We start from the raw sequence: 144,179 nt of genomic DNA, 5'->3' as shown, positions 1-144,179 counted from the left end.
TTCCAGCTAGAACTGAAGAAACGATTTTCTGGAATGCGCTAGGTGCTGAATTCAGTCCATAGGGCATACGGCGATACTGAAACATGCCTATGTGTGTGTTGAATGCAGTGAGATGGCGGCTCTGCTCTGCTAGCGGAACCTGGAGATAGCTCCGTCTCATGTCTAGTTTAGAGAAAACTTTAGCTCCGTGGAATGAAGCTGAAAGTTCATTCATAGTAGGAAGTGGATACTTATCCGGAATGATTGCCTTGTTGACTGCCCTCAAATCTACACAAAGTCTAAAATTCTCCATTCTTACGGCGTGCGATGACCAGATTAGACACCCACGGGGATGAATCGATGCGCTCGATGATGCCATCGGATTCAAGCCTATGAAGTTCCTTTGAGACTTCATCCCTGACAGCTAACGGAAGTCGACGGAGACTCTGTGCAGTAGGTGGGACTGAGGAATCCACCCTTGGTGCATGGCAATATCCTTTGCATTTACCAAACTCGTTGAAAAGTGCAGCATAGCGTTCTCTATACGCATTGTCTATGAGCCGAATGCGTTCACCAGTGTGGTCGTTCATCTGAAATCCTAGGGCGTCGAACAGATTGACTCCCATAAGGCTCTCGCCCTTCGCTATGTAGAACGTAAAGCTGTCGAGATGTACATCCTTGTACCCGACAGGAAGCTCAACCGTGCCCAGAACGGAAATCAGTGTAGGTGGTTCACCATATGCTATGAGCTTGCTCGATGTCGATGACAGGCAACAATGTGAGAAATGTCGATGATACAGTTTATCACTAAGAATTGACACTTTGGCCCCCATATCAATCATCAAAGAGAGGTTAGTACCAGCAATCTGCACTTCACATTCTTTAAACTGACCTGAATTTGCTGAAGAAATCCGGTCTGAGAGTGTGAACACGCTGCTTGCTATGTCGCCCTCTATTGGTTCATCAACGTGTCGAACTGAAGATGCACTTTTCTTGGTAGATCTGCATACGCTAGAGAAATGGTTCATCTTCGAGCACGAATTGCAACGTTTTCCAAACGCTGGACACGCTTTCGGAGGGTGTGTCCGTCCGCAGTTCGAACACGACTTCAAGTTAGCATGGTTAGAGCGGGCTTTGTTATGATATGGTCGTTTGATGTTCTGTACTGGAGTTGCCTGATGTGCAGTATGACTATGTCCTGTACTGGCACTCACAGTCACATCGTGTTGTTTGAGGAGCTTGGCGTCCAGCATTGCGGCTTCGATCTGGATCACTAGATCGAGCGCCTTCTTAAGTGTCAGACCGTCATCCTCCATTAACAGACGTTCTCTAATACGGGGAATAGACGTCTTTTCGATTAGTTGATCTCTAACCAGTTCATCGTTTAAGGTGCCAAACTTGCACTTGGATGCCAGTTCGGTTATGGCTGCCACATATTGTTTTACAGGCTCCCCATGACCTTGTACTCTCTGTCGGAAACGATATCGTTCAATCATCACACTTGTTTTTGGCCCAAAATATTTCTCAAGTTCATCAACAGCTTTATCGTACGTACCGGTAGTAGACACTTCCAGCTGTCCGAAGATCCGCTGCCCCTCTGCGCCCAAACAGAGGATCAGGATTGCGCGGCGGCGGAGGTCGGGTATCTCCGCTGTGTCCAACCCGCTTGCAGTCAAATACGTTTTGAAGCTCAAAATCCATCGTGACCAAGGCACAGGAGGTTCTCCTGGGGTTGCTAGGAATGGGTTAGGTGCTACAAGACCTATTCCAGCCATTCTCGTCGCCAGATGTAGTATTTAGGAACTCAGAGACATAAAACTAGATACAATGAATTTAGAAGTTGAGATGATTTAATCTATTCCAAGATGTCCGATCATATTGTGATCATGTGTACATAAAGGGGATTGAGCCCTCGACGTTGACTGTTAGCACAGTCTTACAAACACAACAGGTGTAACCATAGCTTTACTGGAAAAAATAACTAATTTCATTCCGTTTCTGTTTTGTCATTTTGTACCATATCGTCAGAAGATTTGGCCCCGATCACACCGATACCCAGCCATGAAGACCAGCGCAGTTTTCATCTTGTGCCTCGTGGTTGCAATCGCCCTGCATTTCAATCAAGTGGCATCTCACAATTCTGAGGAATTAGGAAGTCATTCGCATAGTGATTCACATGAAATTTGTAAGCATATAAACTTAATATTCGTATGGGATTTAAGAATACTGCATAGTAGGCCCTAGGAGTAACACGAACGCCAAAAAGGGCGTATACGAGGGATTAACTTTTGTTTTCTTTCGGCTAAGAGATCCTTCTAATTAGTGCTATATGGGAATTGTGAAAGTAAAATCGAGTATGTATTATAGGATTATTTCTTGAATACCTCTGAGTGGAGAAATTGATGGTCTCCGAGATCACAGAGTCGTTTTTTCTTTTTAATAATCAGCTGTACAGTCATGACAGTACTTTTCGTGGGTGTGTCGTTTATCATGCTGAACCATGTGTAGTTCAAAACGTTGTTATTTCTTGCGAATTTCTTGTCAATCTTTTGATTTCAATATACAATGTCATGACCATAACAGGTGCGGTTCTAGTGAAAAAAGAGAGAAAATAGATGTAGGTCCTATAATTATATGTTCTCTAAAAAGCGTAGAAGGCATAGCTAGTTATAATTGGTCCCCCGCATTACAATGCCCTGGTTTATCAAATTAACCCACCCCCCCCCCCCCTATATTACCCATCATAAATATAACAATACTAATGCCGTGAAATATAAGTTTTAAATTTATGCTATTTTTCCGAAAGCGCTGTTAATTTTTGTCATTCTTTAGAATATATGTTTTTTGTTGTTGAGGAAATGGCTCGGTCGCTATATTCCCCCTGACCGACGTTAAAGTTATTTAAAGTTATACAGTTTAGAGTTAGAAGTGTACTTTAGAGCAAGAAGTGTCGATCCACATTTCGGGTGGGGTAGGTGGAAGATATTTTTTAAAAATTGCCACTTTATAATGAAGAATTTTGCGCATGAAGCACGCCGAAAATTGACTTTATATGCTGTTTGATTATGTCAAGTTTTATAATGCTCTCCGATGCCTTTTCTAACATACATTTACATTGCATATCATAAATTTTTCAAGTTATCAAAATTATTGGGAGGGGCAAATCTATATATGCTTGCTTCCCCCCCCCCCCCCATAAAAAAATAATGATAATGGGAGCGATCGCCCTCTGTCTCAAAAGATAAACGCCTCTGCTTAGAGTCACATGTATTTGACTCTAACTCTATTCTCTACAATATTATACTGGGCAGCTTTTCCGGGTCATATTCTTTTGCATCCTTTCTGCATTTTTAGTATTCTATTGGGGAATTCAAAGATGTTGTAGGGGTACATTTATTTGGAAGTTAGTAATAAAGAGCTCCAAATTCTAGGTTTCACTCCGAAAATCTCGTCCCCGGTCAATACATTCCTACTTGTTATATTTTAAAAGGGGGTGCCATTAACATGAAAAAGAACTAATTCCCTGCCATATTCTACCATACCTTGTATTACGTTCTATAAAGTCTCTAAAATGTGAATTGTATCGCTCATGAAAGTAGGAACTTTATTTACTCGTTTGTTATGAATAAATCAAACTCCTGGAGAGCGTAACAAGTCCCCGCCATGAAGGGAACCAGTCTTGCCCCAATTATATCGTGGTGTCAAATCACGTGCCCTGATCCCTGATGGGTGTTATACATGTCGATAACAAATTTTATGAAGAAGATTCTCAAGCATTTTGAATCCGGGATTTTTTTAAGGGCACGGGGGAGTGGCTGCTTGGTCAACATGGTCTCCAGCGCACGGGGGCGATGCTGCTTGGTCAACATGGTCTCCAGCGAACGAGGGCGAGGCTCCTTGGGCAACATGGTCTTCGTGGTCTCCAGCGAACGGGGGCGAGGCTTCTTGGTCAACATGGTCTCCAGCGCACGGGGGCGATGCTGCTTGGTCAACATGGTCTCCAGCGAACGAGGGCGAGGCTCATTGTGCAACATGGTCTTCGTGGTCTCCAGCGAACGGGGGCGAGGCTTCTAGGTCAACATGGTCTCCAGCGCACGGGGGCGAGGCTTCTTGGTCAACATGGTCTTCGTGGTCTCCAGCGCACGTAGGCGATGATGCTTGGTCAACATGGTCTCCAGCGAACGAGGGCGAGGCTCCTTGTGCAACATGGTCTTCGTGGTCTCCAGCGAACGGGGGCGAGGCTTCTTGGTCAACATGGTCTCCAGCGCACGGGGACAAGGCTTCTTGGTCAACATGGTCTCCAGCGAACGGGGGCGATGCTGCTTGGTCAACATGGTCTTCATGGTCTCCATCGCACGGGGGCAAGGCTTCTTGGTCAACATGGTCTCCAGCGCACGGAGACAAGGCTTCTTGGTCAACATGGTATCCAGCGAACGGGGGCGATGCTGCTTGGTCAACATGGTCTTCATGGTCTCCATTGCACGGGGGCAAGGCTTCTTGGTCAACATGGTCTCCAGCGCACGGGGGCGATGCTGCTTGGTCAACATGGTCTTCATGGTCTCCGGCGCACGGGGGCAAGGCTTCTTGGTCAACATGGTCTCCAGCGAACGGGAGCAAGGCTTCTTGGTCAACATGGTCTCCAGCGAACGGGAGCAAGGCTTCTTGGTCAACATGGTCTCCAGCGAACGGGAGCAAGGCTTCTTGGTCAACATGGTCTCCAGCGAACGGGGGCAAGGCTTCTTGGTCAACATGGTCCCCATGGTCTCTAGCGCACACTACGCTGCATATATGCTCCTGATACGATACGCCTGGACCCTGAGGGAAAATGATAACACCGCTAATGGTAGGTAGCTATGCTCTTTATTTCTTTAATATTCATTTACATGTATTTTATTTGGGGGGATGAAAGTTTAATCATCCAATTCTGATCATCCAATGGGACAATTCTTAAATAACATATGGGACTCCGTTTGTCTTTTCGTTTGTGAAGACACGGAAGAGACTAAAGACACCTTTGAACAGCGACTTTGGTACGTATTGACTTCAGAATATTGATCATGCATCGTGTCGAGAGTAAGTATATCCGATGATAATAATGAAAGTGTGAACGTGTGAAAAAGCATATAGGAGGGATGTTTACACACACACACGGCACAATATGGAATTTGGCAATCGATATTTGAATCGCGATTGAAAAATATATATTTTTTCGTTTTTTTGCGCGTGTGGACAGAATAAAAAATCGAGAACTCCCGCTATCCCGATTACGATTCAAATAATTGTAATTTTTCTGGAATAAAGGCGATATTTGCTGTACGATGCGTATATGAATCATCTTGCGATCTAAAACTCCGATTTTTTTAAATCCCACGATGCACATGTATTATTGTACAAGAAGCGATCGAGCTCTTTGAATGGGGTCAATTCTTATAATGTATGTTCCAGCGTTTTTGCGATGTACATCGCAGTTTTTCGCTGTGCGTGAAAAATTAATGGAATCGCGATTCAAAATTCCAATTTCCCTTGTGAATGTGGACACTCCTGCATAATGCGTACATTCTTAAATGTTGGGCAACATACTGTCCACACAACAATGGGTTAAAATATTATCCAACTCTAGGTAGTATTCAACCAATACTGTGTAGTTTTCACCCAAAGCACACATTATTGGTTGAAAGCTACCCAGGATTGGAATTTTTTTTACCAATTTTGTATGTGGACAGTTTGTTGCCCAACATTTTTAAGAGTGTACACGTTTGCAAATTCCAAGCATTTAAAGGATACTATATACAGAATAAAACCTCGTTATTTTAAGAGTGTCTATCTATGCACGACTGCACATTTCTGAGGTTTACAAACGAAATTACCATCTAATTTAATATATTTTTAACCAAACACCCATGCGTTTAGGCCTACATACATACCTGTACCTACATAGTACTTTGTGTGTGGCCAGTCGTTTTCTCCTTAAACATGTTAAACCCCATTGATAACTGGCATTTCGTTCTTGTTACCAAGAAATGCATTTTCTTATACAAGACAACATATTCAATTCAATTCAAATTTAATTCAATTCAAAACATATAATTGGTTACATGGAGAATTAGTTATTTCGTAAACAAAATGAAATTCTTGTATTGATAAAACGGCTTGTCATATACGTTAGCAGTAAAACGTTCTGATGTGACGCTCCCATTATATCTTTGCGAAACATACTGAGAGTGATTTTCACCGACAAGCTTGCTCTTAAACCCTAGCAGACGGACAGATTTCAGTAGCTTATGATGGTGAAAGCTTTCTTGTTCATAGCTGTTTTCATTTTTTGTGTGCGTATGTTATGTCACCACTCTCCGTGGAAATAAAAACATTCTTAAAAAATCCCGCATACATTCGTAATTCCGAAGCTTCGTTATTCCGAAGGTTCGGATATTCCGAAGGTTCGTATTTCCGAAGGTTCGTATTTCCGAAGGTTCGTAATTCCGAAGGTTCGTTAGTCCAAAAACGAAGTGAGGTTCGTAATTCCGAAGGTTCGTTAATCCGAAAACAAAATGAGGTTCGTAATTCCGAAGGTTCGTTAGTCCGAAAACGAAATGATTAACGAACTTTATTTCGTTTTCGGACTAACGAACCTTCGGAACAACGAACCTTATTTCGTTTTCGGATTAACGAACCTTCGGAACAACGAACCTTATTTCGTTTTCGGATTAACGAACCTTCAGAACATCGATTCTCATTTCGTTTTCGGATTATCGAACCTTCGGAATAACGCCACAAATGTTCGGATTACCGAACCCTTTTACGTTTTCGGATTAACGAACATCGAGGTATAGGCAATTTGCGTGTTTCGGAATTACGAACCTTCGGAATAGAGTACCTTCGGAATTACGAAGTGTAACCGAAAATCCGAGGCAATGCTCTATTCGGACAGAAACGCTGACAGAAATCCACACATGCATATTGTCATGATCATAACATTATGATTACTTACTTATGATAAAACTTGATCATTATAATCATCATCAATATTGTTGGTATTTTCACCAATATGTTCATCATCTGTTGTTGATAGTACTATCAATAGCATTGCTTCTACCATTGCTACTCTCATTGTTGGCATTGTTATTATTTTTATAATCATTTTTAATCATCACCAACATCATCATATCGATAGTTTCATTATTTTCGTTCTTTGAAGGTTTGCATGGTGGTGCAGGCAATGAAGAAGATTTTGGGATATGAACATATTACTCTGTTAGTGTTTTTGTTATTTGTATGTTGTCATCTTACTGCGGCAGCCCGAACACGTACTGTGTTCGGGCTGCGTTGTGATTCACCCCGGCTCACCAGATGAAATCAGATGAGCATCGGGAATCACAGGAAAAGGAATAAGATTGGACAAAATTGTAATTAAGGAAATCTATACATACTCACAACTTAAGCCGCAATATACACGATTATCAAAACTATGAAATAATGCCCCAAAACTAGGCAAAAACGGAGGGAATTTTTTTCGGTGTGTATTAGAAGTCGTTTGTACAGGAAGCAATGGAGGATCGATATAGCCTTTTGACGAGGCAACGAGATAAATTTATTTTTATCACAAAACGGCGAAAAAATAAAAAACAAACAATAAAAGAGAAAAAATACTTAAAAAATAAAATAATAATTGAATACGCGATTTTAGTATGTTCGTATTTTCATCAGATCCTGCCAATACCACTAAAGTCCATATAGAAAATACAACAAACGTTCCCGACAAAAGGCTACCATTCGATGCGTCGGAGAAAGATTGTTATGAATATTCATGAGTCTAGTTCCGTAAATTCTTGCTCCCTTTTGCCTGGTAACCAGTCAAGATACGGGTTTGTTTGTTTGTTTTTTGAAAGAAATAAACATATTTTCGTATGAATTATTATTTTTCTTTCTTTCTCCTTCATTTTTTTTCTTTTCTTCTGTTCTAGTTTATTTTCCCTTTCCTTTTTTTTTTATTCTTATGCTTTTCCCTTACCTTCTTTTCATTTTTTGGGGTCGGTTTTCTTTTTCTTTCTTCCCTTTTTTATTCTTTTGCCTTTTGCTTTTTTCTCGTTTTTTTTTTTTTATTCTTCGTCATTTTTCTTCTTTTATTTTTTTGTCTCTAATTTTCTTCTTGTCTTTATCCTCTTTTTTTTTCTTTGTTTCTTCTTTGTTTTCGATAGATTGTACTCATGGTGTCATACAATTTTTTTTTATTATTACTATTGGAAACTCTACAGATATAGGTAAATAAACAAGCGAAGAAATAAATGAATACTCATATATTAAAGGAATATTTTCAGTGGTGTACCCATGATTTTCGAGGGGGGCGGGGCAAATTCGTCCGCCCAAAAAATTGACAAGCAAAAAAAAAAAGAAATGGTCTTCAACCACAAATAAAGGATTTCGTACCAGAAAAAAATGACTAGCAAATAACAAAAAAAAAGGTCTACAAGTTCAAAAGAGAGGGCCATTTGTGGCTGGTTGGGATCAGTTGTGATTCGTCGGGGGGGGGGGGCAGGGGTACGTCCCTTGCATGAGTTGTGACTCGTCAGGGGGGCAGTCTGCCCCCCCCCCCATTAGGTACGCTAGTGAATATATTCGTTGATCAAAATTATTGAGTGATCAGCAAATCACCTCTTTAAGATATTGATGCCTATTTTCTGGAACCCTGCCTCTGAAAGGCCTGTGCTGACTTAGCCTAGAATCTAGAGGACTCCGTGATGTGAATTTTTTTTAAAGACATCATACAATGCTGGCTCCCATATATTTTGATTTTTTTCTTTCTCTCTTGTTATGTTTTACATTTTGTTTATTTTGTATACTGTGCATGCATCCTTCTTTCAATTTGAATTGTATGTTGTACGTTTTAATGAGAATTTAAAATAAATAAATAAAATGAAAATATATGCAAATCTCATTATCATCCAACAACCATTTTCACTTGATGCCTATATCAATATTAATTTGTAATATTTTTGAACGGAGATTATGGAATCATGAAATATGATTAAAATTCATGTTTGTTTATAGATTACTATGTTATCTTTCATCTTTTTTGCATTCTGTAAGATTCAATCATCGAGTATATAAATCTCTGCAGGATAAGTATAGGCCTATAATCACAAAGAATTGAATTGCTCATTATATATAGGACGCATAAAGTCGCCGCGAATCTTGCTTGTCTGATTGTTTTCTTGGCATCCAAGAGGCGTTTTTTTTTTCTAAAGACGTCTCGTTCTTTATCTTAATTGTTTTTACTTGCTTATCTATATACTTCTACTACTGTACCACTGAAGAATTGATGCAGAAATCCAATTTTGTGATAGATTTTGTCATAACATCCCAATAAAAGTTAGGGCTTTATCATGCACCTTTTCAATTTTTTCTATAACAAGTGCGTCGCAAGGAGGTGGTGGGGTGGCCTTCCCCATCCTAACGCCCCCCCCCCCCCCCAGGACAGTATACACGGTGAGAGCGAAGGGGAAAGCAATGGCGAAAAAGATAGCTTTGCGGGATTTTCTTTCTCATTTTCTCATAATATTGTTTTTCTCCTTTATTTACCTTTTTATACTACCCCGTTTTTCCATCTCGGCTTAATGCTAGTGTGTTTCGTGGCGGCATCAAGTTTAAAAAAATAATATTTGGGAACGGAACTAGTATTAAGATTCTATGTCAAAGTAATATTTTTTCTTTAAATTGAATACCAACTTTCCCGATCCTTAGGTAAGGGCGGTAAACTTTATAAAAACAATGCTGTCAATTACCCACAAAGGCTACTTCTTTCGCTTTTCAGCTCTTTACTTATTTATTTAGGGCCGCGGACGGCCTTATCCTGAGCATTTAAAAGGGGGCAGTTATGAAAATTGTGCCGTACAATATATATGTGAAAAAAAGAAAGTACAATATTACTAGATGGAAGTTCATATGTCATCAATCTCCTTTCGCCTATTTTGCGCCATTAATTTGATATTTTGCATGTCATTTAAGTTTCTAATCATTCAAGTACACTGTTAAAAATGATTGAAAAAAAAACGCTGTTTACGACATGAATCACACAATTGTGTAAACAGTTTAAACAAGTGTTTAAATTCTTAAACAACGCAGTTTAAATTCAAATATTTGATAATCAGTAATTAAATTCAAATATTGAATAATCAATAATTAAAGCATGATTTTTAAGACTTTAAACACTTGTTTAAAATGTTTGAACTATATACTGCGCAATTCACACAATAAACAGCGTTGTTAAAATTATTTTTGACAGTGTAAGCGCTTCGTATAAATGAGTTCAATTAGTGGCGGAACCATGATTTTCAAGGGGGGCGGGCACATTTTTTCCAATGAAAACTTTGACGAGCAAAAAAAAGAAGAAAAGTTTTTCAACCAAAAATTAAGAAAATTTCGTCCCTGAAAAAATTGACTCGCCAAAAAAAAAAAAAATAATTCGGCCCCGAAAAAAAATGACAAGAAAAAAAAAAGATCTTCACTTTCAAAGGGGAGGGGGCACAGTTCGGTTTTAACACCATTTTTTACATCACAAATTTTCATTTTGCTTCTCAAGGGAAGGGGGGAGCACAAGCCGGCTTTGGCCTCCCCCTGGATCCGGCAGTGAGTTCCATGTTTTTAATTTGAATTTGACAAGCAAAAAAAAAAAAAAGGTCTTTAACATAAAATTGGAGGTCGTTTTGTATTAATTTTCTTTAGAGGGGGGGGGGGAGGCGGGTGACTAAAAAAACCTATGCTACTGCCATGAGGTGAATTAAACAACAAATGGTAATTAGAGATTATCAAAGCGGCAGATTCTTTTTTTTTTTATTATAATTGTTCTTTACAATATCTTGATATTTCTTTTTAAAGGAGGCAACGTTGTTTTTAAGTATTTCCTTTCGTTTTAAAATCATATTCAATCCTTCCTCGTTGTTATAACAAGTGAAAAAGATGTATAAAATTAATAAAATCAGAATTCGTATTTAAGAAAATCGTAAATTAAAATTCTAAATGTAAAATTAGAATCTGTAAATATTTCTTTAATATTTCGTAATCACAAAGGGAATAATCATAATACAGACTAAAAATTTCTACATGATCTAGAAATCTCTTAATATAATTATAAAACACAATCATACTGTTGATAAATTTTATTTTGTTCAGGAAGTTATATAAAAAACACACACACACACCAAGAGAACACAGTCATGCTTTCCCCCCCCCCCCCCATAAACAAAGCATAAAAAAAGATGAAAAGGAGAAAGAGATATAACAAATTACAAAATTAAAAAAAAAAATATTATAGAAACACAGAATGCAACAAAATAAAAATATCTATGAAATAAATTATTTTTTCATAAATACAGATTTTTTTTTTAAATGAAAATGAAAATATGGTATTGAATTATATGCCTATAAATATGGTATAAATAACGATTTAATTGAATCGAGGCGACTTGCCGAAAGTTTTGACTTACATGCATATTCATTAAACTGTGTTGTAAAGACAGTGATGTCATCTTATAAATATTCATATGCGCATGCGCAGAAACTTTTTTTCACGTTCTTCAAACATGGCGATCTCGCGATTGGAACAAAAGTCCGAAAATTGATGCTCTTTTGAAGGATTTCATGGAATTATATTCATTATTCTTATTTCAAAGGTAAGCTGATTTAGGAACAGTTTGTTTAGGTAAGATTGATATTACTCGTTAGATTTTTAATTCATTATGATCATCGGTTTTCTAATGCCAAACATCGCGAAGTTTTGTACTCCGGTGATAATGAGTGGTAGCATTCAGGACCTCGACACTGTCTTAAGACGTGTCGAGGTCCCCGGGGCAAGTTGTCATCATGATAATGAAGATCAAAACTATCATGATAAGTAATCATTTTCTTTAAATCGTTGAAGCATTTAACCTTAATGATGTACTACACTATTCAGAAATTAAATGCTTCGGAAAGAGGTTATTGTCGGCAATATTGTGTTACTTATTTCCGTAAGCATGGTAAGTAAGTCATCATTTCTCATGAAATAATGCGCGCATGTCGCGGTCTAGTGGCTTTGACTCTCATCTTTCAGAGGGTCGTGGGTTCGAGTCCTAGCCATGGCGTGTTTTCCTACCGCCAAAAAAATATCCACACTGTGCTACACTCGACCCAGGTGAGGTGAATGGATACCCGGCAGGATTAGTTCCTTGAATGCACTTAGCTCGAGCTAAAGCCGGGGTAATATGCATTGCTCTGTATCCTCAGGCAAAATGCGCCTTATAAATCCGGTTACACTTCGTACTTCCGAAGGTTCTTAGACGGGTCAATTTACGACCAAAAATACCCTTACCCGGAACAAATTGCAACAAATGATTTTTCAACGGTTTTTTGTACTATTTGACCTCAGTAATAACATACTAAAAATCTACCAAAATCCGCATACGGGAAAGTGGTTATTTTTAAGATGACGTCCAAGATGGCCGCCATTGACTAAAAATGGATACAACTGACTCATTATCCACCATAGAATCATATTTCGGTTCATAATCCATGGTCTAGGGGTAAACAAAGTGTTATTACCGGCTAAAGTGAATTATAAGCCCTCTAGTGTACCTGGCAAATCCAAGATGGCGCCCAAAATGGCTGCCGTAGACTGAAAATCCACAATTCATCTAAGTGGCTTTAAATTTTTATTCAATGGTGTTAAGGGTGAAGTAGTTCATTGGAACAAGTTAGAAGTACAGCCAGTGGTCTGGTGTGTCCAAAAATCCAAGATGGCTTTCAAAAATGGAGTTTAAAATGGCTGTTGATAATCAAAATGAACATAGTTCATTTCCTATCCGCCTGGGACTTAATAATTTTGGTGTCTATACCATGTTTTCAATGGTCAAACAAGACATTGGGACAAGTTAAAAAGACAGTCATTGGTCCAGTATGTTAAAATATTCAAAATGGCTACCAAAACTGAAGTCTAAATTTGCTGTTGCTACTTAAAAAAACCGACATAGTTTGTTCAATATCCAGAAACATGATTTTTGTGTCTATATATATACCATGGTTAAATGGGTCAAATAACACATTGGGACAAGTTACAAGGAAAGTCAGTGGTCTGGTATGTCCAAAAATCTGCGATGGGTTCCAAAAATTGTTTCTGAAATGGCTGCTATTACTTAAAGCGGACATAACTCATTTCATTTTGGCCTGGGAGATGTGACTTTAATGTCTAAACCACTGGTTTTAAGTGTCAAATAATACATTAGGATAAGTTACAATGACAGTCAGTGATCTGATATGTCCAAAAATCGTAGATTGCTTCCAAAAATTGATCTTAAAAATAGGCTGCTTATTTTTAAGGCAGACATTGCTCATTTCATATCGGCCTGGGAGATGTGATTTTGTATCTAAACCATTGGTTTGAAGGGTCAAAATAATACATTAGAGCAATTTACAAGGACAGTCAGTGGCCTGGTTTGTCAATAAAATCTAAGTTGGTTTCCCAAAATTGATTCTAAATTGACTGCTGTTACTTAAAGCGGACATAGCTTATTTCATATCGGCCTGGGAGATGCGATTTTGGTGTCTAAACCACTGGTTGCAAGGGTCAAAATAATACCTTAGGACAAGTTTTAAGACGGTCAGTGGTCTGGTATGACCAAAAATCCAATATGGCTTCCAAAAATTGATTCTAAAATGATTGCTGATACTTAAAAGTGGCATAGCTCATTTTATATCCTCCTGTGAGATTTGATTACGGTGTCTAAACTATGTTTTTAGGGTTAAATTATATATTAGGACAAGTTACAATGACAGTCAGTGATCTAGTATGTTCAAAATTCCAAGATGGCTTCCAAAAATGGAGTAAAAAAATGTCTGATGTTACTTATAATAGTTTGTTCAATATCTGTCTGGGGAATATGAGTTTGATGTCTAAACCATGGTGTAAAGGGTCAAGTAATACACTAGGGTAAGTTACAAGACCAGTCAGTTTTTTGTATGTTAAAAATCCAAGATGACTTCAAAAATGGGGTGTAAATTGACTGTTGTTACTTAAAATTATACATAGTTTATAAGAAATACACCTCGGAGGTATAATTTTACTGTCTACACTAGAGTTTAAAGGGTCAAGTAATCCATTGGGTTAAGTTGAAAGGACAGTCGGGTGTCAGGTATGTTCGAAAATTGAAGTTGGCTTAAAAAAATGGGGGTCTTAAATGATTGCTGTTACTTAAAAGTGGATGCAGATCATTACAAATACATTGGGGATATTATTTTAGTATCTACACTAGGGTTTCAAGGTTCAAAAATACTTTGGGACTGGTCACCATGATATGCAGTTATCCATTTTGCCTTAATTCCAATTTTGCTTTAAAAATTGAGTTTTAAAGTGACTGCTGTTACTTAATAATTGACATAGTTCATACAATATCCACCTGTTCGAAATAATCTTGGTGCCTACACTTAAATTGCATGGGGATAAATTATCATATTGTTTCATGAGTTGGTAACAGCACCCATTTTGATGAAATTTTTGAATTCGCCATGGATTATTTTTGACAACATGGAATACTAACCATCCTTGTTTCTTGTCCGAATGTATTATTTGGCCCTTCATACCAAAATTTAGACACCAATATTATTTCTTACAGATAGATATTGTAGAACTCTGACCATTATTGAGTGATATGAGTCATTCTAATTGCCTTTTTTTTTAAACCCTCTTGAATTTTTAGGCAAACTAGACAATTGCATAATCATGTAACCAGTCCAGACGTATTATTCCAACCATGAAACCATAGTGTGGACACCGAAATCATATCTCCTTGGTGGATTTTAAATGACCTATGTCAATTTTCAAAGTAACATCAGTCACTTTAGACTCCGATTCTTTGGAAGCCATCTTGGAATTTCGACATACTGGACCACTGACTGTCCTTGTAACTAATATTCTGACTTTTAAAATCATGGTTAAGACATCAAAAATCACATACCCTTGACGGATAGTACATGAGTTACGTCCATTTGTAAATACCAGCGGCTAATTTATTCTATTTTAAGCCACTGTGGACTTTTGGATATACTTGACAACCCATCGTCCTTGTAACTTACATGTATCCCAATTTATTATTTGATCCATTTAACCACGGTATAGGTACAAAAATCATATTCCCGGATATTGAACAAACTATGGGGTTTTTTTTAAGTAGAAACAACACTTTTTTACTTCATTTTTGGAAGCCATCTTGGATTTTTTAACATACTGGACCACTGACTGTCCCTGTAACTTGTCCAAATGTACTATTTGACAATTGAAACCATGGTCTAGACACCGAAATCACATCTCGCAGGTGGATATGAGCTATGTCCATTTTAAGTATTAACAGCCATTTTAAACTCAATTTATGGAAGCCATCTTGGATTTTTGGACACACCAGACCACTGTCTGTCCTTGTAACTTGTACCGATGTACAACTTTACCATCAAAACCATTGAATAAAAACCTAATTAAAGCCACTTAAGAAAGAAATAGATGAATTTTTGATTTTTAGCATCCTGCAGCCATTTTGGGCGCCATCTTGGATTTTCCTGGTACCCAGGACTGCTATATTCACTCTAACTTGTATCAATAAATTCGTTTATCCACTGCACCATGGAATATGAACCCAAATAGGATTCTAGGGTGGATAATGAGTGAGTTATATTAATTTTCAGTGAATGGCGGCCATCTTGGACGCCATCTTAAAAATAACTACTTTCCCATATGCGGATTTTGGTAGATTTTTAGTATGTTATTCCTGAGGTAAAATAGTACAAAAAACCGTTGAAAAATCATTTGTTGCAATTTGTTCCGGGTCAAACCATATATTAACCCGTCTATCTTTATTCCGAAGGGTCGTAATTCCGAACCACGTGAATTGCCTATACCTCGATGCCCGGAACTCCGAAAACGTAAAAGAGTTCGTTAATCCGAACATTTGTGGCGTTATTCCGAAGGTTCGTTATTCCGAAGGTTCGATAATCCGAAAACGAAATAAGATTCGTTGTTCCAAAGGTTCGTTAATCATTTCATTTTCGGACTAACGCATCTTCGGAATTACGAACCTCATTTCGTTTTCGGACTAAAGAACCTTCAGAATTACGAACCTTCGGAAAGTCCAAACCTTCGGAATAACGAACCTTCGGAATAACGAACCTTCGGAATAACGAAGCTTCGGAATTACGAATGTATGCGATAAATCCAGCAATTATTATTATAACTATTATTATTATCATCATTATTAAATATTTCTACATTATAAAAGGTAAAGGTGTAATTGAAGTAAACCAGTGCCTCTTTTTTATAGTTGATGAATAAATATTCGTCGCATACATGTATATACTAGTATCTTTATTCATTCTATTTTCTCTTTTATTTTCGTTACAGACATCAAACTGTTGCCCGGATTGGCCCGTGGAATCATCACCTTTGGGGAAATAATTACTCCATTTTGAAATAATGATCATAGTTACTATGCATACAAACTCATCTTAAAAAAAAACTAATAATAATGATGATACCAGTAATGGAAACAATGATGTGATGTTATTTATAGGGTAACATACATGTATTTTTAATATGTTTCATTCAAAAATCTTAATTGTGCTCGTTTTGCTATTTAACCCACACAACTCCATCACGCTCTCAAATCCTTAAATATATACTTTGCACATGTCGTTGGAGTAATTAATAAAATCAAAGTGCTATAATTGCGTTTATGATGTTCATTTCATTCGAGTATGTGATAAAGGGTGAAAAGAGGTCTTCATGATCTAGGAGAGAATAATCTACCTCATAACAGTATGAGATGTAGGTGTGTGGGGAAGAATGTGTGTGTACGTGTGTGTGCGCTAATGTGCGGGTGGGTGTCTATGTAAGGGTGATGCTGTGCGTGTGTGCGGGTATGGGCGAGTATGGTTGTGGGCGAGGTGTTATGTGCATTAAAGGGATGGTCCAGGCTGAAGATATTTATTTCTCAATAAATAGAGTAAAATGCTGAAAATTTGATCAAAATCGGATAACAAACGAAGTTGTAGAATTTTAAAGATTTGCATTAATCCGGTAAAACAGTTCTAGGTATGTCTTTATGAATATTCATTAGGTGGGCTGATGATGTCATATCCCCACTTGTTCTTTTGTATTCTATTATATGAAATAAGGTTTATTAAAAAAATTTCTACCAAGAACTAATACAATTGGATTGACAACTGGTTAAGTGCATTAATTATTTATTGCCGCATCTTATTTCATCATAATGGAGACACATCATTTACACATATATGAAAAAATGAAACAATAATGATTTCATGTAATATCATAAGAAAAAGGAAAGTGGGGATATGACATCATCAGCCCATCTTATGAATATTCATGACGATGTGCATATAACTGTTTTCCCAAAATATTGATAAACTTTAAAATCCAATAATTTCATTATTTGTTATCCGATTTCGATGAAATCTTTAGCATTTTGTTTTGTGAATTTTACTATATTTATTTAGATATGAATATTTTCAGCCTACATCCCTTTAATACTAAAGTGTGCTGCGCGAGGGCGTATGGGTGTGTGTGTGGGTGTCACGCGCGTAAAACATTCCCCATAGACTTGCGTGTTAAAATGGCACTTTTGACAAATTCATAAAAAATACACGTCAAATTAAAGGGTTGAATGTTTACTACCATTGGATAGGATATATATCTGATATTCCATATCTGACCAGAGAAGGGTATCGTAGCCAGCTCATTTTAAAAACAAATCACCATTTATGAAGATAACTATGATGGGATCCAATTTATCAACTGAAACAGTAAAATAGCCCTAATTCTTCCGCCAGTAAAAATAGTTCCAAAGTCATTTTATTTCTTCCCAAATTGGGCAAAGGAAGTTCAGTAGTTACCATTTCTAGAGTCAGTGTTATATTTTCAATTATATTCATACACTTTTGTCAATCAGCAATATCAAATTGAAAAAATATTGAATGGGTTGAGTCGAATGAATATCTTTAGCCCTCCTGTTGTAATTAGGCTCATGGAACCTGTGTGTTTAGTTTTTAGGTTTGTAGTAACCTACTTCCGGGGGACATTTTCTTACCTGTTACCAACCGAGGACGTCCTACAATCGGTGAGGTCCCCGGTCCAGATGAACATGCAAGTCAATTCCTCATTTCATTTCAAACCCTTTCATTTTTCGACCCCAAAGCTACCGCCCCTCCTTTCCTATCCAGACAGGAAGACGTCTTATTATGACTTGCAATTAGCGTCTCGCTCTACATTTTTGTGTCAGTCAAATAAGGCTATGAACCGGGTACAGGCCTATCTTTTAAAATTGTGTCTATCACCAGCCTACTTCATGAAGGAAACTTTTATATGGCGATAAATATTGTGTTCCCGAGCAATTATCTTTGGTAACAAAATATTTTTATGGAGAACTAACATTGAATCCGATTTTTGGTGAAGCGTTCGTCGGGTTTTGAAATTGTGTTTATCACCAGCCTACTTCATGAAGGAAACTTTTATATGGCGATAAATATTGTGTTCCCGAGCAACTATGTTTGGTAACAAAATATTTTTATGGAGAACTAACATTGAATCCGATTTTTGGTGAAGCGTTCGTCGGGTTTTGAAATTGTGTTTATCACCAGCCTACTTCATGAAGGAAACTTTTATATGGCGATAAATATTGTGTTCCCGAGCAATTATCTTTGGTAACAAAATATTTTTATGGAGAACTAACATTGAATCCGATTTTTGGTGAAGCGTTCGTCGGGTTTTGATGGGCAAGGAAAAACAAAAAACTCGGTTGAGCTATAAAATTTAACGTGGGAAACGAATGAATAGACTTGTACAATCTGCCAATAAACGATAAGGATTAGTATTTCTGAACCATTTCTGTTCTCGGAAGTTTAGGCATAAAGGGTTAAAATCTAGAAAATCAAAATTATAGGCAATATGATCATGTAACCCTTTGAGGAAAATTCATTGAATGTTAATAATAAAATTTTTGGTTTCCGATATGTCACGTTATACCCGCAGAAGCTATCCAATGATGTCATATAATACTAAATGTACAAATTTCAATTTTTTAATGGTTCATGATGAGTAAACTTTTGTTTCTTTCAGGAGCGGATGTGAAATTATATGTTTGTTGGTATAATGAAGGTACAATAAAACCATTTTTTTTATTTTGTTTTTAGAAAATTACATTTCATTCATTTCTTACTGCACGGTATATGGGGATGCTGCTCGCATAATAACGTCACAATTAAAAAAAAGATACTAACTTTTAAATGTATGATGGTCGCAGGGGTCTAATCACAACTGGCAGGCCATAGATATTCATTCGAGCCAACCCATTGCTCAATTTTTAAATTTGATATTGCTGATTGAAAAAAATGAATGAATATGACTGACAATCTAACACTGATTCTAGGGAGGGTACCTACTGAACTTACTTTTTCCAAATTGGAAAGATATATCACCATTATGGAACTATATTTTTACTGGCGGAAGAATTAGGGTCATTTTACTCTCTCAAGTGATGAATTTGGTCCCGGCAGGTGTAGTCGTCATAAATACTGATTTATTTTTAAAATGAGCCGGTCGAGGTACCCTTTTCTGGTCAGATATGGAATGTCAGACATTTATCCTATCCACTGGTAGTAAACATTCAACCCTCGAATTTCCTCCTTATTTTTTATGAATTTATTTTAAGTGCCACTTTAACACACGAGTCTATGGGAAATGAATTAGGCCTGTGAGCCCTGATGGATTTTCTTCAAACTTTTACTTTTACAATACATGTATCGTCAGGGTGATGTTTCCCTCTAACAGGGTGAAGCCCACACTATGGACATCTCTACATTGTAAGGTTTACCGTGTGCTCAAATAGAGTACTGCTTGAAAATGTGTCTCAAATTTAACAGTGTGATGATTACACATTGTTCCACACTGCGAATAATAATAATAACATTTATAGGGCGCTTTATACGGGTGCTTCAAAGCGAACAGGTGGGCTGACTAAAGTAAACAATAAATCCATAAATTAATTTTTTTTTAATGTGTGTTGATAAAATAATGGATGGTAAAAAAAAACAATTAAGTTACATTTGACACAGAATTTGCCCCCATTATTAAATATAACCCCTCATAATGAATCTGTGACTTTGAAAATGCCATTTTCCCCATTTGATGCGTGATCACTCATCCATACCTGAGCAAATCAGTTTAATTTTGCACAGAATTCCGCCCATAGGTTGATAAACAGTACTGCCAAATGATCAAGCTAAAGACAGTTTTGAAAAAAAAAAGTTCCACTAAGGGATTACTTCTCTTTAACACGTACATCCATAGTGTACACAGTGTCTATGAGAGAGGAAATCAAAATTTGAACAGAATTGAAACAGGGTTTGTTTCATGGACGATTTTTGTTACTTCTGCCTACATTTTCTTCATGAAACTTCGCACATGGCTTCAGAGTGACACTATCCAAAAGGCGCGCACACCAAAATAATCATTCAATACGGGCACATACAGTTACATACAGGTCGGCTCAGCTCATATTGTTCCTTCTAAAAAGGCAAGAAATCTTGGTGTCATTTTTAATTTCCATGACCCTTGATTTTCACATCTCTAATATTGTTAAGTCTGCTAATTTACAATCTCCGGAACACCCGAGCAATATGAAATTACCTAACCCCCAAAACGACTGAACAGCTAGTACATGCTTTTGTAACCTCTTATCTTGACAACTCCCCCATTTTTTGCCTTCCGAATGATCAATTTCGCATATTACGTAAAAATTAAAAACATGGCTGCCCGACTCGTCACAAAATCTGTACGTTCGACCCCCACTAACCAACTACTTAGGAACCTTCACTGGCCTCCCGTAGAACAACGCACTGAATATTGCTTCTAACATACCGTTCACTTCATAACATTGCTCCTTCTTATATTTCCTCTCTCATTCATCCCTCTTCTACTACTCGTACCGGTCTAATTCCATCAAACTAAAAGAACCCAGAACAAAGAGGACATGGGGTGACAGAGCATTCTTTGCTGCTGCGCCCCGTCTATGGAACTCACACTGTAAAAACTGTGGTGTTAAAACTGACACCAGCGGGTGTTAATTTACACCCTAGAGATTGAATATTACACCAAAGAGTGTACATGTAACAACCAAAGGTGTTGCAATAACACCTATAGGTGCTAAACTAGCACTGTCAATTTAACACCGGTGTAAAATAACTGGTGTGGTCCTCTATGTACACCGGTTAACACCGCAGTTTTTGCTGTGCACTTCCCCCACACAGTTCAAATCTCATCCTCTCTTCAGTCATTCCATATAAACTTGAAAACCTATCTTATTTCTTATAACGTCTAATAATACATGTACTCTAATAGACCCCCTCTCCTTATGAAATTTAGTGTTATTATTATCAATGTATGATTTAATATTTTTCTAACTTACTTGTTTATTATGTTGAATTTGTATTGTCAGGCGCCCTGAGCATTCCTTGGAGTGGATATGTACTCGTTAGAAATATGGCTATTATTATTATTTTATTACCTTATAAAATTACCTACACGCTCACGTAAAAAGATCTTTAAAACTCCTCCTGGTTCAGAAATTATGGATGTTTGTTTAGATATTCAGATATTCAAAATTTATTGTCATGCTCAAATAAAATAAAATTACATTGGCATAAAAACCGTAACACAAAGATTAAGGATTAATCGCTAATATGAAAGAACAATTCTGATTGGTTCCTCGTCAATCTACTAAGCAAATGCGCATCAGACGACCATCTAGGCCGTTTCATTCAGCGAATAATCGCTAACCGTCGTGTTGCGGAACCCAGGTCAAGATTTTACTGGCGCATGAACAGTTTTAGCACAGCTATATTCAGTTAGCCAGTCAAATTACTCGACATTTTTTTTCTCATTTTTACATTGTTACTCTCTTAAAAAACCTGTGTTTTCATTTTGTATTTAGGTTAAGTAAGTAAAATAGACAAATTAAAAATCACCATAACTTTTTATGGGGTAACTCGTATCCGGTAAGATATATTATTCCATCTTCAACGGTGATCGTTATGACTAATTTGCGTGCTTGTTCGTCAGAAATGTAGATCGGCAGCAAGAGCAATAAGATATTGACATTTTGGAAGAGTGACACCAAGAGAAAATAATTACTCGGGAATAAGGCCAAGCAATAATTACCGAAAGAAACGCGTTTTTAAAAAGGGAAAATGTTGATCCTTTTATCTGTTTTTCGTTGGGCAGTGTTGAGCGCCAATATAAGTCGGTTACAAATACGTTCTTAAACATGTGAAAGGTCCAAAAGAATTTAACAATATCTCGTCATCTCACGGATCGTTCTGAAACGGAATCATCTGCAAATTAGCTTAATGCATCATCATGCTGTTCAAGTTGGTAAGAAACGTTTTAAACAAATATTTGTAGAAGTAGCAGCAGGAGCAGCAGAAATATAAGGGGTATAAGGACAAAAAAAAGCGGAAGAAGTAGAAGTAGTAGAAGTAGCAGAAGCAGCAGTAGTAGAAGAAGAAGTAGTAGTAGTAGCAGAAATGGTAGTAGTAGTAGCAGTAGTAGTAGTAGTAGTAGTAGTAGTAGTAGTAGTAGTAGTAGTAGTAGTAGTAGTACAAGAAGTAGTAGAAGTAGAAGTAGTAGCGGATGCAGCAGCAGCAGCAGTATGCAGTAGTAGTAATTTTTTGTTGATGTTGATGTTGTAATAATAATAATGAAAATTAATTTTAATAATAATAATATGGAGTATTTGTATAGCGCGTATATCCAATTTGTCAGGTGCTCAAAGTGCTCTTATATTACTTCGGCGAAGCTCGACAACCGATTCCTGTTCTCACAGCTTTTGCTAAGGATTATTTCCTGCCGGTATTCACTCATCTCATCAGGGTTGATTGCTGCACAATGCAGGTAAATTTCTTGCTGAAGGAAAACACCCCATGGCTGGGATTCGAACCCATGTCTCTTAGACTGAAAGTCGAGAGTCATAACCACTAGACCACGACACAAGTAGTATGAGTAGCAGCAGCAATTTTTTCAGTGCTATAGCTGAAAATGAAGAAATAGTTGGATGATGAAATTATGTATTGAAAATAATATCAATAATAACTTTTTTTTCAATCTTTCAATTCTAGTTTCTGGCTGTGCTTTTTGCCGTTGAACCCATACTCCAACAAGGTAATTCATAACGTTAATCTGTCTTGATTTATTTATATTTAGCTTACCATCAATTCACATTTGTGGATATTTAGTAGGCGTACATTACCCTTAACGATTTATTAACATTGTATATTTCTTATCGAAAGCAATATAAAGGCGTTACGATTATCTGAAATCAAAGGAGAAAGGCAATGGCCGTATTCGCTTTAGTACTTTCATGAGGGGGGAGGGTGGGGTGTCTTATTCTCCGTGGTGGGGTGATTAATGTCAAGCAAATTGGTAACAGATTGTTTGAAGACCAAAATATAATTAAAGTTATCATGTAATTAAGAAAAAAAATCCATGATTTAATTACACTGTAAATATGAATTTACATTAACCACGAAATGAATTCAGTTTCAAGAAATAATTATGTCGAAGCTTCAATGTATCTGACATTGAGATTTGATAATAAATTAAATTCAACTCAATATTGCACAAACAGACAAAGTGACGGTCTTAGATTCATTTCCCCTTTTCAAAATTTTGTCTTGGAAATATTGTGGATTTTATTTCATCTTCTTACAGTAACCTACAGTCATAGATTTGTATGAACATGATTATTACTTATAAAGATGTTGCGTTGACGGTTTATGTTTTTGTGATTTTTTTTTTCGAAATCTATATTTTTTAATATGTTTTTATTGAACAAATCAAAACAAATCACAAACAATCACAAGCAATCAAATCATTTACAAAATATTATATCATTAACCAAAACAAAACAAAAAAGAGGAAATAAAATAAATAAAAATAAAAAATAAAAAGGCAGCCTTTTTATATCCAATCTTACATCAGCTCTAATCACTTAAGGTTATCATGTAGGATTTTATAGATAAAAGAAATCAATCTTTTGAATTATCAAAATGGAGCAGTCACACCTGTCCCAATATTAAAAGTGTCATTGTAGAGAAGCTCGACATAATATAAAATAAATTAATCTGTGATATAACCTCTGCAAACAAGGGCAAAAGTTGCATGATAATAAGACAAAACCATACAGTTTTTAAATGTTGAGTAAAAAAGAGAGAGAAAAAAAATATATAGAAAATCCATTACCGGGTAAAAAGGAGGCATGCAAGCCAGCTGGGAAAAATTATACACAAAATAGGACAAAACTTAAATTTCACATAACAATGTGCACATTCCAAACCCAATAAAACATGCACGCCCCGCTCTAGTGTTGTAAAGCAAAGCTGTGAACGGACTCGAAATCTATATTTTGTTGTGATAGAACGTGTTTTCCAAGATAAAGCATATTACGGAGGCGGTAATGGGAGGAAATCTTCATGTTAGGAGAACGATGAGAGGAAGGGGCAGTGGCTTTGAGATCGAAATATGAAAGGGTTTGAAATGAAATGAGGATTTGATTTGCATGTTTATTTGGACTGGGGACGTCCCCAGTTGAAAGGAAAAAATGAAAGAAAATGTCCCCGGAAGTAGGTAACTACAAACTTACACACACACACACTTACGACCTCGCACACGCACTTCACACACATAATAAAGAACAGGTGCACATTTAAGCAGTAATAATGCATCCATCACCTCGCCCACAACTATACACTCCTATAACCACAAACACGCACACATTCACTCTCACACACACATACACCCTCACAAACACGTAAACCCTCGCGTCCACATCCTCTCTCACATTATCTCACACACACACACACACCCTCATACACCCTCACAAACACGTAAACCCTCGCGTCCACACCCTCTCTCACATTATCTCACACACACACACACATACACCCTACCCTACCAATTGTTAAATTTCAATTACGAGGTCAATTAAAATTAAAGTTTAGCATTACGATCTACATTATGGATATGAAAACCATCATAATCATCGTTAAAATATGTGATTTCAAGATTTTAAAGATCTTTTCTCTCCCCAACGTTAAGGGATACTCGTCGACTGCTTCTGCCATAAAGAAACCACGTGCCCTTTGGCTTTATATCCAGATGGAATGGTTGTCAGGAGTATTCCAATGATATCCAGTGGTTCATTGGTGAACACCAGCTATCGTGTAAATTGCCATACAAGTACGTCCATAATTTCATTATTATATATGAATCTAGCATGCCTTTCTTAAATTTGAAAAAAAAAACTATTTTATATATGTAGACAGCTTACGGAAGTTATTAAACAGCAACATATTTCGATAAAAAAAGATTCCTTCCTTCTTCTTGACAATAAGATACAAAAGAAATAGTGAGTGAGTGATGTCATCACTCCCCTCATTTGCATAAAGACCAGTATGTGCATATAACTGTTTTGTGAAATTAAGCGAAACTTAAATATGTCATATCTTTCTTATTTTACATTCAAGTTTGATGAAATTTTTAGTGTTATGCTTGTTGGATTTTTCTCTTTTATTCAAATCAATTTTTCGTTGGGGTGGACTTGTCCTTCAAACACTTAGCAAATTGCCATTAATGACAAGACAAAATGTTAGGCTAGGCTATGGCTAGCGTAGGCTAGGGCAATCATTTTATCTCATTGTTGGTTTAACGTATAAGTAAACATAAAGTTCGGAATTTAAGTCCACACGCATGCTTACTCTTATTCCGAAGACGCAAGTCAAGAATATTCATATTGGGGTCCGGAACTACTGTGGGAAAAATAATTTCGCGTACCTCGCGACCGGGTGTGGCCACTGATCTGTATACCATCCACATCAGTAGGCGTGGCCAACAAACTAACTAGAGATGTGGGCAAACTATTTCAGAATTTCAGACTCATTTACAAAGAAAGAAGGACATATTTCATAAACATAAGTGATGAATTGAATACATAAAGGCTTAAAAAATTTCTGAACATGTTTTCATAAACCTCATTTAATGGAAACTTTGGTATTAAATACATATCGGTATTCTTTCATTTCAGTATATTTTAAAGATTCGCATTATTAAGATTTGTATTATATCTTATTTGCACAATATTTTAGTCATATGACTACGAATGATATATAGAAAACTATCAGCATCTAAATTTGTAAATAGGAAGTTTCTCACACGACGCACGACGAATTCAAGAACATAGAAAATGTATTGTCAATGCCCTTCATGAAAAAAACTAGAAGTCTTTGTCGAAAATTGGTGAATCAAAACAGCAGTTTCGACCTCGACACTGGACAAACGACATTTGCCATTTTTCGTCAGCTCCGAAACTTAAAGCCCCCTCACACCTGACCGAATGTAGGCGGACGAAGGGTGACGAGTGGGAAAATGAACGAAATGCACGCGAATTCAACGAATTCAAATAAAATGTCAGTCAAATCATGCGATCAGTAACTATTGTCAAATGTTATCAACAAACGGTAAGCGAAGGATAAATATGACATGCGAAGGATATCAATTTTCGGTTCACCTCTTTGAGAAAATTGCGGCCGAAGGCGATCGAAGGGTTAATATAACCCAATAAGACGAACGAACAGTGAGCAATGGTTTGATATGGCGTGCGATTAGAAACGAAGACGAGGGAATAGATCGGGCAATCTTGTTCGTTGTGTCATCGTGTTGCTTCGTTACGGGTTATTTCGAGATCGGTCCACTTTGGCAAAAGCACGATGAGGGACTATGCGCAACAATAAAACACGAACGATAAACCAACGATTACCACAGACTAAATAAGAGATGCGAATTCAAACAGATGACCAACGATTTCTCATTTCGTCGGGAAATTTTAAACATGTTCAAAATTTCCGCGCGAATTTGAATGATTGCAGCTGTTAGTTCAGAAGATGTACGAACCCAAACACGAAGGGTAAATATGATTTACTATCAGTTACCATTGAAAGCGATTTCTTAAAAAATGCTTTTCGCCAGCCATCGCAAGGCATATTTTAGGCAAATCGGTTAGGTGGGAGGGGGTCTTTAGGACGAAACTGCTCTCCTGATGCACCAATTTTCGACAAAGACCTCCCAGCTGTTCTTGTCATTTTATGGACATTTTCAATACATTCACTGTGTTCTTGAATCTGTCGTGCGTCGCAGAGCGAAAGTTCCCTATTGTCTATTATGCCCATAGGCAATGCGTGTTATAAGAACCCGTGTATGAACGGAGGAACCTGCATGGAAGATCACGTAGGATCGCATCGTTGTCGGTGCGTGCTTGGCTATGACGGAAGAACGTGTGGTGAGTATCACTCATAGAATAGAGTGTTACCTTGTTCATAGATGTTGCGACAAATGTTTACAACACGGTTCAGCAACAAAACTCAGCAACAAGCACGTCTTTATTGCGTACCACTGTCAATGGATAGGAGTCGACTATTGAATTTCTCAGTATCGGGCAATCTTTTTTATCGCGCATGGATGCAAAAAGCCGTGGATCAATAAAGTTAACGGTTTAAAAAGATCCAGGTGATTGTATCATCAGATATTTTTTAACACACGCACCTACCCCCTGTTACAACCGATAATGTCGCAGCGACGCATAATGTTGCGACATTATGCGTTGATTGTGACATTATGCGTTGGATGATTTTGGCATAACGTCGCAAGTCTTAATGCATAATGTCGCAGCGGTATTTTATTCAGTAATCAAGTTGCAGATAATATATCTCACATTGGCTAAATATATAATGATACCGCGAAGCGCGAACTCAACCTTTTGGATATTTGATGCATTTAGACCAAAGTAATGAACATTCTGAGCAGTTTTTGGCAGTATAAGATATGCGAGCGCGAATCGCGTGCTAAATGTTTAATACATGTATATAGATGGCACATTTCGAGTAACAATACGAAATATGATTTCTTTATTAAAATGTCATGAACAACAATGAAATGTAACTAAATTTGTATTTAATTTTCAGCTACATGATTTTACTCTCCTGCAAATAAGTAGAAATGCATGTATAACGATGTGCACAGATGAATAGTAATATGCGTATACTTGCGTTTCATTAGTCCACACATTAAAGTCCACCCCCTTCTCCTGACAATGAATTCGATACTGGCCCCCTCCCCTGCATCCGCACCTGCCCCACGAAACACGCTATTAAAAACATTCATATGACAGAGCTTGCACAAATTAATCAGTGAAAACATATTTCATGTCTTATATTCAACTCGAGTCCTGAAGCGAATACCGCTGCGACATTATGCGTTAAGACTTGCGACGTTATGCGTTAGTAGAAAAGCTACGACATTATGCGTTGACTGTGACATTATGCGTTGGACGCTCTTGGCATGATGTCGCAATCTGTGACATTATGCGTTGGTGCGACATCATCGGTTGTAACACCCCCCCCCCCCCCCACACACACAAAAATATATATACATGTATTTGGATTCCGATTATTGATGCCTTTGCGCAAAACGTAAATTTCTTTCTTTTCAACTCTCCAAAATGACGCTAAGTTTTGTTGCCGAGTTTAACCGCAACATATCTGAACCAGGCACTAGTTGGTCGTGTGTACTAGTTGGTCGTGTGCATTAGATGGCCGTATGAACAGGGATGAAAAGGTACCCGATGACATTTGTTGGTGGACTTGTATGTATCTTTTTTAAAGCATTTTAATTGTGCCTGTCGTTGTCCTGTTTTGTCTTTTGTGTATATTACCGACACTCCCTTCAGTTTTGTGGTAACAAACATGACAAGTACCAGGCAGAGTTGGGGGCATATTTGCCCCTCTTTTGGGGTAAAAAAAGTGTTATTTATGACATAGTACGTGTACATGTAACGTCATATTAAACACTATCAGATTTTGGAACATTTCCATAGAACTTATGTTAACATAATTTAATATGTGGTTATGGATCAATATGGTTCCAGAAGCAGAATTAATTATTTTTCTCTAAATCAATTACTTTATACAATAGAAGCAAAAAATCAATTAGATATTCCATCATTGTTTTTTGAGATTGTACCGTAATTCATATTATTTGGGGTGGTCATCCTTTGTATTAAGCCAAGTTGTATATCAATCCAGATCGTTTTTGTCTCACCTGCATAGCAGAGTGAGACTATAGGCGCCGCTTTTCCGACGGCGGCGGCGGCGGCGGCGGCGGCGGCGGCGACGGCGGCGGCGACGGCGACGGCGACGGCGGCGTCAACACCAAATCTTAACCTTAGGTTAAGTTTTTGAAATGACAGCATAACTTAGAAAGTATATGGACCTAGTTCATGAAACTTGGCCATAAGGTTAATCAAGTATTACTGAACATCCTGCCTGAGTTTCATGTCACATGACCAAGGTCAAAGGTCATTTAGGGTCAATGAACTTAGACCATGTTGGGGGAATCTACATCAAAATCTTAACCTAAGGTTAAGTTTTTGAAATGTCATCATAACTTAGAAAATATATGGACCTAGTTCATAAAACTTATACATAAGGTTAATCAAGTATCACTGAACATCCTGCATGAGTTTCACGTCACATGACCAAGGTCAAAGGTCATTTAGGGTCAATGAACTTTGGCCGAATTGGGGGTATCTGTTGAATTACCATCATAACTTTGAAAGTTTATGGATCTGATTCATGAAACTTGGACATAATAGTAATCAAGTATTACTGAACATCCTGTGCAAGTTTCAGGTCACATGATCAAGGTAAAAGGTCATTTAGGGTCAATGAACTTTGGCCAAATTGGGGTATTTGTTGAATTACAGCCATAAATTTGAAAGTGTGTTGGTCTAGTTCATAAAACTTGGACATAATAGTAATCAAGTATCACTGAACATCCTGTGCGAGTTTCAGGTCACATGATCAAGGTCAAAGGTCATGTAAGGTCAAAGAACTTTGGCCACGTTGGGGGTATTTGTTGAATTGCCATCATATCTCTATAAGTGTATTGGTCTAGTTCATAAAACGTGGAAATAAGAGTAACCAAGTATCACTGAACATCTTGTGCGAGTTATAGTAGTTTTCAAAATCAGCACTGCTGCTATATTGAATCGCGTGATGCAGGTGAGACGGCCAGAGGCATTCCACTTGTTATAAATTTATCTTATAGAGATAGCTGTACAGACAACCAAAACTCCAGATTTCTTGCTTTAATGTCATTTTACCTAATTTACTTACAGGGGCCGCGGAACAAAGGGCTGGGTGCTCCCGCTACTTCGTCACAGCCCCCCTCCACTTTCAAATTTATTTGTTGGCCCCTGACGTATGTATATAATGATTACAATATTCACAATGATGTAATGTGTATGGTTATTTTATTTGAAGTGACATTAAAAAGTTGAAATTAAATCGATTTTCCGTTGACTTCTTTTAATAATTTTTTTTAATTACAGATTACCTCGTCCAGATCCTTATCAATACTGTGGATCAGAAACGAGTTATATTCGCCAATGTGACAGACATATCCTTCTCGAGTCTCTACTCTTTTGACAACGTCACAATTGAATACCTTGCTTACGACAGTATTGGCGACACAATTTATTTCTCGAACATATTAGAATACGAGTTCTACGAGATAAGGGTTGCCGTCGGATACAACGACTCTAGAATTGTCTTTGGGAATTTGAAGTGTATGTATATTTGATACCGAGATATATTTAATAATAAGTAAATATTGATAGATATTATTTATGCATTTTGTTTACTTACACCTCTGAAATACACGATTCCAAAAATGTTCTATCATTAACGATAACAATAATATATTTATTACAATTTATTCGGTATATAGTAAATACTATCACTCCCATCATCACCATCAATGATAGTAGTAGTATTGTAGCATTGATAGTTGTAGTCGCAGACTCTTAAAGGGATGGTCCGGGCTGAAAGTATTTATAATTTAATAAATAGAGTAGAATTCACTAAGCAAAATGCCAAAAATTTCATCAAAATCGGATAACAAATAACAAAGTTATTGAATTTTAAAGTTGAGCAATATTTTGTGAAAACAGTCGTCATGAATATTCATTCGGTGGGCTGATGATGTCACATCCTCACTTGTTCTTTTGTATTTTATTATATGACATTAGGTGTATTCAATTTTTTTCCTCCAAGAACTAGACAAATTGGATTGACAACTGATTTAGTGCATTAGATTTTATTGCTGCAACTTATTTCATTATAAGGGAGACATATTATTCAGACAAGTATGAAATAATGAAAATAATATGATTTTATGTAATAACATAAGAAAACGGAAAGTGTGGATGTGACATCATCAGCCCACCTAATGAATATTCATGACGACTGTTTTCACAAAATATTGCTAAACTTTCAACTTCAATGACTTTATTATTTGTTTTCCGATTTTGATGAAATTTTCGGCATTTGCTCAGTGAATTCTACTTTATGTATTAAGATATAAATATTTTCAGCCCGGACCATCCCTTTAAGACTGATCTCACCGGGCCGCAAATCTCATCCATGAGTGTGTGTGTGTATCAGGGGCCGCGGAACAGGGATAGGATACTTTTTTTGCAATAAACGTGTACACAAAAACGTAAAAATTGCCATCCGCTTGAGATTTTTGGCATGATCAACCGCCGCCCACCATCCCCTTCCCACCGTACCGCGACCCCTGAGCATGCTGAGTATAGGAACCTAAATTTATTCAGCATAAGTCTGAATTTTTCTTTGTGTTGAATCGGAAGTGTTGATGCTCTGAGATGTCTTTACACAGAAGCAAAATTCACAGACCCCTTTCATATTCTGTCGAGTCCGGCGGAACGCACTCGGATTTGGATTCTCTATATAACACGAAGAATAATATATTTCATTCAACCCCCTTTTCATTAGATCTCGATCAAATTGTGATTTATTCGAAAGAGCGTATCCTCTACTTCGTTAAGGGTTTAAACCTACAGTGGATAAAGCTACAGTATCTCCAATCATCTTCTGAACCTTACGCTGAACTCAAATCTGTCAAATTACCATTCTTTCCTATCCGGATGTTTGTGATAGACGAAGAAAGAGAGTAAGTTGACTTGGTCATTCCATTTAAGTGAAAGAGAGATTCGAGCATAAAATCAACTGTTAACATGGTTAAAGCTATTTATTCATTATCAATGAATTTACAGCATGCTGGTTCAATCCAAAGTTATTAACACTCTTCCTCATTTGGTTGAGCTCCCTATAAGTACGACAGGTGGTATTGTATTTTTTTTTGTATTTGTTAAATCATGCATCGTAGTTACAAAGACTGAATTGCACATTGATATACAATATATTAAAAGGTGCGCAGTTTCATAACAGTGGTATTATTTACAAAATTAAATAGTACACGTATATCACAAATTGAATGCAACACATAACACACTACAGCATAATGATCAAACCATATTTACAATATAAGGGTAATGTAGAGCGCACGCATGATTAGAACAAAGAAGGAGGAGGAGAAGAAGAAGATAAAGAAGAAGAAAAGGAAGAGGAGAAGACGAAAAAGAAGAAAAGTAAGTTGAGGGAGAATAACAAGAAGATATAATTTTACACAATATATATTGCAAACTGAGTATTCAGAAAACTGATATGTAAAATGTAAAATTTTTAATTGTGATTTGTAATCTGGCAATCATGGAAACTCATAACATTTATCTTAACATTTCAAAAAGACATGTTAAATATGAATTATTTTTTAGAAATAGAATTATTATTGCATAAGGGTCAAGATCATTTGCAAGTCACTTTTTATCAGTAAAATTTATAATGCAATTTCAACACTAGATGAATCATGGACGGTACAGAGATTGTGTTTCTACATGTGTATCATGCTGCTTGTTTCAGTAATAAATTAAAGTATTTACATTTTTAAAACATTATAGACCGAATCTCAATATGAAAACATAGTTTGACAAATTAAAGCAGAAATAAAAAATAAGGCAAAAAGCTTGAATGTTATAATTATATCCCTGCTATACATATAAGGACATAAGTGAAAGATAAGTGATCATAAATAATAAAACTGGTAAAAGAATCGGATCATTTGAAACTATGTTACATCATAGCTGGTTTAAAAGCCTTACCATATAGGGTAAAGCGCTCTTATAAGTAGTATTCAGTAGTGGTAAAGCGCTCTTTTAAGTAGTATTCAGTAGTGGTAAAGCGCTCTTTTAAAGTAGTATACAGTAGTGGTAAAGCGCTCTTTTACGTAGTATACAGTAGTGGTAAAGCGCTCTTTTAAGTATAGGGACCGCAGGGAGAACAGTCTGGAAGTTAGTGTGATTACTATTAAAATTTATGTTTTCTTATTACAATTATTATTGCATTATCCTTCGTGTAACTATCATTATCTTCATCATAAATAATGTTACCATTATCAGAATTATTATTCAATAGTTATCACCATAATAATTGCAATTATTATGGTTGTTATAAAAGTAGTAGTATATAGTAGTAGTAGTAATAGTAGTAGTAGTAGTAGTAGTAGTAGTAGTAGTAGTAGTAGTAGTAGTAGTTGTTGTTGTAACAGAGATGAGAATATCTCTAGATAGATGGCGCTATATAAATGCATATTATTATCAATATCATTAGTAGTAGTACTAGTAGTAGTAGTACTAGTAGTAGTAGTAGTAGTAGTAGTAGTAGTAGTAGTAGTAGTAGTAGTAGTAATACAAGTAGAAGTACATGTAGTAGCAGTAGTAATACAATTTTTTTTCTTATCACTTTTATAACAATTACCATCAGTAGCACCAAAACTATACCATTATTATCATAATCATTGATTCCAGTCAATGTTATATTTTTATATTGTTATATATGCGTGGCACGAAATTAAATTTCACTCTTGTCCAGATTCATGTACTTCATAAGCAGATGCAAAATTTTTCGTTCAAACATGGAAGGCAGTGGATATACAGTTCTCACGGAAATGGAGTTACCTCTTATCAGTGGATTTACTATAGACCAAGGTAAATAAAGTATAGGGGTATGAATATACGGTTGTACGTAGAGGGTGGTTTTTGTTAGGGGAAAACGGGGTAGAAAATACTGTCGGTTCGCTCCCTCGCTTACGACGTAGGCGCTTTGGGTGTTTTTTTTTTTTTTTTTTTTTTTAGGGGGTGTATTGAACATTGTAAGAGAATGATGGGCATTTAGCGTGGAGTTTGTTAAGATTGCAATGAAAATGAGGTTTGAAAATTTATTATTTTGTTTGTTCATAATTATCTCCCCTTCTGGGGGTCCGTCCATTTGTCAAAAATAAAATGGAAGAATACACAGAAGACAAAATAAACCTCTCAAATAGCCAAAGGAGCAATGCTCAACCCCCCAAAAAAAGAGTAATTAAAGCCCCTTTCACAATTGACGTACGACCATTTGCGACCTTTTGGTCGCGCAACAGGCTGCAACAGGCATCAATCGCTAGTCATCTCATAAGATCGCACAGAGGCTATCACAGTTGCAACAGCTGTCGTACAACAAAACAACCAGTAAACCCCGTTGCACGAGTAAGTCGCATATACTCTTATTGTGCTCGTGCGATCACATGCGAGTGTTGCACGAGGGATTGCGAGTGGAACGGTCGCATACATGCGAATGAAACGGTAGTGCAATGTTGTAAGCCGTTGCGATCGGTCTTGCAACAGTTTTATGGCCCATATTATCATCGCAACCAGTCGCAATACAGGTCTCTGTACATGTAGGTCGCTTGCACATGTGCAAGTGTTGTACGACCTCCAGTCAAGTAAATGCGACTACTTAGTTGTGCCACCTCTCGCACCAAGTCGTACAACGTTGAACAACACTCGCACGATGATCGCCCGACCGATGGTACGACCCCGGGTACGGCCTGATGCGAGTGAATCGATCGTATTTGATCGCGTTCGGATTTTGAACATGTTCAAAGTTCAGATGTGACCAGTCACGACCACCTCGAGTTCGTGCGACCGTCTACAACGACTGCGAGTGCTCGCAAGACACCAAGAGATCGATCGTGCAACACCAAGAAAAAACTGTTGCAGGCGGTCGTAAACTGGTCGGACGTCAATTGTGAAAGGGGCTGAACGGTCGCATACATGCGAAAGCAACGGTAGTGGAATGTTGTAAGCCGTAATTTCGATCGGTCTTGCAACAGTCTTATATTATCGCACCCAGTCGCAACACTGGTCTCTGTAGGTCTCCAGCACATGTGCAAGTGGTGTACGACCTCCAGTCGACTAAATGCGACTATACTTAGTTGTGCCACCTCTCGCACCAAGTCGTACAACGTTTAACAACACTCACACGATGATCGCCCGACCGATGGTACGACCTGTTGCGAGTGAATCAATCGTATTTGATCGCGTTTGGATTTTGAACATGTTCAAAGTTCAGATGCGACCAGTCACGATCACCTCCGACCACCTCGAGTTTGTGCGATCGTCTACAACGACTGCGAGTGCTCGCAAGACACCAAGGGATCGATCGTGCAACAACAAGAAAAAAACTGTTGCAGGTGGTCGTAAACAGGTCGTACGTCAATTGTCAAAGGCGCTTAACAAACAAACATAATCATAGACAATAAAAACAATAGAAATAATGATAATAACATGAAAAATATGTATAAAAACAATATTGATATTAAAAATGAAAGATAACAAAAGCCTGGCCATAATCCCTTCAGAAGATAATCATGTAATGTGCGCTACATTGAAAGAACAATTCTAATTGGTTCGTTGCCAGTTTATTGAGCCAAATGCACATGCAACGATGACATTGATATGCCTTTCATTTAGCGATTAATTGTTAACTTTTGTGTTACCGGGGCCTGAACATTATTTTTTTTTTGTAAACTGGGTTCCAAAAGAAACGGATCAAATGTTGCAGGGGCTTTGCACAATGAACAATATTTTTACACAGGCTATATAGCTTCACTAATAATAATCGTATGTTTGGATTATGAAACAAATTGATGTGAGGGGCTATAGCCTCTCTGTGATTGAACCAATCTCTTGATAATTGACATGTGCTTAATAAAGATTATTAAAGCCAGCCATTCAACCACGAATTCCCAAAGCTTGTTAACTGGTTTAAATCAAATAAAATTGTTCTTAACATCAACAAAACAAATTTCATTGTATTTCACTCCAAAGACAAGAAAATCACTTTATGCCCTAATATCAACATTAATACAGTCATAGAAAGGAAAGAACATGTCAAGTTTTTTAGCATTACCTTCGATGAAAATCTGAATTGGAATAACCACATGAATAATATATCGATTCTTGCATTTCGCATTATCATAATTCTTTATAAAATAAGAGACTGGCTTCCGCAAAATGTTTTACTACTTTTAAATAAATCATTTATTTTATCATATTTATCATATGGCAACATCGCTTGTGGAACTGGAAACAAAACACACCTAGACTCGATATTATTACTAAAAAAAAAAGCTATTAGACTATGCACAGAATCTCATTATCTAGCACACACAAATCCTATATTTCAAAATATTGGTCTTTTAAAAATTCAAGATATCAATAAACTACAAATCGGGATATTCATGTATAAACTAACACAGAATATGTTACCCAACTATTTTCAGTCCATGTTCACACTAAATCTTGACATTCATTCCTACGACACAAGAAATTTACTCAATTTTCATTTAGCAAATCCAATCACAACCACAGCATATAAATCTATTCGCCACACAGGTCCAGACATTTGGCATTCTTTACCAATGGATGTTAGAAACTCCTCTTTATTATCTTCATTTAAACAACAGTTAAAAAGGCAACTCCTCAAAGCTTATTAATATACTTACATAACTGCTCTTAACATGGTGGGTGGGTGGGTGGGTGGATGGGTCGGGCTTTTAGTTATAAAGTATCGTATAAATATGTAATATATCATTATCGTTGATAGAAGTTTAATCCATTTAGTATTCCATATAACTGTATATTATGTATTCTATCATTTACTGAGTCATATATTTTCTGGGTGACCCAACCTTACAAGCATACTGCTTCCATGGGCATCCAATTTATGTAATATGTATATATAAAACGAAATATTTTGCCTTTATTTTAAAGTATGATACGTCATTTCTATACTTTGTAATGTTTGTATATTCTTGATTTTGCATGTTTTTAATAGAAAATTAATTCAATTGAATAAAAAAATTATTGTCCATTAATTTTGACGAAGTGGCATTCGCGCAGTGCTCTTGTAAAGTTTGATTAAATTCTTTCGGAACCAAGTTAAGTTATTATCATAAGATTATTTGATTTTTTTATGCCAATGTAATTTATTTGAGCACGACAATGAATTGTGAATATCTGAATATATATTTCAATACATAAAGAAAACAAAAAATTATCATGATTTTCAAGTTCTTCGGCTGACTGTCACACTATACGACATATGAAATGACGAAATCTATCATTAATCAACATGTTTTCTGATATACAGATCAGCGACTCTACGTCGCATCAACCGTCTTTGACGGAAAAATTTACTCCTACGACCTCAAGAGGGGTAACGGCGTGAATCTTCTTGGGCACTTTGAGGGCAATGGGGCCACGAGCCTGGTGTATACATCCGGGTGGTTGCTATGGCGGGACTGGAGGACGCTGACCATCTGCCTTTTACCCCTCTTCGAAGAAGGCGGGAAGAGAAACACAACTTGTAAGCCAACGCGATCGAGGAATAAGAAAGATATTCGTAATATTCATCAGGGTTCCCATAAGGGTATGGTACTGCGAAAAGTAAAAATCGTTTGATCAATTTCATCCGGTGATAGATCCGCACATGTATTATAACTTCACTAAAAAATATTTATCAGATATTGGTGCATCAGTGGTTTGTAATTAGAGGAGGCGCAAGGAGCGAATCCGAAAATTGAAACAATTTTCTTAAAATTTACTGAGTAGCTATATGAATAAATCCATGTATGATTAGTGGGTATTGCAGAAAAAAGGGCGTTTGTCCCTTTCATCTCCGCCTGGATATAAATTGTCACTGAACAGAAACCTAAAATAAGGTTATATTATTTTATCCTATTCAAATAAAATCTAGATGGACAATATTCGGATACCAATATTCGAAACAGGTGCCTCACAATATTGATTGCAAATTATTTTGCCTCATAAAATATATCCGTCCATTGTCGCGTATATTGGCATATGAATAAAACTATCAATTCAATTTCAATGAGAATTTATGACTGCTTATAATTATTCAACCCCGAAAAATGCAATGTGGCCGAAATGTAATTGACGTCGACATGTCTGTGCGTATATTAGTAATACAGATGTAAATCAATACCTTTGTAAAACTTCACCGCACTATCTTTTGATCGTATGATGTTTAGCTATCATTATTCATCAAGAAAATATATACATGTAGCTTCAGATGTAGCAGCATAATTATCCATTAAATTTGAATGCGAAAATGTATTTTCATATGGATCTATTCGTGATAGATTTTTGAAAGAAACATACATAAAACCATCGACATCCTTTGCATACCAATAATAAGGCCTGTGAATTCCGGTAAGAAACAGCCTACTACTATTACAAGTGTTTAAATAGGAATATAGGAGATCAAAATGTTAAAGATTATCATTATTATTATTAATATGATCATCATTATCATCATTATCATTATTATTACGATCATTATTGTTATTATTGTATCAAGTAATTTCCAAAACAAAACATCCATTTGAGATATAAATCAATAAAATATTGCTTTGTTGGTTGTACCTAAACTACTTATCCAAAGACACTTGCTCATTAATTGATGGTGGTAGTAGTGGTGGTGATGGTAATGGTGTTAGTGGTAGTGGTGGTGGTAGTCGTGGTGATTGTTGTTGTTGGTATTGTTAGTCGTGGTGGTGGTAGTGATGGTAGTAGTGGTGGTGGTAGTGGTGGTGATGGAAGTGGTGGTGGTGGTAGTGGTGGTGGTAATGGTGGTGATAGTGGTGGTGGTAGTGGTGTTGATTGTAGTGGTGGTGATGGTATTGGTGGCGGTGGTAGTGGCGGTGGTGGTAGTGGTGATGGTAGTGATGGTGGTGGTGGTAATGGTGGTGATGGTAGTGGTGGTGGTGGTGGTGATTTTGGTGGTGGAGGTAGTGGTGGTGGTGTTAGTTGTTTGTGGTGGTGATGATGATCTTGTTGATTATTGTGATGAAGATGATATGATGAAGATTATGATTTTAATGATGATGGTGATGATGATGATCATCATGATTATGATGATGATAATGTAGATAGACTGTGGTGATGACAATGATGATGATGAAGATGGTGATGGTGGTGATGATGACGAACATGATAATGAGGACGGCTATGATGATGGAAGTGGTGATGACTATGTTGGCAAGATGCCCCTTCTTCTGCCGAATATCCTTGTACACGATGACGACGTTGATTGCAATGGAGGGGGTGATGCTGATGAGGTCGATCACCCGACCATATTCATATGTTGAGAGGGTGTCCGAAATATTCATTTTCATTAATAAAGCTAGCTGCTGTAAACTTGAATGCATGTAGTAGGCCCTTATGTGTAGATCTCAAGATCAAAGAAGTTTGTATATAATCTCTCGCCATCCTTTCACCTTTATCCCTCTTTTTATCCATCTCCTTAAAACCTCTACGCAATTGCGTTGATCCGTATTTTATTTTCCTCTATAATTGCTCTAACTTCTTACCATCTTCCCTTCCCTCTCTTTTCTACTCCCCCCCCCCCCCATCACCATCTCTCTATCTCCTCTAACCCCCCCCCCCCCGGGGGAGCGTTGTGGCCCAGTGGATTAGTCTCCGGACTTTGAAACAGAGGGTCGTGGGTTCAAATCCCAGCCATGGCGTAGTTTCCTTCAGCAAGAAATTTATCCACATTGTGCTGCACTCAACCCAGGTGAGGTGAATGGGTACCTGGCAGGAATGTATTCCTTGAAATGCACTGAGCGCTGGAAGGCTGCTTGAGCTACTGCCGGGAAAATAATATCCAAGTCCTTTGGAAGCGCATAGAGAGGTCTGATTTTAATTTTCATTTCATCAAAAATAAATACCAGTTGTGGTAACAATCTCAAAATGAGCCCGAGCAGAATCAAATGAAATGTTCACCCAAGTGTTTGTATGCATAAATTAAAAAAAAGGTGTGCCAAGTGGCTCTGGAAAAAAATGTGTAAGGCTGAAAAATTAGCAAAATAAGCACAGAATTCCATAAAATGTCAGGTATTTTTTCTAAACAATATTTATACAGTGTCCCACATATGCCTTTTATGGGTTTAATAGTGATCATCAGAATTATTGGTTTTCATTTAAGATTCCATGATTTTGCAATGATAAGTTTATTTCAAGGTACCAGAACTAGATCTATGATAATATTGTGGAATTTAACCTCGATTTTAAAGACTTTCTCATGAAACAAGTGGAACGCCTCTGGCAGTCTCGCCTGCATTACGCGATTTAATATAGCAGCAGTGCAAACTTTGAAAACTACTATAAAATAATCATTCACAGAAACACCATTCATATAATGACATAATACCACATTCATTGACCATAGATGACATTTGAACGGTTAACTACACCCATGTCCACATTTCATTCACTCTATCCATAAACTTTCAAAGTTATGATGGCAATTCAACAATTACCCCAACATGGCCTAAGTTTATTGACCTTAACTGACCTTTGACCTTGGTTTTGTGACCTGAAACTCACAGGGGATGTTTAGTGATACTTGATTATTCTTATATCCCAAGTTTTATGAAATAGATCCATAAACTTCATAGTTAGGATGGTAATTCAACAAATACCCCCAACACGGCCAAAGTTCATTGACCTTAAATGACCTTTGACCATGGTCATGTGACCTGAAACTCGTACAGGATGTTCAGTGATACTCGATTACTCTTATGTCTAAGTTTTATGAACTAGATCCATAAACCTTCAGAGTTAGGATGGTAATTTAACAAAGACCCCCAACACGGCCAAAGTTCATTGACCATAAATGACCATTGACCATGGTCATGTGACCTGAAACTCGCACAGGATATTCAGTGGTACTTGATTAACCTAATGTCCAAGTTTCATGAACTAGATCCATAAATTTTCAAAGTTATGATAGTAATTCAACAAATACCCCCAACTTGACCAAAGTTCATTGACCCTAAATGACCTTTGACCTTGAAAATGTGACCTGAAACTCGAGCAGGATGTTCACTAATACTTGATTTACCTCATGCCCAAGTTTCATGAACTAGGTCCATATAATTTTAAGTTATGTCATTTCAAAAATGTAACCTTCTGTTAAGATTTTGAAAATAATTCTCCCAACATGGTCTAAGTTCATTGACCCTAAATGACCTTTGACCTTAGTCATGTGACCTGAAACTCAGGAAGAATGTTCAGTAATACTTGATTAACCTTATGTCCAAGTTTCATGAACTAGGTCCATATACTTTCTAAGTTATGATGTCATTTCAAAAACTTAACCTTAGGTTAAGATTTGATGTTGACGCCGCCGTCGCCGTCGGAAAAGCGGCGCCTATAGTCTCGCTCTGTTTGCTGCAACTTTCTTTTACCTTTTAATCAATATATTTTACAATAGATGCATTAATTTTTGTTGTATTTTCATCTCCTTGCGAATGGGAATCAATTGATAATAATCACAGAGCCCACATGCCCATTAGATATCAAATTAATACACATTTATCAAAGTATTGTGAATACTCTTATGTAATATATCATACACACTATTTTTTTCCTTCAAATTCATACTCATTTTGAATGCAATCATGCTTCATGTAATTTCTCACAACTGCATGTTTTCTTTAATATTTAAGATTAATAAAAAAAAACATAGCATTTGTTATGCACCATCAATCTGGTAGTTTATTCCGAGGTGCATATTTACATGCATCGAGATAGGTAAAGGTCATGAATCACCTCTCATAAAGTTCAGGCTCCACTCTGCGGTGTTCTGTGATCCTTCCTCGTGCTAGGAAATGTTCATCTCTAATTCGTCTAATGCCAATTCATCCAATTGCCAACTCATCTACTATCATTTGGTCTACCATTGGTTCGTCTACTCACCACATCGTCTACTTTCCTTCAGTCTAATGCCTTTCCGTCTAATAACAAGTTGGTCCAATAGCCATTTAGTCCATGTACCATTTGGTCTAATTAAACTGAAGTGTTAATCGTGCAAAATGAATGAAAAGAAAATGGATATTAGACCAACTGGTTATAAGACGAAATGGTAATAGACAAAATGGTGATTAGACAAAGTGATGATTGGACCAAGTGGTTATTGGACCAAATGGTGGTTAGACAAAATGTCGATGGATGGAATGGCATTAGACTAAATGAAGGTAGACCATGTGAGTGGACGAGTTGGCAGTGGACGAATTGGCAATTTACCCTAAGAAATACAGCTTCAATAAAGACAAGAAACTACATCACTTTCAGTCACTCACATGTTATTTAATACATAATTATGAAGCAAACATGCCAAAACGGCCATGTTGTAGTATCTTTTATTATTTTTTTTCAGATATAATATGAATAACATTTACAATAACATTATGTCATAGGAAAGTTAAATGCATTTTTATTTTCATGTACAATTTTCTATTATTTCACTCCTCAACTCATCGCCCCCTACCCATAAAGTGTAGTGCACAATGTCGTTCTCTCTAAAACCAAGAACATTCCATACATACATGTAATACTCGGACATTGAAAAAAAATGTGCTGAGCCAATAGGGAAAATAATCTAAACAAATGTTAGTGCAATTTGAGGCATGATTGGTCCCACTTGGTCTCTAGCTACTTGGTCTAATTTCCACATAGTCAAACACCAAATGGTCTACAATGATCTGGTCTAAACTTCATTTAGGCCTAAGAACCAGGAGTCCTCATATTTTGTTTGGCAAGGATTATTTATCCTAATATCCTAATTTTAAGTTTGGCAAATATAGCATGGTAATTGGACCAAACAGTAGTAAGACCAAGTGATAATTAGCCAAAGCGGTCATTAGACCAAATGAAACATGGACCAAAAGAGTAATCCTGAATGGAGTTCACCCATTTAGAAATTAGAACAAGTGGTTTTTTTGACCAAGCAAGCACAGACAGATTACACAATTTTACAATATTTAAAGATAAATACATCAAAAATATAAAGCACAAAATAGCCCATTTAAAAGAATTTTCTTATCTTTCTTTGTGTAAATTCCGAATTAAGACATCACATTTATTCATAACTGAATAAAATTAGTGTAAATTATTACAGTCATAAGTCTTTACTAAATGCTGAAAATATGAGCTTTAAAATGAACAGATTCATGTACTTAGTCTCAGAGAAATAGCAGGTCTTGAATAATATAAAATTCACCAAACTTTGTAAATTGATATAAACATTTTCCCCAAATTTCAAAAATACATTCTCAGATGGCGAGAAACTGGTGGGTCCCCAGGGGAGCATTTTCACGAAACAAAAAGTCAGTGATAATTTAATGACTACTTTGCTCTGAGCCAATCAGATGCAAGGATTTCAGTAGCTTATAACAAATAGTTAGTGAAAATCAATGACTTTTTGTTCCATGAAATGCTCCCCAGATTTCAAATCGAATTGGGCGTGGGGGGGGGGGCGGTAATGATCAACAGATGGGCTTTATATTAACAATTGAATGTAATCTTTTTTACACAGGTTTGCAGAAAGTAATGCATATTTTGAATTATCAATGATTTCTTTTCTGCTACCGGCACTGTAAAATGGTATTAGCAAGAGGTGTGAAGAATTACAAGACCTGGACCCCATTTCATAAAAAGTTGGTATGATATGATTATGAAGTCTTGCTGGAATGTCAACTATCATGGCAGCAGTGAAAATTCTTTTTGATTGGCTCTTCCAATGAAAGGTGATATTCCAGCAAGAGTTGCAATCACTTCATAGCAACTTTTTATGAAATGGGGCCATGGTTTACCAGCTTTCAACATTCAATATTGGTTTTAAAACAACTACGTTATTCAAAAGTGAAAAAAGGCAAACCTGAAACCCTTCTTCATTTTCATACCATGAAATCAACTATGGCTTTCAATGTATTTGTTTTAGATGTTATCATCACTCACAATACATCATCAATGGCAATCAGTATCACGTTATTCAATTCCAATGTTATCCTTCGCGATTTTCAATGTCCGAAAGGGGGAGGCATATCATAATTTAAAATTGTAATTTACAAGAGTAATTTACAATACTAAATTGCAACATGCAAATGCTATTAACAAATGATATTTACAGATTGCATTATTAGTTTAAACATGAAATACGATCCCACGGAGTTACAACAAGAAGTTGAAATGCTGACTTATATATATTCTTCAAGAACTTTGGAAACCATCATTCCCGAATTCCATGAAAACTTTCTTATTCTGTTCATTTTTCATCGAATTCCAAATGAAAAGTATGTGAAACCTTTTCTTATTGCATTGTGCAACAGACCATCTAGTGGTTTGAAAGACTGGATTTTGATTTCAAGTCCTATTTCATTCAAAACGGTTTGACAGGTGAGAGGAAGGGGGCGGGGAGAACAATGTGTGCAATTACGACAGTACGGTTAACACAAACATGATAAGAAATTATGATTGAAATCCTAACAACAACGTCTTTCATACAACAAAATATCAATTCAAATTATTGAAGGAGGAACAATATTTGGTAAGTGGAACGAAAAAAAAAAAGTAAAACAAATAGAAAACACAGGAGGGAAATGTCATAGCAACGGCAATTTATTTTTTGCACAAGATTGTGGTCCAGGTCGAATCAGCAAATGACTTTCCCGTTTTGTAGTTTAAGGATGGTAAGGGTGGATTGCCGAAAGTATGACTGACATATGGGGTGAAGGGCATCGCAAGGTCAAATGTCTACAAGCAAACAGAATCAATGGCAAGGGTTTGGTCCTATGGTAATACATATTCTTGCCTAAAAAACTGCTTAGATTCCCCCTCCTAAAGTTTTTCACTTAGCATATAAAATATGAAAGATAAACTCATCAAAGAGAAAGAAAGAGGGGGGGGGGGAGAAAGAGGGAGGGAGAGGCAAAGAAAATCTAACAGAGGGAGAAAGACTGAGATAGAGAGGGGGTCTATTTGAAATGAAAGACTCTCTAATCAAAGTACTACAATTCATTCCAAACAAAAAAAGGAAAAGATGATTGATAAAAATGACAGATGAAGAAGGGGAAAAGGACAATTAAGAAGTATGAAGAAGTGGTGGTAGTAGTTTGTATTTATCTACCATGATGTACTAATCAACGACCACATTGGGCGATACATCCCAATAAAATTGAACCTATCGATCTCTGGTTTCCTCACAAACTCGTAGAATACTGTGCTTTGGATCAAAAGATCACCAAACAAAATAAAGCTAAGGTAATATTATATAAGTTATCTATAAATACTACTAAAGATGAATCACTTCAGTGCATGTGCGACATTGGCTCACAATCCATGATTTGAGGGAGGCTTGAAGAGTTTCAAAAATCTCAATGAATTAGATTACACCTTGAAATCTATAGGGGGGAATGCAAAAACTAAATTAGTTACGCATTCAATTATATAGCTGCAAATTAATTTTACAGATTATTTGGAAGTCTGCGCCGTATCCTACGCCCTCCATCGTTACACTTTGCCTTTACAGCTATAAAGCATATTTCCTCATAAGTCCATATATACAAATTTCTTCTCATACAAATTCATTGGCTTAGATACAAAGAAACATAAAGACAAAAACAGAAGATGGTATATTCATTTTCATACAAGATTCACAAAATAATTATATCATAATGCTGAAAAAAATATCTGCAACACTTTAAATAGATATACAAAGTGTCTGTTGGTAAAAGAAGGAAATATGAAGATGAGAAAGATACATGTAAATGTAGCATTGAAAAATTAAGTCTCAGAAATGTCTTCTCCGCACTTCACTTCATTCTCATTGAGTTGTGAATCGAAATATACGTAAGTTAGTCAGCGAGAATTCATGGAGGGCAGCAGTAGTGTTGCAAAGATGGGCATTTTGGACTGCAAAATTGTTTGGAGTACATTTTAACTGTAACATATTGTGTGTGCAAGCAGTGTAACATGGCATACTTCTTTCTCCATTCAAGTCCAATAAAAACAAGAGTCATTTGATATAGAGCCTTTTCCTTTTGGTTACAAGGCGCTGCATGCACACTACTCCATGCCTGATCCACTAAAACAATAACTGAACAGCTCAGAGTGATCAGGGGACTGTAACACAGATCTTAGCAATCAATCGTAAAAGAATATCTTTACGATGGATTGCATTAACTACAATGTACAATCGATCGTAAAGATCAAACGTACGATCAATTGCTAACCTTTGTGTTATAGGACCAAGTTTAATCCATGCAATTCATTGTTAAGGAGTTAAAAATCTGGAGTAATCATATGAAAGGCATGTGAACCTTAGGAAATTTGCGATTTTAATTTCGTCAGTTGCAAAGGCAGTTGAAAATGACAAATGCTCACTCAAAAGAACTAAGGGGATGCTCATAATTTTTTTAGAAAAATACAAGTGGCAATACTTGAAATTTTGGAACATACTTTTCCCAGAAACCTCTTTGTGTGACGCTAATTCCTACATTTCAATTTAAAAATAAATGCCAATTTTCATGATCAATCTCAGAAAAAAAGATATCCTGATGTGAAGCTACCAACATGTGAGGTATTCCACTTAACTATCATTTTTTTCCTTGTAGCCTCTACCACAAAGTAGATTTATTCCCAACAAGAAAAATGTTAAGAAACTTATACAAATGGCCGTATGTTTATTTTCAAAGCAGTTTGATTTTCAATATCAAAAGCATGTCTGCATTGCTTCAAATGTCTGCATGTTGCTATTGTATTGCATGTGCGATAATCAAGATAAAACACCATGCAGTGTTAACAGTCTGACTGTTCACCATAAGTGACAGCTTTCACTTATTATAGCAACCGCATCAATTTCCTCTTCATACTAACAAAGGTAGCAAACTCCATACATATATCAATGATTTTCTCACAAAACGTGTGATCAAAGACATACATGTAACATGTCGCTTTTATTGGAGATAAAACACATGACATATTGGTAATATGATGAAAATATCATTTAAGTTTCAAAAGATTCATTTAATTGATCATACAATCCAAAGATATTATCAATTCTTTAGGCTTCTTGAATTTTCTTCTTTTAATCATGTACACATGATTACAGAGTAGGTTCCAAAAAATATCAAATGGCTTTCCGGCCTCCAAGAGTGCACTATGCAAAATGGTTGAATGAAGCGCTGTGATGGCAGTTCTGACTCTCTCCTTGAAATGAGAGGGTTACGTAAAGGCGTCAATCCATACATACCCACAGTCCACCCAGGTGTTCAATGGGTATCCCCAAGGATGCGAAAGCCTATGTAGAATGCTTTCCAAATGAGTTAAGAAACTCATGTTGGAATGCTTCCCCAGGGAGTGGAGAAAGGGCATACTTTGCATCCGGGCAAATCTTGATCCGATGTCCAGGGTTATAATATACCTGTACATATCTGTAAAGCTCTCAGAGGCATCGCTCCCTTATTATAAACTTTACATACATGTAATATCAGATTATTGTAGTCATTATCATAATCATGGGACATGCAATCAGGGATCCATCATGACAGCAGAGACCGAATTCCAAACTCTCAACGCTCGATGCATTCTTAAAACATTATTCCAGCAATAAACACGCTGGGACTGGCAATCTCCAATGCTGAGTATAGGGTATTCAATCATCTTTACACGGTTCACTGGTCATTAACAACTTGAAAGCAATGACAGAATGAACAGTGCTAATATTAAAATGAATCATATATGTATAACAGATATGAATCCAACATGGCTATTGCAGTCTCATTCTTGATTTCCGTGAAAGCTGAACAAACTTGATTTGAAGTCCTGCACAGTCGACTGCCCTTCCATACATGGTCTCTACTCATTGCAAAAGGCTGCCAACTTTAGGATATACATTAACCCACTGCTGTCTGGAACTGTGTGATCCATGCTCATAATCCATAATTAGACGATTCAGTAATCATAAAGGTTAACCCATTGCCTACTGGAACCGGATGATTATCCCTTGTCACAGTCAACGATAATTAGAGAATTCAGAAGTCAGAGTTCAGACCAGTGGCTCTTGAACGGTGAATGCGAAGTAAGAATACCGGTGATACAAACACCATAGAAATGTGTGGAAATTGAAAACAATCCGAGCGGGTCGACGCCCACCCCGTCGAAAAAACAGGAAATGGATAGATTGACCTTTGACCTTAGTAGACCCAGCTGACCGGAACCCACTGTGGCGTGGTGCATATCTCCTCCATGGCGTTCTCCAGCGTGCGTATCGTGTCGTCGATGTCGTTGTTGACGATGGTCAGGTCGAAGAAGTGACCGTAGGCTTGGCGGAGGAGCTCGGATTCCTTGGCAAGTCTTTCCAGGCTACTATCCTGTAATAGCAAAGAGAATAAAATCGAAAATTAATAATAATAACGGTATATTTACCCAGGGTAGCCACTTCAGTTCCGAAAACTGTTCTCCCAGCGGGCCCTGTTATTATTATTATTACCCCGGCTAAGCTAGGCTACCTATTCAGGTGCACACAGCTTTTTGAGGAATTACTTCCTGCCGGTACCCATTTACCTCACCTGGGTCGAGTGCAGCACACTGTGGATGAATTCCTTGCTGAAGGAAATTACGCCATGGCTGGGATTTGAACCCACGACCCTGTTTCAAAGTCCGTAGACTAATCCACTGGGCCATGACGCTCCACATCGAAATTAGAATAAGATGATGAGAATGTGAAAATATCATAAATAATGAAGTCTGTTGCATTTAGTATTGGTCATACCGATAAAAAAAAATCACTCAGGAAGAAAAAAAAATCTGTGCGCACTTCCAAGATATCTGTGACCGAAAACTCATCATCAGATACTTAAGAGTCAAATCAATGTTCACCAATATTAATTGATATAAGCTGAAAAGAAGATATACAGAATAGAACATTTAAACAGTATGACGTTTCTTCATTCAATCGAGCATGTTATCATAAGTAAATCACCTGCCTAATAAGACCCAAACTAGCTGTGGTGCCAAACAAGGAGAATGCCTTTCTACTGGACACTCCAATCATGCCACCCCAGTATAGGTAATCGCATACTACCCTTTTTTTTTTTAAAGGTCAACTGCCATCAGGCCACAAACAAATTGCAAAAATATATTTCAAAAAGAAAATCATCAATATTGTTTATACTATAGTTCTTAGAATTCCATTCTCAACCAAGTATAAACAATGTTTCACACATAATTTACCTTACTTTTTAATTCAAGAAATAAGGATCAAGAATACAACTGTTTTGATAAGCAAAATGCTTCTGAATAAATTCATCTTAAAGAGTAAAACAAAGCCTTTGCTAAGCTTTCTTCTAATTCAAATCATGCACCAGTTCGTTGAATTAAATCTTGGTATTTCTTCATTGAGTTTACTTACATGTACGTCATTCATGCCTGTGAGAGTTGGTGCAGCAATGAAAACAACAAATGGTGCAAACTCGGCACATCTCAAAACCTTCAGAGCCTGCATACAAGAGAAGTTGACAAAATATAGTCAATCATTTATTCCGTGAAATTATGCAAATTATCATAGGTTAATAAAAGTTTCCTTGTTGAATGTTCTTGTTACTATTAAATTTCATCTAAATTATGTTGTAATTATGTATCATGTTCTAAAACCAAATGAATAAATATATAAATAAATAAGAAATGCTTGAGCACTGTAAAAGGCTTGATGGGCTATTTGAAGTGAGAGTTATTACATCCAAGTCCGTTTGGAAGTGCACAGAGACATGAAATGGTACATCATATGCGCTATACAACAACTGAATATTATTATGATGCACACCTTGTAAACAAATAATGAAACTCATGTTCTACCTCACACAATGAAAATATTTCAATGAAAACGCTTTGGCTGTATATTGAATATTATATTTCTCATGTTGGTTTGAAAGTCAAGGCTCTAAGTGTCTTATTTTCTATGAAAAAGGTTTGTAAAAGACTGGGGTGAAATACTGTTCAAAACTAACAAAACAAGGGATGAGAGGGTTAAGAACAAAAAACTGGTTTCCCCAATATAACCAATCACAAAGTATTTCTAGTTCAAAGAACATATATGTCAATTTGGTCATGATTATCATTTATTAGGATTTTTTGCAACAAAAAATATATATGTGACAAATTACAATTCATTTTTATGACAATGTGCACAGCATTTTTAGACTGGGATGGCGTACAAATTTAATGCATTCACAAATACTTGTGCTAATTGAGAAATCCCTTCCCTTTTGACATTAGCGTCAATCATATTTCCTAAAACTGTTACTCAAGTGAAAACAAGTCAAAGATTATCCTTGAAATTAAATAAAATATAAAAAAGCAAACTGTATATTGTAATCCTAAAGAGAGATTTCCAATATTTTTTTTGCAATACAAACATGAATTTTTGCTAAGCAGGCTTGGCAGTCCCATACCTGAGGTTCTACGTCGAGTATAGCAATCAGACTTCTATTGTGGATCTCCCTGATTGTGTCTAGCTTGGTCCCATACATAGCATCTTCATGCGTGCCGTATTCGAGATACTTATTATTGGCAATGTCGTTCATCATCTCTTCATGCGAGACGAAGAAGTAGTTTTTGCCGTTTTCCTCGTCCGATTTACACCTTCTCGTTGTGTCTAAGTGAAAAAGGAGAAGAAAGAGAATAATAACGCAAAGTTGATTTTTTTTTTTGCTGTAGACTTTTTTTTTAAACATCAGGAAAGCCAATAAAGCAATACAGCTTTTGGAAAGCATTTACAGGAATCGTTGAAGATAATAACTAATAAGGCAAAGCATATAAAATATTTGAATAAGGTGATTATTTTTGGGGCTGGATGATCTTCTTATCCTGGCCGCTTCTACTTTGTTGAATTTCTAATCTGATGTCTTTCTAACTTTCAACATTCTATTTTCCATGTTATTATGCTTTCGCAAGGAATCACTTTTTATATGTTAATGCTTTCATATGAATGAATTCATTTACCCTGATCAAATTTCCCATCGACCATGGAAAAATCTTATCTTGGCTGCTTGAATTTTCTTAAATTCCTATTCTGGTTTCTTTCAAGCTATCAACATTCTATTTTCCTATTTTTTTATGCTATTGCATAAATCATTTATTTATTATTTTAATGGTTTCTTAAGAATGAATTTATTTACCTAGACCAAATTTCCCTTTAACCATGGAAAGAACAATTCATCACATGTATTGTAGATATATAGCTAAAATTACTTTATGTAGATATATTTGATGAATTTGCTCTGTAAATAACAGAACTGCAATTCAGCCCTGTGGTCACTGAAGACGTCTTTTTACTAACAACCCAGTTTGAATAAATGAATACACATTTTGAGTATACTTACGTGGGATTGGATATGCATATTTATTGGGATGACTTGTGATGAGTGTGTTCTTTATGTGTCTCCTGCCGACGCCGTGGGCTCCTAATAGAACTAACGTTTTCCTCATGAACGCAGGCAACCTAACCACCTCCTCGTATGTGACAAGATCTAATTGGTCGAATACTGTATGAAAGAAGATCGAATGCAAAGAGGTTAATACCTCTAGAGGCAGCGGGCAAGTACAATGACATTGGTCATAAGACCATTGATCCGTGGAATTAAGGGGCACTTCCGTAGAATAATCAACCTTTTTGCGCGTCGGACACCCATATTTCACATTCTCAATTCACAACTGTTCAAGCCATGATAATTTTATAGCATTACAACCTTTAATATGAGAATAGAGCAAAATTATTTCAGGTATTTACCACAAGTAGGTATTGGGACGTACCCACAGACAAACCACGGAACTTGAAATACCTAGATAGAACAGGCCCATTCATCTATCATGGACTATAATGGAACATTTAACAGCCCTCTTGGATTCAACTCAGCAAGATATACATAGGAGGCAGGGTTGTTGGCTTTTTTCATATAATGCAGAGCATGATCCTCGACTTAGATATCCATAAGCTCATGGACAAGAGCAATTGAGATTTACAAATAAATTTCAGTCTGTTTGAGAATTAGCTTCAAGAATATCATATTGGTGCACATATTTGTATGAGCATAATGATGATTGAATGCAGAGCATTCTATATTTAAAGTCAACCTGGGGTCCAGTTTAAAGGAACTGTCATCAACATGTTTCGCTTTATAATTAAAGTGTAATAAAGAAAATTGATCAGTTATTACTCCGATACTTACTGCACATATCGTAAATACATCTATCTCTTTATCTTCTTTTGGTAAAGTGAACACTAAGAATCTACAGACTCCTCCAAAGTTTCATAAAAGTTTGTTGAGTACCAACCTGCATTATGTTTGGCTAGGTATTTATCCCTGTACTGCTTCTTTCTTCTCCCGAACCACGTACACGACGCTTGTTGCTCTTTCTTCGCTCTCTCTATTGCCAGACATGCTACTCTCCTGTAGTTAGAAATAATAAGTATATGATTGAAGTTTGTTTTTTAATATTTCATGTCTTTTAATTATTCGCGATTAATTCGACACTTCATAAATTCAATCAACAACTTCAATATCAATATTATTACATAAAATATCATGTATACAAATGCAAAATTTGGTAGCAGTCCTCCCAGTTGATCAGTTGGCGGTCACGGAAGAGGATAGCAAACTTAATCACTGTGGTCTTGTGGTTAGGGCATTAGACTCATGGCTGTGAGGTTGTAAATTTAATCCCGGCTCAGCCATTATCTCTACTTTGACCAAAAAGACCAGAGAGTAATTTCTGTTATTTTAAGTTAGCATTAGTGTGGCATACAGGTGCTTTGCCGAGTTCCTAAAGGAGCTACTTCAACAGAAACAGAAACCATCTTTTTTATCTGCACTGTTCAGGACTCCTTCCCTGCAAATACTAACTACCCCAATCTTGTCTGTTGGTTAACCCTTTCCACGCATACTTCGAAAACCTATGTACATGCAATTTGTCTTGACACCTACCATTCTTGCAGCTCTGGTGATGGAATGAGACCAGCCGTACCGTTAAGAGGTTCACCCTCTTTCCTGGCTTGCCACCAATTATGATCGTCTTTACTGATGATTTGGAGGATATCCCCGCAACGGAAACTAAGACCTGCTTGTTGGCATGGTATCAAGTCGTCCTGACCTGGGTCGTAGTCAAACTGGGCTCGGACGTAGATCTGTAGGGGGCAGGAGAGGGGCAGCGAGAGGAGATGTTGAGATAAGGGGGATAGTGGGATATTGAAAAACAAAATCATAGGGAGGACATCAATGCAGAGAAAATAAATGGAATTGGGATATTGACATTATATTTAGTTTTCTGTCTTTAACTTTATATAGAGTCGCATTTCCAAACAATTTCTTCAACACATAATATTCTTTCATTTGTTTAACACTACGTGAATCAGTGAAAGTCGATAACCATTGAGTATGCTAAAGATGACTTCAAGATACAGACTTAACTTCAGAAGTAGATTCAATTCTAGAAAAATCGGGAGAAAATGCAAGATAATCTCATGCCATCTATCTTCACATCCAGTCCATACAATTAATCATTTTCAGATGAATATTCTGTATTTTAGCAAAACTGAAGATGAGCTTGAATAAGATTCATGTTTAACAAAGCTATAAAAGGACACTGCTGGCTAAACTTCCAGACAGTTTGAATTTGAAACAACCTTCCATACTAGTCTATATAAAGAGAAGAGAAGATTTAAGGGAGGTACAGATGCACAGTTTGTTGACTGAATGGGAGATGATCATGAATCATTTCCGACTGGACCTACCTCACAAGGCTGGGGTGCACTCCTGTAGCTTGGTACAATCTTGAAGGTGATACTGCCTTTGAGTTCCCGCAGCATCTTCTGGAGTTGATCGACGGTCTGGTTGGCCACAGAGACATTGTTGATCTCTCGGATCTCGTCACCGACGTGGAGAGTGGCTTGGCGGTGGATCATGCCACCGTGCATGATGCGAGCCACGATGCATCGTCTGTCCTCGTTCATCTTCAATGTGATGCCCTGTGAGGTCAAGACAGAAGAAAAATCAGAGCAAGTGCTCAAAATATCACTACCACAAAAACTTAAAGACAACATTGAAGGGTTAACATTAACAAATAGAAAGCAACAAACTAGATGACAGGTATCAACTATCACTTACACTTCTTTTTGATTGGATGTCACGTGGAAGGAACATTTTGTTTTAAGTCTTATAAATGACCTGAAACTTATTAGCAGAGGCAGAGGCATCTTATAAATGATCTGAAACTTATTAGCACTTCTTGTTTCTAAACTCCAGACAAGTCATTCTTGCTGCTACTTTTCACAGAAGCAGTGTTACTGAGACTATAAACAATTGGTTTGAAGAAACTAATGCCTAGAAATGTTTATCCTTTCTTATACAAAGCTAAATCAGAAAATCCCCACCTTCAGGGTCTGAACGTTTCTTTCAAAAATCAAATGGAGAAGGCACTTACCAAGGGTTCTTCCGAGTTCTTCTGGAACTGCACGAGTCGCACCCTGGTGACTGCGTCTGTCTGGTCCATGTTGCCGTTGGGCGGTTGCATCAGTTCAGTGTCTCCGTTGAGGTAGGGCATAACAGGCGGCGGAGTCACCCTGATCGCGTGGTCGCTGTAAACCTCGTGGGCTACCACGTCATGGGCCTGTAGCAGTGCCTAATGGTACGAAAAAGTCACATACACGTTTGAGTCAATTGAGGTCATTTGAGGTTTTGCTAATGATAACATCCCATTTGAAAAAAACAGGGATAAAGGCATAACAATTGTGGTTTCACTGTAATTGGAAAATAATAGGGATCGAGATTATGTGCTCACAAGAATACCAATGGCGCTGTATAAATGCATATAATAATATACATTGATATAGCGCAGAAACTATTTGTATACATTCTATTGCACAGCAAGAGCTCCCCGAATGCTGTACATACTACTGGAATAAATAGGTTTTTAATTTTAGCTTGAAATTATGTAAAGTTGTTAAATTCCCAATGTCAAGGGGAAGTTTGTTCCATAGTTGTGGGGCTTCAAAGGTTAAAAGGTCAAGTAGTCATGAAACATGGGTCGACAGAATAAGGGGGTCAAATAATTAGAATGAGAGAAAGTCCAATTAATTCTTAGATTTTTAAAACCTGGTCAACAATCATCATATTTCAAGACAAAAAAAGCACAAAAATAGATGAAGGGAAAAGGCACAACTAGGGTAATGAGTGTCATTTTTAGGCAGGGTACTGGCATAAAGTCTTGATAATCAGCATAACCCTAATGATTATAACTGAAATTAATGACATCTACTCAGACTAATGCAGTATCAAAACATTCTGCATGGGTACTGGCAGATTCTATTTCTTTATTGAATACAGCATGTTAAGGCTTTCAAGTATTTTTGGAAAAAAAATATCATTACACAATGTACTGTATATATACTTGCCTCAAAATGGTTCAGATAGATTAATATGGTTTTCTAGCAGATTGCTACCCTTAGCCCCGATACAAAACAGTCCTTGTTGCACTGATTGAATATAAAACCCCGTTTAGGAGAATGTAGCACAGTCTCTATGTCAAGATAACGCAGCAGACATGTGCAATACTTCCCATGGTGACCTAGATAAAGGGTATTTCATTCTCGGCTACACACCTCGATGAGCCTCCCTAAAGCTTTCCATGACATTTTGACTTGACTTTTCTCATTAAGAGAGATAGTGTTTAAAACCACGATGACTGACAGTGCATGTGCGGCTGAAGCATAGCCGCGAGCTGGTTCTTAAAGGGATGTAATCTCCAGTGTCGTGTAATTTTTTTCTTGCCAAAATATAATAATAATAATAATAACAATACTTATCCTTGCTTTATAAGCACTTCACACAAGTCTATAAGCACTCTACAGTAATGTAGCATAATTACCCTGGCTTTATGCGTGGTCATACAGCATTTTAATAGGACATTTGAAACCATTTTTATTGTTGGTTTGAAATATTCAAATATGACTACAAGACTGACAGAGGATTTAATGAATTGCATATATTAAAATCATACCTTCCAAATTCTATTTCTTTTCCAAGCAGCTCTGTGTATACTATGGCAATCAAATTATGGCCCAAAATGATTGTATATCGCCAGAATGTTTACCAAATACTTATCATATTTACATAAAACCATTAACATAATCTTGAACAATGGCAATATGTTTCATTATCTGTGAGCAAACAAAATAAAAGTTCATTGGGGTACCAGGGAGATATATATTTTTTCACATTCGTGGACATATATTTACACCATTTTTCCATTTATATCCTTTATTATTTTTTCATTATTTTTCTAGGGATCTTCTTAAAGTTCAAGATGACAAGATTCTGTCACCAAAACGTTAGCCGGGGCAATAAACTAGTGCTATCTTTCAATTTTATAATCAATTACCAGATTATCTATCAAGTGTCATCCTGTCCTAATAAGCACCTTAGATGGGTATGACATAGGGGAAATTTTTACGAAAGTATCTCCACCCTTGATCTTCTTGACATTTTGCGACTGTAAATGTATCTAAAATCATTTTTTTCAAAAGCATCCATAAAAAAATTGTTATCTTATGAAATCTTTTGACATAATATGCTTTATAACACTCTTCATTCTTCTTCTAAAATGTGCTACATGTACCCTTTCTGTAGAATTCACACATTTGTCTCCTCAAAGTTAAAAAGATACATGGGGGAGGGGTGAACAGTGGGGGAGGGTCCTCAATCTAAATGTAACATATCTCAGTTTTTATGTATTTTTAAAAATCTGTTTTGTGCATGCGGATGCCAAATGGGTCTGAATAAGACAAGCCCCCACCCCCTTTCCGGCTGTTTATGAATCAAGAGTACATGTACATTGAATGCTTGTAGATAGGCAACCAAAGGACTGATGGCTGTACTTTCTCTCCAAGGAACTTGAAAAGCAATTTCCCAATTACCTATCCATTCAGATTACATTCCAGCTTATTATTATACAATGATATAACTATAAAGGTAGGCTTGCTAGGATAACTGGTTGGTGTTTCATAAAGCTGTTCGTAAATTATGAGCGACTTTACGAAAGACTGGTAATTCTTTATTTTGGTAGATGACATACACCAAATTTTCATCAGGGCAATTCCATAAATTATGTGGTCCGACCCCCTATATGTGGGACCTTCAAGAAATTTTCTGTCTCTGATTTTTTGTTCTTTTGATAGTCTGTAATGCTCTCAAACGACCATGACTTGGTCAGTTTATGAAGTGAAGTTCAACTTGAGAAAAATGGGGGTCGGACATACAAAAAGGTTGATTATTTTATGGAATTGCCCATCAATGTTGATTTAGTGCAAAAGAAAGGATCACCAGTCGTTCATAAAGTCGCTCGTAACTTTACGAACAGCTTCGTGAAAACACCACCCAGGAGTGTAGTGCAGAGACTTACCCTGAAGTAGGGATCACTGAGGATGGCCTGTAGTTCGTAGGCGTCTTGGCTGTCTTGATTGTGTTGCCTGAACAGCTCCAAGACCTGTTCGGTAGTGACATGCACAGACTGTAGAGGTACGTTCTGCAATGGTAGCATAGGGCAAGACATGTTGCGTTCACATAACCCTCCATCAAAAACGCTCAAAAGGAACGTTCCTCAAGGTCAAAAGAACGTTTTGTCAAGGTTTGAGGAACGTTCCTCAAGGGTAATGTTTCTTGGGATTTTAATAAAGAATCCTTTCTAAAGGAAAAGGAGTGTTTCAGAGGCTGCGCCACCCTTTCCGAAGCCGAAAATTATTTCCAAAGGCAAAAGAATGTTATGTCAAGTTATAGGATTATCCAAAATATGACATTTTCTTTCTAAACTCTAGCCTTTTCCCACTTTTCATTTTGCTGAGCAATTAAAAGTAATGCCAAATTAATTTCAATGAAACAAGTATTACGAGTAGGACATTATAATCTACTCCTTCTTGGGGTAACTACTCAGTGTTTTTGGTTAAAAAGGCAGGAGCATTCCATTGTGATTTTAAAGCATGCATTGGTTAAAAATGGAATGGTTTATTAATGGTGGTTGTGAGAGTGAGATTAGATTAAAATGATGACGAGGGTATTATGAGAGAGGGGTATTTACGCCATGTCATGCCACTATGCTGTGTTGAGTAACTGTACAATCCTAGAGTACTGCATGCATGAAACTTTCATGAATTTCACATTTAGAATTGTGAGAGTTAAGGGGACAGACCAGTTTTGGCGGTATAATTCATCAAATAGCCATATAACGCATACATGTAGGCCTACTTCACACAAATAGCTAAACTTGCATTGCTGCAAGTACAGTTTTGATCTAATGTCAAGTACCAATCTGTTTCAAAGGCCTCAATGAGGAAAGTTTCCAAAATAATCATGAAATTTTATTTATTCAGAAAAAAAATCAATGTTAGACACTTGTGCTTGTTAGATTTGAGTTTTTTTGTTGCTGTATCAAGATATGAAATATTTTTATTCCATAACATATCTTAAACATGAACGAAAAGGTCTTGTTGGCTTCAGGAAAGTTCCACGCACTACCATAGAATTGGTTGTACAGTTACTGCTCTATATATCTACAATTATATTTCTGAGTGATATATGCATATGAACAAAATGCAAGGTAAATGGAACGTACAAAAGTCAAAATACATAAAAAATATAAATATCATGGTTCATAATCATGAAATGAGGCATATACAATGTTGAATGAAAAGGGAGGAAAAATCAATAAAAAATGGTTGTTGCAGTTCGATGATGTAAGGATGAAATATTTTGCAATTCATGCATAATTCCAATATATACATTTTTAATACATGTTCTTCATAGATTTGCATGTTTGCTTTTTGTGGCTTTGTATTCTTTACACATCGTCAGTTGAGAGCCAGAAGGGCGTTACTGGAGCTAAAAGATGTTCCATTGAGACCCAGAAGGGCGTTATTGCTGTGGGAAGTCAACAGTAATAGGCGCCCTTTTGCTTCTTATGGAACATCTTTGATCTGCAATAGCGCCCTTTCGGTTCTCAGCCTACAACATTTTTCCACAAAATGCTGAAAAACAATCAAAATTGTGACTGATTAAAATATGATGCCATATATGAGTGAACAAAACAAAATGATTGCAAAATAAGGTACATGTTTTCATTAAACAAATCTCATCTCTCTAATGGAAAACAACACAATTTTGCAGTACAGTGAATCAATTTGGACCTGTTCTATAATATAGTTAAAACTCTCCACTACCATTTTCACAACTACCATGGTAACAGGACTCAGCAGCCAATCACAATCAAGGTTACCATGGTAGTTACAATAATGGCAAAGTTACCATCGTAGAAAGTCTTTTATGAAACAGTCCCAACTGGTATCAAAGCTAATTATGCAATGACCACTGGTGAGTACATATTAATATTTGGTTTTGAAATTTACCAATTTTGATGCAAACATGCAATCAATCAATTAGCTTCAGCAAAGCAAAATTAGCGTATATTCGCATTCAGCTCTTTAGTAGTAAAATGAATGGCATTTCCTAAAGCCCATTAGTCCTTTAATCTTTACTCAATTAACGTGACTCATTTCCCAGTGAGGACATACCCTGTGGTTTGACAGGAAGATTCAATCAAATACCATACTGCCAGACAGGGTGCGTTCAGACAGAATAAAATCAATCTTAATAAAGATATCAATCTAATTCCATATAATTATAAAATAAATTCATATTCTTTTTAGAATATACCGCCGCATAGGGTGTGATCAGACAGAATAAAGTTCATATCATCAATAAAGATGCCAATCTTCATGTAAATACCATACAGAATAGAATTAATATTCTTATATAAGAAACATAATTTATTAGAATGTCATAAAGCTAGATGGGGTGTGTCCAGACAGAATAATCTTTAAGACACCAATTGTATATATTATAAAAATTTATAATTTCTTTATACAACATTTGCTGGAAATATCCCCAAAAGATCATTTTGGTAACTTACTCTCAACTATAATGTTAAATAAATTCACAATCAACCTCAAGTGATGACTTATTAAAAAAGTCTAGTCATTTTGACTAATTTGTTGCAGAGTGGAACTCCACTGATTCTTTACATCATCTATTCAGATAGGAATCTCCTACTCAAATATATGACAAGAAAATTATTCAAATATGAAATAGCAGTTGAACCTAGCATACCCTTTCACAAGTCATTTTGACAGCAGAAGTTTGTTTTTAGAGTTTAACTCCATTCATTCTCTATCTCTTTCCAACAACGCTTAGGCCCACATTCTGACTGAAGTTAGGTTGAATTCAGACTCTATAGACACATAGCTCTATCAGTATAGGTCCAATTTGTCATCTCATTTGACACGCAAATCATCCATAACTGTCTGGGACAAAAATAGCTTTCTCTTAACACCATAAAAGCATGATGCAATTGCACAGTAAACATAAAACATATAATGCACTATATATTTTTCTATGAAAAACAAATTTGCTTCCCAAAATTTACTGTGGATGAACAAGTGTTTAAAATCTAAGGCAACAAGGTCTAATTTTCAATATTCAATCCTCAATAAATTAAACATGATTGTTAAAGGAGAATGAAACCTTTGGAACAAGATACATGTAGCTTGTGTGAAAACAGAAAAATCAAAGAAACAGATCAACGAAAGTTTGAGAAAAATTTGACAAATAATGAGAAAGTTATGAGCATTTGAATATTGTGATCACTAATGCTATGGAGATCCTCAAATTGGCAATGCGACAACGATGTGTGATGTCACTTGTGAACAACTGTCCCCATTACTTTAGAATATATATCACTTAAATTGCCTCTTTTATCACATCTATCAGTAGATCATGTGTTCTTTCTAAAGGAGGGCATGTAATACAGACTTTTAAAGAATACATCATGGACAAAGAGTTTGTATCACCACAAGAAAAAGCAGAAAGAGACATTTAGAGGGTATTTTATAGTCCATCAAAGGGAAAGTTGTTCACATGTGACATCACACATCCTTGTCGCATTGCCAATGGGAGGATCTCCATAGCATTAGTGATTGCAATATTCAAATGCTCATAACTTTCTCATTATTTGTCCGATTTTTCTCAAACTTTCTTTGTTCTTATTCTCTGATTTTTCTGTTTCGACACAAGCCTACTTATTCCAAAGGTTTCATTCCCCTTTAACTACTGTAAGATTCATATCGTAAACAGTGTTGTTTAACTTTTAAAATACGTTTTTACTGTGTACATACATGTACACTCCATCAGAGCCACGGATGAAATGTAGGGTCCAGGGCACCGTCTTACAAAGAGTTACATGTACGATTGATCAAATCAATCGTAACTCTGGAAAATTTTTATTCAGGAAATTTGCAAAACGTCCTTTGTAAACAAAGGAGAACACACCAAACTGTCAAGAAATAAATGAATTTATGGATTCATATCTAGACATTTTTTTGAACAAACATGCATTTTATATGTAGACTTTGCTGGCTTTCCATAGTTGCGATTGATCAGATCAATTGCAACTCTTTGTGAGATGGGGCTCTAGTTATACCAAAAGCTCCAATGTCATGTATACATACTATGTATCTTCATCCCTTCTCCACCTGAGACTATGAGGCTGTTCTCACTACGTTCCTAAAACTAGTTTACTGGAAACTAGTTTAACGCGTAGTGAGAACGGTCAAAGCGGTCTTGGAAGCGATCTTCCAAACCAGTTTGGAAAACCACCTCGCGATGTAGTTTTTAAGATCGCTTTGCCTCGTGAAACTGGTTTTAGCGTAAGTGAGGACACAACCGTTCTTCGGGAAGCGATCTTCGCACATTTTGAGCGCGCTACTCCACACGACAGGTGTAGAATGCCTATGGTGCGGTTTCGAATTTCGCGCGAAATGTGTCACCCCACTTTCGTGTGATCAAGTGGGAACGCTAGCAAAGCGATCTTCCAAAGTGGTTTCCTGAATCGGTTTCCAGTAGAAAGCGTAATGAGAACGGCCTCTGAGATGTCTTGAACTTCTCATCCAGACTAAACAACCTCAACATCATATAGTGTTACATTCATGAAACACCCCTGCAAGGGGAAAATCCAAGTCATTCACACTTATCGATTTTTAATGTAATCTTGATATTCAGTTATTGAAGATATTGTTTGCCATTAGTTACTAATATCATATCGGCCGGATTTTTCTAACATTAACAGAATATATGATTTTTAGACTTTTATCTTCTCATCAGTCTTGATTTCTCATCCTTTGACACAATAAAGATGTCCTACTTTGTGATTTTTGGTAGCTATTTACGCCATGTCAGTGCAAGAACGCCCTTATACCACAAAAACGTGCACTGTGTAAAAGGCTGTTTCTACACTGATGCAGTGCGCAATAAATGTTTGGCTAAGGGTGTTCTTGCACCGACACAAACAAATTAGACAATAAATAAGATGGATAACTTAAATGATCGAGAATCTACTATCAACCAATTACATGCACCACACTTGTATGAGTTTTTCTATTTGTGTACTTATATCTACCATGCATGCAACATTAGAGAGCTCAAAAGGTATATCATTCCAAGTTCACAAGACATGAATGTGCCATTTGGATTATGTGAGCATTTCTGGTCTTAAAGCTACTGATGTAATTAGATCATGCTCGATAAATCCTGCTAGCTCTCTCTATGTATTCTATACTATTCTATTACTAAAGACTAGGAAACATTATCTATTTCCATAAACATTATACAAAGATAGTACAGTAGAAATATTAACTCCTCATTTTCATTAGCATGTGTCATGAGACAAAAATTTGTACATGTATCAAAGTCATATTAACCATATCATAAAAAAAAAAACAATTCTTCAATTAGTAAGCTAATCATGGTGTGTAATGGGTAATCTCCTGTATTGATACACAAATCTGCAAGGCCTATTAGAAGCAGACCTTTATTTATGAAATTTGATCAATCATAAAAAATTATTGAAGTTTTTGTGGGTATTTAAAAGTGCCTCAAATGAAACGTGTGAATGATTATGCAATGTTTTGAAAGTCAAATGATCAATGCTACAAATTTGTTTCTCAGAGTATATATTACATTTTTTCTTAAATCTTGATTGCTTGAATTCAAACTACTAGAAAGAACAACGCCGAAGAGACATTTAACAAAAATTTATTAACATTAGAATGATTTTCAACCATTTCTCATGGAAAATAAGCTTCCAAAGAATTTTCGAGATTCCCAATCCTTGTGCTAAACCTATCTGTGTACCCTTGTGACATATCGAGGTGTTTAGCACAGTACCTTGTACACGAGGTCCCTGTAATAGCCTGGATGTACCAATGTAATGGGAACGATCTATCAGACCGTGGCATTACACATTTGTCACAAACATAAAGAATTATACTTGACTGCTGTTCATCAGTGTAAAAGGCCCCCATTCACACTAACTCCGAATTCTTTCACAACACCCTGGCGCAAAGGAAATTTAACAAGTCTATGAATTCACCGACCCTGATGAGAATCTCATCATTTTCATGACATTTTGGGTCATCCAAGTAACTGAAAAAATTATTACGTTCCTACATCCTGGATTTACATAAGTTTGCCAATTCAGCGGATTTTGAAGCAGAAACTTGTACAATCCCACCAGAGCTTCAATACTTTTTTGTAGCAAGAGCTTTTGGCTGCATTCCAGAGTTATTTCCTCCACTGTTAAGTTTGATATTTTCAGGTTTGTGTGAATGAACCTACAACAGAGTAAGCCTACAAAACACACTATGACAGCAGTCGTAAAGCTTTTACACTGATGCATACATGTACGATAGATATTTAAAAAAAAAATCAAAAATACTCTCAGAAATTAACAATTGAAAATGTAACATGATACCATCACAAGTACTCACAGGGACACTCATCAAGGATAACCCTCGTAGTTCAAAGATGACGAGACATGCTGCTCACTGCTCATGCATCAGAATCCAAAGTACATACATGTACAAGTACAGTGGTGAACATGAATAATAGGACCTCACTATTCACTAATGGTGCTCTCACACGACGGCAATGGTCACAGTCAGTTCATGTTGGACCCTGATCGTTAAGTGGCTATATCTTGACCGTTTTGGACCAAAATGCTGCCACAATCATGAAGTAAACCGAAATAGAGCCATACATACATGTACTGTAACTGACCCTAGGAGACATGGGTATATCCAGACATCAGTATCATGACACCGGTACCTCCAGTCGGGCCATGACGATCATGGATTCACATCATCTTGACAAAAAGAGAACACCGTTCTCAGTATGTCGGTCAAGAACGGTCAAGATGGCCTCTCAACTGCCGATGACTTGACTCAGATTGTCTGTTGCCCAAGTGTGAGAGCATAATAAGAATGTTTTAAAGAATGCTAGCAGGAGCAGCGCAGCACGTCATCTCTGAAATAATTAGTCCAAGTTCACTGTATCTTACACCTCTGATAAGATAATTAAAATATCTGAGAAGGGTATTTGGTCCAAAGCACCAAGAGCCTCTGCTGAACAGGCTAATTAATCAAGATCATAACCACAAAAATGCACAACACAAGGTCATTAACTATACATCCTTCCTCACCTACAAGTATAAATGAATATTAAATATCTGACCAGAACTTTATTGACACAGTGCACAGCACTCCTATTTGCAACCATTAGATCTTTCTTTTCAATGGTCTTGACCATACATGGCAACTGTGTAAACTTACTGGAAAATAAACCAGTTCCAAAATTAAATTGGATTAAAGCCTATCTTCTTCCAAAACACACCCCTGACTTCCTGCGGGTTAGTAAGGTTATCGATCCCTGCATGCTCGCCTGATTCAACGTGGAAATAGCAGAATTAGTGTTAATTTGCGGCTGGCAGACACTACGAAGCAATGCTGTTAAAAACACACATCCTCTTGGTGAGTGCCTATGGCAAACGTGTGAATGGTGTGGCCAGTCCTTACCATGATATGAACTGAATGCATGAAGAACCTTAGTGTAACTTTTCCACTGAATATGATATATTTTTGTATCAGAAGTACATGTAAGGTACCTAACCAAAAATCAGAGTTGCATCTTTCATGCAAGAATCCTGCAAGCGCCTTTTCATCACTAATTCTCGCACTCATTATAAACAAAATAATCAAATATGCAAGAAAGACTCTGCACAAGACGCAGAGGGCCTTTATAGCAAGATTCAAAGGCACGCTGTGTCTTTCACATAGCAGCTTTCCTGCATTTCCAACTGTTTTGTCTATGCGAAATGTGAAAATTAGCGATGAAAAGGCGCTTGCAGACTTCCTGTGTGAAAGATGCTGCAAGTTTGTAAAAGCAGGTCTTATATACTCTGTACCCAGCAAGGTACCGCGCATACGGCACTTTGACAGAGTATATAAGGCCTGCTTATACAAAATTTGCTCATTCTCCTGAAGACGACAAGAACACACTTGTGTTGAAACGTCGAGATTTTTTTTTAGGACCAACACTTGCCCAAGAAAGATACATGGTGTACCGTGAAACCTACTACACTACCATTAACTATCCTTATCTACAAGCTGCAAGAAATGAAATGATATAAACCTACCTCTCTGGTTCTTAAGACACTATCAGTGGGTAGGTTTCTCTTGTTGGGAAGCTGTTCACTTGACTTGGTATTGATCTTGTCATACAACTGCAGATGAAAAAGGGAGAGAAATAAGAGGAAATCATCAATTAAAGGATCATGAAGAATAGTGTTTCACTTCATATTGTGCAGTAGTGATCAAGTACAAAGTACTTTGTGACCTGATATTGGCTCGTGTGGCAGTTATTGCAGTAATGCATACCTGACAACCCTGACAGGTAGGAAAGAGGATTAAATTACTGAGAAATGTCCAGAAACAGAATTATTTTTAAATTTCCTATTCGATACAACACAAATATTTTATTTGAAAGAACTCATGGGTTAAATTAAGGCAATTTTTCGCCCCCAAATGGGAATATTCATACTTCATAGGAACATTTTAATAGCAGGTATGTTGTTAAATGTCTCTGACAACATAGGTTTATGAACTTACAGTGAGTGTTGTATTTAAGACTCTGTCTGATATTTGAAAGTCTACAGATGTCTTGGCGAACAATCGCTACAATTACAAGCGTCATGGAATTATATATTTTATTTCTGTTGGTATTTGACAGTGATTCAAATTAAAACAAAAAAAACAATCAAATCAACATTATTCTTGTAGTTCCAAGCCAAGTTTTGTGTTAGGTTGGAAATGTTTGGTCAACGGTAAAGCTCTGTACAAAACAAATCTTTATTTTTATAAATTTTACCAGTAACACGTCAATAGGACTGGAGGATAATATTTTGTATTAATATCAAATGGATTGAAATCCTCACCATTGTTATTTATATCATTGTATGATGCTAAAAGGTATGAAGGTAAAACAATATACAGATTATAAATATGTAATTAACAGTCTTTTTTTTTTCTTCACACATCCAATACTAGAAATGCATCACTGACATACATACATGTAAATACATGGCCTCTGAATGCACATCCACATATACATATAACCACCACAGACAGCTTCATAAAGTTACACTGTATGCATAGTCATATTCATGCACCTATTACGTTACACCCATATTGATTGCTACTCATTAACTAATAGCATTCCATCCACCCATACTCAGTAGTTCCATAGCATTTTCATGACAGTTCCTCACACCTTTTCCTCGACAAAGCACTCCAAAATGCAATCATAAACAAGACTTTTCAAACTTACCCAGGTAGATAAATTCAGGGCAGCCCGAATGTTTGATATATCTCACATTAACATCCCACTCGGAGCAGACAGTGTCACGCACTTAAGACATCGACACGCGGGGGTTTACACGTAAAGCTGTGTCTGATTGGGAGGGGAGGCCGAGTGGGCTAACGCATTTAACGTGAGAAGGGGGAAGTGATTAATACGGCTGACCAAAGATACTCATACTCAAGAGGAAGGGAGAGAGGCGGAGAGAGAGGAAGAGAGAGGGGGAGAGACGAGGGAGGGGGCGGGGAGAAGGGAAGAGCGAGATACATAAAGGGGATGGGGGAGGGGCAAGGGGGGACCAAAGAAAGTTTGGGAATAGATAGGGGTGAAATTTGAGAGAGGAAGAGAGGGGGAGGGGAAAGTGAGGAGAAAAGAGAGAGACAGGGAGAGAGAATAAGAGAGAGACAGACGCAGAGAATGTGAGACACAGGTGAGAGTTTGGGAAAAGATAGATTGAGGGCAGATAGAGAGACAGAATGAGAGAGGCAGAGAGGGAAAAGAGACAGACAAAAACCGAGAGAATCGGGTTGGGGGTAAAAAAAGATGAACAGAAAGGCAATATCACAAATAAAGAAGAGAGCAAGGGTGCAGAGAGGAGGAAAGGGGGATAGGAATAAACATAGGAGGCAGGAAGAGCGATAAAGAAAATAAATAGACAGACAGACAGACAGACTCAAAGACAAACACACAGACAGAGCAAAAGTGAGTGTGGGAGAGGAACAATTCTAATTTCTAAAGAGAGAAAGAGAAAGCTGATCAGAGACTAGAGCATATGAGTTACCACTAACCCTGCATGTAGGAGACTAGAGAGGGAGGTTTTATATCACTCTCAACAGGATACAGACCTAATTTAAAACAAATTCTCCACAATATCAATTACCAGCCATTTTTTATCTCAAAATCCAAGACAATTCTTTTGATTGAATTTCCTTATTCCTTCTGAAATTGGATAATACGATTTCAAATTTTGTATCCTTGTGTGTTGCTGACCTCTAAATACCAAATTTAAAGAAATTGAATAAATGTTATAATACATGAATACAAAAATGAATTAATGATTGTTTTCTGAATAAATGAAGTATATAGGAGGCCTTTCTGACCATATATTCAAATTTAATTTTGAGTTTATTATAAAACAAAAATGAATAAATGAAAATCAAAAGGAAAGAAATAAAACCTTTGCTCGAGATCTATAAAAAAAAACCTCCAAAGTACAAATTCATGAAGAAAACCAAAAAATGATATCAATGTTGTCATATAACCACATCGCTCTTATCCTATATGCACTTTTAAGTCACGCAGTTCAGTTCAAGTGTCTCTCTACAGAATAGGAATTAGTTCGAGGATCCGTGCAGGGCTCGTGGTATTATATAGCTTGCCATGGTCCTCACGGGCAGTGAATTACGTCAATTACTGTCAACCCGACGCTGCATTTATTGCTCAGATCTCCAACAAGATGTCTCAATCCAACTCTCCCCATGGTACTCACGGTCAAGATAAGAGCCATTAAAAGATCTTATCTTATCCCTAAGATTGTCATAAAATCATAAAGTATACACAATCTTGATTTCACCGTTTTGTAGATGGAATTTTGGTGTCATCGGCATTCGCCTTTTCTCTAGACAATATATTGGAAGTGAGATAAACAACTTTATTTCATGAAATCAATCAACTGAATTTGTAAAACATACATGTACAAGCCCACTTTGAAACCATATTATTTTCTAGTCAAAATAAACTTTTTCTTTTTACATTTACTTCAAGCTATCTCATATACAAATTATAGATTTCACACCTTTTTTTTCTTTATGAAAATCTATTAATCTATAATTACTGTATATGCAATTTCAACATTTCATCATATTTGAAACAACAAATGAGGGGAGCTTGCTTAAAAGCAAACTCCCATCATTTGTTGTTTTAGAGATTATCATACACATAATGAAAAGTGTGCAAAATTGTGCCGTGTAACATGAAAATGCCCAGTTATAATGTTAAGGATTATGACCCAACGGAGGTTTACTGTTGTTAATTTCAATGAAAATGGTCAGTAACACATGAGATTAAAAATAAAAATATCTGGATCTTGATTACGCAATAATCATTTGACCACGGTATTGTCATTGACCAACCATGAATTTGGCAGTGTTGTTGAATATATGTAATAATGACCTTTCACTATCAAAGCGACACATCAAGTTGCCTTCCTACATCTCTTGTAGTATCAATGTTGATATTCAAAACATATCTCCAGGAACATAACAAATGGCTCAAGGATGTGGGTTCATACTATGCATGCGGCTGAGCTGATAGCGTTTGACCCCATTCACACAGAAAGTTTAACTGCAAGTTAGTAGCATTGAGCTATAGTACTGAATCCATGATATCTGCTCTGGTGACGATTGCCCACGCAGGGGGTTTAAAGTGCGATTACTGATAGTAACACTGAGCTACAGTAATCGGAGACATGAAATCTGCTCTATTCCTGTGGAAAACCTGCACTTCTATCCAACCTAAAAACTTATTCCAAACCTATCTCTCATCCTCAACCTGACACTAATATTCTGAAAAGAAAAAAAAGGGGGCTTGTAATAGCAACCTCTGCACCTTCAGAGAAATTATATTGAGGAACTGAACAGCCACAGGAGCATATGTTGGTTGATCATTCACATTGAGAGCTTTTAAACACCTTCACAGGTCTGCATCCAGTTATACAAACATATACATGTAGGCCAGTGTAAATGGAACTCCACAAATGCTGTTACTACAATACGAAGCATGTACTATTATGATATTGATCTTTAAAGCCAATTAACGCATCGATCGCTTACATTGACAGACATGGGAGGAAGAATGAAACTGTAATCATACAGAGAGCCCTGAAAATTGAAAATTATGGATACTAAAGTGAGGGATAAGGAGGAGGAAGGAGGAGTAAGAGGAGAAAGGAAGGAGTAGGGGGGAGGAAGAGAAGTAGGAGGAGTAGAAGTAGAAAGAGGAGGAGTAGTAAGAGGGGGAGGAAAAGTAGGTGGTGGGGGAGGAGAAAAAGGAGGAGGAGAAAGAGTAGAAGAAGAGGGAAGAGGAAGGGGGAGGGAAGGGGAAGGAGAAGAGAAAGGTAAAATGAGAAATGACAAAATAGTGGTAGACTGAAACCTATCTACCAGTACGTTTAATATGATTCCCTTCTTGCTCATCACTGTAAAGTATAAAGATAATTTTAACAGCTTTCATCATCAGGAAAAACTCTCTAACAAAAGAAGAACAGGACGCCAAACTAGATATCTAAAGGTTAACTGCTACACTCTGCCGCATCCCAAAATACATCTTTGTCAAGAATATGATCAAGGAGGGGGAAGAATTCACCGCGCTGCTTGTCGCGCATCAATAATTCACATTCGCAGTTGTGCCAATATCATCGTCAGCTCTATCAGCCTAATATATAGTATGTGACTTAAAAAATAATACAGGGAAAAATGGATCCGCCGCGTCTGTACTGCCAGGGGCAGTTGGTCAACCATCGGAAAGTGTTTCAAATGGAGAGAGAGAGGGAGAGAAGTTAAGATATAGGACGAGATGGATGAAGCAAGATTGAGAAGAGGAAAAGAATATCAAAGATAAAAAGAAACAGAAAAATATAGAAACAGGGAAGTAGATGCAGAGAAATTCAGATGGACATAGGCGATGATATAGACAGAAATACAGAGAGAGAAAGAGAGAGAGAGAGCGATGGAGACAAAGTTTAAAACGTGGAGACTGAGACTATAACATTGAGACAAAGATACCACACTGGGAGAAAGACCAAGAGAGACACAAGATAGTGATAGGGGCAGAAACAGAGACAGATTAAACAAGCTGTATGGACCCAATAGCAAGGAGGAGAGAGATAGACAGACAAAGGGGGGCAAATATACAGAGAAAAAGACAGATAGACTGAGAGAGAGAGACAGTGTGAGAAATGCGGAGACAACAAAATGCAGAAGCAGAAAAGAGAGAAACATACATATAGAAATAGGAAATACAAACAAAAGGTATCCACCAGACCAATTTATCATTTCGGCAGCATCCGTTCCCTAATAAGCTCCACGATATTATCCATTTGCCATATTTTGCCTTTGGCAAAAAGATGTGAATAATGAACAAAACATCTAATAATGCTTTCCAAATATATTCCATACATCTCAAAAACTGAATACAGAATTAACAGATCCCTATTATCATTCATATTTTGGTATGTACATTCCCAGTACCAATTCATCCATTTAAATTTGTAATGAGGGAGAATTACTGTGGCCTAATCCGTATAATATCGCATCATTATCTGGCTTTCAGCTGCGCTGGTCTTTAAAGGTCAAGTCCACCCCAGGAAAATGCTGACTTGAATAAATAGGTAAAAATCACACTAGCACAGTGCTGAAAATTTCATCAAAATCAGATGTAAAATAAGAAAGTTATGACATTTTAAAGTTTCGCTTATTTTTCACAAAACAGTGATATGCACAACTAGATGAGTCAGTCGATGATGTCCATCACTCACTTATTCTTTTGTTTTTTATTGTTTAAATTATACAATATTTCATTTTTATAGATTTGACAATTAGGACCAACTTGACTGAACCATATAATATTAAACAATGCTAATTCCACATGTTCAGGAGGAATTAATCATTGACATACTTGACAATGAGGAGAAAATGAGAATATTTCATATTTCATATAATAAAATACAAGAGAAATAGTGAGTGGATGAGGTCATAGTCTCCTCGTTTGCATACCAGCCAGGATGTGCATATAACTGTGTTGTGAAATTAAGCGAAACTTTAAAATGTCATAACTTTCTTATTTCACATCCGATTTTGATGACATTTTCAGTGTTATGCTTGTTGGATTTTTCTCTTTTTATTCAAATCAACTTTTTTGTTGGGGTGGACTTGTCCACCCCAACAAAAAAGTTGGCTCAAGTACAGTTTACACGTATATCCTAGATCAAAACAAAGCTAATAATGCATTCTGCCAAGTTACGAAGTCTCTATAGAAGGCTCAAAAGAAATACACTAGTCAAGTTTGTGTAATTCATGAGGCCAACATATTTGTAAGTTTACCCCAATATAAAACTAGAATTTAGCATGAATTACCACTGACAAAAAATGCACCCCACTTTCACAAAAGAACATTAAAACACACTGTTTGAAAATCTAATTCAGGTTTATGATAGAGATATGGATGAACACATCAAAGTTATCAAAAAAACTGAATTTCTACTATTTTTTGCTCTGATTTTGGTTTTATTCTTTACTGCGCAAACCATTTTTAAACAATGATTTCCCATTTGCTGAGAACTAAATTTTCAATAATGTGGCATGAACTAATTTTGTATCATTCATAACATGCAATGCAAAAAAAAGCTTCCAACTTTTCCAATATAACAAAATATTCCAGTTAAATCTTGGCATCTTTGCTCACTGCATGTTGTGTTGCATTTATTGGCAGAAAAACTAATAACATGTTTGTTATTCTGGCAAGCATATAAGCATTCATGAAATGATGCAACCCAATAGACGAAGACTTATATTGGCAGACGCAAATGTATAATAAATATGTTGCTTGCACCCCGAGGCGTTTGGATAGAGCCGAACATGACATTTTCAATGCATACGCAAAGGAGCGTGTAAATATGAAATCCCCATTGGCAAACTCCAGTGTGCAAGTGTAGTTGGATATTACATGAATATGATTTTTTTAAACTTGAAAGGAGAAGAAAGCGATAGAAAATAAAAAGCATAATATATTCTTACAGGAGATGGTTTAGTGGGAGAATTGAAAAAGATATACGTAAACCATGTTACTCACATAATATTGTCATAAATATGCTTAAAAGAGATATTTCACCTAAAACCTATTTTTCTGGAAAAGAATGAAACCACATTTTTACATATCGTTGATTGGTCTATGAACTGACAAATAGCAGTGAATATTTGAAACTGAGTGCAAAATTCAATTTGTACTTGTTTGCATTTTTGCTTACTAAGGATCTAGATCTGTTACTGTTGCATAAAATAAATAAAATCCTGAAATCTAAGGTAAATTAGAGATATTTTGTCACGCTGCAGATCACCAACACAGATAGGCACATGTGGGACAGTGTATTGCTTGGAAAAATACCTGACATCTGACTCGAATCCTATGCTTTTTTTTTTTGCTAATTTCTCAGCAATCTATTCTAGAATCATATGATACATTGTGTTATTCATGCAAACAGACTCTTGCGTGGTCACATAGGCCTATTATTCATTTTCAAGTTGTTACCACGATGAGCATTTATCTATAGAAACTAAGCTCAAAACACTTCCTATTAAAGACCTGCACAAGAAAGCATTTCTCAAGAGGTCCTTCCATCTTATATCAAACTCAGATCATTACCAAGTGAAAATGAATTGAACCCAGCCAAGCGCACAAAGCCAATTGAGTATGTCAATAAATTGCTTCCCAGTGGTCAATGCAAATGATCACTAGGAAGCATTATCTATGAAATTATTCACATTGCAAAAAGAGGGTTTGTTGATTTGTCGGTGAAAATCCATCTCCATGGTATTATTTATTTCATTATATTATAATCTTAATTCATTTTTATCCCTTTTAGTTGTATGCATAGAGTTTATTGTTCACTTTGTTAGTTTTATGAGGTGTAGAGATAAATGTAAAATTGAAATTTCAAAAAAAATAAGGGAATGAATAAGATTCACATTGATGAAACTACTTCACAAATCAAAATAGACCAACAAAGTTTTCTCACTCTCTCCCCGTCAAAAATGTAGCAACAGTCAAGATTGTGTGAACATTAGGTTAGCTTTATGTACTATGTTACAATCTACCTTAGATAAACTCATGTGAAATAATTAAGCAAAGGTTCAGCTAAAAAAAAACATGACGTAAGAATGTAAATTTGGCAAAAGATAAAAGAGAGAAACAAGCAGAGAGAGAGGAAGAGTGGGAGCAAGTGGAAGAGGAGAAGCAGGAACATGAACTGTAGAAGGTGAAAGAACAGGCCAGAGGAGCAGTGAAAGGAGAGAGGAAAGAAATAAGAGAAAGAGAGACGAGACAGACAGCAAGAAAGAGGAAGAGAGGGGGCTGGTGGAAAAGGAAAATCAAAACAGGAATTGTAGAAGGGGAAAGAAGAGAAGAAGAAGAAACAGGAGTAGAAGGAACAGTGGAAGGAGAGAGGGAGAAAGGGAGAGACAGATATGGAGGGAAAGGAGAGGGGAGAGAGAGAATGGGAGCGAAGATCACATTGGGATACTACTATTAAGGAACATGATGAACACCAAGATCAAAAAGGAAGAAGAGTGGATGATGAATAGGAAATGGAAAATGTTTAACACAAACACAGACAGATAAATGGACATATATACAGACAGATCAACAAACAGCCATGACTCATACCTTGACATTCAAACGAACAGGTAATCATGTCTAATTGTGTACATAAAAGATGGCTTGATGGGCAATAACTATCACGGTAATGGCAGGGAGTCAAGGGACCAACATCATGAACATCATTTTGGGATTATGGTAAGGCAGACGCTCCAAAGCAGAAAAAAAATTAAACGGGGGCTCAGTGCAATTTCACCCCCGAAGTGCTCAAAAGTGCCCTCAAAAATAAAAATGTTCCCCAGAAAATCCACATTCACTGCAATGTTAAAGCTTATTTTATGTTGCATATTTAAGCAATAGGTTGTGATAAGTAACCCTGAAAATAATAAAAAAAATAATAATATTCTACCTGCCCAATGGACCAGGAAAGTGTATAACTCTTGGAATACATCTAATTTCTGGAAAGTAATACACTTTGCTGGTGATATTCAATTCCATTTTATTGCATACTTGAAATTCTGGCAACAGGCTTCCATGATTTTGACTTAACAACTCAATATTAAGTTTGAGAATCTTGGAAAAGAATTTTTTTTTACTGTAAAACGTTCAATGGTAGCACAAAATTACCAGGGAAAATGTATCTAATACAAGCAGCAACAATCTCTATTTAGCACATACACATGCTTTAATACTTCATATTAAGACTGTAACTATAATTGTTATGACAAAATTGATCATCTATTAGGTTATGATGCAAAATATGCATTATGCATTTTAAAAGGTTCTCTGATTGATTAAATACAAATGCATTCAGAATGTAATGGAAGAAAATGCAAACAGGAGATACTATAGAATATAAAGAAAAAGGTTTAACCAAAAAAAAATTCAAAATAATCTCAAGGTGTCTCCAGGTTTAGGACCAGCATTTCCCCCCAACAGGTGTTAGTATAACTAGCCTCATTCATCTATTTCATAAATCATAAATGTTTATGACTTAATTGATATCAACACATTTCTCCCATTATAATGCCATGTACTAGTAATATACTAAAGAATGATTGGAATGTATTTTGGTTGGTTTAATTAATGGTACTCAAGCCTGCTCGTCTATTGACCTTGTTGCTATGTCATCAATGCTCAGTAGTAAATAACTAGACAAGCAATCCTGCATGCTATTTCCTCCCATAGCCTGTACACAAGCAGTATGGAATTTGATCAAGATTTCTTTTTTCATTCTCTGGTTTTGAGCAAACTCTTCAGTTATCATTTTTGTCATTGTCACTGTGGGGATTGGTTTAAACGTGATTGTTTCTGGGAATGATTTCAAATCTTGGTTTCACAGCTCGTTTGAGATATTAATTCATTTGTGCACTGCAAAAACTCTGGTGTTGATTTAACACCAGCCTGGAATCTATCTATGTCCACACCAGAGAAGTGTTAAACAACACCAGTATCATTTTAGTCTAACACCAGATAGGTGTTTATACAACACCAATTAGTATTAAAACAGCATCGGTTTGATTCCAAACTGGTGGTTTCAATACTTCTCTGGTGTGGACATATATAGATTCCGGGCTGGTGTTAAGTCAACACCAGAGTTTTTGCAGTGTGATGCAATATGAATTACAGTACTACCACTGGGAGAAAAGTTCGCAATAGCTTTAAATGGCTATGATTGGTCAATAAGACCATTATCATCATAGAGGACCATACCAAACACCAGTGTATACAATTCATGGTTTGAGTTCAATACCAATGGTGCTATCATTCCAAAGTGAAATTCATGGTGAATTAAACACCAACTAACATTCTAATTGCTGATTGAACACAATTTGGTGTACGTTCATCAATTAAGGTGTATCTTTACACCTGACAGTGTGGCCCACTCAGAACACCAAATGTTTTTAAAAACACCATAATTTCTAGTGTAGTGTTAAAAAGTGGCACCTGAATATATTTATACACAAAACCCTGCCGAGCCATTCCCATATCAAGAAGTACAAAATGGAATATCAACTACAACCGTCTCACATGATCTCTTCCAGGGTAGGTAGAGATGGATTAAATAGGACAAGACTAATTTCATTTGGGCAACTAAGCATAAGATCGGCTCAAGCTTTGCTAGGCAAGTGTAAACTGCCATGAATTTAAATAGGGGAATCCAACCTCGGGCGTATTAAAAAAACCACAATTACCTCACACAGGAGCATATACCTGCAAACCTGTAGTATTCATTGCATGTTTAATTCAGGAGTAGATATATATATTTGCCGACTGCGGAAGGAAGCCACACGCTTCTGGAATTCAAGATGGTCTAGGGCCGCATCCCTGCCCTGAATAAATGGATTATGAGGGTGCGTGTAAACGATCAGAGGGGATGTTCGGATGTTTGGATCCTAAACACCGCAAAATTATTGCGGTTTCATTCCTTCTAAGAGGAATATTTGGAAAATCCTGACAAAATGTATGTATAACAAACAAACAATAAAGTGCTGACTTACAGTAGCTTTTTACAGAGTGATTTTTTTTTTTCAGATGAAAATGAATGACAGAAATAAATTGCTGAATTCATAAAGGGATGAAAAAGTCTTCCGCTTCTTTTATCAGAAACAACTTCTCAGAACTTTTATGTTCACCTTGTTAAAATAGTGTGTGAAAAATAGTAATGATGATATCAATGTGCTATTGCTTTATTTTTCTCTTAAAGAACCAATGGGGCCCAAAAAACGTATGATTGTTCACGAAATAAAATCAATAACAGTAACAAGTTCTATAAGGTATATACAAGTACATCTGAAGAAAAGCATAAGTTGTTACTGACCATATACATGTACTTATTATTTTGATTATTTCTGTTTACAAGGGTCAACTCATAATCATACTCCTTGCCTAAAGTAAATATTCATTGAAGCCTGGCTTGAAGAGGCCCCTCATGAATAAAACATGAGGGAGTATGGAGTGCTTCACCTATATTATTAATACTATATCAGGCAATTCATAACTACAGGCAGAATATATGAATATTCATGACCCAACTGCAGGGGGTCCCAAACACATCATAAATGATAAATGCATACATTGAATATATATATTACATCAAAGTCCATCTACATTCTACTCTCGACATTTTCATTTTTTTTTTTGTTCTTAGCATAACAGGCAAGTATTTCATGAAGCTTCTAGTATCAGTGATTTTAAATATTTGTTCTTTGCCAATCAAATGCATGATTCAATAACATTTTCATAATTGCAAGTAAACAATAACTAGAAATCACTTCATGGAAGCTGGTATTTTTAACATAACTTAATGAGGTTTTTTTTTAGAAATGGCTGTAATGGGGCCCCAGCCTTTAAAAAGGAACACAGTATTCAAAACTAGCCCCCAAAAAAAAACCAAAAAAAAAAGAAGAAAGTGGCATATCAATTGATAATATGGCAAATTTTTATGACAAATTGCCTTAATCACTATGTGCAATCAATCATACTACACTTGTACATACATGTAATTCAGTTTTGTGTAAAAGGCCAAACTACTCTTAAATTAGACAGATATGAATGAAGCCCCTCTCCCCATCCACCCCAAATATAATAATTGTAAATGAGGAGGGGCAGTCAAGCAATTATAAAGCACTCGACAACAGCAAAGCAATCATACAAGTATGAACTCCAATAAAAAAAAAAGAGTGCTTTTAAATCACCACAGCTTAATCAAAAGCTCAACCACATCACACGATGGTGATGTCAGCAATAAATCATTCCACGGAAAACGTCTCAATCTGCACACTTCCGCGTTGTAAAAAGACGAGGGTGTTAAAACAAGAAAGGGGTGTTAAAATGAGAGAGGTGTGAAACGATACTGGCCAATCAATGTTGCATGATTTATCTTTGTTAAACAGTGTTGATCTGAGTTACAACGACAGAGAAAAGGTCATCTACATTAATGTTGACTAAGCTTCGACTCAAACGGACATTGAGCCTATATCCTCAACACTTCCATGTCAGAGAAATCGGAGTATTATGGGATCGATGTGGATTATTATGATCCAAACTGGCGACTATGAGATACAATGGATTAAAGAGTATTTCTATGATCATGATTATAAAAATAATCTAGTAGAATTTAGTATTTAGTAGAATATTTTCCTAAGTTATTTAATTCTTATTACCTGTTAAACCTATCTGTGATAGCCATCAAAGGATGACCTTTATGAGCAGGTAATAATGACGGACAAGTGCATGAAAGAATGTTTCAATGTGTAAAATCAAACAAAGAAAATCAACTATAGTATAGGCCTTAATACTATAGACAGGTGGTCCTTCTATACAGAAGGTTGCTAAAGCAGGTTTATATAATTTATTACAGGAATGAGCATGAACATGATAATGTACTGCAAACATGAGTAAAACAGTCAAATGTACAATTATATTTGGACATTTGTACATTAACACATTGATATCTACTTTAGATAACTCCCGACAAGTTTATAAACAAATGGGACTATGTATTGTATCTCAGACCAGAAAGTAGTGATTTTTGTATCATTGAGTTTAAACAAATGGGAAAGATAATTAAATTTTCCCATTTTATATGTTTATACAGGTCACTTTCTTGAAATAAAGTAACAAAATTGTATTATAAAAATAATCTTTCCTTTGATCTTTTAAAAAATTCCAATCAATTTATATTGTAACCATTACCAAAAGATATTTAGTCAAAATTACTAGTAAATGGCAAACATTTAGATCTCCCGTTTGTCGATACCTTATGATTATGAGTGAATCTCTTCTAGTTTTGAAGTCTTGTAAAAAAGCTGTAATAGATGGTGTGTAACAAGGGACCGTCATTTTTCTGTTACATTTCCCCTAAAGTTTAAACCTGTTTTATTGTTTTCGAGTTTTAAACATATGATTTACATTAGTTTCAATAATGTCAATCAATTGATCTTATATTTATTTTTATTAAATTACCTAGAATATTCATACTTCCAATAAAAAATATTAGAACAAACAACAATTAATGGTAACTTACAGCCTCCCATAGGAATGTTTAATGTAAAGCAAGTCAAGATTCCATTGTCAAAAAGTACTTTAAACTCTTTCTGACCGCTGACATGTCCGGAATGACCACTCACCAAGCTGTCAAGCTCCGGTGCTTGATTCATCCAGCCAATCTTCAGGATTGTTTATCAATTCAGCATCTGCCCACATCCACACATTTTATTTGATTAGCAAGACCTAGCTAGCTACCAAACTCCTTTTTCAAGCCATGGTCAACCTCACACCAACCAGGCGTATCTCACCCCCTATCGTATCATCTCGCCATGTTTGCATAGAAAATACCCCCACGCCAGATGAGCTCTCGCAAATCAATACAAGATGGCTGGAGGCAAGGCTACTAAAACATAACCCCAACACAATGGATGTTTACATTGTTATGTTGCCATGGCTACTGATGAATGACTACCAGGATAACCTGTGAACATGCAGCACAAATTTGTTCAGGAATTTCCAATGGTTAACTTCATTTCTTCACTTTGGGCTGAATGTATAGCGAAGGTGTCATTTGTAAGCTACATCACAGCTGAAGAACACATACAAGGCCAATTTATGCACAGAGGAAATACTAGAAATATCGATGGGGATGGAGATGGAGAGAGCTGGTAAAATCCTTGTATAAGAAAGTTTGAAACCCTAATATTGTACCTTGTCACAATATTTTTAAATAAGGAAACAAAGAGATAAGACCAGAATCGTTGTAATATTGTTATACAAATCATATATTTTTAACTATGGACACCAAGCAAACTGAAATTATTTTATTTAAAAGTGTCCTAAAAAGTTATTTCATGTTTGAAGTTTGGCCAACCAGTGTATTCTTTTTTTTTCTTCAAAGGGAGAGTGTACAGACTACATATTCCACTGTTTCCATATATAAGCAGGTGAATATAAACCTCAATACAAGCCTGTAAAAGATTTTTTCGAGGGGTGGGGGGGGGTAAAGTGGTAAGACAAAATTGTCATACTTCCCATCCCCCCCCCCCCAAAAAAAAAAGCAATGGCAAGCAGAAAAAAAAGTTATCCATACAGGGAAAAGGATAAAACGAATATCACTTGAAAAAATTAATGTTTTCCTTTCCAAAAAAGTCTGGGAGAGACACACTACCCCCCCCCCCTCCAATTTGTATGTCCTTGTAATATATGTCCTCCCATATATCCCTCATCTCAATGTCACTCACAAGATCAATGACAGATGACATTATTTCTTAAAGTGACCTACATGAAATGTAGCTTCACTGCTCTAACATGTAATAGATATTGTTGGATACAGACATTCTATCCCTCTCACTTGAACAATACGAATGAAGTCATCTGTATTCCCCAGTCATGAAAGTGTAACACTCTTCCAAGGCATTTCTTAACACTTGAGTTTACAGACTTGACCTGGGCTTTAATTATTCATCTGCCAGAAGGGAAAGGGGGCTTTTGACGGGAAAGTCCCTACACCACTGGAACAGAGGGAGAGGGTTAAGAAAAATAAATAAATATGCTAGAAATACTATCACAATAACTGTATCCCTATTCTTGTCTCTTAAACAAATTCACTATCAAATACCATGAGAATCATGTTGATTTATGTTTTACACAGTAAAAAAAAAATAGCACGTTGTTTAAGCCTGTCACTCTGACAAAAGGTTGTTTAAACTTTTTAAACAACTTGTTTAAAAAAGTTTAAACAGCTGTTTAAAAAGTTTAAGCAGCTGTTTAAAAAGTTTAAACAGTAGTTGTTGGAGAGACAGGCGTAAACAACGTGCTTAAAATCTTAAATAGCGTTTTTTACAGTGTAGTGATTTGCACTTCTGTAGGGGGAACAAAGTCAATGACGCTTAGTGGAATACGATAAAGCCTGCAGGTTGCCTTGTCTTTGTGAGGAGACAGCAAAGAAATCTCACACAAATTTTTTGTAAGAATAAAAGAACAAGTAATCAATTTTAAATACCGTAATCAATCAAATGCAAACTTACAATGCTGCATCAATCCTTTTTTAATAATATGACAACCATTTCAATCCTTTTTGCTTTCACTATATTCTTCAAAACCGAATTAGAAAATAGAATATATTGCAAAACTAGACTGAACTTGAAAAATCAATTTTAAAAAAGAAAACTTTTTGGGGGGCATGTTCGTCAGAAGATTTCAGATGAAAATGCAATGTAATGTCGGCCTCAACTCAATTTTAGGCTCCAAAGTCCAATTACCCATGCACAAGGCTTTGCTGCCATGTGTGTGTACACAATATACCTCAACTACATCATCATTTCAGATAAGGAAATTACAAAGGCATGAAACAATAGAACAATGGACTTGGAGGGGGAGTGTTATGGGCGCGATCAGCTGATAGAAGTCATGGAAGTGGGCTGATACAAATAGGTTAGATTTCAAGGATTATTTTCTCTTCTTTTCCTGGTCTTTTATCAAATATCAAGGAATAAGATGGATATCTGGTTCATGAAAAACAAAACAAAAAGCCAGTTATACTTTTTTATATAAATGTGACACAGGTGTTAATAAGAGATGTTCAGACTTTTAAAAAGCTGATTAAAATGTTGACCAAATTAAATATGATAAAGATTTAACTTTCAAAATTTCTTGACAAATTTAATTTGATTGCAAATTTGAGCTGGAGAACATTGAATTTTTCATCAAGTTTTTGTTCAAAATGAGAATAGAATATTATACCTCTATAATACATTACAACCAAGCGAAAAAAATTGTTTTAAAAATATCAAAAATGAAATTGTAGCGCATAAAACACTCACATAAGAATGTCCCAATGAGCTGAAAGATATACTGTAAACAGGGTAGAAAATATTACAATATTCCAGTTACATTCCCTTTTTTCAAAGCTGAAAATTACTCTGATTATTTCAAGACTGTTCTATTCCTTTATTTGTTAAGGCTTTATTTATTTATCACTAAACCAAGTGTCAAAATCATATTCAGGAATACTGGTTGATTCTTTGCCTAATGTTTATAAGTGAAGACAGAGCAAACAGATGCAGCCACCCAACATTTGATTCTCCGACATCCACAACATTCACCCCTACACCGATCAACCCGCACGTCGACTGAGAGAAAGCACGGTTTAATTTATTTCCATCGCCTCTCGAATCGCCATCCCAGTATTTACAGATGAGTGGAGCCTCCTCTACAGAGGGAATGACTCCCATCGATCCCCCCTCTCCTCCCAAGCCGACAAAAGACGCTCAATTTAGAAGGCAGCTCGCGCTTCCCGCTTGGTGTCGGCCAACAAGTGTGCATCAGGTATAGTCAAGGAGAGGGAAATATGCGGTGATCACTCAAGCGTGAGTGGCTTGATAATTATGTCTTATTTCAACTCACCTCGCCCACACAGTTATTTATTAATTCAAAATGCTTTACAAAGATCTATTAATGCTTTCTATCAAGTTTTGGAACTCAAATTCACAAAATGCTTCACAAAGACCACTATCTCTACATGAAATGTTGTAACGTACGAATGCTTTCAAGAACATAGGAAATGTATTGTCAAATGCCCTTCATGACAATGAGCAACCAAGAAGTCTTTGTCGAAAAGTGGCAAATCAAAACAGCACTTTCGTCCTGGACTCTGTACAAATGGCACATTTGCAATTTTTCATCAGGTCTGAAATTAAGACAAATTAAACTGCTGTTACGGTTCACCAATTCTCGACAAAGACCCCCACCTGCTCACTGTCATTTGACAGTCATTATCAATACCTTTTCTATGTCCTTGAAAGTGTTCTGCATCCCGGTGTGTAAACTCCCTAGCGTCCTACAGACAAAAAGCACACAAAAAATCCCACTGACAAAACGATGACACACATATAACAAAATCAAACATGGGAAAACATTAGCGAAGGTCTAGAACAGCACATTCTTTCCTAATGGGTTTTAATGTGTTCCAAACAATAACATGAATTCCAGGTTCAATAACATGAAATACAAGAGGGCTTGGTTGTCCTTGAGTCTTAAATCAACAATAGTAAAAAAAAAAATTTTGGGGGGTGCTTGTTAATTAAAATTTTAAAACTAAACCTTATGAAAATATACATGAAGTCCATCAGTTTGTCTGAAATCAGATGAATGTAGACCCAAATATTTGGAATTTTTCTCATGATGTGGTATTTGGTAATTTTTTGATATTGTAAATGACCATCCCACATGACAAAGCCATGTGATTTCATAATAAACGTAATGCATATTCATAACTTTGCACTTCAACTACACCACTAACATAGATTTTACACTAAATACCCCCCCCCCCTCTCTCCCTCTCTCTTTTTTTTTGTGAGTGATTTTATGTGTCATTACTTTTAGCTTACTATGTAAATGCAGAACATAAATTGTGTACATTTACATACATGTTTTCATCATCCTATCACTTGTGATGTCACAAAGATTTTCTCATATTTTATTATCTGATTTTTATGTAAAGCCTATATGGGAATGTGCCATATCAGAAGTCAAAGTGTTACTCCCTTCTGTTTCTGAAGCGATGGTGTTATATTCTTCTGAGTAGTATACAAGTTAGCAACCTTCTGTTTCTAAACATTCATCCTTGCGATTTGGAGACAGATAAAGATGTCAATTAGAGATATAGATTGTCCTCTGTCTAGACTTAGAGATCAAATATTAAAGACTGGTTATAGACAATCAATTATCTGTAATTAGCATCTCTTCAAATGCGTATCTAAATAAAGAATGTGTATTTTTGTGCTTGGACATCTATTAGAAGAGACACAACAGTTCATTGCAATACTTTCATAAATGGATTAAATAGTTTTTTTAATAGTAAACTAGGATCTTTGCAACCGAAACTGGTGTACCTCAACAAATACCAGGTACAGGATATGGACACTGTTTCACAAATCAAGAACTATTAAAATATACTGAAAATTACATTTAATTACCGCAAACATGTTATCAAACATATTTCATGGAACCAGGTCAGGGCCCAACTTGGCCCAAGAATAGAAAATGCTGTGATGAATATACTGTCGCATCAAAAACACAAGAAAAAAAGGGGAGAAAATCTATATTTTTGTACATAAATTGATGAGATGAAATAATGAGGCATAGGTTTTCACAAAATTCTTATCCGAACATCTCACACACATCATTTCATATTCTGCATTTCAGACACGTCATTTGTGAAAGTGTAAGTGATTTTTGTAAGTTACGATACATACAAAATAAATGTGGTTAATAGCTTGGTCATATTTGCTCTACGGCGGCCGTGCGGCGAATCGAAAACTGCCGTTTTAACATTTTATGTACAAGCTACATATAGGTGGTTTGTATAAAAATGAATAAAACGGCTGTTTTCAACTCGCCTGAGAGCAAATGTGACGGAGGTGTTAGTTTGCATACTCACCCATCTCTCGAAGGCCAGCTCAATTTCTGACCTATCATCCGACGGGCTCTGCCCATCCATGCTGTTTGCATCATAATCCATTTCCATGACGACCGCATCCACACTTCACAAGATGGAGGTAAAATATCATCACTACGTTACATTTGCTGATCAAACAGCGCACCGAGTTATTCCTTATCCAAAGATCCACTGAACACTCACAAGTTTCACCCAAGCTGCAAGAATGTTGAATTTGCTTGTGTATATTTTCCAAATGAAATCAGCATAGAGTATTCCATGTCATGCAGTATTCTCAATGGACGTGGCTTTGCAGAATGGCACAAGTCACGCTTGATATCCACGTATATAACCGTTCAAGTGGCCGTCATCTCTCGAAGCCTCCGCAGCTTATAATATTTTCATCCACAATCTTCCTTGTAGTTGGCAGGGTATTCAACTGAGAGAAAGAAACAAGCGATGAGCGGCAAGGTTCTTCAGTCACCCTTGAAAAAAGGAATTGCACTTTTGACGAGAAATATGTGTATGAGATGACACTCAAAGATGTTAAATATAAGGAACTCTTGCCCAACTGGAACAAGTCACACTCCGAGCCGACCGATCAGGTCGTCAAGCAGCCCTTGGATACACAGCCAATGATATTCAGCAATTTCTCGTTAATTGGAAGATCCAACAAGGTAATTTGTCAATTACTGCATCTTGCAATGGTGATCATCTGATTAAGTCAATTAAAACAACATGTTATGCCAATCATACCTGAATCTATTCCCTTGCAGTGAGAGAGAGGAAGAGAGTACATAAGACTGATAGGTGCATTAGTATCGATGGCCTCGCAGTATTATTGGATATACTGTTTGATAGGGTCAGAAGGAAACACTCACAGATAAATACAAACCATGATTTAAAAGGTATTTCAGATATTGAACCCAGCACTATGAAGCCATCCTCCTATCTTCCTATACTTCAGAAGTCTGACCAATCAGATGGCAGATCTGTTACATATTCAAATGTATTCTCTATGACCAGCCAATCAGAGACAATGCCTGCAGTATAGTTAACACAATCTTTATTCACCAAGCCGATTGTCCCATTTTTTTGTGAATGAGATTGCATAATGTCCTACCGCCCAGGATGAAACAATGAAAGGAAAATTTTGCAACATCCTAAAACAACAGCAAAAATAGGTCAACAAAGAAAGATGTTTGACCAATCAGGAGACAGATCTAACTATACCTATTACATATTCAAAGGTCGTTTTCAGTAACCAACCAATCACAGACAACCTTCATCGTGCAGAATACCATCTCTCATATCAATCTGATCATCCCATTCTTTCATTAATGAAAATTGCATAATGTCTTTAACTGCCCAGGAAGAAACAATGCAAGGAAACCCTCATAACATCCGAAAACAACGGAAAATATAAATCAACAAATGAATTATCCTCATATCATCCCGATTGTCCCACTCTTTCATGAATGAGATTGCATAATGTCCTATTCCTCACAATGAAACAATGCGAGGAAAATTTTGCAACATCCTAAAACAGCAAAAATAGGTCAACAAAGATATTGTCCAGTTATGATTCAGATGTTTGACCAATCAGGAGACAGATCTAACTATACCTATTACATATTCAAAGGTCGTTTTCAGTAACCAACCAATCACAGACAACCTTCATCGTGCAGAACACCATCTCTCATATCAATCTGATCATCCCATTCTTTCATGAATGAAAATTGCATAATGTCTTTAACTGCCCAGGAAGAAACAATGCAAGGAACATCCAAAAACAACAGAAAATATAAATCAACAAATGAATTATCCTGTATGATTTAGAAGTATGACTAATGATGTAGCAGATCTTAGTTTACCTATTACATATTCAAAGATTGATTTCACTATCAAATCAATCACAGGCAATTAACCTTCATTGTGCAGAACATAATCTCTCAATCATCCCGATTGTCCCATTCTTTCATGAATGGGATTGCATGTCCTTCTGCCCACGATGAAACAATGCAAGGAAAATCTTGCAACATCCTTGCAACCACGGAAAAAAACAGGTGAACAGGTCTAGTTATGATACAGAAGTTTGACCAATCAGGAGACCGATCGAACTACATATCTATTACATATTCAAAGGTTGTTTTCAGTAACCAACCAATCACAGTCAACCTTCACTGCGCAGAACACAATCTCTTATATCTAATCATTTGTCTCATTTTTTCATGAATGAGGTAGCATGTCTTTACAGCCTGCTGACTGAAACAATGCTAGGAAGCCCTTGCAACATCCTATAACAACAGCAAAAATGGGTCAACAATGGCACAATACAGCCTGGTATCTTTATTAGACTTCCTTCGCGATGACCACAAGTTTCCACCATCACCTAGATATAAAGTAATCAATAGTCAGTACCAGGGAAAACATTACACGGGGGTCCCGAAATGCTAAAAAAAAGCCCTGGAAAATAAAGACCCCGCCCCCAGAATTTCCCCACTAAAAGCTTATCCAATGTTGCAGATTAAGGCAATCGGTTGTTAAAAGTAGTCCCTCCCCCCTATTTAGGGTCTGGGGGGGGGGTTTGGTTATTTTTTTTTTGGTCTGGTCAATGTTATAGTATTAAAGTAAAGCAATTTGATCATTTTGGTATTGAGTGACATGTTGCAATATGAACCTCCAAGTACCATTCATGCTTTCTCTTGTACCGGTATCCATAAAATAATATTTAAAAAAAAAGAGGGAACACAAATACTTAAGTGGCCGTAAGTGCCAGACTGCTTTAAAATCAGTGGACTGATGTGCCTGAATTAAAAGCATGATATATAGTCAATGACAGTTTTAAGTAGTTGGTGTTATCATTTTCTTTGTCTTTCTTGTTTTATATACAGACAGCAATGTAAAATGAATTATGATGGCAAATATATAAGTGGCCATAAATGTCAGACTTCTTTGAAACTTATTGACTGAAATATATGACATATGATGATTTACATTCACAGTATAGTGAATGGCAGTTTTAAGTAGTTGGTTATCAATATCTTTGCCTTTTTTTTTAATAATGCAATGTAAAATGAATTATGCTGGCACATCATTTCAATAAACGGTTGTACATGCAATGAATTTTACACAAAACAAATAATTATTTGCCAAACCCTAAATACTCACTAGATCTTTAACCATAGATAGTGGTATATTCTACATTAAACAGAATCAACTCTACATAATTTAACCCTATCCTCTCTTCTGTTGAGGCCACTTCAACTCAAACATGCTCGAAGTCCAAGTACATTGACCAACGGTCACCCACCGATACGAATTACGTGCTCTCCCAATCTATTTTAAATGAAGGCATTCCCACGAGATGTAATCCAGATGTCGGAGATCTAGGACTGATATCGGCGGATTGCTGCCACCTGATGCCAGCCGATTAATAATCTCAATCTACCCTTTGACAAGTCGGTGTTCAATAACTCCTGAAGGTCCGGTCCAATGTCAATGTCATGAAATATAACACCCAAGTGTTTTCGCACAAGGGCGATGAGATATGAAAAAGTCCATTACTGTATGCTAGCCCAAATTTGAAATGGTAATAACAAATGCACAGAAGTATCTTACTATTCAGCTCAATAAGGCTGTTTGGAAATACTGCCTTTGCAAGAGCAGTGCTCCATGGCATTAAGCTTTAATAGCAACTGATATGAGGATGATTTCTATGTTTGATCATACACAATAATCAATGTAATCAATCATAGAAATAAGCTGTAGGATCATTTACTAGGCTTTATCTTACAGGGAACAGATAAGCATACTAAAGTTGGAATAACAATCAACTGAAAGAATGAAAATGTGCATTCTCTTTGATTTTTTGTTCCTTTTGTTCCATATACCTCAGTCACTTTTCCCCTACGACCGCCATAGGGCGAGTCGAAAACAGCCATTTCAACATTTTTGTACCAGCTACATATAGGTGGTTTGAATGAAAATGAATAAAGTGGCTGTTCTCGACTCAACTGTGTTCTCGACTGTACAGCCGCCCTTGGGGAAATGTGAGTGCAGCATTAGACATGAATCCTTCCTTGAGTCTTTCCAACAACAGGATTTCCTTGTAAGTGTCAGGGTTGCTCTATAGCATATTGTAATGAATAACTGTTTATTAATGTTTACAGTATAGGAAGCAATGGCAAGTACACTGATACACAATGGGCCCATTCCTTTCTACAGTAAACATAGGGGTTTTTAATAGCAAGTAACTTCCTTTAAAAAATGATAAAGTTGGGTATTGCTTTATCATGTACCCCAAGATGATGTTAAAGAAACTGCCTCTTATGATAGGCTGAAAAGAGGATGATTTTAATACTTTTCAAAAATAGATAATAAAAGAATTGTAGGGTAATCCACCTCAACCCCCAAACCCCCAGAATCTTTAACTGTCTGATTGGACAGGATTAAATCAAACAACACCTCTAAAAATAGCATTCGAATGCCTTCATTTCTATCTGCTGAAATCATATTGGTTATGATTTTACTCAAAGTAAAGATTTAACATACAATAGAGTAGGTCTTGAACTACACTAGTACTCATCAAGAACTTGTACTTTAGCATTTTGTCGGTCAAATATACAACTCTGTTGCTGAAGTATCACAACATAAATAAAAACAAGAGAGCTCTTATATGCTAAATACTAGTTGATAAGACCATACATATAGGGCATGATTAATAGTACATCACATGTTTTTAGCCATTATCCATACGGAAGTTGGACCGTCTAGGTATTAGACCAACTGTTGTTAGTCCAAGTGGCAAGAATCCTCTGGTAGCTATATAACCATGGGCAAAGGCTGAAGCAGGTGGATAAACCATAGCATCTACTCTCATCCCCCTCCCCCCCCCCCCTCACACCACTTCATCCCCATTTAACCAAGCTGCAAAATGGTGTGCTAAATAGGGATAAAAGCCCCGTCTATTTGCTCATTAATCTCCTTCTCTCCTGGGCCAGGCGACCAACAGGAAATAGTCCACACACTCGACGAGCGGGTTTTAATTGTCCCTCGACCTTGAGCGCACTGGTTCGGCAGCATCTGTGTATATAGGAAGCCGTGTATTGCTCGACTGATGCACCGCTAATCGGTTTAAGAAACAAGTAACATCGCATCCAGAAACACTGCAGTGTGTCTACATCCGCAATTCCGCATTAGATCGGGAGAGCGAGCTGACATATTACACAACGTGCTTTAGCGTGACGCTACCTGCCTCGAGTATTGCGTTCCTGGAATATACAAAGGATGGCTTTCAACAAAATGCTAGATCGATTGAGGATTATACCCAATGGCATTCTCAATTTATCAGATATTTGTTTTCCTTATCTGACTTTGATTCTGTTTGGCTGGCAGAGCCAATGCTTACCAGAGAACTATACAATAGGTACAATGATAATTTTGTTAAATTTGACTTATCTTACAGTATCGTCAATTGTAAATGTGTGCAGCATGCACTATGACTGTTCACACTTGCAATGATTTTCTACTGATGAATTTTCTTTTTGTTTTTGGTACCTCTGTAAAATCATCCAGACTGACAATATCGTCATGATTTTCTTCCGAGGTCTCATTTTCTTGTAGCTGAATTTTAGCATTTCTTATTTCAGTTTCTTAAATCCCTGTTCAGAGTGCACACAACACCATGCATATCTCCCGATCAAGAACTTGATGGCTTGGAAGCTGGAGAGGAGTTCTTTATCCCAATGGAAATTCGAATGCGTTTCCTTCATATTAATGCAATATCAATTCCAATTTGATGGATCCAGAATAAAAAGAGTGTGGTGTTCGGTATGACGGTAATAATATTGCAACTACCACCACGCGTTTCCTGCGAGATGTTAATGACATGTTACCTGGCAGAGGAAATCACGAGGGACAGAATATGCACCTGCACTGTAAAATCAATGCTAATAACGTCACCTTAAATGCAAGGTGTTTGAATGTGAATATCCTTGCTGAAAGGCTCTTGAACATGGCAATAAGCATTTAATAGTGAGATGTATAGACATATTCGGTGTGGACCCAGTAGAGATCCTTGTGAAACACGGGGTGAACTGCAGAAAGAGTTGCGTTTGAACCTAACCAAGAATAATTCATTGCAACTCCCTGAATGCAAGCAACTGATTGGTTGAAAAATCAAGTTATGTTTGATTTTTTTTATAAATGCATTTGATTGAAACGCTTTTTGTAAAGGGGCACATGAAAAAGGTGGCAGAGTGGTTGCTAGCAAGCAGTAGCACACAGTAAAAAAAAATTATACAACGCTGTTTACTATATGAACCTTACAGTAATTGTTTAAACAGTTTAAACAAGTGTTTAAATCTTAAGCAACACAGTTTAATTGTCAATATCTTATCTTCAATAAATTAAACATGATTGTTTAAACGGTTAAACAAATACTGTAAGGTTCATATAGTAAACAGCATTGTATAAAATCTTAAACAGCGTTTTTACTGTGCAGGCCTTGTTCAGATCCCTCTGCTTCCGAGATATTTCTGACTTTCTCAAGGTTTTTACCAACTATAACCTGATACAAAGTAAGCATTTGAGATTATATTAAAGGTGTTTAAAGTTGAGCTTTTGTTTTGTAGGTATTTTAGAGTTATATGTGATTTAATTCAATTATTTATAGCATGATAGGACCAAATCTAGTGAATGAGAGGAATGGGTAAATATTTTAAACTTTGTGAGCTTAAAAATATTCAAGTCTAGTTTCATATATCAGAAAAATATTATTTTCACACTCAGTATGGCCTAGCCGTATACTTCTTTAAAAAAAAAAGACTTAGGGCCACATTTCATAAAACGTATTATCAAAACCAAAAAACTGCAATTCAACAACAGGTTTTTTTCTCTCAACCAATCAAATGGCACTAAAACTCGAACTAAATATTGATAAATGATTTTTATGAAACTCGGGCCCCGATCGTTCTACAGAAAAGGAGTGCAGTGATGCTGATTAAAAAAAGGGTTGAGTGCCCTCTGCCATAGACCCATCTGAATAACACTTCAACCTACAAACGTCATACCAACCTCCAAAAATATCACTGGAATATCTGGATGAGAAAACACTGCAGATAATTTATGAGGAAGCATATGCCTTTGAGAGGTGTTTAAAGGGAAGCATCGGGCATGGGGGGGGGGTAAATATGATAAGTGTGAACATCTTCACAAATAATTCATATTGAAAATCTTCATTGTACAAGCAATGTAACAAAGAAAAACTCTCATTCTGATCCACAAGATTTTTGGTGGCATATGAATATACATCATTGCTTCGTGTGAAGTAAGAGAAAGAGAGGGAGGGGAGCATACAACAAATTGGCCCTATTATATAAAATAACATATAGAAATTACATTTTCAACAGGCAAGCAAAAAGCTACAAGCATAATTTTCTAGATCAGTATGATATGATTGGTCCATTGCAAACCTTCCACAGAATCCTTGATTTTGTTATCAATGAAGGGATTGCCAAAATGAACATCTGATGCCGAACATGAAAACAACTCCATTACACATGAAAATTACATGAACTTGGTTATACGTGATCCAAACACAGGTCCAATTTCTACAGGAAGTATGGGCAGTTACTGCTTAATCGGCTCCTAACGACATCCCCACTTCATACATCAATGGTTAAAAAGGCAGAGAGACTCCAACGATCATTTATCCTCAAGCAAAAAAAAAATTACTGCTATTCCCTGAGCAGCGACCGCTCAACGTAACCAATTTGTCCGTAACTGCTTGTACTTAAACAATATGCAAATGCAGAAAACATATGCAAGCCGTGAGCAAGTCGTGTTGGAAAAAATATGGTGCATACAGCAGAGCATACACTATTTACTCTGTTCTAAATGCATGGTTGGTTCCAAAAATAGTATTGCAATCATCAGATTTGTGCAAATTCTGCAATCAGTTACATTTTCACAAAGCTTCGCTTCTACTTACAATATACTTGTGATGTTTCAAAGATGATGAACTTCAAATATACAAATCTATTATTATTGCATAATGACATATAGCTGGAAAGAAAATTCAAATTACACTCAAATTGAAAAGGCGTTTATATGATGCAAACAATTGAATTATTTATGCTTGTCAAGCAGACATCACTAACAATATAACACACGTTTAAATATGAACAGTTTCAAAGTAAAAAGCTCAGTTTACATCAACCAGCATTGTTCAAAAGATATAAATATCATAAATATCATGAGAAAAATGACAGCTCCACTGTAAAAACAGACAATGGTACCGTAAAAATGTCAACATGACAAGTTTACACCCCTTAATCAGGGACATTTCCACCCTCGTAAATCAAACGGCATTCAAATATTCATCGCAAATACAGGCTGGGTTTTTATATTGACATAGAATAATAAGCTGGTTGCCTACCAATTAAAATGCCAGTAATTATGCAAGTTGATTTAACAATGGATTGACCACAACCCAGTATAATTTTAATGATATTCGAACAATGGATTAACCACAATCTAGTGGAATCTTAATGATATTGGAGCAAACATTTAAATTACAGGGTCCAACCATACACATTTCAAACCTTATTGCACTTCAGATCACTCAAGCAATACACAGGAATGTAAGATGTTCCACTAAAAACATGCCAGACTTATGCATTCGATTGCATACAAGATCCAATTGATACTTTTTTTTAAATCATAAATATCACAAGTCAATATACTGAAATTCCAACACTGGCAGATATACCCAACATTTTATACAAGCCTGAACCTTGGACTTCACTAGCTAAAATCAGTAATCAAACCAATTCAAATAAAACACACTGTTACGCAATCCAATATGACATCGGACTGAATTCAACGATAGGTAAGAACCATGGAATTTACCAGCTGAAAGGAGTAGACATTAATCCCACAATTCCATCTTCAGCAGAAGTAAAGACAATCCAATGATGCACATGGCGTGGTTTACGGTAGACTAAACGAACTCTGCATCTTACCAGCTGACATTAAACCAACATTAAATCTCGACCTATTTAACCACAAGTCAATCTTCAGCATAAGCAAGCTCAATCCAATCGTCCACATGGGGTGGTTTAGCAATAGACTGAATGAACTCTGAATCTTACCAGCTGACATTAAACCAACATTAAATCTCAATCTATTTAACCACAAGTCAATCTTCAGCATAAGCAAGCTCAATCCAATCGTGTGCATGGGGTGGTTTAGCAATAGACTGAATGAACTCTGCATCTTACCAGCTGACATTAAACCAACATTAAATCTCGACCTATTTAACCACAAGTCGATCTTCTGCAGAAGCAAGCTCAATCCAATCGTCCACATGGGGTGGTTTAGCAATAGACTGAATGAACTCTGAATCTTACCAGCTGACATTAAACCAACATTAAATCTCAATCTATTTAACCACAAGTCGATCTTCTGCAGAAGCAAGCTCAATCCAATCGTCCACATGGGGTGGTTTAGCAATAGACTGAATGAACTCTGAATCTTACCAGCTGACATTAAATCAACATTAAATCTCAATCTATTTAACCACAAGTCAATCTTCAGCATATGCAAGCTCAATCCAATCGTGCACATGGGGTGGTGTAGCAATATACTGAATGAACTCTGCATCTTACCAGCAAACATTAAACCAACATTAAATTTTCATCCATCCACAAGTCGATCTTCTGCAGAAGCAAGCTCAATCCAATCGTGTGCAAGGGTTTACCAATAGACTGAATGAATGAACTCTGGACTTTAACAGCTGCATGCCACTGAATGGACTATAATCTAACATGATCGGACACTGAACTCTGAATGATATGATAGGAGGGGCAGCATAAGATAAAGTTATCTAGGCTCAAGGGCCAGTTCATCAGTTCTCCGCACCCACTCCAACACTCCAAAAATATAATGGTTTGACCACATGAACCTCAGCCATTAGTCCATAGACAATTATTTAATTGCAGTATCTACACTTGCTATCTATTCCTATCGTCATTTACTAAATACTGAGTAAGATAGAGCAAGAGGTCAATTAAAGGCCAGTGTGTTAATTTAGAAAAAAAAGGCAGGAAGGAAATAGCTAAGGCATTACTTTTTCCGATCAGAGTGATTTACTCGATTACACTTCCGGCCATTGAATGGCAGAATCCACAAGACAAAATAATACTCTTTGCATCAGCTTTATCAAAATACTTATTTCTAACCATTTATTTCTATTATTTTTTCAGGGTAGCTCATGTAGAACAAACGGATGAACGAATGAATAAATTAATGAAGTGAAACATTATTTAATTCATTTACTCATTTGATAAGTAAACAAAAATATATCTATGAGTGGTTGGATAAATGAGAATAGATTATTTAATTAAATTTAATTGATTGTTTAATCAATACATAAATCAGAAATTAAATAAGTAATCAATTATATATGAATGAATTAAATTAATGAATGAATTTTAAAAATGATTGAATTTACAATATAAAGACAGATAAATTATATTTTTTTAAATGAAGAAAAAAATGTATGTTTTAAAAAGGGGAATTAATGCCTTACCAACTTGGTTTTTAACCCATGACCTAGAGTTCCAAGATCACAGTGCCATCAATCTTTCTTTTTTTCAAATTTATAAAAATTATAAAAAATTTCGTTATTGTACACTCACTTTTTTTCAATTTCCTTCCTTTCAGTCTTCATCAATATACAGTACAAGAAATAAAAATGAGGAATAACTTGTTTTTCTATCTGTGGAAAAAAGACATCTAGAGCAGATATGAACATTGGATGAAAACCCTTGAAGTGCTTGAAGCAAGAAAAGCAATCAAATTTATTAGATATGTTTGGATTAAATTGGAGCCTTAATACAGGGTAATCCTAATCCTATCATCTCGGTTCAAGGTTTTTGAGCCCCTTGCAGAATAATAATCCTTTTATAGCAATGCGACCCCCCCCCCCCCCCCATGCATGCATAAGTAATATCAGGGGCAATCCGGCGTGGCAAATTATGTATTGCATTATCATGTGCATTTATCCATTGAGCTGTAATTAAAAGACAAATTAGGTTGGTAAAATGATCTTTGAAGGCCCATGTCAAACAATAAATTTGGTTGAATTTGCTGAGTAATTAGTAAATTGAAAATAGAGTGAAATGTGTATATTGTATGATGCAAAAATATAGCAAGGTATAAAAGTGTTAGAATTGCTTTGTTTTTATATGCTTTAGTATAAAAACTATGCCAAATTGCAAATCAAAGAACTGATGAATTCAAAATCCCTGTTTCTCATATTGAATTTCATAGGTCCTATACAGAAGTGTTTATTAATAAAAAGATGGAAAGAACACAAAATTCAAATATGACACATTTTTCAACTAAAATACCACCAATGAAAGCGATAGGACATATTTGGCTCATTCATCTACATACAGTATGTTATGTTGTACGTTAATATGTTAATTTCTCAGACTTCTATTGATTTGACTAGCTTTAATCTCGGACAATTGATTATACATGGGTAATGAACTTATTTTATAGTTAGACTTTAACTGTATGACATCAGATTCAAATAAAAAAAATTAACTTGGAAAACTTGGTGATATCTGCTAGTCAGACTAATGATTATAAGGTTTGCTTATAATATATCATTTCACAGATTCACATCACAACTAATAATCTTTTTGGGGGTGTGTACAGGAAGTTTTAATGCCACTGACTCATGACAAAAAGGCAGAATGGGGCTTTGCCTCATATAAATAACCTTTCAAGAAGTTTACAATAAGGGTAGATTTCTTTACTTATGGTGTGCTTGAGAGACAACTCTACAATCCATCCAAAGAATTTCACACACTAGAAAACTATATCGGCTGAAGATTGTCAACCGCGACTGATCACTTGCTTACGAGGATACGACAGACGAGACGGAAAGGGGGTTACCCGGCAACGATCTCAACTCCTGATCAGTAATCTCCATGGATCATTATCATCATAGGTTAAGAATCCCCAAGGAAAGAGATGGAGTGCATCACCATAGTGATGCTGGATCGCATCTTTTCTCCAAGAAGAACATCCATCTCGACAATGGCGTTCAACTCAATCATTTGCAAAGAGGTTAACCGCAACATCACAGCTTCATTTCCTATATAACCTTTAACATCCTCAAAGACACAAAAAAATCCTTTTACCAGGGCACAACTTGTTAATCACATCCACAGATATACCACAATAAAGTGCTCCACTTGTAACACAAAATTTGCAAGAGTCGGTGATGAATCAGACGAATCAAATAATTGCATGCCCCACTACTTCTCCAAGGAATATATCAAGAGAGTGATGTGTCTTCCATCCCTCATTCTCATTAAAGTTTCATTGTTTCGGGTGTGTGAGGATAAGAGAAACAAGGACAGGGAAGATACATTAAGACACACAGCTGGTAGGGATGCGATCTCTACTACCGGTGGGCAACATCATCATCACCACCATCATCCTCATCACCACATTCGCCTCCTGCAGTGATGATAATCTCGCTGCAGCTGCCCATCAGAGCTCAAGCCCGAAACATGACACGCTGACGAGGCACGGGAGATACCGGAGTTTGTGTTGTTGACTGTGGAAAGCACCGCATCCCGCCCACTACCGGCTGCTGGCGAGATGGAGGAGGAAGATGGAGAATGGTGAAATCATTGAGAGCAACATCAGAGTGACCGGTGCAACGGTGCCAATACCCATCTCCAAATGAGAGCCTCTCACACACACACACACACAACAACACACATACACATATCTAATGCAGGGCTCATCCATGACCGATGCTTAGCTACAAATGTAAGTACCATTCATGTCAGTCCCCCCGCTTCCATCGGAGGACATAGATACGAAAATTGCTCTTTGTCGGCCGATTGCAAACCTAGATCTCTACTCTCATTGTTTGCCGGCTCACATTCATGTTGCAGTGGTGGCGGAAAGCAAAGAATGAGAGCAAACGGATATTACAGTGAAATATTTTCCAATGCTCGGAGAGAGAGTTTGATGCTTTCCCTTCACCTCATTCTCCCTCAGGGAGTATATCGCTGAATGCATGCGAGGATACCAGAGGACAAGTCATCTTAAAATAGTTCAAATAATGCTTGCTTCATCTTAACACCTCTGCAACTGAATCCTCTATCTCTCTCTCTCGGGCTCGATACACAATCGAACATGTTGAGAAGCAAAGGCTTAATCTACCCACCATCACACTACTACCAGCAGCAGTATAAAATATGACGCTGTCATTCTAAATGGTTTAAGTGACAGCTGCCATAAATTCTCCCGACCATATAATGAGATATTGATCGCTTTGGAACAATGAATATAACAGTCATGAATTCGAAAAGCAATTATGGTACTCGATGAAGAGCCCATACTCAGTCAAATATTTATAAATATAAATTGGCTTAATTCAAATCATCAATACCTGAATGCAAGATCTGAATGCATGATATACTTTTTCATTGAAGAGAAATATAAGATGTTGATGCTCAATACATATACAACACACTTTTAATGTCATATTTTCATGAAATATGTTTAACTAATCAACTCCCATCCCCTGTGAAATAAACTAAACAAAATGAAAGTGAAATCTATCAATTTGGAAAACTCATTCATATAATATCTCAAGGAGAGTATTGACAATGGCGTATCTAAAAAAAATAATCATACCAATAGCATCTCATTGACATGAGTCATACATGTATTTAGTCTTCCATCTGATTATTATTATCATTATTTTTTATCATAAATATCAATTTTCTAATTTCATTTATATTCTTTTTTAATTTATACATTTGTTTGTTTGTTCGCTCTTTCATTAATTTATTTGTTTATTAATTCATTTATTTATTTTGGAGATTGGTATCAAATTGGTGCATAGGAAAGTACCCCCCCAAAAAATCACTTAACCATTGACTTTTTAAGGGACTAGTAACAAGTAAAATAAACTCCTATGATTTTTATTCCAAGCCTCCAAGGGACACGATAAAGAAGATTAGGGCATAATATAGCATCAACTTTAGTTTGAACCCTCGTCTCCCTCTTCAAGCCACCACTTTACCACTGCATCTTCATTATATTCACCATGACAAAGACATGTTCGATATAATATGCATACATGCACTGTGCCATAATACTGCATTTTAGCAAGATTATTAGGTGGGCTTGGCGCATTATCGGTAATGGATCCAGAAATTAGGATAATCACGAAAGAAGGCATCCCTTTCATCCAGTGATTAGCATTTTATGGCATAAGGCTTAGACACGGTGGTAGTACATCGGGATCCTAACTGAACTAATGTCATATATGCTGTGTGGTGATGTTGATATGCATGTCTTAATTTTCTAAAAAGAATGAAGAGTAGACAAAATATTCATAAAATACAAATACCAATTACATTTAAGGAAGTATTACAGTTTGCGCAGTGCCAACTACTTCATGAAGCTTACATGTTTTTATTTTCATATTAATATTCCAAATAAAAATTTGAAAGTTAATTTTCAAAATGTATTATGTAACTTTTCCTATATCAAATATTATACGAGCCCTCTGGAACATACAGCACTCGCCTTGATATTTATCAAGTATGAGTTCTCTTCAAGTTACCCTTGATCTCTAATCCCAAGAACAATTAAAATCTTCAATTCCTAGACAACTTAAGAGCGTCCGATCACTCATTCACAAGACATTAAGATATTAATTAGGGTCGACACCAAACTGATAAGAGTCAAAATGTGTTTAATTTACATAGCTGTGTTTGGCAAAAGGTGGATGAGGTTATTGTATTACAGAGCAGTTTATTGCTGCACTAATTCAAGAAATCTATAATAATAATAATCATTATAATAATGATTATTATAATAATAATTAATCATTATTATTATACTTCCTTATAGCGGTTAACATTAAATTCATCAAAAGTCTCTAAGCACTCTACAGTAATGCAGCTTAATTACCCTGGCTTAAAGCAGAGCGGCTGTTACACGAACTGCGTTTCAAGGAATAAATTCCTACCACGTACCCATTCACCTCACCTGGGTTGAGTGCAGCACTATGTGGGAAAATTTCTGAACCAAATCACACTCATATCTATTGTCATTTACCTTAAAAATAGAAATGTATCATCTTTGTTATTATATTTCTATTTTGTATGTAATGTTTGTGAAAGAATGACCCTACACGTACTTGACAAATTACATTCTTCTGGCCAACTACAATTTATATGGCATTAGTCCATAAAAATGATGGCTGTATGAGACCATATTCTACGACATAGATTCAATAGCTTTTATCCCCTAAAAAAACTATATAATTATCCTAATATTAAAAAGAAATCGAACCCTTTTACTTTCTTCCTCTAACATGCTGCCTTGTCTGTCCAATTTCCAAAAAATCTTTGAAGTCCATCCTTTCTCTCTTTCTTCTTTTTTTTTTCTTTTCTCGAAGACCCCTTCACTTCAAGAACTGTAAGGAGGAGAAGATGGAACCAGGAAATGTCAACAAGTCTATTGGAAAATGGATCCTCCTTGGCAAAAGACCATCTATATCACCCACTGCTGCCACCGAACTGTTTATTCACCGAATGTCGGCACAGAGAGGGGGCACTTCCCACAAAGCATGAAATTCAGCTTGCTCAGCTGTGAGGGAGGACACACACACAGTCCGACACAGAGAGTCATTTATACCTGGAGATAATTTCATGGAACTCATGACTAACTTTCACACCTTGTTTGATAAAATTAATTGCTCAATGAATTGATAATGAAATACATGAAATGTGGTCTGAATTTCAATTTTCATGTGGATTCTCAGACATCATGATTAACTTCATAAACCCTGGTCTAACTTACAATTTAAAAATCAATTAAATTGGACTTAAATCCCTAAACTCATTTAAGTTAATGCTCGGGTTAGAATATTAGTTTTGAACTTTGATTCTAAGAAAATGCTATTTTTCTTAAATTAATTATTTAGCAAAGTGCAAAGGATGCTAATGATTGATTTAGAGTAAACTATTTATCATAAAAAATTGAAAAATAATGTACAGCAAAACAGCATTACCTGTAAAATTAATGTGATTATCAACACAATCTCTTCATGAATTTTCTAATTTCATGATATTCTGTTTTCTCTCTTTATTTCATTTGCATGTTAATTTTCAACAGATCGATAAGTGAACTGTGTACCCATTCATGAAGTTAATATTCCCAGCCAATGAAAGAGTGCTTTTATGATATGAAATTATGAAAAAGAAAAATACCAAATGAAAAAATATAAAACAAAAGCATCAATCAAGCAATCAACAGCAAAATACATGAAGTAATTAAAAGTTGAATGTGTTCCGAATTTCACCATCACCCCCACCCCAACAAAAGGAGAACAAATTAAGATCAGTAAAAAAAAATGGTGCAAAAGTTCATGGTCTGAATGTCTCTGAATGTTGCGAGTGTAAATGACCCCCTATAAACAAACATCTTAATGCACATTGCCTTCCATCATGAACCTTTCAATACAATGATTTTATTTTCATTGCGTATTCTTCCGTAATTATTCTCCCTTGATTGATCGGGAGGGGCATGAGATGTGGACGATTTCTGGTGACCACAGTCCAGTCCAGATCGCCAAAAAGAATGACAAATGAATACATGGACAGAAAGAGGCAACCGAAATGGGTAAAGGATAAATTTGCTCTCTAATAACAGGGTCTTGAAATTGAATCCTACTATTAATGTCTTTTTATTTAAAAAAGAAATCTATTCATTGAAATGCAATGCTCTGTATTTCCCTCTTTAAGGTTAATTTGATAGCTGGGTGGCTAAGTCCCTCTTAATTACACTGCATTTGTAAAGCCCAGAGAGATGTCAAATCAAATCAAATCAAAATCAGCAGTGGTGGGATCGGTGGTAGTAGTAGTAGTAGAGGTGGTGGTGGTGATTATTGTTGTTGCAACTGTAAAAGAATCTGGTCATGAAAAGAAATGATTTGTGTTGAAGAATGTTCCCAATTCAAACATAGGTCCTTACGCAAACTTTGTTCTCTCTGCTGTGCATAGGAAACTACACAAGCCTGGTATCTATATATCAGTCCACACAAGAGAGATGTTGAAACAACACCAGTTAAGAATCAAACCGATATTGGTCTAACACTGATTGGTGTTGATTAAATGCCAAATTGGTGTTAGCCTAACGCCAAACCGGTGTTGTTTCAACACCTCTCTGGTGTGGACCGATATAGATACCAGGCTGGTGTTAAATTAACACTGGTGTTTTTGCAGTGTATACAAATACTGTAACTTAATAAGTCCCACACATTCTGACAGTCACCACAACATGAACAAATACAACATACCTCACAGCGGAAACGGACAACGCATTTGAGCACCATCAAATATTAATTCATTTTATTTTTTCCATTACAAATGAGATCAATGATGTAACAGAAAACCCTTGCTTCCTCCACCTGCCGACATAATGCACATTATCAATATCACAAGTGCCTCGGGTTATATTGTTGTAGTCATGCTATGAATATTTTTTGTGCAAAGCTTCATAAATATTCAAGAGAGAGAGAGAAAAGAAAAGGAGAGATGTTGCTGTATTTTAATGTAACTTTTACATGAATATCTATCTCTTTTATTAGAGCATACATCTTAATATTGATAACTTCAAGTTGCAACTGCAAAAAAAAAATTGGTTACACGAAAAAATTGACACTATGAATACTTCTATCAACATGAGATCACATAACAACCCTTCATTTTTTTTTTTAAATCAATGATTTTTTTCTTCAAATATTAAAGTGCAATATCAAACAAGACTTTAAAAGTCTATATGCTCTCTCAAAAATTGTAGTTCATTCGATTCCATAGATAATGTACTATAATGTATCAAAAGTTGAATGAATGAAATTGAATATTTTAAACAGTAAAAAACACTTCTAATGCATTTATCTCAAAATTAGTTTCTCTCTTTCTTGGAATGGCTCATGAAAATGGTGATGAACCTATCAATTGTAACAGGGTGGTTTAAACTTTTTGTAGGCCATCAAATACTATCTGTCACTATGATACACATTTTCCTGCTTTTTAATTGGTCTGTAAACACTTAATAGGTATACTCAACAATTATATTATGAAATGTGCATAGCCAACAAAGATAATTATCGTACACAGACTATCTTTCAACAATTTTAAATTACTGCATGTGTTTTGATTTCTTTATCACACTTCGTTCCAGGGAGCCATTTTACTACATCCCTATTCTGTAGGCCACTCAAACATGTCCAAGGCAAATATCATTGAACCTGAATCGACACTTGAAAAATAAAACACAAAGTACCTGCAAAATCCAGATTTTGAAGGTCTTTGTAAATATCAAAGCTAATATAAAAACATGTCTTTTAATCATATGAACTTGTAACTTTAAGCTCCCCCTTAAGAGCCTTAAAATGAAGGATGTGTGTTCCAGTTACCTTTAGCAAAGCACACTAACACCCCATAATGTACACAGAATGCTCTACGGCGGTGGGCCTCACACAGAAGAGTGTCGATGGGAATAGCAAATGGCACTTAGAATATGGTGTTGAGGGCTAATAACTTCCAATTAAAAGCCAATATTAGGTCCTTCTTCACAAGATTACATCAATGTGTGCATATTAGAAGTCTTCCTTTCTCCTATGGCACCGTACGCCAATAATTTGTTGTGACCAAGCGAATATTTCTTAAGAGTGGCGAGCTCTTTTTTTATAATATTGCTGTATGTCACGTGATAAAGTTTTGTAGTTAGATTTACTTGGACCTACAGTATATGTTGATTATTTCAGTTCACACGTGACTATTTCCATTCTTCCTCAATAAAAATTACAAATACAAAATTTTGCTGGATAAAAAAGTTCCTAAAACTCAGAGTGAAATACATAAAAAATCAAGTCAATAAAAAAAAACATATGACAAATAAAAACATATATGACAATTCTAGCAATATTTAAACATGAAAATAAAAAAGAAGGGGCCATCGAGTATCAAAACACTGAGATAAACAAAAGCATTCAAGGACTAGTAATAGGTTTGCACAATTGGGGGAGATAACACAAGAGAGCGTAGATAATTGCATAACTTAGCGGAGGTAAAAAGAATAATTGAGATGCGTCGGTAAATACACCTCAAGAGTGGGAGACTAAAAAAGTGTGAGGAGGTAGATAATTGCATACCTTAGCTGTGGACTCTCACTCTCAGGTAGGCCTTCAGACAGTGTAGTAGAAGATCCTTAGGTAGGAACGCTGTTCCACGGATGATGATAAATACAAGTATGGCATCCTCCACAAAGACTCCAGTTTGCAAATGAATTTTGATCAGCTTTTAGCAGGGAACATTAGATGCAGCTAAATTCATCAGTATCCTCAAGTCTCTCTCTCCCTCCCTCTCTCTAAATCTCCCTCTATCTCTCTGACTCTCTCTCTGTCTCATGCGGGAGAGCTAGCTCCAGTCGAGGAGGGAGAGGACATTTCTTCATCGTCCTCGTGAAAGGATGGGGTGTGCGTGAAGTCGCATCCCGTTTGGTGCTTAAGGGGGAGGAAGGAAAACGATGATGAATGGCACGTGGAGCGCCCGATACAACTCCAACTCTAACTCCAACTCCAAGGTCATCCATTAGGAGGAGGGGGCTACATGTGTTACTGATTTTCTTCAACTTTGTTTGACTTCTTGACGGCGGCGGCATGTCCATGCTGGTGTCGCGGAGTGTTCGGGTATGCCCGTGGTGGGGTAGGAATGAATGGCCTGCCATGCACTTCAGGATCCAGGCTAGGGGGTATACTAATGTGATTGTGTTGATGTTGATTAAAACTCAAGGTCTTCTTCTACCCATTTGGATTTTCTGTTATCCCCTTCCCCCTCGCCTCCCCCCCCCCCCCCGCCATTCCCCCTATCTCTCCTTGACCCATCTTCACTTTCCTTCCCCCATTTCCATCATAATCCATAAACTTCCTTTCTATTTCTATATCCTCCACTCCTCTCTATTCTCATTTGTCTTCTTTCCTTCTCAGGGAATGAATGAATGAATCCATCCATCTATCCATTACTCCTCTTCCTCCACTTCTCTATCTTTCCATCTCCGATCCTCTCTTTCCTCACCTGTATCACTTCCTTTACACTACACCCCTCCCCCTCCCCTTCTTTTCCCCCCCACCCAACCCCCCTCTATCTCTCTCCCCGCTCCTTCTCTTTCCTCTTTACCTCCCCCTTCCCTCCCCTCCCTCTATTTCTCTCCAACATTGAAACATTACCCCGTCAACACATCTAAAGTAGATATGAGACTAGTAAAATACTCACAACATGTCCAAGGGAGACAGAAATGCATACAAAGGAAAGCATTAAATAAAAATCTTGATTATTTGATTTGATGGAATAACATTTTTTAAAATAAAAAAGAATACACAAGCTTGGATGACAGGAGCTTTAGCAAGAAACGCGGGTACTTTAAATCATTTAGAGCAGGGTCAATAGGTCAATAAGTGAATGACACTTGGTTAGAAGGGTTAATGAACCCAGGCATGGATCTTGGATGCCAATACAGGAGGGGGGGTCATGATGCAAATTGAGAGCAAGCCCACACACCAACCCTTCCCACCAAAACAAACAGACACAATAGGGAACGGGGGAGGGTAGTTTATCCCATTTCTAGACGTTATCCCCTTTCTAGACGTTGTACCTCTCAAATGAAAATGAAAATGAAAGGGGTTGCGTGTGAGGCGTATAAAAAATAAACCACAACACATAGTTGTTGTTATTGTCTTTTGTACTTTAGAGGAGAACAAAGATCAAGGGGATCTTTCATAAAACATTTTCACTGATAAATTTGCTCTGAGCCAATCAGGTGCACGGATTTCAGTAGCTTATAACAAATAGTTGGTGAAAATCAAATTTGTTTAATGAAATGTTCCCCAGTCGCCCCCTCCCCCTCTCGATCCATCCTTTAGAATTCTGTCATATGTGATGATGAACTGTAGGAAAGCTGTAGTGTGCCATCCCACTTAACACATGAATCATATGTCTGGTAAGGTGATCATTATACCGATGGGTCTAGCTTGCTGTATGCCTCATTGAGAGAAAGGTTGTCACCTTTGACTCGTTGCAAGTGAACATCACTACAGCCTCAGCTTTCATCAAATTGGCAACTTCATTAGTATCCATCATTACAAACTCTACCATTCAGTTTTTTTTAAAGCTCACATTGTTTTATATGTTAATTCTTTTTAAAACAAGGAAACACCATATTGCATACATGTTAGAAATTTAAAATCAAAACCTGTATAATAAAAAAAAACACTATTCAAATGGAAGGATATATTAAAGAAGTCTGTCAAATAATGTAAATGGTCAATTTTGTCACGCATGGTATACATTTTCCCCCCATCACCATGTATAAAGACTATGGCACAGTTAAAATCTAAAAATATGCCCCACAATCACAATTGAAACTTAAATTATAGAAGTGTCAATCACTTCCAAATATTAAACAAAATCATAAGAAAAGCGTTAAAAATTCTGACTGGAAGTACCATATTACTGTGATTAAGATTACATTACTCGATGTGACGGAAAGCATGGACACTATTTCACGGATGACGTTTCTTCACAGCACGGGGTATCCAGCACACATGTATAATTCAACATAGAGCTGCAGCTGACAGATACAAATTAGTGTCTCAAGGTATCGGATAGAGTGACATTAAAAGAACATTGTAGAAATCAGTGCATTGCGAAAGGGTCTATTCACCACTGAAAAATGCCTGTGCCCACTTCACTTCGATTAATGCAACACATTCAAGAACACACATGATTTGAATTGTGCATGGTTCCATTTGAACTAGAATGTGTTAATTTTGATAGTGACCTATTCACATCTGAATATGTTGACCTACAGTGTTCTATTCACATATGAATACCTTCCATTCCATGATTCTATTCATAATGGATTTACCTCAACTCATAATCAAATGTGTCAGTAGAGTTGTGGTCTAGTGGTTAAGAATCATTGTATTTCGATCAGAGGGACATGGGTCCAAATCCCAGCCATGGTGTGTTTACCTTCAGCAAGAAATTTACCCACATTGTGCTGGACTCAACACCTCTTCTAAGAATGCCAAATCATAAATCAAAAATTGCACAACACAAAATTACTTCTATCCAAAAAATTTTCAAGACATTTTCAATAAGTTTTCAAGAAACTCCCAACAAGCTTCCATTGCCCGCCTTCTTAGAATGTCCAAGCATAAATCAATAATGGGAGATTACGAATAAAGTTCAAGTAACATATATTCAAAAGCTTTGTAGAAATAATACTGTTTACAACTGAGACAAGTAACGGAAGAGCAGCCGGGATACAAGGATCGAGTCTTTAAGACGTAACCAGAGGGCATTTTAGAATTCACAACTTGCATCGTTGAAATACGACCCATATACCATGGTCGAGATACCACACAATTAATAGCAGTTCAACCCTAGCACCACAGCCATCCATTCTCCCATTACAACCTGTCTATAATAGCCCGTTTTATTTCACAGTTAATAGGTTATGCATAGAGTTAGCGAGAGGAGGTTGCGTTGAGACGCCTTCTTGTGACATTTAGGATTTGTTTCATGTATAATTTACTTCTAAAGTGTTCGAAGCTGACAGATGATATCAAGTGGTGTCTTGACAATACCTCCCGACAGAGAATGCTCTATTTAAATAATTTGTAAAAGAATGAAAAATAATTTGAAATAAAGATATTGTCTGCAACAGTAGGGATCATCATTATACCAGGTTTTATATCAATTGTAAAACCCATATGAATACTTTTAACTCATCAAATACTTTGTTCTTCATTTTCAAAATACTCAAACTAGGGACCTCTCAATTCATGAAGTGATACCGCTTATTTAAGAAAAAATCTGACAAGTCATCATGAAGATCTTATCCACGAATAGGACACCTTATTTAGCACTCAAATGACTTCTTGAGACTTTGCAATAGTAATTACTGACTACCATTGCTCAGAAAATTATGTGTGATTAATCAATGTCAGAACGGACAATGTATTAGGCAAGAAATTGGAGATCTGAATATCAAATTATAAAGTGAAAAAAGTTTATTAAACTGTTTTCCAAAGTGCTGAATATGAAATAAATTAGCAGAGCTTGGAACAGATATTTGATAAATAACAAAGGTGACAGAAAAATGCAATCAAAGTGCAGATGACTGAAGCCAATCAGGCCCTTCAGAAAGAGCTCTCAGCACGAAATACTAGTACCACTCAAGCAAACTTTAAGCATAAAAAATGGTAAAGAAATTACATACACTGTGATGCTCAAAAGCGAGTGAACCCCACCAGAAAAAGAAAACATATTTAAAGTGTTCAAGTTCTGCCATGTTTTAGATATTTAACTGAAAAGTCAGGTGATAAAATGTTACATTCAGTAAAGTTTGTGTCTCTTGGCTCGCCGTACATTTGAGTGTTATTGTCTTCATTCAACAATCAGCATGAAGGAGTGTGTTTTTTTTGGGGGGGTCACCAACTTTTTAGCACAACTGTATTGTTTAATATGTTGTAAGTCCTACAAAAAAAATATTGAGGATGTTTTTGTTCGAAAAGTGAAAAGCTGTTTAACCTGCCCAGGGGCCCATTGCAGAAAGAGTTGCAATCAATTGCAACTCTAAAAATCATGCACAACTTGATTTTCAACCAATCAACAGCGCGCATTTGCGACTTGCGATTGATTTTTGGGCTCTTTTTGCAACAGGCCCCAGGTCTTTCCTGTCTGTATATTTATTTCTACCTCCCTTTTATGATCTTCTAGAAGCTTGTCTTGTGGGACGGCTCTGATGCCTAGCAACGCCCATATCACATGACTCTCGTGGGGCATGCTCTCAGTGTCACCTGATTAATTCTGTTGAGAGGAAATCTTAATAGCTCCAATTAGGAGCAGAGGAGAGGATGCTCATGCCCGCGTTCTCATGTCACTTTAAACTACAGGGTCTCTCAAAAAAAAATTACAAAGTTTCATATGGGTTATTCTCTGGTTAACCAGGGTAAATCCAAATGGCTTGTACTGCAAAGCTGAATTAAATATGAAAAATGCCCAGGCCTTTTTTATTCTTGCTCTTCTTAATGCCATTATTACTTTTTTTAGAATATTCTCCACCTAACCACTAAATGCAACCAGTTCAAGAGAACTCTTTAAAAAAAAGAAATGACTCCTTCCAGGAGGAAAAATGACCACTAAACTGTCATGCTACGTTCGACACAACAGCCAAGGGAAATGGCTAGCAGACTAAACACGTAACCCTATACAACTCTCTGGTGTTATTGGGAGGTGAACTTTAAAATGATGATAATTAATACAGACAATTATAAGGTCTCTAAAGGTTTCCTAACTATCAGATGAAACAAAACAAACCCTGTTCGCATGAGAAAATTAATCATTTATGTATTTGTGCACAAAGGTATTAGTACCTGTTACAAGTGATTAAACTGTCTAATAAGGTTGACACCTTCCTTGTATAAAAATAGATAGAATATACATTTTCCCTTAGTTTCTATATTCTGAATAAAACACATGGTTGAATAAAACTTGATAAATAGTTTACGGTAACTTAAACGTCTGTATTTCGCCTGACGGAATCTTAATCTTAAATACAACTAGAACTTTATAATAGAATTTCAAAACAATCTAGCTGACTGCTTGATGAAAGTTGTAAGCACTGACAAGCTGTTTTTATCGGACAGTTTTCCATAGTAACAGTCAGATATGTATGCTGATGTGTTCAATGTCAATTTTCAAATTTAACAGCAATATGATTCATGACTGAAAACTCAATTACAAAGAACAGAACACAAACACGATCGGGAGTGCACTGTTCAGAGTCAGAAATATAAACGCTGATTATTTGTTGATCCTCTTTAAATTTCCCGCTTTCGTTAGCGCAGCTTTAGTGTGCAGTTTGACCAATCCTAGATAGGTCAATTCTGGCACCTGCTTGTGTCGGCTTCCACTGCAAGAGCAAATTTAAAGACATTTCAAAACTCAATTGTGTTTAATGTCACATTAGCGATGCTGAAGGTACATGTAGTAAAATCTGAGCTGATCACGTTTACAAAAGCATCTTCTTTTTTTACATTTAAATTTTCCTCCGAACCGTAATTTGAAAGACGTTTACTTTTACGACCGGGAATGGAGGACATTGAATACACCCTTTGTTTGTCATTGTATCCGCATTTTGTCATCATGTTTTCATTTATGATTCATGTTGTTGCCGTTTAAATTTGGAAACCGACATTGAACACACCCTTAATAGACCTCGGCCTGTAACCAGTGAAGGCTGTCAGATGAAAATGTTGCCTCCCCAATCCTTTGAACTGAAAATCCAATATCCAATCCAAAATGTTCATTCTTTTATTAGCAAATGAAGATAAAATAATGAAGGTACAAGATTAAGAATTTGCATTCAGAGAAGTCTAGAAAGATAATCAACCAGAAAGTGGCTCGACAACAAGCTCAAGTAGGGATGTAGATTCTGTCTTTCAGTGGTTGGGTTGTAACGCATTCATTACTGAGAATGAACGTGAACGGAGGAGGGCCTGGACCCGAGATGGAGATAACAGATGGTCTGATGCAGCCGTGTTTCTGGATTCTCCATTGACATTAATAAAGGAACAGGGAACCGACATTGTGTAGAAGATATATACAACCCACTGGCTGGCTGACTTACTCGTACACAGATTTAGACACACTGCAGCTCAATGAGTGCTCACAGTAACAAATGTGGTGTTGATTGGTGTACATGGAGTGCCTTAATACTCATTGTACTCTGGTGTTAAAACCTTTGGTGTTATTTCAACACCCATACAAATGTAGCTGTTATTACAACACCTTAGGTTGCTACTCATACACTAATTGGTGTTGTGTTCAATCTCTATAATATAATTTCAACACCTGAGGGTGTGGCCCTCTGCGGACACCAACTGACTTCCGTTGCACACCCAAGTTTTTTTTACAATGTTGTGAACGAGTCTCTGGATGATCACTATGAATGAGGGAACAGGTCACTCCCAACATAGCACTAATGCCCTTTTGCCACACAACCCAGGTGCAGTAAGACATTACCAAGAACTCCTACCCAAGAAGGGACTATCACTCAGTGAATGGGTGTTACAAATGATGTGGCAGTGAAGCATTAGGGGCTCTCCTTCAACATTGACTCTTTTAAAGATATTAACAGTTTTACCACTGCATCGAATACACAATTAACAGCTGATTAAAAAACAGGGGTCCATCTCACAAAGGACCTACAACTATGGTAACTCTACCACTATAGAAACTAAACATGGCATCAGGGCTCAGCAGCCAATCGAAATCAAAGTTCCCATGGTAGTTACCATATTGGCAAAATTGTAAGACTTTGTGAAACGGGCCCCAGTAGTTGCCATCGTGCCACTATGGGCAGGTAACTCAAGTATATAATAGTGAGAGGCATAGAACTGCACTGCATGGATCTCCAGTTCTAAGTGAGATACATATGTACAAGAACCCCATTTGCCTCCATGTGTAGCAAATGCTAAATGTCATGCCAAAATGGCAGGAGAGGAATGCAATAAAACAACTGTAATCCGGTGACGAGTGATACTTGTCTTCTGCGATACTGTCCGGAGCTTTGAAGAGGAGCGTTCCGACACGGCTGGACTGCAACGCTCTCTCCTTCCTCTCTATCTATCTCTCTCGCTCTCTCTCTGTCATCTCAATAGAAACCGGTCCTTTCCTTTGGAGGGGGGGTGGATCTACCTATGATGACTAGTAGGACACAATTCCCTCTCACAAAGCACCCCCCCCCCCCTTCCCCTTTCCTTCCCACTCCCCATTCCAATTTCTCTACATCCCCATCAATCTTGGTTTCAACTTATTTTATAGAGCAGTGGTACAATAATAGTTGGCTGTAATATACATTAGTCCCCACCCCCTAGTTAAACCGTTGACCCCCCCCCCTCCCCCCCCCCCCGACCCTGCCCCAAGAACTCTCTATCTCAAACTCATTTTGTTTAACTGTCACCTCATTAAAGACAGTGTCCATGTCTTTGTGTCCGACCACGGCCAGGCCGCATCGCACTTTAACGTATCTCTCTCACCTCATCAGACATAGATGCCTGGAATACTTACATGTAGGATGTCGGCCTCTTCTCAAACTGATAGCCGTTATCCAGAGCACAAGATCGGAACCTGGAATATGTTTACATTCATAGCCTAGGGGCGTTTCTATATCGCTTTTTACCATTATGAGCTGTGTTTACATCAATGGCTTTGAAGGGTTTCGACAATATCTATATTTATATGCACACTGCAAGCCATTTTCATACAATTGGTATGTTCTGCAAAGATACCCCACATTGTGCTGTAGGCTTATATGTATTCAATATGGCTGACTGGTAGCTGTGGCCTAGATTTGAGTATTTGACACGACTGTTAGGTATTTCTGTGTCTGATTGTCGTCTAGCTTAAAGTGCACGTCTGATATAGAATGTTAAAATTATGAACAATATATCCATGGACAGTGTACATACAAATGTGAATTCAGGCCAAAGAAGTATGCTCTTACAAAGATTAAATCTACAGCTCTGAAATTTCTTAAGTTGATGATCTAAATTTGGCAGATTACTGCTTCATTTTTTCTTCCCTGCTCACACCTCCTTCTCTTTTGTTTTCTCCATCCATCCATCTATCCCTTTATTTCTCCTTTATTTTTCATTCATTCTTTTGTATTATTTTCTCCTCCCCCTTCAGTCTTTATTTTTTCATTAATTTATTTTTCTCCTTTATAATCTTTCTTTAGTTTTCCATATTTTCTCTCTCACCCCTTTCCCTGTCTTTATATTTTTTTTCATTCACAATTTTGTCCCTCTTTCCTTCCTTCCCCATCCTATATTCTACTCTTTCTTTCCCTCACTTCTAATTTCTTCATTTATAAACATTCACATGAGCATTAACAAAGATTGAATCTACGACAGTTCAAGATTCTAATAAAAGCCTCATCTTGTATCGGAAGCTAAGGGGGAAGTGTGTATTAATGAAAGACGAGAATGCTTCCACCCTCCAGGCCAGAAACATGATGGAATTTCAAAACGCAGCTCACATTCATACATGTATGATGAGTTCAATCGGCTGGGTAACTAGGATGTTCAAATTTCTCAATGTTTCTTTCCTAAAGACCTGATTACATGTTATGATATGTCCATCAGTTGACCTGTTATTCATGACTAGACCTGAACTCCAATTCCCATACACATTGCACTGATATGTCAGCCCAACCTTGAGCAACCCTTCAGGGTTCATGTTGACAAAAACCCCTCCAATTATAAAAATATACACAAAAATGGGAAAAGTGTATAACTATCATAAACATAGGATCACCAGAAACTCGCATACAACATCATTGCTATGTCAGGTATTCCTGCGTCAACCTATCAAGTTATATAAACACCTGTTATCCAAAAGACAAATATAACACTGGAATACAGAAAGGAGTAACCTTATGAAAGTAATCCCTGAAAATTGAGTTACAATGGCACTTGCCTATTAAGGCCACTTTTTTGTCCCTTCAGTGATCTTTTTAGCTCTGTACAACACATGTATCTCATCCATGCTATCAGAATAACTCCATAGCAGCAGACAAAAAAGCTTGCATCTCTAACCGCACTCATTGGAGGACCAGAGGCTATGAAACCCAACGCCTGTATTATGTTGCATTAGAAGAGTGCTATCGAGTGCATACTCACAAAGGCAAGTGATAGGGCTAACCAATCGATAACATTCATGTTCGCAACGACAAGAGACCGTTGCGTTTTGTGGTTTTTAACTCCTGCGTTGAGCTTGGTTGGAGGAAAGCAGGAGAGACAATTCTTGATAAAACATTTGGGACATCCAAAGACAGCCTACATGTAAAAATATTTCTACTTGTTCACATACAGATATTAAAGGGAAATCCAACCTTAGCAGACAACCACTGTATCAATTTTATATGTGTTGTTATATGTGTTTGACTAAGATGGTCCATTTCAATTCCTACCACATCCCTGCAACACTATCAAAACCGTTTTAACCAAATCTTGAAAGCAACATTCATTATTTAATGGTAAATCGTTGTTTTAGGGCATGAATTCATCTATCCTTTTTTTTAAACACCCTGTTTAGAATAGAAAAAAATATCACCTACTTCCATATCCCAACAGCTTCAAAAAGCCTTCAATACCATAGAATGGGTACAGGGACCAACATAAATTTTTAATCATCTTTAAAGGGATGGTCCGGGCTGAAAATATTTACATCTAAATAGAGAAAAATTCAGAGCAAAATGCTGAAAATTTCATCAAATATCGGTCAACAAATAACAAAGTTATTGAATTTTAAAGTTTATAAATATTTTGTGAAAACAGTTATATGCACATTGTCATGAATATTCATTAGGTTGGCTGATGATGTCACATCCCCACTTTCTTTTTTCTTGTGTCATATAATAAAATACAAAAGAACAAGTGGGATATGACATCATCAGCCCACCTAATGAATATTCATGAAGACACGCCTAGAACTGTTTCACCGGAATAATGCAACTCTTTAAAATTCAATAACTTCGTTATTTGTTTTCCGCTTTTGATCAAATTTTCAGCATTATGCTCTGTGAATTTTACTCTATTTATTGAGATAGAAGTATCTCCAGCCTGGACCATCCCTTTAACTTTCCTGACATACACAAACCTACATAAATATTAACAGCATAAAGGGAAGTCATTAAAGATAAACGGCATACTCCCCTCCTTCCCATTACCTGACCACAAACTGTATTGTATTAAAAATGAACATGCCTGTTGAAACCATCAAGGTTCAACAAACTCTTTTAAGGTGGTTTCAAACCGCCTCGATCATAAGAATCCCCGTTAAATTACGAGAACTTTTTAGGCTAAAAAATACCTATTAATTATTCCTGCATTCACACCGCCCCGAAACATACTTTCGGGATAAGTTCCTGAAGTTACGAGCGTGCGCAGTATGGTCTGATAAGCAGGCAAGGCGCGAGATTCAAAATCACTAGCTCAGCAGCCACCCACGGCGCCCACGCCCAACTACATGCTGGGCTAAAAGTTTCCATAAATTGCTTTCACATTGCCAAATACCTGCGACCTTGGAAAAATCCCCGCGAAAGTTCTCGTAATTTTGACAAGTACCTACAGTACTATTTAGTGGGTATTTTCTTTCGGGGAGATTACGTGTAATTTGCTTTCACATTGCCAATATTACCTGGTATTTTCTGATCGGGGTAAATTTCCAGATCAGAAAATACCTGGATACTTCGAGGCGGTCTGAAACCACCTTTAGACTCATTGGCAAGCCCTTTTGGAAGGGAGGGACACATGTGCATTAAGGCTCTTCCTACTGAACTGAAACAGATTTACTGTGTTGCGATGTAAAAAAAAATATGTCAAATCTTTGAGTGATTGCATATACATGTATTTTAGACATGGTGCCTATTCGATGTGAACGGTCATTTTAGAATAAAATAGTGAACTTTTGTGCCAATTCTGAATAAAAGTCATAAAGGTAATCACTACATGCACTAAATTGGCAATGCGACGAAAGGTAATCCCAACATGCTCTCAATTGTAAAATGCTCTAAAAAGTAAAACACATTTTACTTTTGTCATTCATTTTCACGCACGTTACATCCATATTGAATTTTTGCCAGATTATGAAAATAAATATAAAGTTTACAGTTATTGCCAATTTGAGGATCAAACTAATCTTCACATTATGAAAGCTGGGTGCGACTAAGGGTAAGGATAACATTCCAGGATGTACCTTTTGCAGTGGAACCAGCACATTATCATTCACATTGGATCAATGGATAGACATGAAGCTACTTGTACAGCACAGATACATTCAAGTCTAAATGTAGTGAATGCCAAGTCCATTCCAGTAAATTCTGTTTATGCAGATATTCATGCTACACCTTCATTAAAATCCCGTACACGACCTGGCTAAGGACTTGTATTATAAATTGACCTCATTCTGGATTGGAACTGTGTCCCTGTCTAAAAAGCATACAGCGTGCCCTTGCATGCATAATGAAGGGCAGTCCCGATATGACTGACTTGCTTCCCGCCACAAGAGGGAGGCAATATGATTTTTATCCAACACCATATGGAGTATGAGATATGAGAAAGTATTAGTATACGTGTTGTGATGTCCATCGAGTTTTGGGTAGGACTAGAAAAAGCAGAGAAATTAACTAAATAATGTTATTTGTAGATTCAAGGCAGACGAACTGAAAATTGTAGAAGTGAAAAATGAAGCAAACAACAAAGTGTTTAAGGATAATAGAAAGGATGTTTTGTTCTTTCTTACATGAACTGCAGACAGTCAGCCAACATCTGGATCTGTTGTTACCATCAGCGGAACAGTCGCTATCACTTTTACAAGTGAGGTTATCCCCAACATCAGAATCCTCAATATTCTGGTCATGTACATCACATCATCAATATCACCTACAGTAATGAGTTGTCGTCTCTCTTATCATCACCATTCCTTGATTGTCTACATATATCTTCACACATCATTGGCTGACTACCACCAGCATCATAATCATCAATGCTATTTTAATTAATCACATCATTGACATTATACACTAATCACAGCTTGTCATGACATGGCAATCACTATGGCTACCATCATCATCATTGCTACCACCATCATCATTACCATCACCTCAATCAACATGATCACTATCATCACATTCATCACCAACTTCATAATCACTGTATCCATCATCATCACCAACTTGAAATTCAACACTATCATCAAAGGAACTAGTATTTGCATCAATCGTGTTATGATGGCAACCACAAACATCACCATCATCTTCTTCATCATCATCATCATCATCGTTGTCGTCGTCATCATCATCATCATCACCTACTTCATCATCATCATTACCATAATCATTAACTTCATAAACATGATTATCATCACCATCATGAAAAGAACAAGTATCAATCATACAACTACGGCAACTATGACCATCATCACCATCAACATCATCATCAATGTCATCATCATCATCATCATCACCACCACCTTCAATATCATCAAAAGAATTATTATCTGCATTATTGACATTGATATAATGTCAACCACCATCATCACAATCACCACCAGACTAACTTACATCAAGCAGCGAGTGTAGCTGCGTATCTTCAAAGATTGTGTGTAGGAAGTCAAGATCCTTCTCATCGCAGTCTGTCAAGCACTGGATCTCCTCAAGGCTATCCAGCACCTGGGCCACAGCACCTAATACGCAAAAACAAACTCATTTCAACAACAAGCTAATCATACAGAACATAATAAATATACTTTGAAGAGTATGTAAAACACTTGAGTAAGTCATCATGTGATATAAGCAAGTCAAATCGATCAAGTTGACGTAATATTTCAGACCACAATAGGCACAATATTCGTCGCTAAGTACCTCCTTTCGTACAATCTCTGAAGTCGAACAGATTTTGCTGGTTACTCTACACAAATAAACAAGGTATATTACTAATCTGGCTGTAATTGAGCCATCATATATGCTCATACAAAAACTTACCTGCATGAACTATGAAGATCTAATTGCTTTTATTCCTAACTGATAACTCCTATGAAATTTGAGAACATAAATACAACATACACTAGTCACAATGCTGTCTGATCGAAGGGCTCATTTCATTTCTGAATCCCATTCTAATGTGATCACTTAATCAAAGGGTGTACATGCATACCTCAAAAGAATGTTACAACTCAAAGTCCACAGTTTTATCATTATCAAAGAAGAATTCTCCGACACAATATTTGCATCTACCCCAATATTTGAACACAATAGATGAAGATAAATCATGTCACAAACATCAAGCTCATATATCATGCCATTGACAATACAGTAAGGATCATTTTTGTTGCAATTTTAATCCTACATATATTAACAGTGAATTCTGGTGGGTGTTTCATAAAGCTGTTCGTAAGTTTAGAGCGACTTTAGGAACGACTGGTGATCCTTTGTGGAAAATGGTATATTCATTGGCGATGGTTAAGTGAGTAAGAAAGGTTCACCAGTCGTTCTTTAAGTTGCTCTTAACTTACGAACAGCTTTATGAAACAGCCCCCAGCATTCTCTCAGGAGAGTTGTTCACAGAGAAATATAAGAACAATATCAAAATCAGTTTACAATCAATAGAAAATAATATTGCTACAATCACTTTTCTGTGTGCCATAAAAAATTATTTTCAGGTCAATAATCACAAGGTCACAGCAATCACTACCATTTGCTCAGAATTTGCCCCATGAATGTAAAACCATTTTTCAATAGGTAAATATTCTTTGTCCATGGTAATCTTACCATGCCCACAAGCCTACACTCATAATGAAAGAATTAAATCATTAGGAGTAAAATATCAGTGAAACATATCATCAGGGAGTGTTCAAAAAAGCTAAAACCATGACTTGGAGCATGGGCGGCGGGACAGAGGGACCCTCAAAATTTTGAATTTTTAAACAGCAGCCTATGAAAGTGGATCGTCTTGGCCCCCGGAACGGTATTAAAAATATCACAAGTAAGACTAAAGCAATGGGTGTCCCCTAAACATGATCTGACCTGGACATGCACTAGATCCCACAATAAAAGTTGGATTTAAGAGCGATCATAAGTCACACTTTACTCTTTGTGTAACACCTTCAATCTAAAGGCCTGGTCCCACTGGCCGACGGACACAAAGCGTATTCATAACGCATACAGCGGACAAGCAAAATTTTGGGGTGGCTCCATCCGTTTTCAGCCGCTCCAGACAATGGACAAAACGGGCGAACAATGAAATGACAGTGGACAGATGCTCAATGGATATAGAGCAAACGAAACACGTATGCTAAGAGTACACAACGGATATATAACGTTTTCAAACGACTACAAGATTCTTTTCCGTTTCACATCCTCTCTGCATTCCAGAAGTGCAGTGAAACCAAGCCTTGAATGAAATCTTAGGAGACTTACCTGAAGATGTAGGATCATCATCTGCAAAGTCTGTGATGTGTTTTGTATTTGGATCACTGTAGAAGCTTGTGAACTTGTGACTGGCTACAGCTGCTAATACAGCACCCTGAAATTCAGATTAAAGCAACCAAAAAAAAAAACTATTAATCAATTGAACACAATGTGATTTGAATATAATACTCATTTTCCATATTCATCTCTTTTATAATTTCTAAGTTATCTTGAGCACAAGTCTCTCTGAGTTAAGATGAAATTGTGTTAACTAATTTTGATAGATGAGACAATGATGAAAACCTATACACTGTAGGTGTTATGACATAATCAAATCATCACAATCTAATACTATTTCATGGAGTACAAATTTATTTAATTGCTGAGAGATTATGCGAGTGCTTTTTGTTTATTAATGGTATAACATCTTTCACACAATAGGGGAAATCACAACTTCTGTGACTTGTAACCTAGAAGCTTTTCAGCTTTTGTAGGTGCAGTGTATTCAAAATTAAGGACCAGAGGAAAAATACTTTTAGTACCAAGCATTAGATTACTGCAAGCGGGTGCTTCTTCAGCCAAATGATGTGAAAAGAAACTTTTTGCAAATGGGGTTTCTGCTCTGATACAGGGCACAAAAAAGGTGATTCTCATGGCAGGTTGGTTTTGCTCAAATGCTCTGCAGTAATAAGGTCTGTATCAACACGGCTTCATATTGTTTTATTAAAATAAACTTTTGGTCATTTAACCATGAACTTATATTTTTACCTTCAGTTTTCTTCTGGCGTTGAATTTCTTGAGCTCCTCCACCGTCTCTAACAGGTGTATCTTGGGTGCAAACTTGTCCCTCTCCTATATGATAATAAAAGCAAAAACATAAACAATAGATTAAAATACTATGACATGGTACAAATACATATACATACATATTGACACATCCTTCAATCATGTAAGTTACTATACATTCCTATTAGGGACTACTTATTCAGCTTGTTTTGTGACACCACAGAAAACAATGTCTTTAAATGAATACCGGTACATGTGATTCAATGCAGAAGAGCAAAATGGTAGAAAATCCCCTCTAAGCTTACTAACAGTATGAACAATAATTTTTTCCAGAAGAAGAAACAGAGAACAAAGAGGCGCGATAGCTCAGTCGGTAGAGCGGGGGATTCGTATTCCGGTGACCCGGGTTCGATTCCCACTTGGTGCGCTAGTGCCCTTTGGTAAGGCATTAATCCTCATTACCAGGTCCTTCGGAGAGGACCTTAAGCCGTCGTTCCTCTGGTTGCTGCTTACGAGCATTCATGCTTTCTTAGCAATCAGGTAAAAAAATCCCCACCAATCAATCAACCAGATCATTACCTATTTCTTGTTCTCTCTATGCCCCTACTGCTATCAAATATCCTTTATTTCCAATATAGATAATTACTTTCTCACCTAATCATTTTATTGTTATTGGTGGATGAAATAACTTTGACATAAAACCCTCAAAAATGTGTACTTTAACAATTTCATATGAATTGCATGCACATCCAATTCTCCAACTACCCCCCCCCCCTTCCTGACTCATGGACATGTACAATCAAGTGTGAGCAAAAACATTTGGTACAAAACCATGATATACATATATATGAAACTATAAAAAATACATTTGTAGCACTTCAATAAATAAAATAATATACTGTTGGATAGATATGCATGCATTTGCTCTTGCAAAATAATTTTTTTTTTGCGAAATATGAAATAACTTTTGGGTAATAGATAACGCATAATCATGAAAGCAAATGAAAATGGTAAAAGCAAAGCAAAGTTACTTTACTTCTATATGTACCCCCATTCTTGTAAGTTTATGCATCAGAAAAATCACACCGAAAAACTTAATTCCACTCATTTTTTTTAAGTACTATGCAAAATAGAAACGATTAAGTGTTTTTTGTTAGCGTATGAGTAGTTGCAAAATAATCAACTTGTAGTTTATGACGAGATTTAAACCAGGAACTCCTGTTACCATGCAGATGGCTTGGGAACCAGTATACTACAGTATATGCTCCTCAGATTTGCTTGGATTTTTGAAAATCTTACTGCAGTCATGTAAATTTAGCTAACCTCACTTGGGAAATATAGTTCGTAATACATACATTTTTTAAAGTTAATTAACAAAATAAAGGTGAAAGAAGTGGTACAATGGAAGTTTTTCATTTAAGCTGGCAGCATACTATATGCTCCTCAGATTTGCTTTGATTTGTGAAAATCTGATTGCAGTCATGTAAATTTAGTTAACCTCACTTGGGAAATATAGTTTGTAATACATACATTTTTTAAAAGTTAATAAACAATTTAAAGGTGAAAGAAGTGGTACAATGGAAGTTTTTCATTTAAGATGGCAGCAGAATTTGTAATGCCCATCACGTTTTACATTATCTCAGCACATTTTTATGTTATTTCAGCACAGCGCAGCACTCTTCATAAAAATAATATACTCCAGTCCTATGCATTTTCTTTGATGCTGGCTTTGGGTATTAAGTCCAAACCCTAACACACAGCATTGCAGACACACAAACCATGCTCCCAATAACATGATAAAACATACATTCAACTGATTATTAATTTACTTGGAAACCATAATTGTAAAGGCTTGCACATTACTGAAGGAAAATCCATCTAGAAATTAATTTTCAGGTACAGGTGAAGGTACAACAAGGTATTTTGGGGGGGGGTAACTTTCATTTTTCATTTTTTGTTAAGTCATCATTAAAAAGAAATGTGTGTGCGCGCATTCTCTTCTTTTGCTTCTGAACACGATAAAAATGACCAATAAAATAATACTAAAAATAATAATTCCTTTATCAATAAATATCCCTTTTGCATTATACTAACTGACTTTCTCATCCTCTTATACTTCTAGTCTCTATATATTACCGGTATTCAATCATTTTCCCATTCTGCTTTCCTTTCTTTAATCAATGGGTGGAGCAAAACTCACTTCCTACTTTTAATAAGTGTCGGGTAAATATTGAAAACATGACAAACTTAGTGAAACTTAAGAATGTTAACAAATTTACCGAGAAGAAAGTGATTATCTCATTGACCTGTCTGAAACATTTCATCTTGACATCTTTCAAGCCACAATTATAGGTGTAATTTGCCCATAACCAGCTAATTTGCCCATATCCAGCTAATTCACCCTAATCCCTAGCTGTGATGATTTATTGTGATAGCCTGTATTCCCAAATGTGCCCAATGTTAAAGCATGGTTAAAAGGGTGACACGACACATGCTCCTGCGAAAGTTGCTCTGGTCTTTATATCTCAGAGGGCATAGGGTTGGAGTTAGGATATCAATTGAGTTTTTGGTTCAGAATAACGTAAAGATAAGAACTAGGGTTTACTTAGTTTTGGAGTTTAGGTTTTAGGTTTGGGGCAACGTACAGATTTTGCATCTGAGCATTTGTCACTGCAGCAAAATTGTTCTGTAACCGGTTAAAAGTTGAATTATGTGTAGTCTCGTTTCAACTCTTGTCTATTCAACAGGAATAAAATACTTTCAATTCTTCCCCACTTCTATTTCAATTAAAATAGCCTCTGAATTTGGTGTTTCACAATGCATGTTGTATCCCAACACCATGTTTCTCTTTCAAAATCATAATAATAATACATAACATTTATAAGGCGCTTACTACTGGTGTTTCTAAGCGCACTGTGTTTTGTTTATGGTTCGTACTTGGGTTTAAAAAAAAGTGGCAGGGGAAAATGACACAGCTAATACAACTATACTAATAATCAAAAATCAAAACTGGTGTGCACCTCCAATTGACCAACCCACAACTGTGAATCATCTATTAAACAGGTAGGTTTTTGAACTGATTCACAGACTTGGCATTATGAATGTAAGATGGTAGCTTATTCCAAAGGGAAGGGGCAATTGAAGAAAAAGTGCGGTCACCATACTTTGTAGAGGTTTGAGGTCCAGGAGTCCAGGTCATTTGAACACTCCAATTTTCCTGAGATCTCACTGATAGCTCTACTGATTAATCCTTATTCTACATTGTCATGGTACATGTAGCTGCCATGATAGCAGAGTTACATTATCATAGTTGTATGTCTTCACGGCCCCTTTTTTTTCATTTTTGACATTTTCCTTCCCGCGACTGCCTAACAAACACACACAAACACAGCACACTCCATACCGATTGCATGGTAATAAAGATTATATGTGAATGTTTGCACAGCACAGCACACATAATTGAACTTGTGGTCAGGGTCTGTTCACATCACTCTCCAATTATGCATGGTGATAGAGATTATATGTGAAAATGTGTGCACGGCACAGCACACATTATTGAACTTGTAATTGGGGTCTGTTCACATCACCCTCTAATTACATGGTGATAAAAAATAATATGTGAACATGTGCACGGCACAGCACATATTATTGAACTTGTAATTGAGGTCTGTTCACATCAGCCTCTAATGACACTGGTGATAAAGATTATATGTGAATGTGTGCACAGCACACATTATTGAACTTGTGGTATGGGGTCTGTTCACATCACTCTCCAATTATGCATGGTGATAGAGATTATATGTGAATGTGTGAACAGCACAGCACACATTATTGAACTTCAACTTGGGGTCCGTTCACATCACCCTCCAATTACCGTGGGGGTTGGTGGACCTACCCTTAGCCAAGGGTGAGCAAGGGCTTCCTCTACTGTGATACGTTGTCGAGGGTCGACGGACAGCATGCTACGGATCAGATCCTTGGCGTCACCGGAAATGTGATCCCACTGGCGGGGCTTCATCTGAGAGATAGAAAAAAAGTTTATAAATAAGACAATGAATAGGAAAAAAAGTTAGAAGTACAAATTTGACATGGTCTAATGATAATAATAATTCAATATTTATATAGCGCCTATTAAAAATTCTCTAAGCGCTTTACATTATGAAACATAACTACTTCACAAAATTATCTAAGCTCAATTACTTATTCAACTTAAATACCTTAAATAACTTAACATCCAACATAACTACCTTAAATAACTTAACAACCAACTTAAAGGGATGGTCTGGGCTGAAAATATTTATATCTTAATAAATAGAGTAGAATTCACTGAGCAAAATGCCGAAAATTTCATCAAAATCGGATAACAAATAACAAAGTTATTGAAGTTTAAAGTTAAGCAATATTTTGTGATAACAGTCGTCATGAATATTCATTAGGTGGGCTGATGATGTCACATCTCCACTTTCCGTTTTCTTATGTTATTACATAAAATCATAATTTTTTTATTATTTCATACTTGTGTGAATAATATGTCTCCCTTATAATGAAATAAGTTGCAGCAATAAATATCTGATGCACTAAATCAGTTGTCAATCCAATTTGTCTAGTTCTTGGAGGAAAAAAATTGAATAAACCTAATTTCATATAATAAAATACAAAAGAACAAGTGGGGATGTGACATCATCAGCCCACCTAATGAATATTCATGACAGCTGTTTTCACAAAATATTGCTTAATTTTAAAATTCAATAACTTTGTTATTTGTTATCCGATTTTGATGAAATTTTCGGCATTTTGCTCAGTGAATTCTACTCTATTTATCAAGCTATAAATACTTTCAGCCCGGACCATCCCTTTAACTACGGACATATCTAGTGGAGTTGACCCTTGTTAACACCTCCAAACTTTAAATGAAAACTTGTCATCATCAAACATAATGCATCCAGGAATTATTTGTAGACTGTACAACAACACTGTACTATAATTGGAAAAACAGTGTTTGAAGTCAAAATGTTCATACATGGCCTTCATAAAATCTTATATTGTTTATCATATGAGAGAGAAAAGTGTAGAATTTGTTTTTAATCTTGTTGCAAGAGCATACCCAAGCACATCATAAAATGAAGAGAAAAAGTTAGAAGTACAAATTTGACACGGTCTAGATGAGTTGTCCCTTGTTGACACCAACAAACTTTGAAATTTTTGTAATCATCAAACATATATTACTCCTAATATGTGGCCTTAATAAATGAAAATGACTGTATATGCCATATGCCTTGGTTTTAAAAAGCCTAGGGTTTTCAAGGCTTCAAGGCTTCTGAGCCTCAAGGCTGAGGTATCAAAAAATAAAAGCCTTAAGGCACCCTAGGGCCAAGGCAGAGCCTAAATCTTCTTCTTACATTATATCTTCCCTTGGTGATCATGTCGAAGAGTCTATCCTTGGTTCCAAAGAACGGCAGAGAGCCGCTGAGTAGGATGAAGAGCATCACACCGCATCCCCAGATATCTACAGGTTTACCGTACGGTTCACGGCGCACCACCTCCGGTGCCATGAAGTGTGGTGTACCAATCCGTCCTAGAATGGAGATTGAACACGAGGAGAAATGTTATTTAAAAAATGTACTATTTATGTGATCTGCTATACTGCAAGCATTACTGTGTGTGGTCACTCATCAAACTTTTGAAATCATTAAATGACTGAGAATAAATTAGCCAATACTATTATTTTTGTAGGGAAACTAAAATATTTTGAGGGGAAAAGTACATGTACTTGTTTTGCTGCTCGGTAACATAATTATTGCACTTTGAATGTATTTAGAGGTGAATTAATGTGTTCTCATTCAAGGAGGTCCATATTATGACTACGCCGTTTACAATAATAATAATAATAATAATACTAATAGCCAATTTTTATATAGCGCTTTTCCCAGAATGGATCAAAGCGCGTTGCAGCATATTATTACCCCGGTCATTGGATTCATTTCAATCCCGCACGAAAAGTGCACAATTTCCACTCCCTGGGGAGCATTCCTTGCATTCATCGCAGCCTCATTATGGCGCTGGCAAATTCAAACATACAATATCTTTCGCATCCTACCGGGTACCCATTTAGCACCTGGGTCGAGAGTGGCAAAGTGTGGATTAACGCCTTGCCAAAGGACGCTAGACCGTGGTGGGATTCGAACACACGACCCTCTGTTTACAAGGCGAGAGTCAGAACCACTACACCACGGCTCTTCCACACAATGTTGCATTATGGGTACATGACCTGACCAGATATGAGTAGTTAAGGACTTGAGATGCGGCTATACAAGTCTGTTGGTTCATATTGGCTTTTAGACCTGAATTAGTGTGTTCTCATTCAAGTAGGTCCATATCATGTTCAAAGTATTGCATTATGAGTAAAGGACCTTGGAGCCATTTCATAAAGATGTTCTTAAGTTAAGAGTGACTCTAAGAACGACTGGTGATCCTTTCTTGTGGTAAATGGTACACACCAAAATGTTCATTGGCGATGATTTAGCACGTAAGAAAGGTTCACCCGTCGTTCTTTTAAACTTACGAACAGCTTTATGTAACACCCCCAGGCCAGATATGAGAAGCTGAGGATTTGAGAAAGTGCTTTACAAGGCTGTTAGCTCGTATTGACTTTTATAGGAACTCACCTCCTGCTATGAGGCCTGACGACGGTAGAGGAATAGCAATACCGAACCCTCCTAGTTTGACTGGGGCCGAGTTTTCCTTTGTAGCTAGTAATACACAATGTGGCTGCAAGAAGGAGAATGGAGTTGAATAGTTAATCTCAGAGATATCAGGTGGAGTATAGTGAATGTAAAAATGAAGTGTAATCAAGATCTTAATACCTTTCTCAGGCAAATATACTTTATTGGTTCAATGCCAGCATATTTATAATAAATAACCTAGGATACACTCCAGAACATTTGGATTATGATAATAATGGTGGTCACAAAATATACAAAAAGTAAATAGACAAATTAATTGTTAAAAATAAATAGATGAATTAATATGTTGATTAATTAGTAAATCAAGTTCATTTATTTACTTATTTATATATACATTTTTTATTTAATTATCTATTTATTCATTCATTCCTTAATAAATTGTGATTGATTAATTAATTAATCAAATAATAAATCAAATCAATAAGTAAATAGATAAATAATTAATCAACTAATACCAAATAAATAAAAATAAATGAATGAACAACATAAATAATGATAAAATGAAAAACTAATATGAGGCAATATATTTTGTGTCTAAGGAAAAAGAAAAGCAATCCTAAATCCAAAACAATTTAGCATCACACATTTGTATTTTTTTTCTTTTTGGTAAATTTACCAAATTACTTTAAAATCTAATCACAACCACATAATAACTCCCTTTATGCCTCTCTAGAGGAAGGTGGGAGTCGGCCACGGGAACACACAAAAAATATCTGCGTCGCATAACACAAAGTTTAGCGATTAATCATACACTCAATCTTTATGATTAATTGTACATTGTAGTCAATGCAATCGATCGTAGAAAAATGTTCTACAATGATTGCTAAGCTTTGTGATACTAGCCCCAAGTCCAGTTTTGAAAGATGAAGGTCACAGAGAATCGAATCATCTCAGAGAAAGTCATCGAATAATGCATGAATCATTACATCCCTCTGCATGTCTGCGTCTTGGTTTCTATGCATGTGTTTCAGCACGGTTAGGTTAGTCTCTGAATGAAGACCTTTTGCATTACGCCTTTTGTTCTATTTTTTTTTAAGAATGCAAGTTATCGATCTATTTTGAGAAAATGCATGTAATTTTCACAAATGGCATATAACTTGTTTTTTGTTGTCATGTGTTCTGAGCAGAACTATTTTGACTTTCTAATTTATTGGAAGGAAATTTCCCACTGTGAAAATTAAAGAAACTATTCAAAGCTTAGAAAGAATAGAGGCTACCATTTGTTTATCCAAATAGAATATTGAGAATACATTTGAGACACACAAAAAAAATCAGAATTCCTTAAATCATTATCAGTTCTAACATATATTTTATTGTAATGTTTTACATACATGTTAAATATTTCAAGTCGCACTTTCCAAATATATAACAAAAAGAACTAATGATTGCTAAGAAAAATCAAAACCTAACAAAGGTTTTGATTGCCTATGATTTCTTAATCTTCTAAATTAATCAATAAGTACCTATGCCCACTAAGCTTCTTTAACTAGTCCACTTTTGATTTTTTTAATATACATACATACATGTAGGTGTTCCAAGTATGTTGAATAAGGAGACTAGTTTCTTAGACTAACTCACCTTAATGTCACGGTGGATAATATCGTTGTCATGGCAATACCTTAATGCCTCCATGATCTGTCTCATATAATGGCTGCAAGGAAGAAAACATACAAATTGATTTATTAAATGTGAAGCATATATTAAACTTCTTCTCTTCATTCCCCGATATCAATTTCATCTGATTCTCCAATTTCAATTTCGACCCTAAGAGGGATGTGCATACCTTAGCCTGGTTCGGTAATTGTTTTGTTTGTGAATACCAAATTGAATATCTATTATGGAGTTCAGGGTCCCATTTCATAAAGTCTTGTTATGATAACAACTGCTCAATTTCTATAACAAATTTACTATCAGCCAATCAAATTGAAGGATTTCGCTAGATTATAAATGTTATTGCAAGTTTGTTATTACAACAAGTTTTATGAAACGGCCCCTGATAAAGTAACCATTATGGCTGGAAGTTTAATATCTTGTGCAGCATGGATGTTTACAAAAAAATCAAAGAATGTAGGCCTACTGTGTCTAGGAATCACGTCAACAGGTACAAGTCTAAAGCCTGCCGCACCCTACGCGACACAATTGCAATAAGATCTGATTGCAACAAAATCGCAGTGTCCCCCAAGGGCCCAACCTCCTACGTGCTGCAACTGCGATCCCACTTGTTGCAGGAGAATCACAGACCAATGTTGCAGAAGAATCACAGACCAAATCTTAGGCATTTGACGTGTCAGATCTTCCTGCGATCCTTCTGTGATTTTCTTACTGTCAGCCAATCAGATTTATCCTAAACGATGATGTCGCAACTAAATTGCTTAGCTGCTGACGCGCAGACGACATACGCGGTTGTTCAAACTTTTAAAAGTTCCCCGTCTCCTCCCCTTTCACTCCAGAACACATCTTTGAAAATAGGAAAAAAGGTGATCTTATTTCATTATGAGAGACACACGTGGTCAAGTGGTTATGACTCTCTTCTTTCACTCTGAGTGACGTGGGTTCGAATCCCAGCCATGGCGTGTTTTCCTTCGGTAAGAAATTTACCCACATTGTGCTGCACTCAACCCAGGTGAGGTGAATGGGTAACCGGCAGGAAGAAATTCCTCGAATGCCAGAGCGCCTGTAGGCAGCACGGCTATAGCCAGGGTAATAATAACATTATTGTAATGCGCAGTTGAGTATATACATACAGAAATTGTGCAATATTAGTATTATTATTATTATGCAAATGATAATCTGCATTTCAACAAGGATCATTAATTCATAGTGAAAGCACTGTGTTAACGCACCATCTTATCCTAATTCTCACGATCATTGACTTAAAAGTTTTGAAACAAGGCTCAATTACTATCTCAATAGGGCAGAAGAAAAGACAATAATGGATAAGTGATTAAGGTAAAAGTTTCTGACAGAAAAGGTAAATGAGATAGGCCTATATCAGAGACTGACGGAGAAGATGATTGGCATTGAAAGGAGTAAAAAGGTAATAAAACAATTCAGGACAATGATATTCAGAATAAAAAAAGGGAGATGTGAGGAAATTAATTATCATGGAGAACTATTAAAGAGAGATAAACAAAATTTATGGCAAAAGTTCATAATGAAAGGTATGTGCGATTGCTGGATAGCGCATTCAAACAGCACGCATTCAAAGGATTCCTCTCACTTCATCTTTGGCACAGATCAGTGTTGTATTCCAAGTCACGTTCCCGCGCTATCCAGGGATTCAGCTTCTTTAGGTAGCTAAACTGTATAAAAGGATCCCCTGGAATATGAATTATTCTTCAAGACTTGAAAGAGTTGGGGGAGTGGTGAAAGAGAAAATGGGTGATAATAGGGGGAAAGAAATTACTTAAAGGGGTACTCCAGGTTGAAAATAATTAGGTCTAGATAAAAAGAATAACATTCACTGAGCAGACTGGTGAAAAATTCATCAGAATCTGATGCCAAACATTAAAATTGCTGAATTTTCAATTTAGCAATATTTTTGTGAAAACTGTTACATGCATGTCGTCATGAATATTCAATAGGCGTTCGATCTGATGTCATGAACCCACCTTCTTTTTTCTTGTGTTATTACATGAAATCATAACTATTTCATATTCTCATACGTGTGTATGATATATATAATTATATGTTTAATAAGTTGCAGCAATGGAAATCTTAAACATTAATTCAGTTGTTTATCCATTTTTTTTAATTCTTGGACAATATTGGAAGAAATATAATACAATACAAAAGAATAGGAGGAAATATGACATCATCAACTTGCCCATTACATATTCATAAGGACATGCATACATGTAGAACTGTTGCATCAAAATATTGCCAAACTTTAAATTGTTCATTCCCTGTACGATTTTGATAAAAATTTTCAGTATTTTGTTTGTCTGATTCTACTTTATCTCTTCAAGTCAGAGGCCCGTATTCTGAAGTCAGGTTCAAGTTACGCCAAGGTCTAACTCTGTGCTAAAATTATGAGAGCCAAAAATTCTGTTTATATCGTATGTGCCTTATGTACTACTTTGTTTCCTGATGCTTTTTCGAACAATAAAATATGGATTTTCATCTTTTCATTTTCATCTTTTCATCTTTCATTGTACAATTTGAGTGTCAAATGAGTTAATAAAATCGATTTGTACTGTAAGGGATTTGTGCCCCGATTGGCTCTCCATTGTTAAACCACAACTTTAAACCAAGGTTTGATTTAAACCTCAGTTCAGAATATGGGCCATATTGTTTTCAGCCTGGAGTACCCCTTAAAGGAAAATGAGGTAGAAGGAAAAAAAGGAAGTGAAAAGACTATGTTATAAAAACTAGGGTAATGAGAATAATGTCAGACACTTTTCTGCGAGGACCACAACGTCAGGCGTTCAATTTACACCATGAAGGTTGAACACTATACCAAAGTGTTAAAATAACAAAAAGAATGTGTGTTGAACTATCACCATAAACATAACACTGGTGTAAGATGCTTGATGTGGTGCTCTGTGAACACTGGCAGTGTAATTTCAACACCACTGTGTTTGCAGTGTAAAAATGTATGCCCTACATGTACATCCAACCCCAAGAAAAATACTTTTCAAAAAGAAAGTCTATGAATGTGTCAATAGGTATAAAGACAGGCACTGTAACTAGGATGCTAAAATAAAAGCCGGAAAAGTTTGGAAAGTGCTGCATAAAAATCCTGTTGTGGAATCTTGCTGTATTGTGGAATAGGATATATGGAATAGGATACGTGAATATATATTCACTGTACATACACACAACCACTGTGTTTATCTTCAGCACCTTGAAGCAGCACCCACATCGGAAGAAGAAAAGGAAAAGAATCAAATTTGAAGAAAGAGAAGACGGAGAGGAAAAAGAAAGGATGGAGGAAGGGAGGAATTAATGAAGGAGTGACACAAGAAATCAATTAAGGTATCAAAGATCCACGATGATAACCCGGTATCACATTCAAACGAGGCAGACTCGAAACATTCTCCATTCTCGATGAATCCCTGCACAGCACAGAACGTATTCCAAGCCATGCATCTCAACCCTATCCCGGGAATAAGCCTCTTTAGGTAACTAAACAGGATTGGGGGCCTCCGCCATGTATTATTCACATCGAGACATACTTCTGAGCAGCCCTAATCACGTCGGAGGCAGGGGCTGGATACTGATGCACTTTCAAGCGTGGCGGAGTCTCGCAAGGAACTCCTACAGGCGATGAGTCACATTAATGATGAGAAGGGTAGCTCTGGCCCACAAGAGTGGTAAATATTGACGAACTATTGGCTATTTTCAGCTCTCCCTCTCACCTTAAAGTGAAAGTTGGGATTATTGATCCAATAAATCAGCCCATAGAGAGTTTAAGAAGCATCGTATAAAGGTTTTAGAGATAAGAAATTCTTTCTGTATCAAAAATCAGTTGAGAAGGGGACTGCTGACCTACAAGAGTGGTAAATATTGACAACCTATCAGCTATTTTCAGCTCTCCGTCTCTCACCTTAAATTGAAAGTTTAACCTTTGGAATTATTGATCCAACAGAATACCCAAAGAAAGTTTAAGAGCACAACAAGAGATATGAAATTCCCTCCTACTTCAATTCAGTTGTACATTTGACTTCAGCAACACTGGTGGACCCTCGTTAACTGAAATTCATGATCACATGACCATGATTTTTTTTTTTTGATCATGCACATTAAAGTATAGCCAGAAGTTTTGTATTCCATATACCATATTTGCACAAAGAAATCAACATCGTTCATACAAAATTTACAAACAAAGTATAGCTCTCTTCGATATCCTTCAAATTCTTGATCCCGAGTAAACATAAAGATTCAGCATTTAAAAGGAGACGTTAGGCATTCCTGTCATGAGCTTTTCAAATGAATTTAGCAGACGATTCTTCAGAAACAGTGAAAATATACTGTAGGACTTATTCAGAAGTTGAGACTTGTATTTCATATAAAAAAAATTCTTTGCACTGTATTATATCACTGATACAAGTTTGGATGATCATTAAGAACTGGTCTCATTGACATGAATTCAAACTATTTCAACCATTAACAGTAAACCAGGCAATTTAAGTTGATCATTCTTCTGAATGTTACTAAACCAATAGATATGCTTCTCCATACATAAAATTTGGTCAGTGGGGTGATATTTTTGGATCTCTGAAGGCTGCAACCAGGTATTCAAACTTGGGCTCCCAATCAAATTAAATTTTCATGAACAATCACAAAATCTATCCTGTAAAACGCATTTTAATTAGAGATCCTGGACCTACATGTAAACTGTTTTAAGGCATACTTGCCGCATCCATATATTACAATTATTTTAAGAATTTATTTATTTTGGGTGTGTGCGTTTTAACAAGCCTTCTCCTGGCTTTATAGTACACTCCTTTTTCCCATTTATTTATTACTTATCTTTCGTCTTGTTTTAATATTATTTCAATGATTTGGCAATAATACTTTGATTATCACTTTCGTCTGTATTTATTTATTTTTCAATGATAATTATGTTTTAATTTTTATTGTTTCTTTGTTTGTACATGATCATGATATCAACTTGTATTTTTAATGAATTGGAAATAAATGCTGAATTGAATTGAATTATATGAGCTGGTAATAAATTAAAATAGTAATAGGTGCATTTGAGGGAATTTACCATAACTGAAGACAGGCTTTAATACTTTTCATCATCACCTTCACACCATATCTATAACTACCCCCATCTGTACCCCCTAGGAGGGAGTGAATAATTCAGGATGAGATGGTTGCTTTAGACCGACATCCAAATTAGTGTGGCTTGGAGTATATCTCAATTTGAGGAGCACACCCCAGCAATGATCACCTTGAAATAGTCAATAAGGAAAAGACTCCCCCCCCCCCCTTGAAATAATGGGGGCTCCAGTTTATTTTTACGATATGTCTCAGATGACCCCAGTGTTGGGGACTCTATAAAAAGGAACTGTTCTTTGAAGGTTTAATTACTGTTTTGAATACAATATCAGTATTGATAAACTTTCAATTCACCATAATTCAATTTGAATTCAATTTCATCTTAATTCATTCACTTGAATTCAATTTCATCTGAATTCATTCCAATTCAATTTAATTCAAATTAATTTGATTTATTCAATTCAATCCAATTCCACCACATTCAATGCAATTAAGTTCAATTTACACCTACATGTAGTTCAATCAAATTCAATTTCATTTAGTTCTACAAAATACTTTCTGAATGGAGATGTTTGATTAGCCATCGACATACGATATCTTTGACCAGTCACACTACGCATGCATCAAGACCCTTTATCACAGATGTGGGTCATGCAACCTGGCCTTCGTTAAAGGACAGCTCTAACCTTGAAATAACTCAATTTGCATCGAAGCACATGGATCAAAGAAATGAGATGATAAGTTAGACATCAATAGTCTAGATAATGAGGGGATGATAATCATTTGTTCATGCACATCTTGAGTTGGCAATTTGATCAGGGGAATGCGTTAAGAACAAATCCTAATCTGCTGTCTACAGAAATCTATCTTGTATTACCCCCATGAGTTATAAAAGTAGTGGAGTACTAATGATGTATTTTTTAAATAATTTTTCCCGTGTTAAAATATTGAGGAAATTTGCCTGGGCACTTCATGACAACCACAGTAGCCCTCTCTTGAGTTTGAACTTTCCATACTATGATCACATCTATGTAAATTCAAATTTTAAACTGCTTGTCCAATTAGATTCAAACTTAAACAAGACTGCTTTTCTTTTTTTTACTGTTTTCTCATAAAGGAGATGTTGCCCTTTAAAGCAACTCCCATCCCACACACGTCCTGCTCTACGAATTGAATATCGGGCAGGATGGAGGGTATCTGATGCGGCGTAAATGTGTAAACCAAGACGGGCATGCAGTCAGTGGTCAGTATTAAAGCAACTGGTTGGGATTCAGCAGGGGAGACGGGACGAAGCATCAAAGACACGTCACCGGGTGATAGCCAGGTGATGGGTAGAAAAGGATGCCTCGACTCAGGGCATACTAATTGCCCGTCTCTCACGTCAATCTCTACGGAATGACCTATAATTGACTGCAATAAGGCAGGAGCCATCTCTTTAAAGGGTCAAGATATTAAGTTTCTGCAAGCTTTTTTTTCTTCTTCTTCTCCTACTTTCTTTCCTCCTCCTCTTTCTTCTGTCTTCTTCTTCTTCCTTTTTCCTTTTTCTCCTCCTTCTCCCCCTCCTCCTTCTCCTCCTCCTCCACCTGCACCAAAACTTTCAAACGCTTTACCACTGCACATCAGGCCAAAGACAACTCCCGAATCGTTCATGAAAGCCCTAAAATGTCATCTCTTCACCCTGAAATAAACTTTTATTGGACAGTGAAAAAAATAGCGAATAGGCAAGATTTCGCATGAGGTGAAAGAAAGATGCTCTATTCAACTCAACTAATGCCTCGTTGAATAGAGTGTTTCTTTCTTTCACCGAATGCGAAATCTCACACCATTGCACGAATATGAATATTCGCTATTTGTGTTGTATAACGCCTCGGAATCTAGCAAAAATATGAAAAAAAATAAAGATTTACCCTGCAGTGATCTATGAAAAGGGAGCAAAAATATTGAAAGCGAAAAGCAAAATCCCACAAGCGCACATGACCTTGGGCAGCATTGCGCATTTAGCCAGCAGGCTCTACGCGTATTGCACCTTCATTTTTACTGAGCGCAATGAATAAAATCGTATTGTGACGTCACCTCCTAAAGCCGTGCAACGGTACATTTTGGATGGTACGTAGTGTGTGCAACTGTACAAATGTTTGACATTCAGCCTCCCATTTGCTCGCATACAACAAGCTAAGTAGGCATTGTACAATTCATTTTGTGTACTTTTACTCTTTATATATTTTCATATCATGGTATTATATCTTTTTTGTTCTACCTTTTTTTCTGGAAAGCAATTGGAGCTTGATCTATTTTAATAAGCTTTAAAAACATTTTATTATTATTAATAGTGGTCATGGCGGTGGGTGGCTGGTGGTGGTAGTAGTATTTGGTCCAGCATGTAAGCATATATTGAACTGGCATTGGCAATTATCTTCTTTTTTTACCACGACCTTATTGAAATCCGATGAGGCTATAAATAATTCACATACCCAATGAACCAGATACATATCTTTATCTCTTGGTGTCAGTGGTTATCAATTATGACCTCCTTAGCAACAGTTGCTAAGGGCTGAAATGAAGAGAGTGTTATCAATATATTCCTTCACCAGCAAACTACTGTATAGACATGGGACTCGAATTTATAAATGTAATTGGGATAATGTTCTTTTTTCCACAACCACAAAAATTTCTGTTTTTGGTAAGCTTTTGCTTACAATGCAGCATGCTTCATGAGACCTTCGTCGTAGCTCAACAAAGTTTAAGTTTGATATATTTCGATATATTTTAGCTTGATATTAAATTTGGGGTAGCAGAACACCAGAGATTGAACTCTTTCATGAGTCAGAATATTGCAAATCTCAAAAAGAAATGTAAGGACCTGCCTTCTTGCCCACATAGTATTAGTTGCTTCTGCCAAAAAGACCTAGCCAAAGAAGTTGTATACTTGTAGGATCAATCATTACCTTTTCAGGTGGGTGTTTCATAAAGCTGTTTATAAGTTAAGAGCGACTTTAAGAACAACTGGTGATCCTTTCTTACACGCAAGATAATCACCAATGAACATTTAGTGAATAACATTTACCACAAAAAAGGATCACCAGTCGTTCTTAAAGTCGCTCTTAACTTACAAACAGCTTTATGAAACGACCCCTTGGGGGCCGTTTCATAAAGCTGTTCGTAAGTTAAGAGTGACTTTAAGAACGATTGGTGATCCTTTCTTACGCGCTAAACCATCGCCAATGAATCTACCGTTTACCACAAGAAAGGATCACCAGTCGTTCTTAAAGTCGCTCTTAACTTACGAAGAGCTTTATGAAACACCCACCCGGACCGTTATTATTGTTGGTGCCACCACAAATTCTGTATTATATTTTTAAACACAAGTCTTATACATATTATACAAAGTCTAAACATGCCCTTTTCAGATGGGCATATCAGGACGTAGATTGATTGTACCCAAAACTGGGTTGATTACCATCAAATCATGAGGATAATGCTGCAAGGTGACCCCGAGCTAATAAATTTCATGGAGAAGTTGTGGTGGTAGGTATTTGTCACATTTCTATCAACAATGCTTATTGAATTTTTTTTTCAACTATGCTTCAAAAATTTGCACAGGTATCAAATTTCCATCTTAGACATCCCATGTATCCAACAGTCTTGGCAATCAAGTTAACAGTAATAAATATAATCAGTTTATTCAAAACAAACTGATAACTGGAATCACTCAATCATGATGATTTTTTCATAGTTTGAAAAACTTTTGTAATATTTTTTTTTCATCAAGGTACATGTGCTTTAATAATGCTAGTTTAATTTTCTTCAAGGCTGTGAGAACAGGGACTTTTGTTAATAATCTTCCTCCCAATCATGTCTCTCTTTACGTTCTTGTTTCACTTTCTCTCTCTCTCTTTCTACGTTCTTTGACTACTTGTCCTTCCTCTTTGAATATCCAAAGGGCATAGCATTAATTAAACACGCTTCATGCCGTCTGTCTCTGTAGAAACCCTAATCAAACTTTTATGAAGACCATTACAAGTCAAGAATAATAAACAGTTTGGGGAATCAGGGGTCTGTACCACAAAGGTGGGGATCAATCGCAGAAATGAGTGGTGATGGCCAACTGAGATCAATGTTACATGGGCATCTTGGTTGAAACACTGAACATTAACCAATCAGAATGCTTGTATTATTTGATATCTGTCACAAACCTCTATGATACAGGCCCTGGGGCCCATGACACAAAGCTTAGCGATGAATAGCAAATATGAAAGAACACTTCTGATTGGTTCCTGGTCAGTATTTTGAACTAGATACGCGTGTAACATTGATCTTGATTGGTCAGTCCATTTAGCGATTGATCGCTAATCTTTGAGTTACGGAGCCCTGGTCAACATTTTCCTCTCATTTCCTGTCTCAAAGTGGTGGGAGCTTCCAAGCATACAGCAGACCAAACTAGAGGGTCTAAGGGTCCGAACGGCAGTCCGGAGGAATTTTTCATTTTTCATCCAGGTAACATCTGGGTATCCCCAGAATGGTCAGTGTGAAAGGGGTATGAATATTAAGTTACTTACCTTGATACTGCTTCACTGTAGACGAAGCCTGCATTCGCTCTTTTGACAATCTCAAAACACAGGTCTGCTCCTTCCATACTGCACAGGGTAATAGGAGGGTGAGAGCAAGAAGGAAAAGGAGAGATAGGGAAAGAACGAAGAGAGAAAGAGAACGGGAGAGATAGAAGGGGAATGGAAGAAAGGAGGGTGAAAGAGGAGGGGAGAGAAAGAGAGAAAACAGGTAGAACATCAAAGAGAGAGCATAAACAAACACGAAAGTGAAGAAAAGAGCGAGAGGGGCAGAAGCAAAGTTTTTTATGAATTGGGGGGGGGGAAGATTATGAGAGAGATGAGGAAAAATATATGAAGGAAGAAATATAGCAGAGAGGAATAAAAAGAGAAAGAAAATGTTGATTAGTGAATGAAAATATTTTTGTACATGTATTATATTTTCATTTTAGTATACTGCTATTCATAGCAGGGGATTCTACTTGAGTCAAGTACAATGCAAATTCAAGGAAAACAAATATTACATGACATTTTTAATGCAAACTAAGACTGAAATATTATCAAGCTGATACGTTTGTCCTCTCATCACTGCAGCATGCATAGCTAGTTGCATCAAAGCGAATCATTATATGCATAATTCACCACTCATGGGAATAAATACATGTAGCGTGCCTTTCAGACAAGTTGAATTTCTTGTACTGTACATGCAGTATTAAAAAATTTAGTGCATCAACAACTAGCTCCTACTCAATGTGTACACTGTAGGAATGGAATAGGCCTACATACTAAACACAAATCTCATTTTACCAACAAAAAAATCAATACAATTAAAAGAATTTATTAAAGCCATTTCCAGATTATGAAGACGGGCTCTTACGATTCCAATAACATGGAAAGACATATATCCACATTATATTTCTTCCCCTTTCTTGAATACAGTTTTGCCTGGAAGGCAGACTACATACATGCTGTCAGAAATGGAGGAGTGGTGAAATCTATATTTTATTGATCCAAAATCTACTTTGTCAAAACAGACTGTGAAAAAGAGGGTTGTAGAATTGTAAATAATTGAAAGGAATAACAGACATGAATTTTTATATGATGAAATGAGGGTATTCTGCATGGTAAAACAAGTTCGTACAATTTGTACTGACAAGCCATGCGTGGAAATGGTTTCCAGATACTTTTTTTTTTGTAAAGTCCCAATGATTATTTACTCAAATTGCATTTTATATAAAAAGTTAAAATAAATATATACATGTATTGAAGATATATTTTTTAATCTACTTTTTGTAACCTACTGCAACATTCTGCATTGTCATGAATGGGGATTTAGCAAGGGCTCTTTTGAACAGTTTGAGGGCGGAGTCGACCAAATCCCTCATCCAATTTCTCTAAGCTATTGATAAGACAAAATGGTCAATAAGCAACATCAATAAAAATATAGTTTCATCTATTTGAAACATGCATAGCTTCAAACACAATACATTGATAAAAAGTTCTCCCAGAATTTGAAAAACGTATTTTGTTCATTTCTAATTCTAATAACAATAGATATGCCCATTTCTCAAAGGCTGAACATACATTTAAGATTACTGAGCAAAGTAAAAAATATGAAACATCTTGAAAGAATAAGCTAAATTCTAGCCCTCGGAACTGTCACCAACCCCCCTAAACAAAAGATGCAGGCATCCTCTCAATCGAATAAATTGATGGAAACACGCACGCACATCACTCTATAGAATGCCTGGCCTAAACATCCACGGCTAAAAATAGCATGATAGTTTTTTTCTTCTACAAGGAATTCTCTCCCATCAATGGACATCGCTCGTAGGCAATCCCATCTTGGTCTTGCATGAAGTAAACCTCACCAACTTGAACCTCACTACTGCTACAGACACACCGGTGAAACCGACTACAGAGTGATCAAAGCTGTTACGTTATTTCCAATGAGATACGATCGGTCGGCTGAGAGTCAGTTTTATGGGTGTGACTGCAGCGTCATATTTGGGGATAGAATAAATCCCCTTCTCACGGAAAGCAGTCCATTTGAAATGATAGAAAAAAGGTGTGTACATGTATAGTGCATATATCATCTGTTTTCTTTACACTGAGATGCTAAGAATCATACAGAAATTGAGCATCAACTATACTGCATATAATGATACATAATACAAAAGAGACGACAAATTACATGAATGATTTACATACGTTGATAAATCCTCATATTTGTCATTACACCTACATGTATTCACGGGGGACCAGTTGAGGAGAACTAAATCATTTTTCTTATTTTATTAGCACTCATTCACGAGAGTTACAAATCATGATCTATGACGCTTGCAAGTCAATGACCCATTAAGACCTTCCTTGTCAGACTTCCTATGAAATCATGAAGCGTGACTTGTAATGCTTTGATAACCATGGCTAGATAATTCATCATTTTATAGACCTACATGTACCTGATTATTCTTTATATGTAATATTTATATTTCATTTTAAGTTCTTCATATGACATGATCTCAAATGCACATTGGATATTAAAATCAATCAATAATTGAAGTCAAGGCAGATAACTTTTCAAAAATTTAATGAAATAGGCAGTGTCCATTAGAATATGATTAGGAACTGTTAATTTCATTTCATTTCTATTTTTATTTCTATTTAATCAGGATAGCCTCGTCAGCTATAAACTCTGCTTGGCCCTGAAATATACCTGTATAGTGTATGAAGTTATTAGAGCTTGCAAGATATCTATTCTCAGATTAAAAGTTACATATATACTCCACCTGGGTGGAGAGTGGCAAAAATGGGACTTAGGCCTTGCCAAAGAACGTGAAAGATATACTTACTATTCAAAAACCATATAGAGTAGTCCATCTGAACTGTATGTCTCCAATAATTCAACAATGTGTGGATGCTTTAACATGTGACATATTGATGCTTCTCTTTTCAGGTCTACAAAAAAGGAAATGAGAGAAAAGAGAGAAAAATAAGAACATTTTAATGTTGAAGTGTTAAAAAGTATCATGACTGTATACCCAGAACAGAAGAGACACACAAATGGGCGATTCCATGCTAGAAAAATCAGCCATTTTCACGACATTTTTCAACCTGCTGTCCAAAAAAATAAGGAACTTCAACTTGTTTTGTGGTAGTAATAAAGTACTACTTGAAAGTCATGTAAAAAAAAAAATTACAACCAACAGAAAAATGTCGTCGATGGGTGAATTAGAGGATAAAATGTTGCGTCGTCGTACGGGACATTTATGAGTCCCGTGCGACACACACCATTTTCACCTTTAATTCACCTCCAACTAAACATTTTGATATTGGTAATCAGTTTTTCACATGGCTACCCACTATACCTGTATCATTGATAACAATGAAAATTGTATTGCTCAAGCATTCAGCTATGGCATCGCCCATACCATCATCTCCATTTCTTTCACAATGTATTAGTACTGACTTTTAATATAAGTTTTTACAGTGGATAATATAGAAGCTTGACTCACAGACCTGCATACATGTACATGTACATGTAGAACATGAGTATCAATTTAATAAAATATTAATCGCGCAATCAAAATAACCATGTATACATGTACATCAATTATTAATGTGGCACATGTGGGTAAACTATCTCAGCATATGAATGAATCAAGAACTATTCTTCGCATGTGCAAGTATGTCTGCACTTGTTAGGGGAACACAGACACATATGTATGTAGCCTTGTAAGACAAATCAATAATTATTCCATGAATATCATTGATATATCTTTCTGACACCACGGACCCAGTGCAGTTTGAACTTTGCTTTCCAGGATCAGAACTGCGCAAACAGAGACGGGACCTTTGTCAATACCGAGTATCGAGTATGAGTACACAATTCAAGTTGGATTCCTTCATCATGTATGACTGACCAAGATTGGAACCCATAGGAATCATAGATTCATTCCCTTTGCATGTTTCTTTCATTTTTTAAATATATTCTTAAGTAATTTAATTACAAAATATATAAATTTAGTTCAAATTTATTACAGTTCGCTCAGAAGGACCTTTCCCCCATTTCTTCATTATGCACCCCTTAATCCACACTCCAAGAAATGTTTCAACCAACATATCAGGTTGGTTAATTTATTATGTGAAACTACCATCTGTTGATTAAGAGAAATCCCCAAAATGTTGGATTTAAACATCATTTGTTTGTACCGTATGTACTGATTCGCACACCCAATTTAAGCAAACCAGTTGTGTCCTTACCGGTTAACCAGTTTAACAAGGTAAAGTGGTCTTGAAGACCACATTGCAAGGTGGATTTCCGAACTGGTTTTGAAGACCACTTAAGATCGCTTCCAAGACTGCTTTGAGCATTCCCATTACACGTTAAACTGGTTGCCACTATTAAAAAAACTGGTTTAAGAATGAAGGTGGGAATGGGGTCTAGGTTTCCATGTTCCTAGAAATCTGTTGCTTATTGGGCGGAGAATATGCACCCTCCCGAAACAAGAACCCAATCAAGGGCCTCGAGAATCACTCGTATTACTGTCCTCTCCGTCACCAGAGCTTGTACAGTAATCAATAGATGCTGTCCCTTCTTATTACCTGTACCTAGAGTAAGACATTACGGACATTTCAATGCATACAGTACATGCACTAACGCGGGCTGTTGCAGCCAGGACTAACAGAGGCTTTTGGTGGTGTTGTCAGAACCTCCCAACCCTACCCCTTTTCATTAATCCTAGTTTTGATATCGATTAGGCATGCAGATTATAAATTGTTTAAAAAGCAGTCCAAGGCTTTAAATGGCCCTTTCAGTGGCCTTGAATATTTTGAGGTCCTTTGTAACTTTCCATAACTGTACCTAAAGGTCAAGTCCACCCCAGAAAAATGTTGATTTGAATAATTAGAGAAAAATCAAACTAGCATAACGCTGAAAATTTCATCAAAATCGGATGTAAAATAAGAAAGTTATGACATTTTAAAGTTTCACTTATTTTTCACAAAACAGTGATATGCACAACTCAGTGACATGCAAATGAGACAGTCAATGATGTCCATCACTCACTATTTCTTTTGTTTTTTATTGTTTGAATTATACAATATTTCATTTTTTATAGATTTGACAATAGGGACCAACTCGACTGAATCATATAGTTTTAAGCAATGCTAGTTTCAACTGTTCATGGAGGAATCAAGCGTTGTTTCACTTGACAATGAGGAGAAAATGAGAATATTTCATATTTCATGTAATAGAATACAAAAGAAATAGTGAGTGGATGACGTCATCAGTCTCCTCATTTGCATACCACCCAGGATGTGCATATAACTGTTTTGTGAAAACAAGCAAAACTTTAGAATGTCATAACTTTCTTATTTTACATCCAATTTTGATGAAGTTTTCAGTGTTTTGCTTGTTGGATTTTTCTCTTTTTATGAAATCAACTTTTTGTTGGGGTGGACTTGTCCTTTAAATATATAAGGTACCCTTTTGGGAAGTGGCCTTGCCCTAAAAAAAAGTTCAAAATTTAAGGCCTGTATTCATGACATAAAATTAATTACAAAACATTAGTTTATAATTATATTTTGATTGAATAACAAAATAATCAAATCATGAAACCCACAAGTCATTTACCAGCAAATAGCAGAGAACATCATTCACAATAAAAGTGATTTCCATCACAAACAGATACAAAACATGCACAGTTCTCTCTGGATACACCTAAACCTTCCATTCCTCCCATCACTGCACTACACCTACATGTAAGAACTTCAGGATACTGTCATTTAATAAAATCGTGCATCTTGCAAGAATGGGGCATGACCACTGGGCAAATCTCCCCCCATGGCAGGGGGCAAAAGCACAGGAGCAGTTATTGAATTTCAACTGACCCGTCAAATCCAAAATTGAATCTACGGGAGTGAGTCGTAATGCGAACAAAATCGAACGACGGGGCTTTGAGATAACGTTTTCCCTGTCATCCTATTACTGAACCGACGGTGGTTCTGAAAGGGTGGAGGTTGCGCCGGGGATCATACAGAACTCGACCCCTTGAAATGATGGAAATCAATAAATGAAATTATGTTGAAGAAGCAATGCTGTTATTCTTCCATTCTCAAGACCTGCGCAGGCATTGTGCCGTTGGGGTAGGGTGGAATTTGTGTTATGGGACACAACACGTGGGCTGCTCAAAAAGGTCACAACTGTTTGTTCTTTTTCCCCCTTACAGTATTAACATTGTTTCGTATGATCCTCCAAGTTACATCCCCTTTATAACCAATTGAAAACGTGTCTA

The 144,179-nt window shown here is 36.5% G+C and overlaps 4 protein-coding genes across 7 annotated transcripts in view; 2 read left to right on the top strand and 2 right to left on the bottom strand.

Annotated features, from left to right (window-relative positions):
• The window catches only part of LOC135157107 (uncharacterized protein K02A2.6-like), a 2,022-nt gene extending 1,862 nt beyond the window's left edge, over positions 1 to 160 (bottom strand). Inside the window, exon 1 of the mRNA XM_064111619.1 lies at positions 1 to 160. This exon is cut by the window's left edge and continues 1,862 nt beyond it. Coding sequence (XP_063967689.1) covers positions 1 to 160 — 160 coding nt within the window.
• The window catches only part of LOC135157054 (foot protein 1 variant 1-like), a 7,793-nt gene extending 2,971 nt beyond the window's left edge, over positions 1 to 4,822 (top strand). Inside the window, exons 2-3 of one of the 2 annotated variants that reach the window (XM_064111505.1) lie at positions 2,008 to 2,164; positions 3,780 to 4,822. In XM_064111505.1, the coding sequence (XP_063967575.1) occupies positions 2,041 to 2,164; positions 3,780 to 4,777 (1,122 nt within the window). In that variant the 5' untranslated portion in view covers positions 2,008 to 2,040 and the 3' untranslated portion in view covers positions 4,778 to 4,822. The remainder of the gene's footprint in view (positions 1 to 2,007; positions 2,165 to 3,779) is intronic. The other variant, XM_064111506.1, reaches the window with a different exon arrangement.
• A 34,100-nt stretch (positions 4,823 to 38,922) lies between these two features.
• LOC135157106 (ctenidin-1-like) lies at positions 38,923 to 39,583 on the top strand. Its single transcript, XM_064111618.1, has 2 exons — positions 38,923 to 39,237; positions 39,365 to 39,583. Exons 1-2 carry the CDS (start codon positions 38,923 to 38,925, stop codon positions 39,581 to 39,583), a joined length of 534 nt encoding a protein of 177 aa, XP_063967688.1.
• Positions 39,584 to 42,566: 2,983 nt separating this feature from the next.
• Positions 42,567 to 140,840, bottom strand: LOC129278484 (peripheral plasma membrane protein CASK-like). 3 transcript variants are annotated; one of them, XM_064111653.1, is made up of 19 exons: positions 140,736 to 140,840; positions 137,896 to 137,973; positions 128,189 to 128,261; positions 126,533 to 126,635; positions 125,267 to 125,442; positions 123,742 to 123,885; positions 119,850 to 119,933; positions 119,091 to 119,196; positions 117,237 to 117,358; positions 65,904 to 65,990; positions 57,732 to 57,854; positions 54,756 to 54,953; positions 54,067 to 54,300; positions 53,261 to 53,460; positions 52,611 to 52,726; positions 51,659 to 51,820; positions 50,729 to 50,931; positions 49,690 to 49,776; positions 42,567 to 48,649 (listed from the first exon to the last, which is right to left on the bottom strand). In XM_064111653.1, exons 1-19 carry the CDS (start codon positions 140,810 to 140,812, stop codon positions 48,473 to 48,475), a joined length of 2,550 nt encoding a protein of 849 aa, XP_063967723.1. In that variant the 5' UTR covers positions 140,813 to 140,840; the 3' UTR covers positions 42,567 to 48,472. The 3 variants fall into 3 exon arrangements, with proteins under 3 accessions (XP_063967723.1, XP_063967724.1, XP_063967725.1); XM_064111654.1 differs by having other exon boundaries at positions 57,732 to 57,815; positions 140,736 to 140,837; XM_064111655.1 differs by having other exon boundaries at positions 57,732 to 57,815; positions 123,763 to 123,885; positions 140,736 to 140,837.
• Positions 140,841 to 144,179: the final 3,339 nt, after the last annotated feature.

The sequence above is a fragment of the Lytechinus pictus genome, chromosome 16 (assembly GCF_037042905.1).
Source record: "Lytechinus pictus isolate F3 Inbred chromosome 16, Lp3.0, whole genome shotgun sequence".
In the NCBI taxonomy this organism is placed as follows: Eukaryota; Metazoa; Echinodermata; class Echinoidea; order Temnopleuroida; family Toxopneustidae; genus Lytechinus; species Lytechinus pictus.
The sequence above is the reverse complement of the archived record's forward strand: the minus strand, read 5'-3'. Positions and strand labels throughout refer to the sequence as shown.

Excerpts from the sequence above, each read along its gene's own strand:
- LOC135157106 (XM_064111618.1), top strand. The coding sequence starts at position 38,923 with ATGGTGTTAGTGGTAGTGGTGGTGGTAGTCGTGGTGATTGTTGTTGTT. Across the intron at positions 39,238-39,364 it reads GTGGAGGTAGTGGTGGTGGT|ATAGACTGTGGTGATGACAA; the intron begins GTTAGTTGTTTG and ends ATGATAATGTAG.
- LOC129278484 (XM_064111653.1), bottom strand. The coding sequence starts at position 140,812 with ATGTTAAAGCATCCACACATTGTTGAATTATTGGAGACATACAGTTCA. Across the intron at positions 123,886-125,266 it reads TCACCAAGGGAAGATATAAT|ATGAAGCCCCGCCAGTGGGA; the intron begins GTAAGAAGAAGA and ends TCTATCTCTCAG. Across the intron at positions 65,991-117,236 it reads AGCTACACTCGCTGCTTGAT|TTGTATGACAAGATCAATAC; the intron begins GTAAGTTAGTCT and ends TTTCATCTGCAG.